The 133,199-nt window shown below is 28.4% G+C and overlaps 6 protein-coding genes across 6 annotated transcripts; 4 read left to right on the top strand and 2 right to left on the bottom strand.

Annotated features, from left to right (window-relative positions):
- Positions 1-16,361: 16,361 nt before the first annotated feature.
- Positions 16,362-34,482, top strand: LOC109608463 (receptor-type tyrosine-protein phosphatase kappa). The gene is made up of 33 exons (XM_020024902.2): positions 16,362-16,490; positions 16,554-16,712; positions 16,868-16,915; positions 17,147-17,405; positions 17,463-17,532; positions 19,441-19,488; positions 19,632-19,679; positions 20,008-20,055; positions 21,502-21,546; positions 21,902-21,949; positions 23,383-23,427; positions 24,266-24,306; positions 26,627-26,703; positions 26,773-26,815; positions 26,866-26,963; positions 27,084-27,131; positions 28,100-28,334; positions 28,434-28,506; positions 29,879-29,920; positions 30,532-30,588; positions 31,781-31,846; positions 31,910-31,947; positions 32,003-32,043; positions 32,112-32,243; positions 32,300-32,356; positions 32,405-32,527; positions 32,582-32,923; positions 32,978-33,179; positions 33,257-33,402; positions 33,776-33,907; positions 33,966-34,108; positions 34,160-34,295; positions 34,352-34,482. The coding sequence occupies exons 9-33, from the start codon at positions 21,509-21,511 to the stop codon at positions 34,400-34,402; spliced, it is 2,454 nt and encodes an 817-aa protein (XP_019880461.2). The 5' UTR covers positions 16,362-16,490; positions 16,554-16,712; positions 16,868-16,915; positions 17,147-17,405; positions 17,463-17,532; positions 19,441-19,488; positions 19,632-19,679; positions 20,008-20,055; positions 21,502-21,508; the 3' UTR covers positions 34,403-34,482.
- Positions 34,483-34,778: 296 nt separating this feature from the next.
- LOC109608515 (spatacsin) lies at positions 34,779-42,386 on the bottom strand. The gene is made up of 11 exons (XM_020024953.2): positions 42,357-42,386; positions 41,861-42,116; positions 41,606-41,800; positions 41,213-41,549; positions 39,336-41,158; positions 39,106-39,285; positions 36,785-37,931; positions 36,432-36,733; positions 35,996-36,372; positions 35,375-35,935; positions 34,779-35,299 (listed from the first exon to the last, which is right to left on the bottom strand). Exons 2-11 carry the CDS (start codon positions 41,888-41,890, stop codon positions 34,942-34,944), a joined length of 5,310 nt encoding a protein of 1,769 aa, XP_019880512.2. The 5' UTR covers positions 41,891-42,116; positions 42,357-42,386; the 3' UTR covers positions 34,779-34,941.
- A 97-nt stretch (positions 42,387-42,483) lies between these two features.
- On the top strand, positions 42,484-47,435 carry LOC109608516 (GTP-binding protein Rit1). The gene is made up of 5 exons (XM_020024954.2): positions 42,484-42,810; positions 43,033-43,089; positions 43,147-43,220; positions 43,750-43,941; positions 43,996-47,435. Exons 1-5 carry the CDS (start codon positions 42,621-42,623, stop codon positions 44,245-44,247), a joined length of 765 nt encoding a protein of 254 aa, XP_019880513.2. The 5' UTR covers positions 42,484-42,620; the 3' UTR covers positions 44,248-47,435.
- LOC109608464 (adenosine deaminase-like protein A) lies at positions 47,418-48,873 on the bottom strand. The gene is made up of 4 exons (XM_020024903.2): positions 48,778-48,873; positions 48,056-48,722; positions 47,677-47,777; positions 47,418-47,624 (listed from the first exon to the last, which is right to left on the bottom strand). The coding sequence occupies exons 1-4, from the start codon at positions 48,808-48,810 to the stop codon at positions 47,427-47,429; spliced, it is 999 nt and encodes a 332-aa protein (XP_019880462.1). The 5' UTR covers positions 48,811-48,873; the 3' UTR covers positions 47,418-47,426.
- Positions 48,874-49,999: 1,126 nt separating this feature from the next.
- On the top strand, positions 50,000-114,962 carry LOC109608466 (uncharacterized). The gene is made up of 14 exons (XM_049970489.1): positions 50,000-50,578; positions 104,696-104,828; positions 104,980-105,168; positions 105,220-105,273; positions 105,328-105,453; positions 108,489-108,632; positions 111,362-111,490; positions 111,544-111,643; positions 111,698-111,891; positions 111,952-112,200; positions 113,862-114,054; positions 114,105-114,366; positions 114,422-114,658; positions 114,710-114,962. Exons 1-14 carry the CDS (start codon positions 50,000-50,002, stop codon positions 114,857-114,859), a joined length of 2,739 nt encoding a protein of 912 aa, XP_049826446.1. The 3' UTR covers positions 114,860-114,962.
- Positions 114,963-117,434: 2,472 nt separating this feature from the next.
- Positions 117,435-127,607, top strand: LOC109608487 (uncharacterized). The gene is made up of 5 exons (XM_020024928.2): positions 117,435-117,608; positions 125,091-125,478; positions 125,538-125,744; positions 126,238-126,453; positions 127,339-127,607. Exons 2-5 carry the CDS (start codon positions 125,092-125,094, stop codon positions 127,489-127,491), a joined length of 963 nt encoding a protein of 320 aa, XP_019880487.2. The 5' UTR covers positions 117,435-117,608; position 125,091; the 3' UTR covers positions 127,492-127,607.
- The last annotated feature ends 5,592 nt before the right edge of the window (positions 127,608-133,199 follow it).

The raw sequence follows: 133,199 nt of genomic DNA, 5'->3' as shown, positions 1-133,199 counted from the left end.
TTTAAAAAATGCTAAATTTTAAATGTAATTAGCACATAAAAAATATTATTTTTGAGATTTTTCCATTAATCATAAAAAATATTAATATAACAAATTATACACTTCATATTTTTTTATATATCCGTCAAAATTAATATAAAATGTTATAATATGTGAAATATTTAACTTCATTATATTTTTTCACGTATCACTTTCCCCTCCTGTCACTTCACATGGCGGATTACAATTTTTTTTATTCTCCTTTATTATAAACTGGGTGAGAAATATGGGAACATAATTAATGATTAGGGAATAAAAAGTATTATTTTTGTTTTTTTTTTTTTCTCACCTATAATATAAAAAAGTTTACTAGTTATTATTTTTGGTTTTTTTTTTCACCTATAATATAAAAAAGTTGACTTCAAAGTTTGTTTATATTTTCATCAAAATGAATTTAAAGGTGCTAATATATATTTTTAAATTAAAAAAATATTAAATTATTCAGTTAAGTTAAAAAATACTAAAATTTGATATTTTACTAATTGTCGCCGATCTCGAACATTTTGTGTATATATGTTTCCAATATTCACTTCACTTTATTCACTTTATTGTTTTACAGTTCACTTTTTTTATATTTTTTTTTTATTATGATTTTTCTTCAACATTATAAATTAGATGGGCAACGAATTTAAATTTTGGGAGCATAATTAATTAGGAGAAAACATAAAAAATAAAACTTTTGAACTTTTCCTGTTTACGTTAAAAAAATATTACTACAACAAAGTAATTAACTTCATAGTTTTTCTATATTTGAATCAAAATGAATTTAAAATGTGGTATATTTTGCTAAGCGTTCAGATAACATTTTTAATACGACTTTTGTTCCCTATAATACATTAGGTGGGCAAGGTATTTAAATTATGGGACGATAATTATAATTAGAACATAAAAATAATATTTTTCACCTATTGTATAAAAAAAGTATTACCAAACAATTCACTTCCTCTTGTTTTTTTATATTTACATCAAAATGAATTTAAAGGTGTCCAGATATGTTTAGAAAATACTACATTTTAAATTTAATTCATGATGAGTAAACAAAAAATTATGATTTTGATATTTTTTCATTTATTATAAATATATTATTATATTAATACCAGAAAATAATTTACTTCATATTTTTTATATGTCCATCAAAATTAATTTAAAATAAGTAATATATGTAATATTTAAGTTTAAAAAATATTGATTTGAAAAAGTTTGATATTTTGCTAATCGTATATTGTTGATTTATGTTTCTAATATACTCACTTCACTTTATTCACTCTATTGTTTCACATTTCACTCCCCCCTCCCGTCACTTGATGGCGAATTACAACTTCTTCTATTAAGACTTTTGTTCTCTATTATAAATTAGGTGGGTAATGTATTTAGATTATGGGAACCTAACAATTAAGACAAAATAATATTTTTGAGTTTTTTTCACCTGTAATATAAAAAAAGTATTGTCAAACCAATTCACTTGTTCACAAATTCACACAGTCAAAATAAATTTAAAGGGGCCAAGATACATTAAAAAAATTCTAAATTTTAAATTTAGTTAATGATGAGCAAAAAAAAAATAATATTTTTGAGATTTTTCATAAAAAAATGTTAATACAACAAAATAATTCACTTCATATTTTTTTATATATCCAACAAAATTAAATTAAAATATTGTAATATATGTAATAATTAAGTTTAAAAAACTTCACTTTATTCTTTCTGTTGTTTCACATTTCACTTCACAAATTTTTTATTATAACTTCTGTTCTCTATTATAAATCTCCTGATACTTGAGCAGTATGTTTGTTCTTGATTATAAATTAGGTGGGCAACGTATTTAAATTTTGAAATCATAATTAATTATGAGCAAACATAAAAAATAATGAGCTTTACCCATCTATGATAAAAACTATTACTACGACAAACTATTTCACTTCATAGTCTTTTTCTACTTCCATCAAAATGATTTCAAAATGAGCTAATACATATTTTTATGTTAAAAAAGTTATTAAATGAGATTTGTATTAATCATCTCTGATAGCAGTTTCTAGTGCTCTATGTTTTACTTTATCCACTCTGTTGTTTCACATTTCACTCCCCCCTCCTAATACTTTATGACGTTTTATATATTTTTTATTACTATTGTTGTCTTTGAATATAAATTAGGTAGGCAAAGTATTTAAATTTTTAACATAATTTATGATGAGTACATAAAAAATTATTCTCATACAAACTATTACATTTCATAGCTTTGTTTATATTTCTATCTAAATGAATTTAGAATTTTATAATACATATGTTTGATTTATGTTGCTAATCCTCTATATTTCACTTTATTTACTCTATTGTTTCACAATTAAACCCCCCTCCACATGATGAATTATTATTATTATTTATTTTTATTGTCGAGTTTTTCCCATCCATAATAAAAAATATTACTATAACAAAATAATTTACTACAAAAGCATTTTTTATTTGCACCAAAATATATTTAAAAATTGCTAATACTTAATAATATTTAAGTTAAACAAATTCTAAGATTAAACATGGCCTTTTATTGAAAGTACTTAAATTTAATATAAATTCTGGAAATTACGAAATTGTTAAACACACATTTATATTAAACGTAAATACGATAAAATATAAAAATAAAAAAATCATATACATATGTATATATACTTATCTATTAAAAATTGTAAACAGATTTTATATTTATATATTTTAAAAATACAAAATATTTTATTGACAATTAAGTTATTTCATTTTAAGATTATAACAATTTAAATTTTTATGCATATCTTAATAAAATAAAAGATCTCTCGATTTTTGACACATTTTCTATTTTCTGACAATTATTTATAATTTAAAAGGCCTTCAAAACAAATAAACATCAACACCTTAATAAAGATTGTGGGAACTACAAAGTTGTTAAGTCGAATTTATTTTTATTGAAGGTTTATGCGATAAAAATAAAATATTAAACAAAAATATTTTATTGGCTATTGTTATTTCGCAGTATTCTTTTAATAACATTATTTACAAGAGAAATTAGTTTTGCGCATTAAACAAATATTTTTAGAGAAAACATTCTTTGCACTTTGTAAACATTCTGTGCACCATTTAATAATTGTTTTATTTTTATTAATAAATGCAACCGAAGATATTGTCATTATGTATTCAGTTTAATTGGAAATTTATATATAAATTTTTTTTGACATAATAATAACTAGTTGCAGCTAATAATTAGCCAACATATCACAGGTAAAAACAATCTGTATAAATAAGAAATTAAAACTTTCAAACATAATTTGTGTTTCACTTAAAAAATAACTATATTAATAATAATTTTATTTCTAGGATTACGAATATTCTATTTTTGTATAATAAAATACTTTTTTATTAAAACTTGGATAAAATATTTTGAACAATTTGTGGTAATTATTTCGTGTTGTTTTATTAATTTCATAAAAAGATAATTAAATCATTTTGGACCTTGACCAAATTTGCCTACGTATAAAAATATTGCGTTAGAAATATAAAAAATGAAAACAACAAAATTATTATCTTTAAGTATAGTATTTGTTATCTAAAATATTGAAATATATAAAAAATAGAAACAAATAATATAGATTAAAGAATGTAAACAGATATTTATGTGTTTCAAAAATCATATTTTATTGTAGTTATTTCATTTCATTTTATTATGTTAATAAAATTTCTTAGAGCAAAAACTCCAGTGTTTGTTTGTATTAATGAACGCTAGGTATATTCTTGATGACTGTTTAAATAAAAACCATTGAATTATAAGGAATCACAATATAATAAATAATACAAAAATAATCAACAAACTGTAATTATTGGCCTTAAAAAAATAATGCCTTGAAATTATTGTCATTATTTTTATGGTTTAAGTTTAATTTATAAATGGGAAATTTACTTCAGTAAAAAAATCGAATAAAATTTAAAACTATGTATGCATATACCACTTAAGGAATTACATTTTTTATAGTAACTTTAAATTGAGATTTTTTTATTATTTGTTTAATATTAAAATATTCTATAATTAACCAATTAATTATTTTAATTATTTTTAATGGCGTATTGGTTTTTCAATAATTTATCAATTCGATCTTAACCAATTTATTTTTGATATAATGTTTCACCAAAAGGAGAAAATGGTTATTATTTAAGAGTATATATCAAATAAAATATAAAAGCAATAAATTAGTGAAACTAATATACACTAGGTGTTTTATAATTTTAATTATGTTTTATTGACATTCTTTAATAAAAATAATGCTAATCAAGAAAAGATTTTAAAATTTTGGTTAAATTATTTAGGTGATAATAATGGGATTAATTTATGATAAATTATAAAATATTGTTACTTCATTTTATTTTATTTTAATATTTTAACAAGTATATATTATAACATAGAATTAATAATAATAATAATTAATTTATATATTAAATAAATGAATCTTTATTTATCTTTTATTCGTATGTGTCTTATAACTATTTCAACTAACGATAAAAAAATTATAACTTTTTTCATTAATAATTTGTATCTATATATTAAAAATATATATATATATATATATATATATATATATATATAATTTGTAATATAATCATTTCTGGAAAATAGCTTAAAATGAAAATAAAAATAATAAACTATACAATGTTTCTAAAATAAGTGGTTAAAATTTGGGACCAGCTAGAACACGTTCAATAATGAAGAAAATCTTAAAATACATAATTATGCAGGAGCGTAGATTCTGATTCTTTCTCTTTTTCTCACCTTCTATCTACGCCACTGAATACTTTTAAAAATTATTAAGCTTTTTATATATTTTGCACAAATTGGGAAGAAAAAAGATGTTATTGATTATAGGTTTAATGAATGAATTGAAGAAAATTAAAATATGCATTAAATATTTGAAATATTTCAAAAATGGCTCTATTAATCAAAATTAAACAAGGACACCTTTTTTTCTTTTAAATTGTGTAAATAATAAATAAAGATTAATAGTTTCAAAAAATATTCAGTGCTGTAGGAAATGTGGAGAAAAAACCAAATGATTGGACCAAAGATTATGGAAATATGAGAAGAAAAAAAAAAGCAATTTTTGAAATTTAAATTTAAAGAGCTGTATTTTATATACGAGGAAATTTGGAGAAAAAAAATATTTAGATTTTCATCATTATTGAACACGTTCTGCATGCAGAATTGCATTCAAATATTAGAAACAATATACAATATATTTATTTTTTATGCTAATTAAGTTGAACGAAAAAAATTACTTAAATAATTTTTTAATTAATTTAAACATTGACTACAAACCAATTTTGTCACTATATATATATACTGTATAAATTTGGGCCCTGAAATAACCTTAACAAATAAATTAAACAATTACATATTCTAAATGTAGTAACTCCACTCTTAACTACTCAGTAAAACACGTATTACACTCTACATAATATTTGAAATAGATTATGATGATTTAGGGTTTATTGATAGAAATGTTCAAATTCAAATAATATCGACACAATTATAAATATAAATTAAATAATTAACATCTAAAATTATCAACGATACTTAAATGTGGCTTATGACAGTCTACTTTTTACTAATTCAAACTAATCTCTGAACATTTGAACTAGTTGGAAACCACAAGCAAAAATAAACCAAATCACGGAAGTTTAATAATTTTAAACACATGAAAAGTTAAATAGTTTTTAAAAATATTCAGTAGACAATAGAGCGAAAAAAAAGAGGAAAACGCCCAAAGACTACGCTACTGTATAATTTTTGGAAAAAGTTTATTACATAGAATCGTAGGTATGTATTTTAGGATAAAACATATCAAATTTAAACACGATTGGTTAGGGAAAAAAAGCAGTTTTTAAAATTTAAATTTGAAATTTTTTTTAGAAGTAATGTTAGAAGCACCTTATATACAATACAATATTTAATTTTTTTATGCTAATTAAATTGATTAAATATCTTTTTAATTATTTAAACATACACTGAAAACTAATTTTGTTACTGTATAAAATTTCACTAATGTAAAATTATTATATTAATAAATATAAATTTAGGCTCTAAAATAACATGAACAAATAGGTTAAACAAGATGATGTTCGAAATGTAATTGCACTCTTAACTACCCAATAAAACACGTATTACACTCTACACAATATTTAAAATAAATTTTAATGATTTAAGGTTTATTGATAGAAATATTCAAATTCAAATAATTCTGACCCAATTACAAACACAAATTAAACAATTACATCTAAAATTATCAACGATACCAAAATGTAGTTTATGGCAGTTAAATGCTTTGGAAATCACAAGCAAAAATCAATCAACCTTGCACAATAATTTTAAACAAATTACTAAAAAAAATATCAACTAATATTTGTAACTTTTATCTATTTGTATTAGATATCACAAATGTAAATATAATTTCTGGGTGTGCACATAAAACAAACGCCAAAAAATTAATTTTTATTAATCCGATATTCCTGCACGGTTCTTGGCGAAACAAAGAAGCCCGATGCCGCAACCTAGCGAATGACCCGCACATCTGCACACACGAAGAGAAGTAATAAGAGTGGACAAACATAAACTAAAAAGAATTAAAGATAAATATCAATCAAGCTATAAGTGGTTAGATTGTGTGCATTAACCACATATCTCAGTAATTAACAGGTTGGTACGAACCTATTTATGGAGTCCACGTCCGGACTATAAATGCTGAGTCAATATTGGACTTGGCTTGAGAATATCTCGGAGAACTCAAATTATCAATATTAACTTTGTTTTACCCATCAGACATCCTTTTATTGTTAAATATCGTTCTTGTGTTTGTGGTTTCCATACTTGGGATATGCACTAAATCAATTTAGATACTTTAAAAAGTCCATATCTGTTTGAATCATTTCAGTTTGTGTGAATGCGATTCAATTATTTTGGTAATTGCTTCCCGTAAAAATTAATGTTTTAAACTAATCGAAACAGGCCGTTGTGTAATTTTTCTTCGATAGTGCGATCTAGCGGAACAGTCGACGCTTCAGAGATCTTGTGGTTATGGCCCACCATGTAGGTTATAATTAGTGATTAGTATGCACATTTTTAATCCGCTGCAATTGTGCTATTAGCACACGTATAAATTACAAAGGAGACTACCCTTCGGCTGGAAATAAAGTGGTGTATATCAAGAGCCATTAGCACCATCGTCTTCATCAATTAATCACGACGTTCTGACCGTGCACCGCCCATCTTATAAATGATGTGTAATTTAGAAGAGATTACATGCTTTATAAACTATATGTATTATTAAATCACTCACTAATCGTTTTTGCCGTGGCTTTACTTATCGAAATAAAAATGAATATTAATGCTTGACGGTACAACCCCTCGTACGGCCACAAGATTTTTACATAACCAAGGTTAATTAGTTTTCATAAAAACAACGCTCAATTGCGCATCGCAATTTTGTGACACCAATAATTTGAAGGGGGTGTACGACGGCCTGCTAGAAAAAAAAGGGCGGCGTTCAATCAATAACCAAATATTGTTTAACCACCCCAAAAGCAGACAGACGTCGATATGGTGTATCTCGTATGATTCCCGGTAATTACATTCTATGTAGGCAGCGGGAAGATTAATGATGTTATTCGAGACTGATATTAAGTGTTCTCTATCTCCATTGGTTCAATTTACACGTCTGTGAAAACTCGACTCATTGAGTGTATTGCCGAACGTTCAAGAAGAAGACAAAACAAGGGGTCAGATGCTGATTTCCAGCAGCTCGTAATCCGTCAGAGGCGTACAGAACTTTATTGGATAAAATTTATAAATTATTTTTTCTACTTCCATGTTCAAAAACACCATATATCGTGTATTTTTCGGGGGGTGCTTAGAGGCTTTTTAAATACACATTTGAGAGTCTTAATTAGGAGCATGACTCCACTCACGAACTGAAGTTAACAGTATGAATTTAATTTGCTTTTTAGACATGGCCTGAAGTTAGATTAACGTTAGTTGACAACTGAATAACAATAAAGTTTATCTACAATATCTTTGGTGTTCTTACTCATAGAAAAACTATAGACAGCAATTCCATTTGTTCTATTGATTTAATTAAACAATCGAGTCTAAAATGCCATTTATAAAACTTGTTAGACAATATATTATTTATTGTACGTATTTGTAAGGCACTAAATGAACCTTTCAATATACATTGAGAAGTTTAGGCTTTGAGAGTTTTAGTCAAGAGTTGAAGTCAGCAATATGAAGTTAATTTGCTTCTTAGTCACAAACTGAAGTTTAAGTAGTAGACAATTCAATAAAGTAAAGTTTACCTACAAAACACGTATTCTTACTCCCAAAAAAGTACACAAAGCAATTCGTTTTATAAACTTTTCTGTATACTTGTTTTAATTAAACACTCGTGTATAAAATCCCATTTATAAAATTTGTTTGACAACTTATTATTTTGTGCCTTGTCTTTATAAATAATTATTTACAGTTTATACTTGTGCGGCACTAAGTGCCCCTTTCATTATACATTGACAAGTTGATGATTTGAGTGTTTTAGTCACGAGTTGCAGTCAGCAATATGAAGTTAATTTGCTTCTTAGTCAGATTTAAGTTTATTTATTGGCAATTCAATAAAGGTAAAGTTTACTTACAATATATTTGGTATTCTTACTCCTACAAAAAATACAGAAAGCAATTCTATATTTTTAAACTTTTTTATATACTTTTTTTAATTGAACAATGGTCTAAAATACCATTTACAAAACTTGAGAGACAATATATTATTTTGTATTCCGTCTTTATAAATCATCATTTATTGTATGTTTTTAACGGTAGTAAGTGATCCTTTCAATATACGTTGAGTGTTTTAGTCACCACTGAAGTCAGCTGTGTGAAGTTATTTTGCTTGCACGGCCTGAAGTTAGATTTAAATTAATTGACAATTCAATTAAGGTAAAGTTGAATATTTTTAGTATTCTTACACCCAGAAAAAGTATAGAAAGTAATTTCTTTTATATAATTATCTATATACTTGTTTAATTAAACGCTCGTGTCTAAAATGCCATTTATAAAACTTGTTAGACAATATATTATTTTGTGCTTCGTCTTTATATGTTAGAACATTATTACATATTTGTGCTATATTCAATATACATTGAAAAGTTGAGGCTTTGACTATTTGAGTTACGAGTTGCAGTTCACTTGCTCCTTAATCATGGCCTGAAGTTAAATTTAAGTTAATTGACAATTCAATAAAGTTGAATATCTTTAGTATCCTTACGCCTATAAAAAGTACAGAAAGCAATTCGTTTTATAAACTTTTCTATATACTTGTTTTAATTAAACACTCGTGTCAAAAGTACCATGTTAGACAATATATTTTTTATAACTCTTATAAGGCATTAGATGATCCTTTCAATACAAATTTACGATTTGTGTCTTTAGGTGTTTTAATCACTTGCTGAAGTTAGTCGTATAATTCGTCAGTAGGCAATAGGAACTTAACTTGTTCTTTAGTCATAGCTAAAAATTATCATCAAATTAGATTATTTATGAGTTTGATTACTTTTCTTTGTTGTAGGAAAAGTATAGTAATGTTATTTGAACTTTCCTATACTCTTTTTAATTAAATGCTTTATAGTATTAGTTATAAAACTTGTTGGATAATTAATTCTAGAGTACCTTTTTAAAACATCATTTCATATATATTTCTTCGGCACTAAGTGGTTCTTTCAATGTATATTGAGAAATTGTAATGGCTTTAGTCACGGCTTGAAGTTAGCCTAGCTAAAATACTATTTATATCATTTGTTAGACAATATTTTATTTTCTACTCCTTTTTTATAAAACACCATTTATCGTATATGTTTCTGGGATATCTTTTAAATACTTTAGCGTTTCAGTTACATAAAGTTAGCAATACGATTCCTTAGTCAGTATAACCGGGTATTTTAGTCACAGATAGGACAGTTAACCTTCTACGTATCTAATATGTTTTAGACAGATTTCTAGATTTTCTAGACACTCATTTTAATTAATACTCGTATCTAAATTGCCGTTTATGTCACATAAAACCCAATTAATTGTATTTTGGAATTTTAACTTTTTGAAATACGTTGTAAACATACGTGATTTTGATTTATGTTATTTACAATTTGCAGACAGATAACAGTCCCTACATAATTTATTATTCCAATAAAAAATTGTATTGTTTTAAAACCAGACGGAATATTAAAATATTATTCACCGATTCATACATAATACAACATAAACAATGGAACAATTAAATAAAATGTATTGATAATTATTTGGTTACGCCACTGTATGGAAAACAGCAAGTATCTCTGTCGGAATCTGGAAACGGCATCCGGCTTGTTGGAGAAGAACAAAACGCTTGGAGGCGCCTCCTCTTCGTCCCGTTTTTGCATTCGGAATTCCGTAATTTGCGCGCGGTTTTCGGCTGATTGATAGTTTCGCTTGTCACCGCGGAAACGATATAGAGAAATTTCCATTAATTTCAGTCGGAAAGTTTGTTTTATATTAGTATTCGCTCTCCTCTTTACACGGGCATTCCGGATCGTGACGGATTGTTTCCATACCGTCCGTAACATCAATTATAAACGGGCGGTACCTCCCATTTAATTAAGCGCGCACTAAATGAAATATGCCCCGACGCTTGATCTGGTCGATTTCTTTTTCTAATATTGTTATGTATCAATCAAATGCTGCTCGAAAAGGGGGCGAATGCTTATTTATAACTGATTAATGATCCAATCTTTTTAAACGTATTCAAAAAAATTAAGTTAAAAATGTTATAATAATAATTACTTGTTTATTAAAATTCTTGATATCAATATACACTCACAAGAAAAGTCTAAGAATGTTAATAAATCTCGTAAAATTACTTTAAGTATTACGAATATTAGACACTTTTAACCTTCTGCAAGGTTATTATTTGAAATAGTTGTGTGTAAAAAGCAGTTTTAGATGAAGAACTGGAGAGATTACTAAAAGTAATCACAGGGCAAGATTAGAATGGTTTTCAAAACTGGGTTGAAAATAATTGGACGGCAGTTTTATTTACCGACGAATCCCAATTTAATTTTCATCCAAATTCTTGTCGAACAACAGTTCGGAGAGAATCTGGAATTGGCACGTTCAGGAAGTTTTTACACAGATGTGTCAACTTTGAAAGAAATTAATCAAACAATGGGACAACTTCAAAGTGGTTTAAGGTAAAATGAAATATATGAGATGTTTAGTGTTTTCCAAAATGTAGTTAGCGCATTGTAGAAGCGCTTTAGAAAAACTGGTAGTCCGACTGAACATCCCCACGATAAATTCACCTTGTCGTGGTCCTGGGGCACAGTACCGCTCCACAAGCCAGTGGTAGTGGGAAGCTAACGGATCTAACTGCAAGTCCAATCCACCCCCAGGAAGATCTCTTATCTTCCTCAGATTGTACTTGTTCTTACGAACTCAGTTGACAGGGGGCTGGCATCTTGTCAGTCTCATGTCTTCTGGTTCAGCATACCCCGTATATGCAAATATACGTTCTTTTCCCCCACGTATGATTTATCATACATGGAAAACACTATGGCCATGGTCTTCGGATTGGTGCCCGGAGAGTGGTTTTTAAACTTTCCCCTCTTTGTCCCCCAAACAAAAAAAAATCCGACTGAACATAATATTTGAGATAACTGCTCGAAAACAATCTTTACTTACAACACTTGAGTTGGTAAGGAGTTACAGCAAGCACATAATGTGGTAGGAATACTGTGAGAAACAGATTACATGAAGTCAATCTTCATTCTAGAAAACCTCTTCTAAAGGCGTTCGCGGGGCAAGATTGGAATGGTGTGAAGATTTTCAAAACTAGACAAAAGCTTTATTCACCGACGAATCCCTATTCAATTTTCATCCAGATTCTTGTCGAGCAAGAGTTTGGAGAGGATTTGGAAATTTCGAACGTCTTAGGAACGTTCAGGATGTTTTGACATAGAGGTGGCAACTTTGGAAGAAATTAATCAAGCAGTGGGACATCTTCAAGGTGGTTTAAGGTAAAATCAAATTTGTTGTTTTCTAAAATGTAGTTAGTCCATTGTTGAAAAACTTTGGAGAAGCTCGTAGTCCGACTGAAACGCATACAGCTCATGGACGCAATTCTGTATCGGTATTTGACATCACTGCTCTAAAACAATATTTACTTACAACACCTGAGTTGGTAAGTAGTTACAGCAAGCACATAATGTAGCTGTTAGTGGGAATACTGTGAAAAATAGATTATATGAAGTCAATCTACATTTTAGAAGACCTATAAAATACACACCTCTTACTAGAGGCTATCGCGGGCAAGATTAGAATAGTGTGAAGATTTTCAAAAGTAGGTGACTGTTTTATTTACCAACGAATCCCTATTTAATTTCCTTCCAGGTTCTTGTTGAACGAGACTTTGGAGCGTCTTAGGTACGTTCAGTAGATTTTTACATAGAGGTGGCAACTTTGAAAGAAATAAATCAAGCAGTGAGACACCTTCAAGGTGGTTTAAGGTAAAATGAAATATATGAGATTCTTGGTGTTTCCCAAAATGTAAGTATTCGATTGTAGAAACGCTTTAGAGAAACTGGTACTCTGACTGAACAGCATCCAGCTCGTGTACGCAATTCTGTACCGATTTTTGATATAACTGCATAAAAACAATATTTACTTACAGCACCTGAGTTGGTAACTGAGGTGGAGTAAGCGCATAATGTAGATATTAGTGTGAATATACAGATTACATAAGTCACTCTGCATTCTAGAAAACCAATAAAATACCCACCTCTAACTAGAGACAATCGTGGGGTAAGATTGGAACAGTGTTAATATTTTCAAAACTCATGAATCTCAATTTTGTTTTCATCATGATATTGACCACTTTATTTCGTCTGTGCCTTACAAATGTAGTAGTTACAAACAATTGTGGAGGATACTTCGTTAAAATTATTATTATTTTTTTAATTTTTATATGGGTTAAATAAATATAAGATATTAAATTTTGTAGTTTTCTTTGAGTCTTTAATGCGTCATGTGGTCTTGTGTTGTTAAGAAGTGGTCAATTTGTGATTAGGTTAAGATTTATAGTACTGTTCCTCCAGTTTACAAGCTTCACTCATTATCAGGGTAACGAGAATTGTCATCAATTGCGTATTTTTTAGTCATCACTTTATTTATGTATTATATGAAATTCATTCAAAAAATCTCTTTATAATGATAAAATCATTAGGGTTCAGAACAACCTTGACGTTGTTCATTTTCATTGCCACTTTTAAACTAAGCCGTTAAAACTAAAATCTAAAGGCATTGCGATTGGACTCACTATTTAATGCAAATTAGCACGAATTATAATGCTAATAATTTAATAATTTTTGGCGTCAATTACTTTTGCCAGTATTTAATTATTTATATATGACACGTCCTAAAACAATCTCAATAAGTAACAATAAGAAATATCATGATTTTTTGTAATATTGCGTATTTAAAAGGTTTAGTTTTGTGTCGCTCCAAAAATTTTATGGAAACTTCAAATATTTCATTATTTAGGTCGTTTTAAGAATGTTAGTCAGTTATATATTATACATCGACGGATCTTGGTGTGACATATAGGCAACTCTGTTAACAGATATTTTATCTCAAGTAAATTGTAATGGTAAAGAATAATATATATAAAATGGTATTAATAATTATCTTTTTTTTTCAATTTTTTATATTCGTACATTTTATTCCATATGTGTATATTTTTTCTAAAATATTGTTTTAAATATAACTTAGGGAACAGTTCCTTCTAGAAATATTATATTTACTATATCCATTTCAATTTTAACTAGTCTAAATATTTACCAAACTTTGCTTCTGTTTACTATTTTGCTGGTCAAATAATTTTATATGTTATGTTATTGTTAAAACGACGCTTATCGGAAAGATATTCAAGTCCTCCGATAATTATTATCTTCTTTTCTAAGATGGATTGATATTTTTGTGTTCTTTTGTGCAACTCAATGCGTCTATAAAAGCTGTTCGAAATTGTACTCACTGATTTGAATGCAAGCTTTAGCTCAATTTTAGCACACCATTCTTTTTAACCTTCTGTACAGAGCGTTTCGCAACTTACCCGACCAATTTTAACCACATTCTCACATTCTAGTACGAACCTTTACATGAAACGTGTAAAAATTTCACGTCGATCGGACCACAAACAGCAGAGTTATCGAGGTTAGAGTAAGGTCACTTTGTAATTTGTTTGAAAAATGGAGAAAAGTGAGTTTCGCGTGTTGATAAAACATTGTTTTTTAATGGGTAAAAACACCGTAGAAGCCCAGCAATGACTTGAAAAACATTACCCGGACTCCTCTCCATCCAAACCAACGATTTATCGATGGTATGCTGAGTTTAAACGTGGTCGTACGGACACAAACAATGGGGAACGTTCGGGTAGGCCATTGGAAGCCCTTACACCGGAAAATGTGAGTGAAATGTTACAAATCAAAATGAAAAATCGCAAAGTGAAGGTCCATGAGATTGCAGAAATGACACAGATATCTTCTGGAAGCGTATTTACATTCCTTCATGAAAAATTGAGCATGAAAAAGGTTTTTTCCAAGTGGGTCCCGCGATTGTTTTCAGTGGAACAAAACAGCAAGCCACAAGTCCATGAAGACAAAGGCAAAATTGAACGAGTTGGGCTTTGATTTGCATCCCCTCCCCCCGTATTCGCCAGATTTAGCCCCCAGCAGCTACTGGCTCTTTGCTGATTTCAAAAAAATGGTCCAGGGAAAAAAATTTGGCTCGAATGTGGAGGTCATTGCCGAAACTGAATCCTATTTTGAAGCATAGGATAAATCCTTTTATAAACTTGGTATAGAAACGTTGGAACGATTTTATCACTCTAAAAGGAGATTATATTGATGAATAAAAATGATTTTTGAAAAAATCTAGACGGTGATCTCGAGACTCCAAAGATTCTTGAGCCCTTAACAATAAATGAAACGTTTTATATAATTGTAATCGTCGATTCCTCTCAGAACTACTCTCATTCGACCTAGACATGGACATGCGTAATCTACAATTTGTAAGACGACTTTCCCTATCTTGTTCAGATTCATTTTCACGTCGCAATCTTTGGCTTTTGGCCTTTGTCATGCTTTTAGAGAGATTTGACTTTCTTTTAGACATAACAAAATATTAGAAAAAATCAACTATCTACGTTACTAAATAATAAATAAAATAACCTATAAATAATTGATCAATTTCAATGTAAATCTGAATATTGAACACAATTGTACTGTATTTATAATTATTTATAATTATTACTTAAAGGTAAAAAAGGAAAGCAGTAAAAATGTAACAAAATATTTTGAATTAAGATAAGATAAGATAAGAAGAACGGATCGGTGGAATTATAAAAGGTACCTATCAATCAAAACGGTGACGCTTGGTGAATGGAAGTTTTCCTTTACGAAGACTCCCTTCGCATACTTCGCTCCGCTCAGGAATTGTACTCGAACGGCTCGATTGAATCTTGCAATTTCGTCCGAGATCAACCGACCTAAATCCTATTGATTATGCATGGCATATGCTAAAATGGCGCTTTTATACCATCAGCTCCTCTCTAGACTCTTCCAAAGCTTCATACTATAATTTCGCCGACCTGGGTCCATATGCCTCAAGAAGAAATGAATAACTTCATAGTACATACCATTAATGTACACAATTAACAAAAAGTCAGTAAAATATCCCTAAATTTGAACATGAAAATACCAATTTATAAATATATAATTTTTAGTATGAGCACAAATTAAAAAATAAAAATTGCAACGAGTTTTTAAGTAAAATTAAATAGATTTCGAATTTTTCATCAAACAAATTGTTGGTATTTCACACCGCCATAGTTTTCTAAATGACTAAATCGATTTACAAAACTAATCTATAATTTATACCTTCATTCCCATACATTGTTTATAATAAATGGTTTAAAGTAGTTCTTTTTATATGGGTTTGTTTTTATCTATACTGTGACCTAGTACAATTCATGTAGGATGTCCGATATTGAATGTCTGTCTGTCCATGTATATTTAAGTTGTTAAAGGGTGCTTATTAGAAAAATATCCACCGACAATTTGACCTTGTTTTTCTGATTTTTTATAGTCTCTTGTATAAATAAGGAAAAGATAACGATAACAGTCATACATTTCATACAATAACAGAGTATGTACAACAGTCGGTTAGCATGTGTGTAAAAATTTTATTTTTGATAGTACTAATTTTAAGACAATTTGTTGTTGGAGAAGAAAATAAAACGTGTTTTAGTTCAGTAACACAAAATGGACAAATTATTACTGAAGTATTAAAAAATAACACTTGTTCTGAATTTCGAGTAAGATGAACTTATATACATTCATATAAATCAATATTATATATAATATATTATATATTTTAGACATTAAAAGATATAAAATGGCAACCACATAAATCGGGTAAGGATGGTGTTACAGGAAAAAATTGTGATGCAAGTTATAATCTAACTGAAAATACATTAACAATTATCGGATCAAAAGATACAAATGAAGCTTTTTCTGTTATTAGAGTTGATAGAAAAGTAAGTTTTACAAAATCTTATTCTTTATATTAATTACGAATTAATATACCATTTTTACATACATAAATATATATATGTCACTAAATTCGCTTGCTGTGCTATGCTTATTATCAATTTTTGAATAGGTATAAAGAAAACAAATATATTTTTTGTAGAGTAATTATCGTGTAAAATTGGGGGAGAACGAATGCAATTTTAATCGCGTAAGTATATTGAAAGTTTATAAATTGTAATAATAGTGATTAATGTGTATAGCCACATTAATCACTATAATATAATAATATATACAATCGAACTTCGATAACTTGAATTATGATTTAGCAGAAAAAAAACGAGTTACCCTGTACTGAACCAATTTGCTTCCAGATATCAAAAATTCGAGTTATTCGAAGATCGAATTATTGACGTTGACTATAAATATATATTTTTTTTAGACATTATTACCAAACATAAAAATAACAAATTATACATGTACTGAGAATGGCAATTTATTTAATTTTTCATATAATAATTGTATCTCATGTGATAACTCTGATCACTTGCCGAATATTATTATAAGTTATATAAACGGTACATCTGGAAAAGTAAAGTGTAATGGTACGACGACAGCAAGTTTATTGCATGTGAAACAGATTGTTTATCAAAATAATATTTGTGATAATGAAACATTGAATTTTACAAAAAAAATTACCAGTAATTATTTTTTAAATAAACTTCTTTCAAAATTATTATATTTGAAGTATGTTCCAGTTTCCTTTACAAATATATCTAAGGACGGACAAGGACACGTACAAGGATTTGAGTTAGTCAACAATTGTAGGTAAGCAAATTAATGTTATTTGTGTTTTATTAAATTAAGACTTAAGCACATGTAGATGCACAGGTACTAACACCGATAGAAACATCCTCTATTTTAAGAAAATAAAACAAAACATTATTTTTCAATACACATAACATATACATACAGTACGAAAAGAATTTCATCCACCTGAATCGTGAAAGAGACATCATGTACAATAGAGACAGTAAGTCTCTTACTATGGGACTTCTGCTGTCTCTGTCATGAATGATGTCTCACTCTAAATTCAGACGGGTTAAACGCTTTTTCTACTGTATAATGTATGTGTGGTTATAATAAAATAAAAAAAAACTCGTATCTTCTCATACGATTTTCAATTTATAATGAAATAGTTGATAAATAAAACTACATACAACTATATTCTTTAATATCGGCTGCAGTATTTCCAATTTGTCGATTGATTGTCTGTGGGATTAGTCACTGTTTGATGTCCACAGATATTTTTTGTTGGTTTTTTTTATGATGCATATAGAGTTTTTGGCTTCTATATTTTTTGTTAATACATATTAATAAAGAAAAAATTGATTTTCATTCTGCTTGTTTCAAGTACTTTAAAAGTAAGGAAGTAAGGAACCGTAGTATATATTGGAAATATTCAATCAACAATTAAAAATGTCTTTGATTTGATTTACCCCCTATGGTACTATTTGAAGTGTTAATTAAATTTATAAAAAATATGTGTAAACATTTAATAAAATTAAACAAATATGATATGTTGATGATATGAGTATTTGCAATAATTTATTTTAATATATGAATTTTAAAAAATTACAGTGATTTAATAACTTTAATAGAACATAATTCGTATAATATCAGTTTAATACTACCTAAAAATTAAAATCGGTTGGACAAATTTCCAAAAAAAAAAAAATATTTACTGTTTATTACTAAAAAAATTGACATGCCTACTAAAGTATCAAAAGACAAAGTATTAATTTCTATTTTACTTCTGAATTGGGTAATTATAGTAGTTATCGTTGGGTAACTTTTTACGACCTCATTGTATATTAAATTAGTATGTTATTTTACAATGATTAATTATGAAATCTTTTAGTTTTTTAGTTTTAACATATTCTAAATTATTAATTTTACTTTAATAAAATGTTCTTAATAAATAAAAGCAATGATTACTACCTTTACATTGTTATATATAAAATATTTTTAGTACTGCTACAACATAAATAATAATTAACCATGGTTTATTAAAACAAGTATTCTTATGTATATAGTATATATATATATATATATATAGTATATATATATATATATATATATATATATATATATATATATATATATATATATATATATAGAGTGATTTCAAATTGATTGATTGTCTTGGATTGTTGAAATTCTTATGTGTGGTAATACTTTACTAAATATGCTTTTAGAATTTTTTCAATTATATTTTCAAAGATAGCCGAAAAAATGTAAATTTCAACTATATTAGAAATTGACCAAATATTTTGTACATTTTTGTAAACTTTAAGAAAAAAGAATACAATATACTTTTTTAAATTATGCTCCAGAAGATTCTTGAACAATTTCAGATTTATCCGTTTATATTCATTTATTATCTTTTAGTTTTCATCATAGTTTGACGTTTTTATTTTATTTTTTGAGCACAAATCTTTTATTCATTTAATTTTGTTTTTGTAATATTAGTTTACAGCCACAATATGTAAAATTTCTGTTGCACATTTTAGGGTAATTTAGCTACTTATTTATTTTTCAAAATTATGATCGTACTTAAACTAACGTCTAGTGAGTGAAGTAAATAAAAGGTAGACTGATATTAGTTAATTATTTATAAATGTGAATTCCCACATTGACTGATCTTGCTTTTTTAATTAACGTATTATTTTTCAGTTGGAATGAGTCGTCAATATCAACTTCTTTATCTTCAACTAGCAAAATGTAAGTAAATAGTTTTTTTAATTATGCGGATAAATCGTCTCATTTTGGTCTTAGCAATATATGAGAATCTGTTGTATATATTCTAAATATAATATTTTTGATCTTGTTATTTTACTTTACTTAATTAACATATAATTTTTCAGCCTAACTATATCGTCAAAATCAACTACCCTATCCTCAACAAGTAAAATGTAAGTGAATAGTTTTCTAAATTACAGTTGTTTCATCTACGTAAACTTGTAATATATTAGAATGTATATATGTAAATATCGCACGGCTCAATAGAAAAATAATTTCATTTGACAATGTAATCATGCCAGATAAATCGTCTTATTTTGGTCTTAGTAATATATGAGATTCTGTTGTATATATTCTAATTATAATATTTTACAGTTGTAACTCTACTAGAAATTAACCAAACAATATGTACATTTTTGTTTATAAATGTGAATTTCTACGTATTCACACATTGAGTGATCTTGCTATTTTACTTTACTTGATTAACGTATCATTTTTCAGCCCAACTAAGTCGTCAAAATCAACAAACCCATCCTCAACTAGCAAAATGTAAGTAATATAGAACATAAATATTCTTGTAATATTTTACAAATCGCCATATGTTGACGTTGTTTTTTATTTTATTTTTTGTGATCATTTAATTTTGTTTTTGTAACACTAGGTTACAGCCACAATATATAAATTTTCTGTTACACATTTTTGGGATAATTTGGCTACCCTGAATACAAAAAAACGTAGTGATTTATTTTTTATTTTTCAAATTATAATCGTACTTAAATTAACGTCTAGAGTGTAGTAAATGAAAGGTAAATTATAACCGAGTTACAGATGATTTCCTTCTGCTACTATCAGTCAATTTTGTTTATAAATGTGAATTTCCACATATTCACATATTGATTAATCTTGCTGTTTTACTTTACTTAATTAACGTACCATTTTCCAGCCCAACTATGTCAACTATTCTATACTCAATTAGCAAAATATAAGTAAATAGTTTTCCAACTAACAGTATTTTCATCTACGTAAACTTGTAATATATTAGAATGTATATATGTTTTAATAGATTCTAAATTATTAATTTTACATCAATAAAGTAGTCTTATTAAATAAAAGTAATAAATACTACCATTACATTGTCATATATAAAAATATTTTTAGTATAACTACAATTTAATAATAATCAACCATGGTTTTTTGAAACAGTATTCTTGTTGAACATCACTTAATAGGCCTTTCAACATTTTTTTAATCTTTTTATTGTATAACTGAAAAAAATATAAATTTTTCTACGACTCATTTATATTTTTCAGTTGTAATGTATTTTTAACCAAATAAAATATAGATATTTGAATATATTAAAAAAAACATATACATTTTTTTAGTTTATGCTCCAGAAGATTCTTGAGTACTTTTTTCCAATCTTTTTCTGGATAACAGAAAATAATTTAAATTTTTCAACGACTCATTTATATTTTACAGTTGTAACTCTATTAGAAATTAACCAAATAATATGTAGATATTTGAATGTATAAAAAAAATTCAAATACATTTTTTTTTATTTAAGCTCCAGAAGATTCTTGAGTACTTCGAAAAAGAAAAAAAAAAACTAATTTGATTTTACAAATCGTCATAGGTTGACGTTGCTTTCTACTTTATTTTTTGTGATTAGTACAAATGTATTTTTCATTTAATTTTGTTTTTGTAAGACTAGTTTAGTCACAACATGTAAATTATCTAATATACATTTTAGAGTAATTTGGCTACCCTGAATAGAAAAAAATATACTAATTTATATTTAAGTTTTAAAATTATAACCGTACTTAAACCTACTTAACTAGAGTACATTAAATGAAAGGTAAGCTATAACCGATTTACAGATAATAAAAAATGATTTCCCTGATGCTGATATCATTCAATTTTGTTTATAAGTGTGAATTTCCACATATATGCATATTGTCTGATGCTAGCTTTTTTACTTTGCGGATCATTTTTCAGCCCAACTATGTCAACATCAACTACTCTGTCCTCAACTAGCAAAATGTAAGTAAATTAGAGGTTTCTCACCTACATAAACTTGTAACATATCAGAATGTATATATGTAAATATCGAAGCACGGCTTAATAGAAAAATAATTTCATTTGACAATCTTTGATGGCCGATAGCACCGTAACAGAGCACTTCTGTAAGCATGCCGGATAAATCGTCTCATTTTGGTCTTAGCAATATATGAGAATCTGTTGTATATATTCTAATTATAATATTTTACAGTTGTAACTCTACTAGAAATTAACCAAATAATATGTACATTTTTGTTTATAAATGTGAATTTCTACGTATTCACACATTGAGTGATCTTGCTATTTTACTTTACTTGATTAACGTATCATTTTTCAGCCCAACTAAGTCGTCAAAATCAACAAACCCATCCTCAACTAGCAAAATGTAAGTAATATAGAACATAAATATTCTTGTAATATTTTACAAATCGCCATATGTTGACGTTGTTTTTTATTTTATTTTTTGTGATCATTTAATTTTGTTTTTGTAACACTAGGTTACAGCCACAATATATAAATTTTCTGTTACACATTTTTGGGATAATTTGGCTACCCTGAATACAAAAAAACGTAGTGATTTATTTTTTATTTTTCAAATTATAATCGTACTTAAATTAACGTCTAGAGTGTAGTAAATGAAAGGTAAATTATAACCGAGTTACAGATGATTTCCTTCTGCTACTATCAGTCAATTTAGTTTATAAATGTGAATTTCCACATATTCGCATATTGATTAATCTTGCTGTTTTGCTTTACTTAATTAACGTACCATTTTCCAGCCCAACTATGTCAACTATTCTATCCTCAATTAGCAAAATATAAGTAAATAGTTTTCCAAATAACAGTATTTTCATCTACGTAAACTTGTAATATATTAGAATGTATATATGTTTTAATAGATTCTAAATTATTAATTTTACATCAATAAAGTATTCTTATTAAATAAAAGTAATAAATACTACCATTACATTGTCATATATAAAAATATTTTTAGTACAACTACAATTTAATAATAATTAACCATGGTTTTTTGAAACAGTATTCTTGTTGAACATTACTTAATAGGCCTTTCAACATTTTTTTAATCTTTTTATTGTATAACTGAAAAAAATATAAATTTTTCTACGACTCATTTATATTTTTCAGTTGTAATGTATTTTTAACCAAATAAAATATAGATATTTGAATATATTAAAAAAAACATATACATTTTTTTAGTTTATGCTCCAGAAGATTCTTGAGTACTTTTTTCCAATCTTTTTCTGGATAACAGAAAATAATTTAAATTTTTCAACGACTCATTTATATTTTACAGTTGTAACTCTATTAGAAATTAACCAAATAATATGTAGATATTTGAATGTATAAAAAAAATTCAAATACATTTTTTTTTATTTAAGCTCCAGAAGATTCTTGAGTACTTCGAAAAAGAAAAAAAAAAACTAATTTGATTTTACAAATCGTCATAGGTTGACGTTGCTTTCTACTTTATTTTTTGTGATTAGTACAAATGTATTTTTCATTTAATTTTGTTTTTGTAAGACTAGTTTAGTCACAACATGTAAATTATCTAATATACATTTTAGAGTAATTTGGCTACCCCGAATAGAAAAAAATATACTAATTTATATTTAAGTTTTAAAATTATAACCGTACTTAAACCTACTTAACTAGAGTACATTAAATGAAAGGTAAGCTATAACCGATTTACAGATAATAAAAAATGATTTCCCTGATGCTGATATCATTCAATTTTGTTTATAAATGTGAATTTCCACATATATGCACATATGTGTTACTTTGCGGATCATTTTTCAGCCCAACTATGTCATCATCAACTACTCGGTCCTCAATTAGCAAAATGTAAGTAAATTAGAGGTTTTTCACCTACATAAACTTGTAATATATAAGAATGTATATATGTAAATGTCGAAGCATGGCTTAATAGAAAAATAATTTCATTTGAAAATCTTCCTCAACAGAGGACTTATGTATGTAAAACTTTTCTTATAACTGTGTACTTGTACAGTATGAGTTCGTGTAAACGTAATAAAATGAAAAAAAACTCATTTGCCTTTATTGATTTTAATTTGTTTTCAATTTATAAAGAAATAGCTGATAAAAAAACTATTTAATTATTTTCTTTAATATCGACCGATTGATTGTGAGAACTTAGCAGTTGATATTCGCAGATATTTTTAACATTTTATTTCATGGTTTAGCTGAAGTAGTAAATTCATAATTTCTTCATGTATGTAAGCTTATAACATCGAATGATACTTTTGTAAGTATTCTGATTAAATCGTCTCATTTTGGTCTCTGGAACACATGGGAGTCTGTTGTACAAACTTTCGTAGTCCCTGTGTGTACGAGTACAGAGTGAGGTTATAAAATTAAAAAAAGTTATTCTCCTGTAACCAGAATGTATACATGTAAATATTAAAACACAGGTTTGTATTGATTCATATGTTTTTTATTGTTTTCAACCTATTACATTTAGAAAAGGAGATAAAAAGTAATTTCTAAGTTGTATGTATATGTGTCTTGATTAAAGTCCTGAATCTCGATTGTATCATCTGCTACGAATACTAGAATACTTCTACCTATAATGTTTTCGTAAATCAAATTTATTTATTATTTATTGAAAATATTGGACCAACGATCAAATTTCTTATTTTATTAATGTATATCTTTGTTACAGTAAGCCAAATTCATCAAATATTCAACCGGCAACGAACACAGGTAATACTAAAATAAATTATGTTATTCGACGTTTCGAACTCCCGATATTTCTAAACTGATTTAAAAATGAACAAATATAATTTAATGAATTTAAATAAGTATGTTTATACAGTGTGCCGCATTTGAAAGCCGAATATCCACATATAATTTATAATTTTTAATCCCTGCGGGATAATTTTTACGTATGATCATATATTCAATTATACTAATAATTTTTTTTACATCAGTGGATTAGGCACCCCTCGGAATGGGTATACACCAAATTTCATAGAATTATTCATATTCATAATTCTGTGGAAATATTAAAAATCTTATTCTTTTGATAATTTTTTTTAATTAAGTAGTCTATCGAGTAAGCTATTATATATAGCACAAATTATTTCATTTTTCAACAATATTGGAATATTATACTAAAAATATTATACTTATACTAATATTCGTAATAACTAAATTTTATTTGCTTTCACCAATCCACCATTCAATTCAACACATTTATTAATCTTTTTCTTAAGTTCGTGAGTATGTTTCTCAATTGTTGTGGAGTAATTTCCTCATATGATTCATTTATTCTTCTACTAACTTTGAAGATTTGAATATTACGAATACTAGTATAAGTATAGTATATTTATAATAGTATAGTACTCCAATATTGCTGAAAAATAAGATTAGTTGTTCTATTTTTGACAGTTTATTCTCTAGTCTACTTTATTAGAAAGATCAAACAAATGACTTAATTTTTCCACAGAATTATGAATATGCATAATTTTTTTATGAAATATGGTATATACCTATTTCAGGAAGTGTTTAATCCAGTGATATGGCTATAAAAATTTGCTAGTATAAATTCTTGCCTAAAAATTATTGGTTTTAGACAAAAAAACGTCACATTTACAAGTACATATTTAAATTTAAAAAAAAAAGTTTGTAAAAATCTAAAAAAAAATACAAATTTTATGATGGTGTCTCGCTATCAAAGGGGCCACACTGTAGATGCAACTTCTTACATCACCGTTATATTGTTTAATAATTTACGACTGACAACAAATTAATACATGAATGAAATGAATGTTCATTCATGTACATTACAAATTCATCAAATATTTTCATTCTCGTTTTTATTTTAGAGATATTCAGTACTTTGCGACTTTAACATCTGTAATTAAAATGTTAATATTTATGTTTATATATATAATTATATTTATAATTTAATCCAATTATTTTAATATTATTTATAATTTGAAAGGGAACTTATAGTATTGGATTAACACCAATATGTAGTTTATATTTACATTATTTTTTAAATATATATTTAAAAATAATTTCAAGTACTGAATAATATTAAAATAATTAAATTATAAATAAAATTTATAAATTATGTATGAACTGTAACTTCGACAGATCTGCAATTACACACTGGCTATATTCGCTGGCAGCGAGTGAGTGGGAGTGAAAGTGTTTAACTACGACAACAGTCAATAAATGTTTTCATATGTATTGTTGTAGCAGACTCGCATGGTTAATTTTTGATAAATAAAATTAATTCATATTATGTATTTTGAATCGGAGATTAATATATACAACTGTCTTATAGTTATAGTTACTGTTGTTTAATTCGTATAATAAGATCTACTTGTTGTCCTACTTCTAATATATTTATTCTAAAAGAAATTTTACTCAATTGTGATATAATGTGTTGGTAATTAAGAATTATATTGACATCATACGAAAGTATTACAATTTTTTACCATATCATATTCGTCATTAAAAGTTAAATTTATAATCTAACTAAAACAAGTAAATTAAAAAATTAGAGTATATTTCACAAAAGTCAAAAGTTCTAAGCAATAAATGTCTATTTTATCAAAATAAATTATATAATTATTATAGAAACAACAAAAATAAAAGAATAGACATTTAAACATTAAAATTTATCACAAAAATATAAAATACAAATGGTATTAAAGCAAAAAGGAAAGAGAGGAACAATGCACCGCAAGCGATTCTGACTGAATTCGATGTGTAACTGTAGATCTGTTGCTAACCGTAAGTATAATATAGTAAAATATTAACAAAATTGGTTAGAGTATTTCATAATGAAATATATACACTGAATTTTGCATCCTGAAATAGATATGTAATTTCTAAGGATTTTTAAATTCTGATCTAGATGTAGAACAATGAAAAAAGTAACACGATTCAATTATACACTTACTATATTGTACTTTAATAAGCACTAAATAAATGTGACGTGTTTATTAACAATGCTTACTTACGGTTTGCAACCGGTGGTTAATTACAGAAATATTACAATTTGTTTTAGAAGAAGGATTAATTTGTTTTAAAGGTAAAATTGGGCAAAATGTTAAAGAATTACAAATCGAGTGTCCTGAATTTAAAGTAAGTACTTTTAAATCTACATATGAAAATACATTAAGAAATCTCACAAAATCTTCTTATATATTTTAGCAATTAGAGAAAATAAATTGGAAACTCTCTGATTCAACTAAAGGTAAGTGTTTACGTGCCATATTTTTGTATTTAATATAATAATCATTTTAGGACTTGAGGCAAAGTATTGTGTAGATGAAAACATATTGAAAATTAAATATACAAAACAAACTACAGACAATTTTTCTGTTATTAGGACAAATAACAACGTAAGTTTTACTATTTTCTTATTCTTTGATGTAAACTAAAAAGTTGCACATCTAAGACAATATCTGTCATTTTAAACTTTATTGATTATGAATATAAAAAGGCATAAACATTTGTTGTAGAGTAATTATAAATTAAAAATTGGGCAACTATCAGTCAATTTTACCCGTGTAAGTATAATGTGGAGGTGAATGTGAATGAACTACTTTTCATATACAATGCGCGTCATTTGAAGTAGATAATTTGAATTATAAAAAAAAATCATTTAGACTGGAAATTAGTGAGCGATAAAATTCTTAATTCATTCCTAATCTTTCGAGTTTCGAGTGTAAACTTGTCTTTGAGAATTGTTCCATATGTGTTCAAATGGATTGCATCCCAGTAATAATTGTAGTAATGATTTTGCACTACCAAATTTATAAGTCTGGAAGTGATGGAGGCGTTGCTGTCGTCGGTTTAATATAAGCAAGTTCCCATCCGTGTCTCTAAAGAAATTCCACTCCACACTGTTACAGAACCACTTCCAAAAGTGTCCATATTCAAATATGTCTCATCCGAATGATGCTAGACTCATCTATAAACAAATATATGCGGGCAAACCTATGTTCCCATAGAGCTTCGAAAATGTCTTCTGGTTCTAACACCAACTTCATTCAACCTTATTCTGATGGTACACTTACATCGATTCCAGTGTCTGCACAAAGCCTAGATGTAGAGAATATGCCTTTTTGTCTACCAGAAATAATCAGAAAACTATCGTTGTCGTCCATCACCATGTTGTATATTGGTATTACTATTTTTCTGATAACTGTTCCTAGTACGATATGCACCTTGTGGGATGTAATATATATTTGGTTTAGTTGTTGACTGTTCTAAAACTCCATTTATAACTCTAAAATGTTCAGAACGTCTTATTTGAAGCATTTTATGAGGCTAAACAAACAAATAAATTAAGAATTAATCAAATAAAATATGTTCTAATCCATAAAATGCGTTTTTTGGAAATAAAATTCTGTTAGAAATGGAATGTATATTAAATATGATATATATATTATATATAAATTCAAATTAGCTACTTCAAAAGAGGTACATCAATTATTAAATTGAGTTATATGTAAATTCTTATATATTTTTTCAGACATTAATTCCCATTATAAAAATAATAAATTATGAAAAAATAAATGGAAAACTAAACTTTTCTTATAATAATTGTATAACGTTTAATGATACTCCGAATATTTTTATATCTTATAATCAGAAACCGAATGAAACTAAACCATGCGAAACTAAAGAAATAATCATGACCGACGTTAGAGAAATTGTATTTCAGAACACAATTTGTCCAGATCAAGATTGTTTAAAAACTAAAAAAAGTAAATATTCTTCACATCTTTTGTCTTTTTAAAAGCAAATATTATTAAATTTTATAATTTTGAATTTGATAATTGAATATTTAAACGGGTTTGTTTTAGTTACGTGCAAAAATAACCACTGCGATACGTCGCATGTTATGAATAATAATAATTTGTCAATCGATATCTCCAGGTAAGCAATAAATAATTATTTAATATATTTTGTACATTTATACGTCCAATATACGTTTTTTTATCAAATGTACACTTTAAATTAATTGTATTTTATAACATTCGGAGGTTAAATTAAAAAAATATACGTCTATGATACGTAAAATATATGAAAAAAAGGTGGTTTAACCGAATTTTGTACATTTTTGTTGTATTGAGTTATTTTTCAGTTGTAGAAGATAAGTTTGATTCTTCAAATTGTAGCTTGTTTAATTGATACGGAACCTGATCTGTTATAAACTCATGTTCAAAAGCAACAACTATTAAAAAAGTATAAAAAAAAATCGTGTTTTCATTGACTTTCTGTTATTTTATTCTGTATGGCCATTGAACCCCCCTTGAAATGGATAAACTTCTTGAACTCATAGGTGATTTCGTGGAACATCTCGTCTGGAACAGACGCGAACTCGACGATCATTGTTGAGTCTACTTTCATCTGTAAAAAGTACAGATTTTCATTATTTCGTCCAGTGAACATGACACCTTGCCCATTCCAATCGTTGTTGTATATGGTCGTGGGTCCAATGGAAACGTCGCGTTGGACTTCGCGAACGAAAACTTTCTTTTGCCAAGCGTTTCCGTACCCTAATTGGAGCGATACCAGCACCTGTAAATTTTCTAGCCGACCAGTCAGTTTCCAAGGAGGAAGTTGCTAATATCGGTTTTCATTTGCGATAGTTTTCCTTGATTTACATTTTCTTTCTGAAGTAGATCCAGTTTGATAAAATCGAGAACATAAGCGAGAGATAGAAGAGTTTTTTCTTTATTTTTCTGTGTTGAATTTCATAAAAATTAATAAAATAACCACTGACTATGTATACAATCCAGTATAATTAGTATGGATTCATTTTAATTCATAAAAGTTTAATCTCCCTAATTTTTGAACTCGAGTTTATCTCAATAATCATGTTAAAAGTTAAGTTTGATCCTTTTTGCAATTAACTTATGTCAATTTGTAAAACCCACAATTGCAGATGACTTAAAGGTGTTAGATAATATTTTTATTTCATATTATTAGTAAGTGTAACCCAAAATGTGATTTAATGTACGTTTTAGTTTAAGCTACAATACAAGTTTGTATATATTTAATACCACTTTACTGCTTCAAATCGGTCAGATAATAATCACTTTTTTTAAGTTTATAGATGGGTATTTTTTAAATGAATTTCGCTGAGATATAGACATATAAATTTAATTTAATTTTGATATTTATTAGAAAGTATAATTGTTAACACGTGTATTATCACGTCACTGCTTCAACTCACCAAAACTGATAATAACTATTCATTATTGACTTTTACATAAATTCCAAATTTTACTATATAATTTTTCAGGAAACCTGTACAAACCTCTAGGTCAATTGAGATAAAGACAACGTAAGTTATATTTTTGAGTATCTAATTGTTGTTTATGATCGTGTCAAAAATTATTCAATTGATGTTTTTTAAATGAACTTTACATAATATATACATACAACGTCAGAACTCTTGGACCCCCTCGTAAAATAGAAACAAAAACTAATATCAATATAAAGTTTTTATAGAAATGGGTGCATGCAAATTTTTTAGCATGAATTTATCTCAATAATCATGTTAAAAGTTAATCCTTTTTGTAATTAACTTGTATCCATTTGAAACACCTACAGTTGCAGATGACTTAAAGGTGTTAGATATTATTTTTATTTCAACCCAAAATTTAATTTAAAGTGCGTTTTAGTTTAAGCTGCAATACATGTAAGTTTGTATATATTTAATACCACTTTACTGCTTCAAATCGGTCAGATAAGTTTATATGGGTATTTTTAAATGAATTTCACTGAGATATAGAAATCGAAATTTAAAATCGACGTAATTTTGACATTTATTAGAACGTATAATTGTTAATACGTGTATTACTACGTCACTCCTTCATCTCCACCAAAACTGATAATAACTATTTGTTATTGACTTTATATATAAATTCCAAATTATACTATATAATTTTTCAGTAAGCCTGTACAAACCTCTAGATCAATCGAGGAAGAGACAACAGCATCAAGCAAAACGTAAGTCTTATATTTTTGAGTATGTAATTGTTGTTTATGACCGTGTCAAAATTATTCAGTTGATATTTTTGAAATGATATATATATATACATCAAAACTCTTGGATCCCCTCGTAATATGGAAACAAAAACAGTTTTTTGTCATCGTACAGAAATGTTCGACAATGTTTTCCTCTACTTTTAACACAGTATTGGTTACAATTTCTCAGACAGGTATAAATAGCGACTAAAATAATTTGTTTCTACATGTCGAAAAATGCCTAGGAAATTTCTGATTTTGATAGAGCAAGGATAATAGCCTTATATCAATAGGGCTGGTCAAATCACCACATTTCAACGATACGTGCCATACCTAGATCATTTGTGATCAGAATATTGGATGTCCAAGAGTATCAAATGCAAGGGAGAATCGTTACGTAACCATTTTAGTACGACGCAACCGTAACATTACTGTCCCAGCTGTAGAAACACAATTTACAAAAACCTATGGCAGTCTGATTTCTGCACCTACAATCAATAATGACTTGCTGATGTTAATTTAAAATCCAGACGACCATCAAGAACACCTAAATTGATTTTTACCGCAGTGGAGAAATGTCTTTTGGAGAGAATCACGACGTACCGCACAACTGGCTTTTCCCTGAGAAATAGTCCCAATGGGCCAATATTTAGCCAGAAAACATCAATAATTTAACTCTGCTTAAAGATAGAGGAAACATACGGAGTATTAGAGTATCTATGTTTCTTTAATTAGATTATTTTGCAAATTTACAAATTTCAATAAACTACTTTTTGGTAGTAGTTTCTTTCTTCCAAACCAAATAAATTGATATGCTAAAATCCTTTGTAATAAAGCAGCAAATTATGTACAATTAATTATAATATGTTATTCTCTTTTATTCCCAAAAATATTAAGGGGTCCAAGAGTTTTGACGGTGCGTGTGTAGATTTAGATTTAGAGAAGATTCAAAATTTTGGGAAATAATCGAAAGGCTTTAAAGAGAAAAATGTTTTCGATGTAACATTTAGATTAAATTTACATACAATTTAATACACCCAATTTTTAGTTTCTTTAACGTTTATAGTAACACAATTCTCCTAAAATTCATAGAAAGTTATTTACAATAAAATATTTGTTCTATTTTTTTGAATGTATAAACATAAAATACAAGATATAAAATTATTTATTTTAGAAATTGGATTATATACTTAACTGCAACAATTGTGTGCACGGTAGTTTTATTGGCAACCGTTGGATGGTAAGTTGAATGTACGAACAAGTTTAATATTCTGATTTTGGTTAATTTATCAATATGTTTTAGTTATTTAATTGTAAAAAGACGAAACCAACCTAAAATTGGTACGTATATTAATTAATTAGTGTCGACAAATGAATTAATTATGTTTATTTTCAGATTACTATTATAAGCAGTTAAAACCATTACCACCTATTAATGTAAGTAATATTCAATAAATACTTCAATCAATACCATTTATTTAATAAATCACATTTCATCATTATAGGAAGATCTGGTATGCTCCACGATCGATCGTAAAAATGGATCCATAAAATTGTCACAGGTGACGAAGTACTTAAAAGATTGCATAGATAAGGATGTTTTTTCAGTTAAAAGTCGTCTTTCTAAACAATTTGAAGTGAGTAAGTGTAGTAAGACTAAAAGATAAAAGTGTAACGACTATAATTTCTTCAGCAAGCTAAACAACTGTTACCAACAAATGCAGATAATTCAAGTTTAAACTATATAGATGTAAGTGACAACCATTTGGAAATTCTTTTGTTATTTTAGCTGTTTCAGGGATATAAAACACGAAACTCATTTGTAATATTACATTTGCCAACCGAAGAAACCATAGATAAATTCGAAGAAATTATACAATCCGAAAATGTATCCGTTGTAGTTACTATAATTAATAATAATGTAGCTTTACCCAAATATTTATTTATTGTTTTTATGCATTTTTAATATTTCTAGGAATCAGTGTACCATTTCTGGGAAAGTTTGTATGCGAATTTACCTAATTGCCTAGGAATCTCTGAGCAAGGGATGACTCTAAATGATACGACATTCAGACATATATTGTTTGTTTTCGACAATGTGTTCACCGCTGATTTTATTCCATTAGTAACCAAACTATTGACAATAAATTTAAAGACGAATAAAATCTTAATCAGTTCCACTGCTGAATCCAGCATTGCTTCTGCTTTGGTGCTAACTGATACAATTTTAAGAAAAGCCTCGGAGCAAGGTACTTTTGATTTTTACGATACCTTATGCAGTTATTATGAGAATGGCCAGAAAATTTTACAAAATTTGGTGAGTGAAACTATTAGTAGTTATTTAGAAAATTACATCTAATAAATATTTTAGTTTGAATACATTTTCGCCCACATCTTGGTGAATGACTGTTTGACTAGAGGAAACTTTATAATATACGAAAATTACGAAGCTAACATAAAGACAACACTAAGGAAAATGGGATTGACGTCTCTAATAGAGTTTACAGATCAAATACATCTATTTGATACAGTTGCTTTATCAATTAGCCAACATTGGTTTAAGAAAGAAAACAGTAATGTTTATTTACTTTCATTATTACATTTACCAATAAGCATGATACAAGATGCGGTTCTGATTCTTATTTTGTAGGCACTAAATTTATTAAATATTACAACAATATGCGGAAATTTAGCATTAAAAAGGTTCCTGCCGATATTGATTCAGAGAAATTTTGGATATTGCTTTATAAATCAACTAACTACTTGATTTGTCCAAATGAATTAGACGGCCGAGAGGTATATATAGGATGCAGACTTTAACTGGAATAAATTCGCTACTGTAAAGCTGAATAATTTTTCGAAAAACTTTTGATATTGTTTTAATATTTAACTATTTTTTTTTCAAACAATATGTGAAAAATAGTCCTTCAAACAACAAACAATTTTCATGAATTTTTTCTTGTTCCCTTTCCATTTAGGGATCATATGCCATTATTATTGCATTAAAAAAAGTTTGGCTGTTCCGCCCTTCTTAAACGGTTACATTCGTTTAAACGTTGATTGTCTCGGAAATTTTTCGAAAAATTATTCAGCTGTACCATATAAAACATAAATATTTAAATCACCAAGTTACATATACAGAGATAAGTTATACTGCATTGCATTTTAGACTTGTAAATTTTGGACAAGTATTCAAGCTCATGAACATATTTTTAAAGAAATAACTGTAACTGCTGAGTTCATCTCCGAAACAAATCAATTAAAAACAATAAACCTACACTTAAGGCAAACTGCCTTACAGGTAGATTGACATGTATCTTTTAAATATTTGATAATACTGTGTTATCTACCTTTAACAGGAAACAAAAGTCGTATCTGTCTTGTTGTTGAAAAATTGGAACCATACTTCCGAGCTGCCCAATGATAAGAATCTACTCGTTTCTGCATGGAAAGAAGTCATGACTAAAACTAAATTACAAGATAGAATTGTTGTCACATATTGGTAAGTGTCGATATTCATTTGATATAGTCGAACTAGGAAAAAAAATTTTAGTGGCAATCAAGGCTCGGCAGGACTATTTATAGCATCGTGTTTCATTTTGGATAAATTAAAAGTGGAACAAATAGTTGATGTACCTCTAGCAATTAGATCTTTGAGGTTGACACATCCGAATTTAATAAGAGGATGGGTAATGAATTTAATTTATGCTTCAAGTATTACTTATTACTTATATCTCTTTTTCAGTCTTCAATCGAATACTTATATGATATCGTCTGCCGTTATAATAATTTATAAAATGTTTCTTAAATCGTATAGTTTTTAACCTAAGAATTTAGATAATATATATATATATATATATATATATATATATATATATATATATATATATATATATATAATATATTAACAAAGTATGTAATGTATGCTTATAAAGAATATAATTTTGTTTTTGGAATTATTTTATTTATTTTTTAAAATTAACATTGGGCATCAAAATAATATAAAATCAAAATCTGGTTTCCCAATAAATTCTTATATATAAGCCAAAAATTAACATTATTTAGTTTAATTTACTAGAGAAATAATGAAATTTTAAAAAAATTATTTAGTAATTTGTAAACTGTATCATATTTTTCATGTGAGTATTTAAAATATTAAAAAAACTCATCTATTAACGTAGTAAAAATATATTTGTTTGAGAAATCACAGGTCAAATACAATAACATATAAATATAATATAACCAATATATTCAAGACTTATGTATATATTCGAGTCTTAACTACTATCAGTTTTAAAGAAAACAAGAATGTGGAATAAAATTAATATGGAATAATCAACTTTTATATCCTTTCTTCCACACTGTGTCTTTTAAATAAGCCAACTGCCCCTTCGACAATAAATCCTCGACTAAATCTGTAAATCCTAATTCACTAGCAATTCTATATTTAGTGTGCACAGAAGACAGTTTTTCCAAAATGTTTTTCATACAGATTAATTCCGCAGACTTGTTAATGTTAGCGCTCAAAAATTTCCTGGATATATCGTGTACCAATGTGTCACTTAAAGGTAAGTGGTTCATGAACTGGCATAAATAATTCATGTTCTGTTTGAGGATACATTGTTCGAACAACACAGACGACCAATCAGGCTGAAAGTTGTATGCCTGGATGAGAATGTAAGCTTGTTCGAAACTAAAACAAAAAATGTGGTATATAAAAGTAGTAATTACATAAAAGTTACAAGCCAGAAGTGTCAAATTGTCATACCTGAGATAATTGGTGATAAGTCCAGTGATCTGCAAACTAGTCACATTCAAGATACAATTAGCAGTTCCATTTGGTGGAAGTTTATTTAGTATTGAGACTTGAAGAGCTAATAATTCGACTTGATTAGCCGAACGCATGGCTTTAGCAAGCTTTTCGCCTTGCAGATGGAATTCGGTAGCATGAGTGTAATTTTCTATAGCTTTGTGCAGACATAATTTGGTACTCTCGCTGTTGGACAGTAAAACGAAAGGCTCGTTATCTGGATTAATTTTATTGTTTTGCATCTCCATTTTAGAAATTTCGATTAGATTTTTTATGACACTTTGAGCTTCCCTCTCCCAAAGTTGAGCAACTTCCGAGAATAAGGTGAAGTGAAGAGCAACTATTTTATATAATTCTCGATTATCTGGACAGTATTTCTTTAAGTATTCCAATAGGGCCACTTTTAAAGCGTTGTCATTGCGAGAACCTTTTCTTAGAAGGAATTCGAACTGGTCGTTCTCGCGCAATATCTGAAATACGTAACTCATCTCAGTGTAGCGAGCTACTCCGGTCAACAACCTACAAATGAAAAGTTTTACTTAATTTCTACAACTAAAGGTGTGTGTATACGCATATTACCTTACTATCAGTTTCCAACTACGTAACGTCAGCAAATTGGATATAACGCTCTGACACTTTTTGAGTATGATAGATATCCCTTCCATGTTGCAATCGGTTGTGAAGCAGTTATGGGCCAGTATCAACAACTCAATAACCAAAGCAAGCTCACTAATCTTGACTTTGGATTCTGAAGATGCAGTAATTTGTACTTTATGAACTGCACTAGCGTACGTATAGATTTTATAGCCTAATAGAGAGCAATTGTCCTGTAGCAGTTGCAGAACCAGGTGATAATTTTCGTTAACATTCAGGTCCCAAAGAGTGAAAATGTCAATATTGGATTTCACGTAGGCAGAAGCGGCTTGGACAATTTCCTCACAGATAAAATCGGAAATCTATATATCATATTGTTAATGTAAATTAATAGAACAACAATAAATGAACAATTATTTACCTCTTCCTTTGTCCACTTAAATACGGTGATGAAATCGTGTATGACTTCTAATTTATTCATACAGTCATCTTCTAATGCATCCTTCAACATCTTCATATAATCTGTATGCAGCACGAAAACCTGGTATGGAATTTCAATATTAACACTGATCCTATAAGACATGAATATTCGGTAAGCCATTTGAGAGCCGTAAGTCAATTTTTCGGTTAAAGAATGTAACATCGCCAAGGTGTCTTGTAAAGGAGCATCAACACCATCCGATCCTTGGATAAAAGAAGACGCCGTCGCAGGAGAATGAGATGCTAAAATAAAATATTTCATTCCTTGTTTTTGTGCTAGACAACGTGTATTACCAGAGCTGACATTAGAAATCCTGGAAGACAAGTAAGTTCTTCTGTAGCTGAGTTTGCGAAAGTTTCCCCCCTTTGCCAGCAACAATCTTTGTTGGGTGTTCAACTGAAATGGCAACAATATACCTTCCGCTAAGGAAAAGCACAATTTCAGTATTTCCATATCTGCATTTTTACATCCGAACATGCGTTCCAATTTTAAAGCCAGCCAAAAGTTGCCTCTGTTCAATGACTCTATCAACATCTTACATAAATAATTATTATTATCTTTGGTTAGTGTTTCTTTACAGGGTACAATGTTCTCTAATTTATCTAGCATGTCTTTGTATAATAAGTGATGTGTTACCACATTAAAGTCCTCGTATGATTTATTCTTCTCTTCCAAATGCATAAAAGCTAACCACATATCCATTTCTATGTTATACTGACAAGACAGATCAAATTTCAAAGCCCACTGGAAGGCATACTTTAGCAGGTGATACTTCTCCAAGTTATTATGGATTGTTTTCAAACAGTCTAAGTAGAAATCTATCACACAATCAGCCGTTACACTGTGTTCCGCCAAAGATGTGTTACAAACTTCCCAAAACTGGGTGTCATTGGAGTCTCTGTTTTTGTATTTGTATTGCCATTCTTTGATTAATATTATATCTACCGGTAGTCCTTCTATGTAAGCAACTTTTACTGCGATTTCGAATTGATTCAAATCGAGTAGTTTGTTGATACAGTCCACAACAGCTTTGCGACTTTCAGCAACGTGTAACATGAGGCTGACATCAAACTTAACGTTACAATTGGATTTGCTCACCAGATACAAAATTTCATAGAGATTTTCTATGTTGGGAAAATCTATAGTGAAATATTTGCTGATCTTTAAATCGCACAACAGTTTCAGTATGGAGATCTCCTCGTTCAAGGACTTGCAGTTGTACTGCAACATGGCGCACAACAAATGTAAAGCGGTTGTTTCTAGCCAAGTTTTGTTTTTTAAATAAGTTAATTCGTGGTCGGTGTCCGTTAGTACGCTGTTCCTACGTGACTTGTTCAAAGCATCGGAGAACGAAGCCAGTTTTGTATCCAGCAAGTAAATGTCGCTGTTAAGGTTAATACATAGATTGAGGAACTCCAAGAATGGCCTCAATGGACAATCCTAGGAAAATAAAAATATTGCAGATTAAACTTTCAGTCTCAAGCTCGTGACACGTGCAGTAAATTCAACCTACATCACTATATGAATAATATTTAAAGGTAAAAGACTTTTAAATAACATAGGAAAACTTTTGAACCTAAGAAGACAGGCGTCTCAAATTCGCTACCTGTTTTTCTCTCAGGTTATACCAATGAAATTTCTGATTAAGCTCCCAATATGTATTTTATGCGACATTTGATAACGATAATTTCATCAAATGCTTCTAAGTTACAAAAGGACCAGCATAGGCACCACTTAAAAACATCCACTATAAAATAAAAACTACACACTATTATTTGTAGATCAAGTGAAGAATAACCATAATATGGATGTTCAAATGTCTAATGTTCTAATTATGGGCAATAAGAGAAGCTGTAGCAATATTGACCGAAATAGAGAAAAATTTAAAAGGATGGTTCATTTGGACCAGCAATATTATTTAAATATTTGCAGCTCTACATGGTCAACAAAGTAAATTTATTTTATTTTTTATATATTCCGTATTTGTAGACAACATTGCCAGACTTCACCATGCAAGAAATTCCGTGTTGTAAAATCAAGGCATTACTTAAATGCAGTGGCCCTCGCCTTTATTAGATTCCAATCCAATTGGATACGTATGGGACAACTCTCAAAGACAAGACATTCAAAATTATCAGCTTCAAAATTTAGGGGAGCTTACTTAGAAAAAAATGGCGAGCTATGAATCAAGAATTTATTCGTTCACAAATTTGGAGTAAGTCAAGGAGGGAGGGAGCTGTTTATAGAGCGAACCGTATTGATTGGAAAAATATAACTGTTAATATTCTGTTTTTTTTTTAATTAATTTTTCCATGAATTTTGTGAGACCAATAATAAAGTTTAACAGTTCTGTTTTTGATGCAATTTTTTTTAGTTTATACAAGATGTTACATTATTTATTAAAGTTTATTTTGATAATACATTTGTTGCAATATTATACCACTAGTATTCTGATTTTTTAAACCATTCAACTTATCCATTTTAAAAGACGCACAATGTATGAGATAAAATATTCAGTTTCTTGTAATAGTAGACTAAAATTACACTCAAGAATTGTTTACATATTTTAACTATTGAAAGCTAATCTGTTACAACAAAGGGAAAATATACTCACAGGAATGAATATTTCGAAGCTCTGTAATAATGTTTTCGGGTACTGTCTCATCATAGCGCCATGTAACAGGGTGGTAACTGACTTTGAACAAAGAGCTACCGTTTCATAGTTAGTAAAGGTCTGGCACATTTCCGTAGAAACCGCCAACCAAGTGAGCCAATTGGTTATGACCGAGTCCGGCTAAAAAAACAAACCTTAAACAAAATAACCACTTTTTATAATCAACCTACCTCGTAGCTTGTCGCCAATACAGCTAAAAGTGGATACCTGTACAACTGACATGCCTGCAATAATGCTCTGGGTGGATCAGTACTGTTATGACACCTGATTAATGTTTGCAACAACGTGGCCTTCGTATTCATTATATCAATCTCCAACAATTCGGAGCCGGTGGAACTGTCAGCGCTCCCGAAACTGGATTGTGAGGTAATACTGGAATACATACCATCCACACTGTCCACGGTTTTTTTCAGACCAATGCGGGAGAAAAACGACTTTCTCGAGTCGCGTTCCTTCATCAGGACGTCGTGATCATCGATTTGGATGTCGTGACTAACGCTATGAATTATATGCTCCAGAAGGTTGGGACTTTTTAGTGACTGCAACGTCGATTTAATCTGTTCTGTTGGGTAGTTCTTCAATTGGGCGAAGATTAGAAAGGGCAACCACATGTTGTAAGAGGCACAATTTTTTAAAAACTGTTCGGGCAACTTGATATTATGAATGGAGCAAAACTGGCATACGATTTCGTATTTTTGCATGGCATCTACCAGAACATCCTCGTTGCTCAAATCTTTGAAATTGATGCTGCCCACAACGACACTTTCAAGTTTATGGAGAACTTTGTGAGGATCCTCATTGACTTTCAAGAATAAATCAATAATGTAATCCGTATCGCAGCTTGAAGACAATATGTTGGCCGCTTGTATTGTTACTCTGAGGAAAGTGGAGTCAACATCAATCATTTCCATAAAGGAGATGCAACTAGCCGTTATTTCAACATCGGAAAAGTTCTTGATAGCTAGCTTTGTAGCTTTTGTCACTATTAACTGCTTATCCTCAGTTGCACCAACCAAAGTGGCTGCCAAGCTAGGCCTACATTGTTTTAAATAAAATAAATAATTGACTTGTTTTGAATAGCCATATTTTTGTACTATTTCAGCATCATTAAAATTTGGAAGTGGTATGTTTCTGTATCTAAATGCATATAATTCTTTTATATCCACTTGTAAATTATTTTCCAAGAGTTTATAATAGGTAAGTGTATTCATAGGTTTTACAGACTTTTTGTTTATAATTTTTTGAAATAATTGTAAAGAATAAAGATTTTTTTCCAATGCAGGATATAATTCAATATCATTAATCTTAAGAGATTTTGTGTCAATAACATCTTGAAATTGAATGTCATTGGTAAATATAATTAAAGCTAAGAGTACATCATAATTATCAGTCATGAATTGAACTATATTGTCAGATAAGAAATCTGACACTCTCAAAATATTACTACTTAATAAGTCTTCCCTGAAATTTTCTTGAACTAAATTCTGAAACTGATTAATTAATTTTAAATGAGCTGAATTTGTCAATTCCATAACAGCTGTTATATCAAATGGCTTCAGGCATGTACTTAAACAATTATAAAATTTATTGTCCATACAATAATTATGCAGCAGACTTAAAAAAGAATTAACATTGATATTTGATGTGTTTTTTGAGAAAATATCATACATTTTCCAAATATTATCACAAGCACTTAATCTCACTAAAATATTTTGAAAGTTATTAAAATCTGCACTGCAGAAAATTCCAAATTTACTAAATTCATTTAAAATAATTTCATTGGTTGTTGGAGAACATATTTTATCACTTAACAAGTTTAACATATCACTTGAAATAGGAAATTTGAATATTTGTAGTAAATTATCAGATATATAATGATCTTTTTTGGTGTTAAAATTAATATTTATCCAAGCTTTTAATAATTTTGTATCATTATAAATAATTAATTGTCTCCATAAACTTTCGGCCGTTAAAAAAGGCAGCAATTTAAGATCTAAAATTTACGTGATAAGAGATAAGTTATTAAAATATTTATTTTGTCACTTACCATGTGTACGAATAAATAATTTAGCTGCTATTTCATGTTTACAATTATCATCTCTGTTATCTAAATATTTTAAACTGGTGTCCTCTAATTTGTATTTTGAAATAAGAATGTTGTTCTTCAAAATCAACTCCAATAGATGCCAAAGGGATGAATTTTTATCAGACAGCTTCTCATTTTTTTCCAAGTGTTGTCCAATGTAATCTCTTAGTTCCTTATTACTAGTTGAGTAAAATATTTTTTCCAATTCAGCTTCAGGATTGAGTCCAATGTTTTTTAAAATATGTGAAGCTCTGAAAATTTGTTTACGAGACAACAATTCATCTACCCAGATCAACACCTAAAAAACACTCATTTTAATAAACTGTTACACTAATTCACAAAAATAACACATACTTCTTTTTCAAACCACTCTTTAGCCCCATTTGGTGTCGTTTTTCTTCTCAGTGTTAAAAATATAGCCACCAAGTCCAAATGCAATCCTTTGGCAGCTGCTTCCCTTGCCACTTCTCTGTCGCCCTTCAAGCTCCATCCTACCCATACGGCGACGTTTTCCTTACTCAAATGCGGAGGAGGTACCGGTCTAAAAAACTTTAAAAAAAAGTTCATTGTACATAACACAACACAAAGGTTTTAAAAACTGATTAATACCTCGTTTAATTTTTCTTTATTCGTTCCCATTGTGCTGAGTACGGAGTGTGTTGTACATTGTGGGAGTCAGGAACTTAATGAATCATTTCTGTTTATTTGTTGAACTTATCATCTGTACTTTTACTTGATAACATCACATGGTTTGTTTTGGTATTTTGACACAATTGTCAATCCATTATTTATATCATAAGCGGTGTTGCCTAAGCGGACACGACCACCCGATTGTAATTTTGAATTAAATCAATGCTGATGCTTACTTAAATAAATAACAGCTGAATTACACATACATTGATATTCTTAGTTGTAAAAACTTAAGATATAATATATTGACGGGTAATTTTTTACATAATTATGTTACTGTGGTAGTTTTCCTGAAATTTATAATACATTTGGCAATGTCCAAAATAGAAAACTGTAATAATTGGAATCATGAAACTGTGTTTAAAACTAATAGAGGTCTAGAAATTACTATTATTAGATAATTTCATGAACTTACCCATCGTTGGATGTATAAAATTTAATAAAGTATTTAAATACGTTTGATATAGCGAAGTATTAACTTATGGATTTATAAATATTTATAGATGTCGCTGCTGTCGAAGTGTCGAAATGTCATTTGTGCAATGGTCCAGTGAAAAGTCCCAGGAGTGGCGAAGACAAATATCAATATTTGTCTTATAAAAACTAAAAACAACCACAAAACTTTAACGTAGACCTTTAATTAGAATTATTTAAAATTAGTTTAAAGCACATATTTAGAATGGCAGGGGAGGCAAGCCATAAGAAAAAGGGAAAACTGTCCAGACAGGAGAGTAGTAGATCTGCAAAAGATTCGGAAATTGATATAGATAGACCGATTGCTGGTGCCAGCAGCAATCAGGACAAGACTAGAAGTGGCGTGAGAGTGTATAAGATTGTGGTACTTGGCGACGGCGGTGTCGGAAAGTCAGGTGAGACCAATGTAATCATCTGTGAAATATTTAATGGGATTGTCCTCTAGTATCATCAATGAAATCACCACCATTTCGCCAAGTTATACATAATTCGCTTGCACATTCTTTATGATCAGTTAAAATTTTAATTGTATAATGTACCATAACAAAATATCAACCCCAAGGCCAATGTATCATTCAATTTGTGTGATATTCCATTTGTGTTTTTGTATATTTTAGCTGTGACTCTGCAATTTGTCAGTCATAGTTTCATGGATTATCATGACCCAACAATTGGTGAGTTAATTGTTTCAGACTAACAGTGCATAGGGCTTGAACTGGATTGTTTTTCAGAGGATTCATACCAGCGACAAGCTGTAATTGATGGAGAACCTGCTCTGTTGGATATATTAGACACAGCTGGCCAGGTAAATAACACACAAATAAGAAAATTATAGTGTTCTTTTTACATAAAATATACATTCAGGATTTTGTAATTTATATTAAACACTTAAGTGAGATGCAGTGCACACATATAATCATGATTTATATAATATTGCATTCACCTTTACAATTTTTGAATTAATTTTTTTTATTGTCACTTTTAGAACTGCAATAGCACATCATATGTAAGAATTTTTAAATTTATTTACACTATATGAATTAAATATTAAAATATTTTTGTTTTGTTTGTCTTTAAAACAAAATTTTTATGTTAACATTAATATTATTAATTTTGTCAAAAGGTTTGAATTTATTTAAAATCATTTTTATTGATTGTGTTTTGATTCTTAAGCTTAAGTAAATATTATTCATTTTTAATTTATATTTTGGCTTTGTATTTACTAAGCTATATTATTTAATATATTTATATAGTCACATTACTTTAATTATATACTCATTTCATCTATTGTGGACAACATTTAGTTCAATGCTCAAGCATTAATTTATTTCCAGGTGGAATTTACCGCGATGAGGGATCAATATATGCGATGTGGTGAAGGTTTTCTGATCTGTTACAGTGTGACAGACAGACACAGTTTCCAAGAAGCTCTAGAGTACAGGAAATTGATCCAGAAGGTCCGCGCCTCCGAGGACACTCCCCTGGTTTTGGTTGGAAACAAATTTGATCTCCAAATGCAACGCAAAGTAAATATTTTATTAAAATCATCGTGAATATCGATTTGATAAACGCCATTTTAGGTAACGACTGAAGAAGGCAAATCTCTAGCACGTCAATTTGGCTGTCCGTTCTACGAAACCTCAGCGGCTCTCCGTACCTACGTGGATGACGCCTTCCACACGTTGGTGCGCGAGATCCGCACCAAAGAACGGGAGAAACTGGGCTTGCAGGGCACCGATCGGAAGCCGCACCGGCACAGTAAATGGTGGCGGCTCCGCAGCATCTTCGCTTTGGTGTTCAAGAGGAAGAGGCACGCGAACTTCAACTCGTAGGAGTGGGATCTGGGCGAAGGAAACGAGTTCGCCTCTTAGGTTTGGGATAGGGCGGGGGACTTTGGGTTTCGGACGGGTAAACGGTGTTTTTGGGGTCGGAATATTGGACAAATTAGCGGTTTCGTCGAAAGTCCCCCGGTGTATTCGTTTATTTTTGTATTTTCTTATACGAGTCGTATTTTTCACTTATAATTTCATATAAGACCACAATAGTATTGAATAACAGATTTACTTAATAGTTTTGATCATTGTACGGTTTGAGAACTCGCAATCAAATACGTAAACGTTTGACTGGACTAACAATCCCCATTAGGAAACGACAATTACAGAGTAAAAACCTCGTACTGCATCTAAACTTTTTAGTGAATTGTGACATTTTAGTAATTTAGGAGCCACATTCCTATAGTACTGCCAATTTTTATTCAGATGCATTTTTTACAATTTTAAGTACAATTTAATGGCTAACAATGAGTTTGGTTACATTAAGCGTTTAACCCAGATGCGTAATGTACTCAAATGAAGTGTGCTTTGTGTAATATTCGGTGTAACGCTAGACATCGGGCAGAAAATATATTTTAATTTTATAGAGTACCTATAATCGTGTAAATCCGTCTCAGTTTTACATTTGATATTACACAATTTTTTTAACAATCATTAATGATATAAGTACCATAGTCTTTCGCAATGAATTTAAAACTGTGTAAATAATTTTAATGATTATGTCTGAATGAGAGTGTGTGTGTGAGTTGTTGCATTTATAAATTAATTATATGAGCGATTTTATGTACAGTTTTCTTGTTGATGTTTTTTATATTTTATTTTATGTTTTGCTGTCCTGTATGAGGCTTTATAAAAGACCGTATTGTATTTTTGCTTTAATATCGTACCTGTGAGATTAAGGAAGGAACGTTAAGAAACTGCGATTGGTTTCTGACTTGTTGCAATACACAATTCACAACAGCCGAATTTAATACGCACAATTCAAAATATCCCGTAAAGTCTAGTTATTTTAATATATTATATACAACATTTATTTATATAAAGGTGAAGTACAAAACAAAAATGAAACGGAAAAAACCGTTCCGCAATCGTTGAATTAAAATAATTGGACTTTCCTTCATCATACCTAAAACATTTATTCACATCACTGTTTAATTTCGAATTTGCATCCGAAGCGCATTTTTCCCGCAACGAATATAAACGATAAATATTAAACGAAACTACAAAAAAATCAAATCAAATTATCTTCCTAGTCAGATTTGTTTCGTTTCTTGCTGTAATACAAATATATTTTTTTTACAAATTATTCTCCCAGTGTTTTTGGTGATGAGTCCAAATAACTAGTCGGTTAATGTATATGTATATATGTTTATAATAAATATACATAGCAATAATCAGAAGTATATTTATTGTATGGGTGTGAATGTGTCTCAAAAAGATACAAAAACAATTAAAAATAAATAAGCTTTAAAAAGGTTGTAAAACAACATTTTGATTTGCTGTTAACCGTTTAAATATATGCTTGTTTGTCGTGCAACAAATTGCCATTAAAAATAGTTTATTCAAGAAAGTATATTTAAACGTAAACTTTAAACATCCAGTTAAAATCAGTGTGAGTGTTTGATGTTTCCGACAAAATGGTAAATGTGCAAGAGTCTATGTTTAGTCAGAAAATTAGAGCTTAACATGTATTGTGCATTGATACAATCCTCCAGAAAAATCAAATAACACTTCCTTGACTTACCCAAAATATGTGTTAAACATGTGGGCAATTCAAGGAAGATCAAGCAATACAATCAGTAGTTCGTAGTATTACCATAAACAGATTAAATATGCATTTAATAACGTCATGGAGTATGAATTCTTAAAGAACAACATGTACGTCAGGTAATACTCCCGTACTAAAATAAATACATCACCAACGTTTCACATTACGTATTGTTACATGTTGTTTTTAAGTTAAATATACTCTACTTTGAGTTTTGGAGACAAATTACTAGTTTTAAAATAAATTACACAAAATATCTAAATATTTTTTGAAAATTGACAATATTGCCAATGTTACGTGAATAATCTTTTGTGATAACATTACTAAAAAAACAAACTAAATTCACATTGTATTGTAAATATTATATAAATCATGTGCATTTAAGGATTGCAAAAATGTGTGTAATGGAATAAGAATGTTTTCTTCCGTTGTAGCACTGTTGTAGATATTTCTATGTCAACTAACTCATGGCAGCTGGACTGGAAAAAAACTAAATAATACAGATGCTTTGTTCACGAAATGCAATTTGATTTTATAATACAAAGAAAAATTTACTGTGAGCTTATACTGCTGTTTTGTGGACTAGAGCATTGATATACGGTATATGCAGAAAAAATGGTGGCAAAAAGAATTTATTGCAAGCTTTAAGACAACATTGTTTATTATAAATATTATTTGGGAGGTAGAGTTCTTTAGGCCGCCAGTAATATTAATTTATATTAATTTTATTCTCAATCTTCCAATAACGAAATTACGACTGTGGAACTTATTTAATATTTCCTGTTATATAAAACAATCGAAAATCTGGAAGATTATAATAATTAATTTGTTAGGTAGTTAATTTGTTAACGGAATCTCCAGTAAACATTTTTGTGCCATTGGTGGTTATTTTTCCTATATATATTTTGTGTGAACACAGGACTTTGAAAGTGCTACTAATTTGAGTGGAGTCAGGTCACGTTAAATAGTTGTAATTAATGTTTTAAGATTTCATCACAAGTGTGATGTGTGTAAAATGTGACTTTTAATTACATTAATTATTAAATTATATTAAATGCGAGTTACGTGTATCTAAATAAATATATTTATTTTTGTATTGAGACCACCACTATATGTAGTCGCACGTTTTGTGCAACCTGTGTTTAAATAGCAGAAGACTGTAAGGTTATTTTTTTACACTCAACTGTGCATTACACCCTGTATAATGATATATTCATGCTAGTCCCGAGAAAATATGTTTACATGAAATACAACAAAGACTGAGTATTTATAGATAGCAAACATCATATATTCTTTCCATTAAACAAGCTCCACGGTCTATTAACGTTTTAATATTTAATTATTAATTAAACTTGTATTATAATAGTATTATTTATTAATTTTTATATTATACATTACAAAAATAAATATTTTAAAACCACTTTGAATTTTCACTTTTCCATTTCGTCAGTTTTTCCTTTAATTTAATTTTTTCGTCGTTGTTACAAAATATATAGTCTATAGTGTTATAAGATATGGTCCATAAATCCATAGGATTTAGTTTAAATGTATTTCCCAATATGAAATATTCTTTAGAGGCGCTGGTGGAAAACACACCTTTGTCGTCGGTCTAAAATGTGCATATTTAATGTACATAAAATAACATAAAATATTAGACTTACACATACGCAGAAAGGAAAACCGTTTTCCAGCCATTCCCGGATGTGATGTTGTTCATAACTTTTCGATGTCTCACATATTACGTTTGAAGTTAAACAACATTCTAAAATAAAGCAAAATTTAGTTTATATTTAAAAAAATAATGTGATAATAAATTACTCTGGAATTGAGAGACGCAGTCTAACACAGAGATTAATTAAAATGACATATTTAGGAAGTTAAAACTTTTATGACTTTTAAAAGGTAATAACTGTTACACCCTAGTATATTATTTAATTCTCAGAAATCCTCCTTAATGCCCGTAATAAATTTATAAATTGAGCAACATCAAATTTTGATTTAATCATATGACGCATAAAAGAAAAATTTTGAAGAATTTACCCAAAGGTATTTTCATTTCTTTGTATAACATCCAATTGGCCTCATTCCCGTTATACTGCGGATGTATACAAGTCCCATGGCCAATTCTGTCTGGCTTAAATTTGAGTATTTCACACACCTCCTCATCATTTTTTACCTCTGCGCAGTGCAAGGCTAGCTGCAGACCAGCTTTGGTAGCTCTAATAAACAACTCTTTATCAAATTCACCAACCACAGGGTCTCCACTTAGATCTACGCCTTTAATAATGTCAGGATACTTTTGCTTCATTTGTATTATTAAATCTAGAGCTTCATTTGATGTTTTTTGATCATGTCTTCTATCAATGGACAGAATTAATTTGACCAGTATGTCATTGGTGTTTGATTTAATGGCACTTACTACAGTTTCAATGTATTCTTGTTTACTCATCTCAGTCTCTTGTCTTGGTGTAGTTCTTATTTCTAAATAAACAACATTATCTTGATAAAATTCTTCTATGACACTGCATGTGGCAAGATAAATCGCCTCTTTCGTTTTGGTTACATTATGAGCTAATTTAAATACTTCAAAACAAACTTTTAAATTCCTGCCTTGTTCGTTTGAATATTTTGATATAGAGTCATAATGACAACCTAAATCTTTTAGTGTTTTTTCTGAGAGAGATCCATTTAAATGAGCATGTAGTTCCTAAAATATTAAAAAATCATATGTCGTTTCTTTTAGTAAACTTTTAGAAGCTCACAATTTTAGGTAAATCTTTACAAAACTCCTCCATTGTAATTATTAATGCTCAGAGTTATTAACTGTTTAGTTGTAAAAATGTTTTATTAACTTTTTATTACAACATAACCTTGTAACGTATAGCTGTAAGTTGTATTCGTGTTTGCATACCATTAGTTATAAACTTACAATTACACTATCACCGCATAAAGAAAACTCAAAGGGATTCATAGTCATGTTACTAAAACACTCATTGTGTTGTCTAAAATTAATAATATAATACCTCCTTTAATGTAAACTTAATGCTACATACTTAAAATTTTTAATGTAGATGATTTTTTTGAATTAATCTTAATTTGAAATTAAACTGATAAGTTTGATAAAATTGTAATAATAATCGAAAGTTAAAAAAAGAAGCTATAATGTATTGTAAAATTAAATGAAAAGTATTATAAATCTTCTATAGTACTATATTAGTGCAATTTTTATTAATAATTATGAGAAAATGAACATAGAGAAAATCGTAGAAAACATTATATTTTTCTATTGTTCCTAATATACTTCATGATTTATAAATTTCTCATAACAGTACTTATTTTTCCATTGACTTGTATTTAATAAAATGCATTTGTCTTGAGGAAATCCTAAAAAGGAAGTCACTGCAAATTTTGAATTAAGACATGAATGCGAAGATAGGAATTCTTCATTCTCTTAAGTAGCAAATTTCCATTAATAATTCTATTTTTCTTCTACATAAGCCAGTTGTGTGAAATCTGCTTTTACTTTATTCAGTGATGAGATTGTACTTTTTTCATTAAGAAGAATTTCCCATTTCATATATTAATTACATAAATTGTAAAGAAAAGATTATTTTTACGATAAAATAAATAGATGTCGGTCAATGTCAATTTTACCAAAATTATTTTGGTTTTAATTTCCTGGATGGAAATAAAGTCAACAAAGCAGAAAGCAATTGTTGATGTAAGTAACATAAGACTAAGAAAATGTCTATGTTTTTAATGCTTAGTTTCTTCATTACAACAATTCAAATTAAAATCCCCAGTCTGCAAAATCTAAACTTTGTTAATGGGAAATTTCTGAAAGCCAAGTTATCCAATCGTACTTCATTAGGCTCACAATCTTGACTCGGCAATGTCCCCCTTTAGTCCATAACTTAATCGAATGTAAATAAGTCAGTTGATAACGATTACGTTAAACAAAACAATGTTTGCGCCTCTCGGAAGATGATAGCGCGTGTTACGCCGACCGAAATACATTCAGTCACTCAGTCTGTTGCCGACCGTCGATTCGAGAACTTTGCGCCACTCTCCGACAACTTCACAACTTCCACACGGATAGCGCAATGTGAATGCGGAGTTATGTCTGCCACCGAAGTTAAAAAGTGCGATAGTTCGGACGCTAAGAAGTTCCAGGGCAACAATTTGAATCCCAGTTATACCGTTCGCGTTGTTTGTTGTGTCTTCTTCATTTTCCTGACTGAGATTTGCCTTTCGCACTACGTGTACCGGCTTATAAATTCGGAGATTCGCAGTGAGTTTGTATCGAAGAGCGACTTCCGGCAATTTTTTATCAACGAGTTACGCAGCGCCGGAGGTAGAGATGAAATTTTGAGAGTTTTGGAGGAGTTCAAGTTTGGCGAAAGGAAGAACAACACGAGGGAGAAGAGAAACGCCAACAAGCATGGCACAAATTACTTACCGATGGCACCTAAGGATATCATCGAGATCGTGGGCAATGACGATGAGAAAACGTCCACAACTGGACAGGATGGTATTTGGTTGACGAGCACCAGTAAAATTGCGGTAAGTGGCAAAGAGGCAAAACTGGAAGTTACAGATTCTCTTCAGAATTTTCAGTTTTCTGGACTGTTTACTTTTGAATAAGTCTATAAGTAAATAAGATTTAGTCCTGAATGACCTAATGATAAAAGAATAAGTTTAAACTGATTAACAATAAATTTGTATAAGAAATATTTTAAATAATAATAAGATTGTTTTTAAATGACACCGAAAAATGTTTTTTAGTGTTTAAAAAAAGGATTTTTATAAAGTTCATTAACATTTACGTAGCGCCTAATAAAATTTAAGTGATTTTTATATTTTTCTTACACACCATTAGTTTTGGTCGTGCAATGGCGTAAATTGTGGTCCTTCAATTAACGTCCCAAACGTTAGGTCTGATTGTTCTGCGTGATATTTTTATATTATTAATTCGTTTCCATTTATTTCTCAATATCTAATGCAGTGGATTTTATTTCGACTGTCGTATTATAATCGCATCAATTCTTATCGAAAAATTTTAGATTGTCTACCTAAAGTATGTAATTGCATCGTGCATCATTTTTATTCAGCACCGAAGGAAGGTAATATTTCACGTTTTCTGCAGAACAATGCTTTTCATATTTATAAATGTTTTGTAGATTTTGACGAATCAAAATAATTAATAATCAGTCAGGTATTATTTCTGTGCCTCTATGATTTTTAATAAATCGCTGGTTAGAATGAACTTATTGAAAATTTTTTTTCAATTAATGAAAAAAGAAGTATATAAAAATATTTTAATATTTATTTCTTATACTTCTGCTTTTTATAATTAGGGGTAAATATGTACCGTGTTCTTTCTTTGGCCAACTTTGGAGATAAAATTCAGTTATTTTAAGAATAGAGTAAATCTTACTCTCTTTTGTGCTTTCTATACAGAGGAGTCAAATAATTTTTCGAAAATTTCCTGAGACTCATGAACGTTTGGATGTATTTACTAACATGTTTCAAGTAATTCGCATGTAGCCCTGCAAGGAGTGCCTAAAAAATTCTGAACATTTTTTGTTAAATGTAACAATATATGTGACCCCTCATTGGAGAGTTGACTGAAACACTGATCCATCCAGAGTACTGATAACATTTAATATTTTTCAAAAGGTTGAGAGTTGAATAACGATCAAATATAATTGTTAAGATTAATTACTAATATGCTGTATTTAGAGAAACAAACTTATTAAAAATGTGTTACTTCATAAAAAATAAAATATTGATGCTGTGTGGATAGGGTGCGAACCCAATGCGAGATTTTTCTGAGAAATACATCACCATTAACAAAAGACATCATTAACAAAATAGAGGTCCAATCTCGTGAACTCGCACGTGATCATGATTTTAATTATAAGACAGTTTTAAAAATACTTAAACATGAGAAATATGTAAGCTAGGCTGGTATAATACAAAATAGACTTGTATGATCATTTTTCTTTGATGACAAACTTATTGGAGCAAGATACTTTCGTCTTGTCCAAGATGAACTTGCCAATTCTAATATTCTCACATCCTTTGAACCTCGTAATTTGATCGACAAGGAGTTATGGCTTCAACATGATGGAATCTCGACACTCTACGCTGTTTTTGTCCACCAATGTCTGGATAGAATTCTCCTGATCTTATACTGCTGGAAACGTCTCAAAAGTAAGGTATTCAAAAACCAAATAACATTGATGAAGTAAAGAAAATTATAAGACCTGAGATCAGGACAGTAAAATCGGAAATGTTATGTTAGGACAAAACCTATCACAAATTAAAATGTTGTCAATAAGTAAATGTTCCAGATTTTGAACAATTGTTATAATAAAAAGTTATTAAATCGTGGTAATTACGTTTTAATATTATTCAACCCTCAACAAGGTGATCAGCAAGATAGAAAGACCTGTCAACTTTCCAATGAAGGGTCCAAGGTCATATTGTTATATTTAAAAAAAAAAGTTTCGAAAGTTCCCTTCTTGAAGTGGTATATTACTTGTTTATTGTCAATAAAAGATGGGAAAATACATTCAATCGACGATAGAGAACTTATTTCAATTGGATTCTTTTTAATAACATTTAGTTAGTGTTAATGATAAATGCATAGGTAAAAATCTACAAATCCAATTAATAGAATGAAGAATTTCTGCACATTTGAAGATTATTAGTTACTTTGATTTATTATAATGTTTTTATGCCAACAAAATGATTAATTTATCAGTTTATAAGTCATATTAGATTTGAGAAATGTTACATATCATTAAAATTAATTAGGTAGTTTTTAACATGTTAAATATTTTAGCTATAACTCTTTGATTTAATGTGAACTATTAAAATAATATTAATTTATTATTATTGTTTTATATAATATTATAAAAATTACTATATTTTTATTCTATATATTACATATTTATTTGTTTTTTCAAGTATAAAAAACATGAAATATAAACATAAATATAGCAACTTTAATTTTGAAAAGGATTTTCAATAATTATATCTGTGTTATTTAATTTAACATTAACAGTTTATATAATAGCATTTTTGTTTTATAAGTGAATATAAATATCTATTACTTTAAATTTGTAAAAGTTTTATGTCGAATTTTCTATTGGGTTGATGTCTGGAGATTGAGATGGGCAAGACGAAACATCGATAACGAATTTTAACCAATCCGTCACAATTTTGGATTTGTGTTCGGGATCGTTTTTATTTTGAAAAACATTTTTAAGAACATCATATCTTCAATATTTTTACTAACTATTTTTAACAGAAAGTTCCTCCAGATTAGCTATAATTTCAGTATTTTGAAGCCACAAAACTTTTCTTACCTATCACTTGGCTCGTTTCTCCAAATATTTTAATAATAGGAGAAACAATTGACTTATTTTATTTAGGCATAAGCTCTTAGCCATTTCTTCTTATTTCTCTCGGTAACGCTAAATTATAATTTTTCTTACCACTGGTAAACAATCAACAATGACTGACTGTAAAGTAACAAGTATTTTGCTCACTGAAAAATAAAGAAGTACTCATCTTTTTAAATAATATAATTAGATGACCAGATATATAGTAGTCACAACATTAATAAAATAAAATAATATTTTTATTCATTTATATTTTTAATAATTTTATTATATTATTATTACATATTATATTTATAAGTTGTTATAATTATGTCCACTGTTCATAGTAAATCATCTAATATATTTTCATTAAAATAATATAGCATTGTAATGTTTATAACCAGTTTGCGGTTTTTTCTATATATTTTATTTACATTTATATTTAAGTTATAGAATTTTTAATAAGTAATTGTGGGTTTATATTAGAATATTCAAGTATTCCAGATTCATATTCAGGTTATAGCTCTGTTTAATTAATATTAAATTGTTAATTTGATTTTTATTTTAGAAGATTAAAGTTTTCTACTTTGAAAATTAAAATATTTTTAGTTTATAACTTTTGATCAATTCCAATATTTTTATTTTAACAACAGTAAAAATAATTTATATTTTTATAAATATTATTAATTAATATGAAAATAGAACGAACAACTTCGTGTTGTGCAAGTATTTATTATCGACTAAAATTACATAACATACTCCGATATTCTATATTCTTTAGTTACGATTCCAATAAGCTACACTGGTACAGATGGTGCAGGTTTGCCAGCAAATACGAAAATATCGAAATATCTAATAAAATTATATATATAGCGGACATGCTAAATGCAGTATTGGCATGATAAATATTATGATATATGAAATTTAAATTTAGAAGAAAGTAAGGAGCAATATACCGCTTAAATAATGCAAGTAAAGAAGCTCACCTCATCTATATAAATGGCAAGTAAGTAAAATAAGTTCAAAGCTACGGGCCGGGTATTTTGTTAATAAATCAATTTTTAAATATTATCCAGTCGTATGGACCGCGTAAGTGGATATTGTAGAACCTGTTTGTGCTATTCCATCCTCACACAATCGAACGAATTTCATAAACGCATTTTTGTCAAAACGGTCCGTCGGGACGCTGCATCTGACGTGATTTACACGGTCGACAAAAGGCAACTCAGTCCAGTAACAAAGTGAACTTAATGGAATCACATTGGCAAACACTTGATGTAATACTCGAGAGTATCGTGATAGTTGCCATCTGCAAACGGTTATGTGAACTCTCGGCTTCGGATCTCGATACCTCTGCCGCTCATCAATTCGTGGTGAATTTAGTTTGTGCACGTCGCGACCAGAAACTATTATATTAGACCTTCATATTAACCGAAATAAAACGATACGTCAATCGGTTACGTACAGTGCGCTTCTGGGCAAACTGATATGCATAATTAAATTTATCAATTCGTTCGCGTATTTAGTAAATACTAGAATATTTGAGAAAACGTTGTTTATTTGAAATTCGATTCTTTACGCTCCACTCCACGGAGTTGAGGTGAAGGTATTTAGTTACTGTAAGTAAAGTGATTCCTTCCCGGTTTCCTGATATGTTTACATTTTCAGGCATAATTAAAGTCTTAAGTTTTCTTGTGAGGGAGTTCAACCTTCTGGCTGTTTTGCCACGGCTGTTCAATAAGCAGTTTTTGAACGCGATGATGGAGTTTTAAAGCTTCATTTAAAATAAACCGGAGGAGATTTACATTTTAAATGTATGTTTCAAAACATAATATAATGGTTTGTATCCTGACTCTGCGATTCTAGCAGAAGCCGGTTATAAAATAATTCGCAACAATTCACTATTGCATCGCTGCACATGAAAAGTTAAATTTGTTTAGCATTGTTTCACTATCAATTTGTCTCCAAAGTTTTCCATTTCGCGTGTACAAACCGGTAAATAATTGTATTACCGCCGAAGACCTTTAATGCTTTTCGACGTGTTCCGGCGAATGCTTTTAGAGAAACGCGATAGGATTACAACACATAATTAGCCCGGTCTCATATTTCTCGGGTCTGCTCCACGCTTTATCCGAATGACCCCAAACTGAGACAGGGGAGAGACGGATATTCGCCACGTCAATTTCTAATTGGAGCGATGAAAGCTCTCGGTTTGGAGATAGTTCGCCTGCCCGATATTATAATTATGCGGCTGGTTCGTTGACGGATACTTTGGAGAGCCCAGACGTGCTCTGATAAATTGGGTTGCCCGGTGAATGCGTTGATTTATGTATCTGGCAATATCATTCGTTTTGCTGCGTTTTGTACCGTTTTGTTTGTCAACTTGTATTAAATAAGTTGATGAATTATTCGCGGATGTGGCTTGTTTCAGTTCAACGTTTTTTTGATACAAAAAAAATATATATATATTGCCAGGGTGTCTAAAAATATAAATAATTATTATAATCCCTTAAGTATGAATACATCATGATCATACCAACATTACAAATGGAAGTTTATAGAATAATTTAAATTTATTTAAGGTTTTTATTATAACACATTTCAAAAATGCCTCAAAAATTAATTTTTAAATAGTTTTCCAATTTTCTCCATTATTAATTAATTATAAATTACTAACATGATAATAAAAATAAAATTAAGTTCAAGAATTAAAAATACATTAATTATAAATATCTAGCGAATATAAGTATACTTAGATGTTGAAAATATAGACAAAAACATTTTATTTTTTAAATATTTATGCAAAAATGCATGTGTAAAATGTAAAATAAAAAAATTGATAATAAAAGATATACTTACTAATAAAAAGTGGTTTTAATTATGATACATGTAAAATATAGAATTAAAAAAAGAACTAGTAATTATAAAAAAATTCAAGGTGAACAATTTTCAAAAAAACATACTTAAAACTGAAAACTCAAATCTACTGAGTAAATATACTTTTAAAATGTTTTTTTGTTAATTAAAAAAATATTGACAAAAATTAAAATAAAAATAAAGATGGAAAGTAAAAACACTGTTAATAATAATTCTTTGGTATATTCCTTTTAAAATGTATACCTTAATTAATCAATTAAGGTAATTCCGTTTATTTAGTTATATGTATATAGAAACTGAAAAAAAAAACAAATTTTGAATAATGAAGTACTATATTTAACAATAAAAATTAGCTTTAGTTATTACATAAAAATGTTAAATAGAAAGGAATAAGTAAATTTAAAAAAATATATATAATGTAAATATATAATTAATGTCCAACGATTTCAAAAATACAAAAACGTTGCAATATATTTAAAATTTTTAAAATAAAAATTAAAATAAATTGGTAATAAAAATATATTTAACAAAAAAATTAGTTTTAATTATGCTATAATATAAAGTTTTTAAAAATAAAATAAAAGAAGAGTAATTATGAGTATCTTCTCTTTCAAAATTGTTAATAAAAGATTTAAAGTAAACAATTCTCAAAAAATCAGTCCATATCCAAACATATTTAAAACTAAAAACTCAAAATTAGGGAGTAAAAATATAAGTATATAAAAACCTGTTTAGTGGCAAAAAGTAATAACACTTTTAATAATACTTTTATAAAATTATGCTAAAATGTATGCATAAAATGAATATTAAATAAGATCATTCTGTTTGTCTACTATATATCTATATAATCATACTGAATTAAATATATTTAACAAAATATAAGTATATTTAACAAAAAATATTGGTTTTTATTGAAACAAATCTTAGCGAAACAAAGTATTTATATTAAACGACTACAAGAATATATTTTTTATAAAATATACGTTTAAAATAAAAATTAAAAAAAATAAGAATTATATATACAGGGTAACCAGAAATGTATAAGGGTGGTCTGAAAAGTTTCCGACCTCAACGGATTCCTGGCGGCATTCGTCAATAAAAACTAGTGAACGTAGTTGTGCATCTTTTTACAGTTACTCACCAAAATTTAGGCCAATTTGGCCGCGCAGATTTTAGTTGATAGGCGTTTGCAACACAAAAACAGATAAAAATTGTTTGGATTACAATAATCGAAAATATTAAGAAGTAAACACTGCATAAAAAAGTTGTAGAGTAAGGTTTGTTACAAACTTTAACATTTTTTATCTCATTTTCTGTTGGACTTATTTAGAAGTTCATATTGGATTAAAAAAATTCGGATATATTATGAAACATTCTGTATAGTAAAAATTAGAATTTTTAAAAATAAAAAGAATAATAATAATTATTAAGTTTAAAATTAAAATAAAGGAGAGTAAAACACATTTACATTACAGATTTCTAAGCAAGATTAGAAATAGTCGCGGATTCTTTTTTAAATTATTATCATTTAGTATACAATGATAATTAAATACTTGACCACAGACATTCGATTTAGTTCATACAATGCGATTCATACTTAGTATCGATACTAACTATTGATCTCCGTGGTTCAACGAGTTTGCGAAGATCATTTACTTGAATAGTTTTTCGTAAGGTTGGCAAAATTTTTGGGTATACTAAGAGCCAGAAATTATACGGAGCTAAACCTAGTAAATGGGCAGGATGTTGTTATAATTGGTGCTTTACTTCAGCGCTTTTTGAGCTATGTAAGGAATTGTTATGATGGCAAATATTTTTTTATGAGTCCAATTATTCCAAAAATAATCAACCCTTTCACTTGGATCATTTTCAAAGCTTCCATGATCACTTAAACAAATCAGCCCAGTCACAAACCATTGTATTTGAACGAACAGATTCTCCTACCACATTGACTAGTGCGATATGAATTTCATATCCCTTTTATTAAAAAAATAAATTAATCACTGCATGATGTTCAATTTGGTCCATTGTGGAAAATTTCACTTCTGTGTAAAGTTAAGTACTACGACTAAGAAATTTTTTGAACAACCTTGTATAAAAACTCTGTCCAGTTAATATAAAAGGGTGCATAAAAATTTATCATCTCCCATTAATCCGTGCATAAAGAGAGTAATATAATTATAAAGAACACCAGTTGAAAAAAAAAAAAAAAAAAAATGCGAAAATAATTAAAGAACTGTATGATGTTTTAGCGTTAAAAAGACATTAAAATAATTAAAACCCGTGTACTCTGGCCCCATCTTCCAACTGTTCCGGACGCTAAGATATATCGTCTTTTAAACCTGTGCACAGCCCGTGTTCCACATACCGTCCGTTCTCGGTCTGTATAGTTTTATTGCTGCGGTTTTAGAATCCGGCAAAGCTTTGTTCATTAGCCAGCGCCCAAGTAAAATTGATCTCGATTACCGCGAGTGTGTCTTTTTGCTCAGCCGTATAACGGTTATTGCGTCGCCGATCGAATAACCAATCGCTGGTTATTAATATTAGATTACGTTAATGTCTTTCTAATGTCGATTTGGTTAATGCAGTGCTTGAATAAATAGAGCAGATGCAAAGCACGTGTTGCAATTTCCTTTATGAGACACTGCAATGATTCACTAATAGTAACACTGAGCATACGGCGTAACATACTCCATTACATTTAACATACATTTAACGCTGAAATTTTTATCTAAACTCGTAACTAGACACCGGATTATGGGTTATTACATATGTGCATTTGCATTTGCATATTTTGCCCAATTTCTCTGGTTATTGCATGTTTGGGTTAAAATTTAGGATCCGTATTTTCGCTATATTGGGCCGAGTCGTGGTTTTCTCAAATTACTTTTATACCTAGTAAACACTATATTAAAATGGCTTTAAAAAAGGCGTCGAGATTCTAATTTTGCAAAACATTTTCCCCATTTTTTGAATTATAGAAGCACATTTAGATTCTGTACTTAAAAAAGACATCTTGTTATTAGTTTTTATATAATTTTTTTGCTTTGAATCAGTAGTTAAGGGTTTTCTGTATAATTTAAAATGACTATTTAATCAATATATAACTCATAAGTATTTTATTGAATAAAAAAGAGTTTAAATTCGGAAAAATAGAGACATTTTTTAATTAAATTAGATTTTGGTGAATATCTTGTTGTGACATCTGAGATTTCTCAAAACCATAAAAATGTTGAAATTAATTAAAATATCGTTTGTTCAATCTTTCGAGTGAAATTCTGTTGGAAGTTTTATGACGTGCATAGTTTTTTTTATTCATTATCTTTCCATTAAATTATTCTGTATAACACGTGGGTTGAAAAGTTACCACCTTGACCACCAAAATACGCTGCAATCGAGAAAAAGATTATGACGCCTTATAGCCCATTCATATTTAGACCGACATGTCAAATTTCAGGGCGACACAGCCCTTAGATTTGTTTTGACAGCTGATTTGCGGTTACGTATTTGGCATCATGATATTCGTTCTCACATAAAACATTAGTTTTTGAGACGTAAAACGGCGAAGGAAACAAAAAAAAAGTTGTATAAATATTATGGGGCTAATGCTCCTTCAGATAACACCGTGAAATATTGGTTTCGATACCCTCCAATGGGATTGCCATGGCATACTCTTCGTGGACTACCTCGAAAAAGGAAAGACCATCAACTGCGAGTATTACTGTGAATTATTGGAGCGATTGAAGTCCGAAATCGATGCGAAACGGCCTCATATGAAACGAAAAAAAAATTGTTTTTGCAAAACAATGCGCCGGCACACAAGAACATCGATTTAAAGCTCCAATTGCTTCCCCATCCACCTTATTCGTCAGATTTAGCTCCATCGGACTATTATCTCTTCCCAAACCTCAAAAGATGGCTATCAATAAAAAATTCAGTTCGCGGAGGAATATTTTGCACACCTCACGGAAAATTAATTTTCGGACAGGAGTCAAAAAGTTGAAAAATCGCTGGAATAAGTGTATCGATCTGAAAGGACGCCCTCGAAGGCAACAATATTGAATAATAAAATCAAATTCTATCAAGAAAAAAAAAGATTTTTTCTATGTTAGCCTACGAACTTTTCTGTCCAATTGTTATATCTTCTGTTTAATAATTGTATTCATAATTGTATATAAATAATAATTTGTGCACTAGAAAATAATTGTTATTGAATTGGCTTTGAAATCAAAATTATCTTTCTAATTACCATTATTTGTAACTATACAATTTATATTTTAATTAAGGACAAATAACCGTGTATGCTTGACTAAAGGATATAATAATATAAAACATATTTCAAGATGTTTTTGACAATTCCATTTAAAAACAACGATTTTCAACGATAATGCATTTTCCACAGAATTCATTTCTGTAAATATGGAAACCCCGGGCTTATTTTGATATAAATTGTTCCCATTCTGTGATGAAATATAGCATCTATTTTTAAATGTATGTTTTATATGTTCATTATCGATGGTATATTACATGATAACATCATATTTTATCCGTCCATCAAAGAAAAATTAAATTGTTTTGTTGTGCCCGTTCATCGTGTATCTTGTGTGGTGAAATTTATGAAGGCAGAACTTTGTACGATTTATTAATTGTTAGCAATATTTACTCAAGTAAAAGGTTAAAAGTAGCGGATTTTTAACACAAATGTAATGTACTAATATAAAGTTTGCTTCTCCATCCACTAAATCATTAACGTAATGGGTTGTTGTGTTTACACATTTTAATTTTCAGAATAATTGCAACAGAATCGTAATTGTGTTTTCCAACCGCATTCGCCATCATTTTAAATACGAAACTCTCACTCTCGGAGTGGTCTCCATCATGAATACGATAATTTAATTATAATCAACAATTGTTTCGAACGTTCCACAAGCAAATTAATACAATGAGATAAACATTAGGTTCTTGGAACTGAGGAAAAAATGCACCTCCCCTTTCAGAATTAAATCATTAATTTCATAACAAATTAAACGATCAGTTGCCACAAAATCATTCGACTTCAGCACTAACTGCATCTTCTTCAAATGTATTGAATATGGCAGGCTGATTGTCTTGTTTTAAGCTCTCTTTTGGACTTTAGAAATTTATACAAATAATATCTTGTGGATACACCTTTTTTTTAATTCAAAAAAATGTTTTAAGTACAATGTGAGAAAGCACAGTCGGAAAGAGCATAAAAATATTTTAAATATTTTATACAAAAATGTTAAAAAGTTATTATTCACAAATAAACTTGTTACATGTAAACGAGATGCCATAATGGACATGACATGATCTTGAAACAATTTAGGAAAAGGAACTTGCGAATACCTGAAAAACATCTGAGTAAGAAATTCCCCTTTTACATATGAGCGAAATTTGTTTGAGCTGTTGACCCAAACGGAACATTAATCAAAGCGGATTTGGTATTTCTTTTTTCTTGGACGCGTGATGGAATGAGTTTATCCGTAAAATGAATGAATCTATTAAATTGTTTTATGAACCTGAAAAAATGGTGTTGTGTGTAATGTGAAACATTTAATTTGGCCGGGCGGCCAGGTAGAAATTTTAATTACGTGCAATAAATAATAAAATAAGTGCAGAACTCGCGTTTTCAAAATGGTCTTGAATAAATAAATCACGACTGAAAGTTTTCGCTTTTCCCAATCGTTAATTATAAATTTGTGAGGTTCATTAACTTCCATAAATGTTTGAGATGTAACTTAACATTAAGCGGGTTAAGAGTTACGAGAGATAAACTTTAACTTTTTAATGTTTTTTTTTTCTTTTTAAATTTGTAAACAGTTGGAAGATTATACTTTGGGAAGTAGGAGGAATTTAATAGTTGTTTTTATTCATAAATAAAAAATTAAATAATTTCAAAGTAAGAAAGAAGTTCTTAAGTATTAATGATATTATTAAAATAAAGAATTTAAGAATTTCAAAAAAGTTCCATTATATTTGAATTAACACGTTGTATAGAATTTATACACTATGTCGCAAAATTATTGCTTATTTACTAGTTTGAATATCTTTTTTTAACATAAAATTTTTAAACGGCTTTTATATTAGCTTTGATGCCAAAGGGTCATCCTAAAATTTTCGCCAAAATATTTGTTTTCGTCCGTTAAACAGAAAAAAACTAAATATTGACATTTCGTGTAATTATAAATAATGGTTTTTGCACTTGTAACAGTAATATTAACGATTATTCTTTAAAATCTTTAAAACGAACAACAGACTAAATAATAGCAACATTTCAAAAGAAAATTGTGTAGTAGACGTTGTTCTTTACGAATAAATAATAAGACAAAGTCAAATCAACTAAATGTGTCACAATAAGTGATTTCAAAAGTGATTAAACTATTTTACGAAACGAGAACCAACGAAAGATGTTGACAACGCCGAAAAGGAATAAGTTTACCACAATAAGACCGATATTAAGAATCTAGGCCCTTAGACAAAAGTTTATAACTGGTACTTTATTGCAGCAACAGTTTTCAATGACTCATAGTGTAAGACTAAACTAGGATACTATAAGGAGAAGTCTAAAGGAAGGAGTATAACCCCGTACTGCTGTATGCATACATGACAATGCTTGACAAAGTAAATATTTCACTAATATATTGGCCAGCTAGATGTTCGAACTTAAATTCGATTGAATATCTATGGGGCCATATGGGAAGATAAATAATAGCAACCACCACCAAACACACTAACTAAAGGAAAATATCACAGAAATTTGGGAGACTATTGATCAGGATGTTATAAAAACATTAATTTTAAGTATGATGCGACGTTGTCAAAAGGTCATTAATGCATGTGATGGGAATGCTCCATATTAATGTAAATAAACTTAACTTGAAAAATGTTATTTTATTTAATTGTTTCTCTAATAATATTGTATTTTTTTTCTTATTCAATAAATATTCATAGATTTTCCTTAAAACTGTATCCTTAATTTATTAAAAATATATTTAATTTTTAAGAGTATTCCATAATTTTACGGCGAATCTTTTTTAGCATTAAGAAAATGACAAAAAATAATTAGGCCATTTTCTTTAAAAAATATGTTCTCCATTGAGTTTAGTCTCGTCAAAATGAATACATATAAAATTTCATATACAAATATTGCATATTTTCATTATTTTATAAACAACTTGATCTGATTAACTATAATAAAATGTGAAAAATTTTTGAAAATATATGAAAATTAATATTTCATAATGACTGAACGTATTAATTTTACAATTAGTTTAATATTTGTTAATATAATTTAAATATTAATATGAACAAATTAAAAGAGGCATAATTAAATTGAATTGTTAACTAATTTTACTTTTTGGATTACTTATTCACAAGTAATAAATTTAATAATAATAATTAACTTAAAAAAACTATCGTATAAAATGTGAAAAATGTGTGAAAATCAATATATTAATTCTGAATTACATATTAGTTTTATAATCACTTTAGCAACTTATTAAAATATAGTAAAAATATGAGCTATACTATTTAAATTGCATGTTAGTATGTACCTATATTGTTTATTGTTTTTTTCAGCTTATCGTGATTTTTATGCAATCAATATAAGCCTATTCTTTAAAAAAAAATGAAATTGACAAAATTATGGCAATGGTTTTTCAAAATAATTCATAATCTTGTTGGTACTAGCAATTGTTACTATTTGATATTCTAAAAATTTTTTTTATATTTTGTTCCATGGTTTTTTTGACCAGAAAAATGTTTAAAAAATGTGGCTTAAGTAAATAATCTGGTCAACTAAAATATAGAAGAAAATGTGTGAATTATCTGAAAGTATATAAAAATTAATATATTAATTCTGGGTTTAAAACTGATTATAATCAGCTAATACTTGTTAAAGTAAGTTAAATATTAATTTTAATATATTAAAAGTTGTGTCACTGCTGACACTAGGTATTATATTAATTACTCTTATTTGATTTGATTTTGACATTTTGGTTAATGGCCTTGATCAACAATTTACACAACGACTTAAATAAATAATCTGGTGTGATCAACAAAACGATGGAAGATAATGGAAAAATGTTTGAAAATATTTGCAAATAATATATTAATTCTGGCTTTACAATTAGTTTAATACTACTTTAACAAAAGTTAAATATTGATATTATCTTAATCTTAACCCTTAAAAATTCTGTAAATTTTCTGGTTCCACGTTTAAATAGTACACACAGAGAACATTATATAATTAACCAAATCCATCAGCAATCTTGGACTTTACACCCCCTTTAACAGGTTGTTGTCAACCGGTAATTGGAATAATCATAGGGATTATAATTGATACATATTGTATTAGTACGTGTTACATGAGTTATGATGTGTGCTCTATGAATTAATATGTGTGTTATATGGAATATCTTGTAGCTTTGATGTAATTCCGCTATATGATTTAATTTATTGTGATAATAAATAGTATAATAATATTAATAATAATAATAATAATAATAATAATCATTATTATTAATAATATTATTATTATATTCTATTGTTACCTTACTAATTTATAAAAATGAATAAATCAATATCTTGTTTAAATTGCAAGTTATTATAATTTATAATAATCAATTATATAATAAAGATAATTATAAATATAATAATAATAATAAATTTTATTTATGTCCAATAGAATTAACTTTAAATAGATACAACAAATACTACATCAGAGAAAACGAGTTAAAGAAGTTGGAGCATCGCTGGGTCAAGTGTATCGAACTAAAGGGAGACTATATTGAAAAATAAATCGCCACTTTTCCAAAATTTTTTCTTTTCTTTTGTAGGTTAAGTACTATCGGACCATTCTTGTATGTCTTGGTATGGTGAGAGAAACGCTGCTTCTTGAATTAAGTCTTGCCACGCTAAATCCAATGTTGGCTAGTATATAAGAACAATCAATTTTGCCATGTAATATATTGGCGCACATTTTTTCACTTCTTACTAGCAGTGAGTCCATCGATCTTGTAGCAATAGAATGTGATCGGTGTTATGAGCAGGGTATACACTGTTCTTATGAAAGCTCAAGTACTTATGGTATCGTCGTTGAATAGATTCCAGGCTAATTTGATGGCAAGTGTAAATGGGATTTTAGACAATATTGCAATACTCCAATTTGCTTCGTACTTGTGCAGAAAATAGAGTCTGTAATAATACAATTTGAGAATTTAGTGATTTGTAGTTTCGTAAGACAAATTCCAAGATCTTGGAAGCTGAAGTAGAAACTTCCATTATTTCCGACACAAAAGATAATTCGTTGTCAAATAAAACGCATCCACTTATGTTGTACGAAAATTTGACTGGCAATTTACGTTTGGTGTAACTTACAATAAAGCATTTCTTTACATTTAGCTGGAGGTTATTACTCTGACACCATGTCATCACAGTGTCAGTATCACTATGTAGAGTAAGAGATTGTATAATACTGTCGACTTAACATAAAAACAAACTCACAAAAACAAGTCATTGATGAATAAATGGAATAATAAAGATCCTAAGTTAGACCCCTGTGGTAACAAGTTCTATTTTGCACATAATTCTCAATTAAATTAATAAGACTATCACTAAGACCAAAAGTATCAAGTATAGCATGATCAATGGTATCGAATGCACGTGAAATGTCTGTATAAATGGCGTCCATCTGACTTTTACTCTCTATTGATGAACTTATATCTTGAGTCATATATATCAAATTAGTGGTAGTGGATCTGCCTAACATAAAACCGTGCTGATTAGGAAATTTTATAACGCCTTGATAAATGACAGAATACAACACCTGCTCAAATATTTTAGAGAAATTACTTAATACAGAGATAGGTCTGTAATTATTAAAATTAGACTTATTACCTTTTTTGAATATTAGGGTAATTTTGGCTGTTTTCCATACAGATTTTCAAAAATGTAAATTTGCAATCCTTGATCAAAAATGCTGATAATTTGTCGACACTATATAGTATGTTAGAATCATTCACTTCATTAAGCTGAATACATTGATGATTAGAAAACGCAAATTTAGCGTGACGATCAGACAAGGCAATAAATACCCTACCAAATTTATGAGCAAATTGATCCACAATATCTTGATATAACTGGAGGTATTAATTAGTAATGCCTTCTTTTTGGTGAACGAAATTCCAGAAAGATAATAATTTTTCAATATTATACATATAGGTTTTATAAGATTTGTGATTATATTTGTAAACATAGGTCAATATCTATCACAGAACAGAAAAGAAAATTTTTATCATTTTAATTGTAATACAGAAATTTGCACTTATTAAATATATATATATATATATATATATATATATATATATATATATATATATTAAAACATTGATTTTACTAATATGCATTCCTCATTGTGCCTCATAAAATATCGAATTGTATATCGACGAAATCACGTATGATGCAATCTAGTTCGCTAAGTTTACATAAATAAAACCTAATACCCCGCCATTCAATTCCAGACTCCATAAATCTGTTTTAAGTGCAGATCTATATATCCTGATGATAATAAATGCTCCTCGATTAGGCCACATGCAACGCTCCATGTGGCTTTTTCACTCGATATTCCGATGACTCTCCGATTTTTCCCATCGCAAATTTTCATTTCATATGTAAATGCGGTGTAAATTTCATTCGTCGATTTTTTTCATCAACAAATACGGGCACTCCAATTATTGATTGATATTTTTTAATTTTAAAATATACGCATATTTTAATTGGCTTGTTTATTTTTCGTGCGACGGGCACTGAGCTCGTAAAAAATTTTGTTATTTAAAAATAATTAAAATTTCGCCACCAGGTCCCTTAAATTAAAAAATAAAAGTAAAACAACGTGACTATTTATAATTATAATATGACAAAAACAGTTATGAATTAAGTTGTATCGTATTTTTTTCTATGTACCATCCAAAATTCTGAGTAAATTCCGCATTTATTAAGGCACAGGAATTCTTGGCGTTTAACGATTCTCATTAGTCTTACGGGTTTAAGCCGAGACGTCGATCCCCTAACCGAACATTGATTGCCATGCATTTGTCTCCAGAACGTTTGCTTCCACTTTGCGCGTTCACAATTTACAAAGTCGTTCCTCTATCGCCGTTGATGTGGAAAGGGTCTCATCGCATTCACCAAATGGTTAACACAAATAAACAAACCCGTTTCGGAAGGCGAATGCAATTATTTCAACCCGATTAATTAGAATAGATCGGGCTTTTGCAAATTGACGGTGGCTTTTTAGTTAATTGGTCGAAATTCAGTCAATCGTGTTAAGTGAAGGATTGACAAACATTGTCGATTTGATGTTGGCGGACGACATGGTTTTAATGATATTGTTTTGGCCGGGTGTCATCTTTGAATTTTGATTCTCACTACGTTTTAACTCATTAACTCCCGAACACGGCCAGAGAGAAAGGTGAAAGTTCAAAGATGATGGTAGTCCGGAATATTCACAATCATCTTTCGTTTCCGTAATTTGTCTTTGAATTAGAGGGTGTTTCTTAAATGGTAGTAAACATTCGCAAAGTGACGTAGCTCGTAATAATTTAAACCAAAGAGATTGCAGTAGTATATCAAAATAGGGGGAGAAGATATTGATATTTTAAACATTTTTTTATATAAATGCTCGTCCTACACGTTAGTTCTTTTATAGAATGGTGGTCAAAAGTATAATATGTAAATAATTTTAAGAAATTATTAAATTCTTTTTATAGATCTGGGTTTATGGAATACTTTTTAAGTTCACAAGAAATGAATGAAAAGATGGGAAAAAAAAAATATTTATCAGAAGACTGATCGATTCGTATATTTTTAGTGATTAATTTTTATAAAGATCAATTGAATTAACGCCGGATTTGGCAAAATTTAACAATTAACCGGGGTACTCTTTCAAAGCTTTTGAGCAAATGTCGCATGCAGGGTAAACGCATCAACTAATATCATCATCATCATTCAGGCATGTGGAATTTGGTACTGTTAAGTGATGAAATCAAGCGTAAGGCCAGTTGGAATGAGACACGATTTTAAGTACCAAATACCAATAGTTAGACAATATTGTGGAAACATTATGATTTGGGGATGTTTTCGGCTTACAGTACTGGTCCTATTGTACGAATTAAAGTCAGAATGGATCATTATATATAAAAATATCTTGGCAAGTCATTAACTACCCTTTAAGAAAAATTATTTGTCTGCAGTTTTGAAATTTGCACAAGATAACGAAAACATACATCCAGGCTTATAAAAAATGATTTTTGGATCAAATGGTGAATGTTCTTACGTAAACCCAATTGAACATCTATAGCAACATCTGAAATTAAAAATTCGTCAAAAATCATCACTAAAAGAGCATTTGTGACAAGTTGTATACGAAGAATGGGTAAATATTCCTGTGGAAGTGTGTCGTAATATTTATTAGACAAAGTGATTATACTAACAAATACTAATAAAAATATGGTATATAAAAATATATATGGCAGATCCATTACGACCACAGAAGAATGTATTATAATTTATATTTTCTCTACGTTAGTGGAGAACTTAGTAGGAACTTAGTGAAAATAAAAATTTAAAATGATAATCCAAATAAATATCAAAGTAGTTCAAAACAGTATCATGGACAAACATATTCTGTTTCCATAATTTGTCTGTGAATTACAGTATGTTTCTTATATGGGACCTAGTTAATCTTCCCAAATGGATGTAGCCCGTAATAATTTGATCCAAAAAGATTCAACTAATACATCAAAATAAGGGTAATATGTAATTTTTTATGTAAATCCTTGTTTTGCACGTTTTTATATTGTAGGTTTCATTTGTAGGAAATTATTGGTTACAGGAATTACACTTTTCTACGAGTTTTATGACCAACTTTACTTGTTCTTCATGTATACAAAATTATTAAATAGGTATAAATAATAATAATATTAATGAAAGTAGTCCATGTAAAAACGGAAAATATATTTTAAACTTCTAAGTAAACCTTTGGGAGCCTGATGCCAATAACTCAATCACTTTCCTTTCGAATTTAAGATGCATTTAAGGTACTTGATTATTTAATTTCAATAGACAATATTTTTACTTTATGTCTTAAAATAAAGTGATAATAATGTGTGAAATACTGAAAAAGATTCTATAACTTACTATTTAAAGAACTAGTTTTCTTTGCTCTATACTTGAATATCAATACAGGTAGTTATTCTATTAAATTGAACTTGAAAATTCTATTCTGTATTTTGTAATTTAATACTCTTGTATAATATAAATTAAAAATATAAATATTACTAAAACATTTTTATTTTATATGTACAAAGTCTGCAGAGCAGTATTATCTTTTAATATTAAAGATAAGGTTACCTAATGTAAATCTAATTTAAAATGTACCACTCATAGACCACATTCCTTTATTTGTACCGCTTCCAAACCTTTTTGACACCTCAACCACTCATTGTAATTAGAAAACACTCCATTCCCTCCTAAGTGCATTGAAAGCCGTCTGTGCAATAGAAAATGCAGAACAGTTTCATGGTTCAGTCCCTCTCTCTCTTATTCCACAAACATAACTCGCTGCCTCAAAACTTTATGCATGCTGTGTTTACATGGTTATTCGGGATGTGCTTAAGTTTATGAAGAATCCGACGTTCCGGCATTTTATATTTCCGCCTTTGGTAAATTGTAATATCCGGTCCCGGCGATTTGCGGGTGGATGTTTTAATACCGACGAAAAAATCGGGTACGCTTCGGAATCCTTTTTGTGCGTTGCGGCCTCTTACATTATACATTAGGCCCGGGAGGTATAAAGATAAAAGGTGTACATATCAAAATTTCAGGACGATACAAACGAACACTGATATTATTGTTTTGCGGGTGATTTTGCGCAGCGAACACGAAGGGCTGCTGAGAAAGAGGAAAATAAGCGAATTATTAACCGCTAGGTTAGTTCTTTAAATAAGTTCTAGTTTAATTAAGCGACTGGTGCATTTTTAATTTTTTAATCTGACTGTTTGTGAATATTCATTTATATCTGTGGCAATTTTTGCAGACTTGTATTTATTAAGTATATATTTAAACTCGTCGTTTCTGATCTGGGTTTCCGAATGTTGTATGAAAAAAGTCTAATATTTTTAATTTTTTAATTTGATTTATGAAAATTTAATTTGTTTATGAAAATTTGTTTATATATGTTGCAGTTTTTGCAGATTTGTACTAATTAAGTATATATTTAAACTCTGATATATTTTTGCCAAATAGGACATTTAAAGCACACATGATTAGAATGCGCCAAAAAATATTTATAAACAAGGAAAATTCAGTAAGAAATTAAACTCGATTTGCCAAATTATATTGAAACTGTTAAAAAAAAGTGTCAAAAGTGTATATTTACTATTCGCATGACAAAAAGAATGGCAATCAGACGAAAAATGAGAGAATACATATTTTACCTTGAATATACACTATCGCTCATATGTAGAGCAACAAAAAACACGATCATTTATTAAATGAAAGATTCATTTAATTTAAATTAAATTTATAATCATACCTCTCTTTATATACAGATATCTTTATTTATATAGTTTTTATATACACGAGTTTAATGTGGAACATGTCTAAATTAGTTAAAGAATGGTTCGATTCTCAAGGAGAGTCTTGGCTACCACAAAACTCAGACCTTAATCCAATTGAAAATCTTTGGGATGAAATTTATCAGGAAATTCATGCAAATATACTGCCAAACTCTACGAAAAAGTTTCAAGTGTTAATATTAAATTAAGTAACACAGATTGAATTAATAAAAATCCTATTAAAATTAAAGTTGCCATATTTATGTCTAGCTCAATTCAGAAAAGTATATGTAAAATTTTATAGAAAAAGAATATAGTAGTTTTTATAATACTGTTTAAAAATAATAAATTAATATTATTTTAACAGATCATATTATGGCTAAAATATTTATGGCGATAATAATGATCACCATTGTATAAAACGTGTTGTGTGTAACAATAATAAAGTTACTAAACAGGTAAAAATTATAAAGAAGATACTATTATAAATATGTTGTATTTGTTTCCCTAATTATGATCAGTACTGTATATAAAGTATAAAATTTAATTTTCAGTAGAAATATTAAATAGATGTTCTAGGTAGAAGAATTTGAAAAAAAAAAAATAATAATAAAAGCAATTCATTCACATCATTTAATTAAAAAAATCAAAAATATATAAAATAACAACAAATAACTGCAAAAGAATTTAAATAATACTTAAACTGATTATATAAAATTTTATATTATGATATAATATAATTTTTTTAGAGCTTCACTTTCTGAACAAACAGTGTAATACCGTGGAATACAAGCCAAGTAAGTCTCCACTTTATCAACAAGTTTATTGAGATAATATAAAAGACATAAAATATTTATTGCAAACCGTAAACCACCATCAACATTTTGTAATTTACTAGACTCTGAAGATGGAAGACCACAAAATAATCATAAAAGCACATCCATTTTACGCTCTAGCCACGACATAACTTTAAAACTGGAATTAATCTCCGTTTTTACTAGACCAGTTCTTTTACGTACAGTAATACATAGGTACTTGACGTAGAACAGGAACAATAATAACCTATATTTATGTGTGCCCCCCAAAAAAAAGTACATAAACCTTTGGTTATAAGAACGCAATGTAATTTCGTGTGGCGAAACAGAGGCGTCGGCGGTCGCATAAATTGCTGGCAAACACTCCGGGTCCGACAAAAGATTGTGTTTTATTGCGGTGCAACTTCATATACGCAGATGAAAACGTAGATTAAACAATGCAAAGTTACGAAACGATTTATCTCCATCGCGCAGCTCCAAATAAAAAATGCTTAAAAAGTTTGCTCTTGGTTAGTGCGACAAAAAACAAAAAAAAAGTGGCCGACGTACCGGTGATGCATGCACGGTTTGTGTTGATGCCGACGCTTTGTGTTTCGAAAAAATCTCAATAATTAGCGGCCGGGCATTGCGGAATGATATGAAATATTAAATTCGGAGGGGAAGTTATTTTCCGCACGTCTGCTGAAGCGGCACGTTTACTTTAAAAAGGATCATATTATTTGGGTAAACTTGCAAATGTAGTGGAACGCAAATAATAGTCAACTAAAATATGATTTTTCGCACATGGTTTTTTATTATTTCGACCAAATGTTAACATATATAAATGCAAAAATTTACATTTAAGAACAATTGTAAATAAGTTCAAACATATACATGAACAAATAAAATAAGATAGTGAGTAGTGATCATTATTACAGCAGTTTTTTAAAATGTTAAATATTTTAGCAATAATTCGTTTATTTATTGTAATCTATTAAAATAGTATTAATTTATTATTGTTTATTTATTTTATAAAAACTACTCCATTCTGTTTGATTTACATTAATTTTATAATTACTAAGTGTCTTAACATTTCGCACCTCCTTTTATGTACGTTTTTATTTATATAGTTTTTATATAACTTTTTATTTCAGGGTAGAGCAATCAATTTTTTAATTTATTTCTGTCCCACAATATTCCTTAAAACTAAGAATTCCTAGGAGTGTCTATTTATCGATACAAATTAAACAACAAATTGTAGAAATTTTAACAGAAGGAATACACTGGAAGCAGTTTCCAAAAGTAGTAGAAAACGCAAGTCTAACAGAGCCGTAAACAGGAAAATAAAAATGCTTGCGTTCGTAGCTCTTTTATCAACACATTCCACATAAATCAAGAAATAAACGTTAGTGTGTCGGTGACTATCATAAAACGAAGACTAAAAGAAGTTGGTAGAAAATCAGCAACGAAGCCCTTCATTTCTGCAAAAAATAGAGAAGCTAGATTACTTTTTACAAGAGAACGTGTAAACTGGACAGATGGGAAATACAAAACAATTTTATTTTCCTATGAAAGTTTGTTCCAATTATTCAAATCTGATGGCATGCCATGGGTGAGAAGACCGGTGTAATCCCAAGTACACTAGACCGCACACTACTGTGAAGCATGATGGAGGAGGCGTTATGCTTTAGAGATGTTTCTCTGAGTTTGGCATGGGCCTGCTCGTTTAGATCGACAGGATAATGCGTCGTTTCGTTTATCGTGATATTCTGGAAAATCATATACTTCTATTGGGAGAAGATAACATAAGTTTAAGGTGGATCTTCCGCCAGGATAACGATCCGAAACACACGTCTAAGTTAGTTAATGAATGGTTCGCTTCTCAAGGAGTATGTATTATGTCTTGGCCAGCACAAAGACCAGACCTCAATCCAATTGAAAACCTTTGGGATAAAATTGATAGGAAAATTCATTCAAAAAGAGTGTCAAATTTGAATTAACTCTAAAATCAGTGGAAAGAAATATCAAACAATTATATTGAAGAGCTACCGAAAATAACGAAAAAAGGGTGTTTAGAAACGATAACAAATAATAGACATGCTAGTAAATACCAAATAAAGGAAGACTAAGTGTACCTAAGGTTGTTTTATTTTTTAAGTTTCTATAATTTTGACCCTTGATTTTTTTTTTAAAATATTAATAAATACCCTGAAATACCTGAACTCACTAATATATTATTATATTGCCGTATTGTTGTAATCAAACATACTACATATTTATGGATATTTACATATGAGCGATAGTGTATATATTTTTCTGAATTGAGCTGAATATAAATATAGTAACATTAATTTTTAATGATTAAATCTGTGTTATTTAATTTAACATTAACACAGCATAATAATCCTTTTGTTCAATAATTTTAGGCCATCTCCGTGGCATAGACTTAACCATATTCCTTTAAGCATCTTGAATTGCCATGATGAGATCATTAATAAATTAGTAAAATGTCTGAAAATTAATGCAGGACAATACATCGATACTTTGGAATCTTTCAATGAATCAGCAATAAATTTAGATTTGTTTTTGGGTTCGTTTTCACGGTGAAACACATTTATTAAGAGGATAATTTCTTTAATATATGGAAGCAAATTGTTGTTTAATATATCCTTGTACATAAATCAGTCTAAGGGGGTATTCTCAGTATAGCTGAACCGCCGCCATATTTCACTGTAGGTATAATTTTTTGTGTAGTTTTGTCCTAGTAGGATTTTCACATGTTTAGTAGAAACCAGGGTTTTTCTTTAGGTCTGCGGTCAAACCAACCCCCTCATTTTATCATAGTCCTTAAACCAATTTCAGCAAGTCCCATTACCTCCAGATTGGTTTTAATTTCACTTAAGAATCAGAATGAAACAGAATCAAACTGTGTTTTGACATTTAAATTATATAGTTTTTTTACCAAATTTACCAATACCATATGACTAGTTTCTTGAAATTTGTTATGTTTTTTTTTTTGTTTCACTCGGTCTTGGGGACACTGAATTTTAATAAGAATTTTTTGTTTTAAACATCATGTTTTAAAAAACATTTTACTACTATAAAATTTTATTAATATTGGCCCTAACAAATTGAAAAAGAAGGATAAAAATGAAAATCATACGTAAATCTTACGAAGTATTTTCATTTAAATTATAGACATTTTGTCAATATATATTTCTGGATCGGCTTCAATACAGTTTTAAATGATCCAATAAATTTCTCAATTTCAATGCTTGTTGTTTAACGATTTAACGATATTTTAGTTTGTGGCGCTTTATTTTGAAATATTCCCCTTTTAATCCCAGGTATGTTGTAATATAAATTGCTATTATGTGCAGTTTTATTTCCTCTAAAACTGTCCCAAGTACACTGGTTATAAATTAAATAAAAAAAAATACGCGGAGGTATAACCGATAAAACTGTCTAAATAACAAATTTATTAGATTGTTTTCAAATTATTCTTCGTAAATTTTGTGAATTGTTATTAAAATGGTGAATGCGCCGTAATTATTTTTGATGTACTGCAGTGCAACAGATATTACTACTATTACACAGCAGTAAATTTAAATACTTAATACTTTCTTCTTTCTTTCTGCGGTGCCTTCAAACAATTGTAATCGTTTATAATAAAATTGTTCCACTACGTCAACTTTTTGTATCCGATTGAAAGTATCATTATACGCGTAACTCAATTACTTTTATAACGAAATATAATTTATTTTGACTGGACTCATTGGGAATGTTGGTTTAAGTAAAATTACGAAAAACACAAATACAACGTATATCTAGATGAATGTCACAAGTGAGTTTAGTCCAATTAGTTTTAAAATAAGACAATTTTTTCTATACTTTTATAAAAAATTATAAATCAGCCTAATTAAAGAATTATTAAGTTATTTAAGAATATTGGTTAAATAGATATTTGATTTTTATTTTTGCTGTGAAAATCAATAAAATTATGAAATGTTTAATTTAAGATTTTCTGTTATTGTTTGTAAATTTTGTTAAGTAAACAAACGCTCTCTGGGATCACATTTCCAAAATAACTAGTAACAACTAATTATAGGAAATCATAAACATAATAAGTATAATATTATAATACCATAATAAGTTTTTTTTAATTTAAAATTGCTGTTGGGGAATAGTTAGGCCATATTAATGTAACTTTGTTATTGTGCTGTTGAAAATTTACTGAACGTGATTTGTTGTGTTTTCAATGAGCTGGTTATCTATTTGTTAAATCAGACTTTATATAGATAATCAACTTCGTCCGTTACGATGGGGAAACTGAAAATGTGTCAAATATTTTCATAACTTTTATCTGGTTTATTCTAAAAACTGCTGCTAAAGTTTGTACGTGAAATTTAATGGCAAAAATAAGATCTCTGTCGTATGTAAAAAGATTTTATACATTTCGTTTACACTTGTTTGCACTTCCTTGCTGACAAAAATTCTTTTTATTCATACTCGGATAGGATACAATGAAGATTGTTTTTCTGTCTGAAAGAATAAATCAGAAAAATTTACAATCATATTAAAAGCTTGGAGCTTTTTACAAATTTTGATTAGTTATAGGGTTTAGCATATTTATTAGATAATAAGTTAAAGTTTTATTTTACTCATACGTTTTTAGTAAATAAACTAGGTAAATAATTAGAAAACAATTTCTAAAAAAAGGTATATAAATAATATTTAAAGAAAATCATCTCTGAAGTACAAAGAAAAATTCAGTAAAATTTGATTAGTTTCTTCAAAAGTTTTGGTAGTGCTTAGTTCTTAACTCCGAACTTAAAATATAATTGTTTTATGATAACCATAAAGTTATAAATAGATTTTAACAATTAATTGTTTTTATTTTATTATTAATTGATCCATTGATTTTAAAAATTTAATTTAAAGTAAATATAATATAAATTAAATATTGACATAAATTAAATGTTTAGTAAGGATAACTAGAATAAGAATTCACTAAAAGTGTTCGTCAGGCAAACGTACAAAATGTAGACTTTTATGTAACACAACCAATCAACAGTACCAAACTTCTGATGAAACTAATTAAAATTTTTATAAAGCTCGAAGCTTTTAATAACATTGTAAATTTTACTGAATTATTCTTTCTACTAAAAATAATCTTCATTGTGTTGAATTCAATCATGAATAAAAACAATGTCCTTGAATTCCAGAAATTGTTTTTTAATTGCTTACCTTATTTAATAAAAATGTATGAATAATTTTTTTTAATAAATATTCTAAATCTTATCTCTCCGGATTTATATCATTATCTGGTGATATCCGGGTGTTTAATATGATTGACGAAATAGGCCGAACCCTGCCTAATAGCTCTAGTTTTTAGTTCTTTAAGGTCAATTTAAAGAAGCCTAAGAGACATATTTTAATGTAGAATTTAAAAATAAAATTGTTTTTAGTTTCGTTGAAAAAATTTGAAAAATTATAGTTATGAAATATCCGATTATCCGGTTTAAAAAGGGTACCTGATACCCGTCATCCAGTACTTCATCAAAACGTAACAGGAGTGAACCAATACACATAATATTAAAAAAACCACCTAACAAACTTTATATTGGTTTCAAATTGAAACGCCACATTTATACGAACTTAATATTCAGAGTTGTTATTTCGCAGCAGGCCAATTATGGATTGAGGCGACCGTGTCCTGCAAAGTTTTCTGCGTCGCGCCGTCGAAAATCTATGTGCGGACTTTGCAGGCGTTTTAAATTCAAGCCCGATAATCTGGGGGATATGGCGCGTCCCAACAACGCTAATCAATTCTGATTTTCAAATTATGTACCGCAAACCTCGCATGTGTGCATGTGTGTGTGGCGCCGTTGTGTATTTATCATTGTTTAACCCGTTTTAATTGGATTCCGGCATAATTCCATTGTGCGGGTGTGTGTTTGTGTGAAACGCTTGTTTCCGATAAAACAATTTCGAAAAGTTCAGCGTCGGTAGTTGCGCTGCGTCACGGCGAGTTTCCCCGGCTAACTGGCGGGCGCAAACTTCGTAAATCTTGTTAGGCGATTTTTCGGCAGGAGATTTTCCGCAGGAAGGACGCCCGCGAACTTTTTAATGCAATAATTTTATGATGCGGAACGTCGTGCAACCGGAATTTGAACCTATTGTATTTTGCGAGGCTTATTACTTGACAGGTTATGCTGAATGTATTAAATTACGCGACATTTTGTGGCTGCATTGGATTATGTAAAAGTTACATGATAAATTCGGGTAACTTGTTTTATAAATTAATAAATTGTTGGATTCATCACGTTAATATTAAATTTCCAAGTTTGCACTGTTTCGCTGTTAATAACATGAATGATAAAACATGCCCAGAGCATTTGTAAATATCCATAATAACTAATACATTGTTCGCTAATAATAGAATTAATAAATAAATATTTATGATAAACGAGCTAATTATTACTAATTATTTGTAGAGTTTCGGGAATCAAATTTAACCAATTAAAAAAATAATAATAATAATAAACTTACGTTTATTATTATTATTTTTTTGTATTGTGTACATGGGAAGAACTAATTGTGTCTTGTGGTGTATTCAGTGTACTTAGAGAAACATCCTCAAATAGCAAAGTAGTTGCACTAATATCATTGCTTTGAAGAGTAGCATTTCAAACCTTGGGTGTATTTTGCACTAAAGTCAAAGATATATGTTCGGAAATTACAGGAATTACGGACATTTATCAGATGGAACGGGCAATTCATTTGCGAGTGCAAGTTAAGCCTTATTCTTCGGTATTTATACTGATATTTGATCATCAATTTTATTTGCAGAAAGGAATATTTTGCAACGTAATACTTTTATATTATTTAAACAAATTTTATTTGAAGTATTAAAAACATATGTAAATAATATATTTGAAAATGTTTGTTGTTTTTTTTATTCTACAGATGAATTGAAATATTTAGTTTAATTTAATTTTTTCATATATAAATGAATATTTGAGCTATACATGATGTAATTCATTTATGATTTAATTTAATGTATGAATTCAGAAGTAGGTTATAAAACGCCTTCAGATAGATGTTTACTATCACATATTAAAAATTAAATAGAGTATTGTTCATGAAAACTAAGAACACAGAACGCAGAATTTAACGTTGTGCAAAATAGATATATATTAAACTTTCCAAAAGAATATTGCTTGTTAATAAGTCTTTGACGAAATTAAAAATCGCTGTTTGCTCTTTTTATTCCTCCTGATATAATACTAATTTAAAGTTCTACAAATTGAAGATAATTAAAATATTGTATATTATTTTTTAAAATCTTTTGTCTATTTACAGTGTAATCCATTTAAAATGAAAACACCAGCGTAACTTTTTTATTGCTCAGACAGACGTAACTTATTTGTACTCAGAAATTATACGGTATTGTATATGCAAGAATTAGAATATAGTTAAATTTCATATTCATCAAAATGGGGTAAGTGTCACGAAAGATATTGCATATTAACACACTATAGGCGGGTCGGGTAAAAATACCCGTCTCGAGAACTGTTGATTGTTAGCTGATCGGGTAATTTTTACCTTTTTGAATGTACTTACTTTAAAAGCGGGGTGAGATAATTTTACTCTATTGGTTTACATACGGAACTGAAAGAATGTCTCTTATTTTTTGTTATAATTCAACAACTTAGTTTGGATCATTTTGCTACCCGCCTATAGTGTGTTAATAAGTCTATGGCAGAATTAAAAATCAAATTTTTCTTTTATTTATTCTTTCTGATTTAATGTTCTACAGATAATTGCAAATATATAAAATATTTTTTTTATATATAATGTCAAATATTTGATCTATAGTATATTACATATTACAGTGTTATATTTAAGATCGAAACCTTAACATAACTTTTTTATTTATGATTCAATTTTAAAGAAGGAAGTCAAAAAAGAAACTTTAAAACCCAATGTGCAGACTATTACAACTTTTTTTACTTAGAATTTATAAAAACTGATTAGAGTATTGTTTCTGAAAAAATGAAAATATAGTTGAATTTCATATTCTTCAAAAAGGGTTTTTATTAAATGTGACAAAAGATATGTATGCATTATATTAATAAGTCTATATCAAAATTATAAATTAAATTTTTCTCTTTTTTCTTTGACACAATACTAATTTAAGGTTCTATAGAAAAATTGAAATTTTGCTGTCATAATAATTATTCTACATATAAATCGAAATATTTAGATTAATTTTATTTTTTAGCAAAATCTTAAATTTTTACTCTACATATACAGTATACTACAATTAAGATAGAAATGCCAGAGTATAATTAAAAATTACATTTTAAATTATTTTCGTAGTTACTCAAATTAAATGAAAAAATATCGAGTATGTGTATTTATAAACTAATCATTTTAATAAATATCATGAGAAAACATGACATTAATAAAAGGCTTAAATTATGAAACTTTTTTATTTGTGAGATTAAATTCAGCATTGTTTCATATATAAAAGAGATCCTATTTTCTACTTGATTTTTATGCATTATAAATTCATAAAAAACTGTATTATGTATGCATTATAATTACTTACAACGTTACATTAAACTTATTAATAGCGTTATACAGCGTTAAAACAATCAGTTATTTAATGAACGTTACTAAACAGAGAGTAATATAACATTATATAAAAATATTAATTGTTTTTAAAAGGTTTTGATTTACTTTTAAATATTTTATATTTATTTTGACGGTATTTTTTCAATAAAAGATATTTTATTGATATTTTGTTTTTATTTGTGTACCTAAATAATATTACAATACTAGCAGGGTGGAATAAATTAGTTATTTTAATTACTGAGCGTATTGGTAAAAATCCCAAAATACATCGATTTTAGATTAACAAATAACATCCAACAAAGAAAATCCCTATATTAAACACCCTTCGAATAATAAATTATTCTTATAATAGTTCATCAATTTATTTACCTAAAAATAATATTTTTATTATTTACTATTTACTATAAATCTAAAATAAATTCAAATATCTACGATATAGGTTAATATATTTAAATTTTATATATTGACAGAGTTAAATCCTTTTTGACTAGAGAAAAACACGGAAAACCAAGCAACAACTTCGACAGATTACAGATTCAAAAGTCAAATTGGTGTTCTAATATTGGTGGATGCGCAGGTTCTACACATCCTCTTGTAATTGAAGTCGGCGGTAAGAATTCTTCCATCACATCCATTTTCTTTGATTTCCGCAAGCGGCCATCCCCTGACATGGAACACACTTAATTTTTTTTTCATTTAAATTCTGATGGTACATTAATACTAGACGCAATTTTGTAAAAATAATAACCAATTTACAAAAGCCCTTTGTATTCGGCACCCTATTTATTTTAAATTTCAAAAGGTTAATTTAAAATAAATAGGGGTATAGAAGATTCAAATAACTTGATTATGTGATTATATTTTAATTTTTTTGCTTATAAATGGAAGTATTTGAATGCCATTAAAATAAACTCATGATAAAAAGTTAGAGACATTAAACTAAAATAGAATTAAAATTGTACTGTAATTTAATTGTACGTAATTGCATATATAGGCATATTATTTTATTAATTTTTATAAAATTCGACACAAAAAGATAATGAAAAAATATGGTTTTAAAAATCTTAATACAAAGTGCATTTAGTTTTCGAACGGATATTTGTCTAAATTTGTTTGGATAACTATGTTTGATCTTAAATTAACTCCAGATGAGAGAGGTAGACCAATTGGAATGTTGAAATTTAGGGTCAATCAATTCGAAATCGCAGGTAAACTCAATATTGTTGTAGTATTGCTGTGTACTCGATTTTATCAAACTGGCTCTAATTCAGACCAAGGAGTGATAGACCAAGGAAAACTACCACAAATGAAAACCGAAAATGTTCGTCCTCATCGCTCAAGAATTGTACTGGAACGACTTGAAATGCGAGTGAGACCTCACAACATCCGCTCTAATAATCTTTCAGAGTATGGATAAATTTGGTTTGAAAAATAAATATTGTTGATTTAAGATATATTTAGTAACTCGTGTAAATTTGCATTAAATAAATTTTATTATATTTTATTTTTATTTATTTTTTTTCACGAAAACTTTACTTTTAATTATTGATTCAAAATTCCTAACTTTTTAACAGAAGCTTATAATCTGTATTTTAAAATAATTAGTAATTTTAGAGATTTTGTGTTTTATGTATACTCAAAAATCACACAGTATTATCTCCTATAAACAATGATTTAATGATCATTCAATGGTAATAAAAGTTCATTAATTACAGGAATAAACCCCAGAAAACTAGAAAATGTTTTAAAATTCGACGTCCATTGTATTTATGTGTAACAATATTTCAAAACTAAAATTTGTTAATCTGAATCTCAATAAAAAAATGACCATTCCAAATGGTTTGGAATTTGTTTCAGAATTATTAACGAGATTGAATATTTCAAATTAAATTGTAGATTTTGAGCAATTTAGTTTATTGATAAACCGTATGTAAATATATTTTACTTAATTCTGCAATTAAATTAATTTTACATATTCAGTAATTTTGTATTTGCTCAAATTAGTGGAAACTGCATAATAAACTTTATTATTTCAAATAACAAACTATATTGTAAAGTAAACAGTAGTTAAATGAGGTGTTATTTTAATTTTAGAAATATAAAATATTTGACTTGTTTTTGTTTCAAATTGAACAATAGAGAAAATAACTAGAAGCAATTTCATATAAATATGAAAATCAAAATATTATGGACACGTTTTGTGATTTTCAATTGAAAAATCCAATTGTTCAGTGTTTTCGACAATAATATTTTTTACAACAAACCTCTGCGTAGGAAACCGAGAAAATTTATAGGTTTAATGTTACAAAAATATTTATATATATATATATATATATATATATATATATATATATATATATATATCAATTCAATCTATTGTTTTGTTCTAAATTAAAAACGCCAACTTCCATCAAAACTATGCAATTCAAAAAATATATTTTTTGTATTTATTCATTACAGCATAATAATTGACGACACATTTGTGTTATACGTGTGTGTGAAAAACGAACCTTAATTATTTCCATGTGCATTTTAGTTCCGCAATTAACTTAATTTAAATAGGAAATAATGGCCCGAGTAAAACATTAGTCTTAATTAAAGAGTTTAACCAGATTAAAAAAAAATGTTTCATTAACGAAGTCGCTGAATAAATACCAAAGTCTAACTAACCGTACATCGTTTTCTCTTTTGTACCCGTTTTATTGTATGTCCGTAATTGATAAAAAAACTACTAAACTTGAAACTGGTGGGGTTAGATTGAAAAAAATGAGAATATTAGTCAGGGTGTTTCGAACTGCTTGACTGTCACTATAACGAGTATTTCCAGATCACGTACAGTATTCAGACCTCTTTTTTTAAATAGAACTGACGGTTCGTAGCTTTCGAAAAACTGTAATAATTTTCTACTTCTTATTATATTTTTATAAAGGGGTAGAACTTTATAGAATTAATATGAGGTAATTTTTTGTTTTAAATAGATAATTGAATTTGAATGATTTAAAATTTCATAAAATAAAATTATGTGACATATTACCATATGACGATATTTTATATTGACTCCTATTTTATTTATTGTGATTTTTAAAACTAAATTTTATAACATATTATTTAATTATCAAACAAATGGTTAATTTAAGTTAATATTACTTACTATACAATATTAAATATGTTTCATATACGACAATTTTAAATGTCTCAAAATTATTAAACCTTACCTAAAGAAAATTTAATTGACTTTTCAGTTACACGTTTAGTTACAATTTAATGCAAAACAATTATGAAAGTTCATATTAGTGTAGATATATTGAACAGTATGGCATCGAATATGCATATTTGTTAATTGAATTCAATTTATTTACTATCTATATTTCATAAACAAATTGTTCACATTGAAGAATCTAATAAAAAAAATTTCAAACAAATTCCATAAAGGCAAAAGCATATTTCAGCACCAATAATGCAATTTAACATTTATTTGATATAAAAGTGCAGAGCACATTCCTATTATTAGGTATTATAACAAAAATGTTTTAGTTTAAACGCAATTTTAATTTATTTTGTATGTACTCTTAAAAGCAAAAAATATGTTTTGAACAATAGGGTTGTGTGAGAATTTTATCAAAAATAGTAATTGTGATTTAAAAATGGTAGTTTTAGTTTTGATAATATAATATAATATAATACATCTATATTTAGACCTGTAGTTGAATATTGGTTTGTTCTACACTTGGTACTCGTGGAGTTTCATTGTACAATATATAATGTTACAGAACTTTGCAATTGTTAATTAAGTGCCAATTTAATGCAAATATATTAAGTTTTAATGTGTTAATTTAATATAAATTGGTTCGTACTAGTGTGGATATATTAAACTGTATTAACATTTATTTGTCTAGAACATGAAAGTGCACACAAATGTATGTATATTTAAAAATACATATATAGGGTTTGCACAGTAGGGTTCTATCAGAACATTAATTATCTAAATTTGAAAATTCTTTTGACAACTAAAATTAGTTCTGATATAAGAATTTTGCTAACTATTACTTTTTTATTAAGAACTAATGAACAAATACTTATTATTTTTAACAGTTATTAAAATGTAAAGTGCAAAAAATTAAAAATTACACTATTTATAACATTATATTCGTCCATATATAGACATGTAGATTTTCAGTTGAGTATTGGTTTGTATTGGATTTAATATTCATCGAGTTTCTAAAATTACAGTGTTACCAAACTTTGCACTTGTAAATTTAATGGCAATTTGATGTAAAAATTATTATGAAAATTTGTAAATTTATGATAAACTAAACAAGATTCATACTAGTGTAGATATATTGAACAGTATGGCATCGGATATGCATATTTTTTTAATTTACTTTTTTGACAATTTATTTACTTCAATTACTTTAATTCAACAAAAATATTTTAAAACAAATTCCACAAAAGTAAAAGTTTATTCCAGATTTCCTTTTATTAAGTATTATAAAACTGTTTTACTTTATTATTCGAAATATATTATGAACAATATTAATTCATTTTTAAAGGCAAATATATATATATATATATATATATATATATATATATATATATATATATATATATATATATATATATATATATATATATTTAAAATATATATATATTTAAAAAAATTATCAAAAATAGTCGACAAGATTTGAAAATTTAAAACAAACTGCAATTCGTCTAACAATTGAAATTAATTTTCCTAAATATTTGCTGTTTAATTAAAAACTTAAAAAATGAAAACAAAATGATATTTTTTCAAGAATTGTAAAAGTAATTAATGAAAATAAAACCTAAAAATTACATATGGCAATTTTAGTTCTGATAATATTATATTTCATCCATATTTAGAACTGTAGTTGAGGTGTTAAGTTGAGTTTATACTAGACTTGGTGTACACGGTTTTTCTAAAATTGTTATGTTTGCAATTTTAAATTAAACGAAGTTCGTACTAGTGCCATCGAATACATGCATATTTTTTAATTGAATTCAATTTATATATTGTCTCTTTCATAAACAAATTGAGCACATTGACTAATCCGATACAACAATTTTAAAACAAATTTAACAAAAGAAACAGTTTATTCCAGCAGGAATATTGCAATTTAATAATTTTTTGATTAGAACATAAAAGTGGACAGTAACATAAAAACTATCTGTTATTAAATAAGTACTTTTTTACTTTATTATTCGAAATATACTAACTGTTAAAAACACACAACACCCAGAACGTATTAATATATTTTTATAAAATTTGGTATAGGAGTAGGTACCTAAAATAAGAAATTATTAAAAATTTGAAGTCAATGGGAAAACGTATTATCGGATTTTTGTTTTTTTTTTTTTCATCATTTCATTAAGGTACATATTGCAAACAAGCGTGTACTGTCACAATTTGTTTTATTCAGTAATTTATACCGACGTTGCACATGCACACATGTGTGGAGTACGAAGAAGAAATAATTTTAATCAATTAACAGAGTTTGATATAACTAGAATACTGGGCCTGCATGAAGCAGGTGTGAGTATTGTGATGCGATGTTGGCAGTCATGGAATGAAGAGGGCAGAAGAGATAGAGCAAAAGGTTTCGGAAGACCCAGAGCTATCACAGAGCCACAAGACCGTCGACTTAGATTATTGGCCGTAAGGGACAGGATGAGTTCAATGCGATTGCTGATGAATTTTTAACCGATGAAGATAGGCCAATTCGTATTCGATTTGTTTACCTCCACATAAGGTCTTGCGGTCAACGGAGTTATCACCCTTTTTCGGTCTAACAGCAAACCAACCCGCCAATGTCGTGACTGGTGTATGGAACATCAACAATGACACGAGGAATGGAATCACACTGAGTTTAGTGATGAATCACGTTTTTGCTTAGACATGCACGATGATCATGCGTTAGTAAGACGGCGAAGTGGAGAAAAACATGATCCTCGTTTGGAGTGGCATGTTCACAACATTGTGGGTTTAACGGTATGGGGTGCTATTGCTTATGGTAGCAGGTCACCTTTAGTTTTCATTAGAGGCAAAATTACGTCCCAGTGCTATGCGGATGACGTTTTGTAGCCTTATCTTCTTTCCTACGTAAGAAGAGATCTGTGACTAATTTTTCAGCAAGATAATGCTCGTTCACATATTGCCAGGAATACATTAAACTTCCTAGAAGCTTCCCATGTGCCACCCAGATCTCCAAACCTTTTCCTAGTCGACTGACTGAATTTAATCAGTAATAATTAATAAATGAATACATATTTTTAACAATGATAAAAAACAGTATGGTAATTTTAATTTTAATTGTACTAATAGTTGCATATATTATATTATATTATGGAATTTTAAAGAGATATTTTTTCACGTACGTATCTTATATTATATAAAAGTGTGTGTAAATAAAAATAAATAAATAAATAAAAATGAAGTTCTTGTAGTATTCTATGGAAGTTGTCAACATTAAAAAGAAAAACGTAAGATGACAAAATATCACTGCATTTGAACTCAAAGAATACATAAAATTAATGTATTTAAATTTAAAGTGAAGGAACTGAAGAGGATCATCATATACATTTGTAGGAATGCAGGTACTTTGTCCGTGAAAATTTTATGAGACCCGACAGCTCGGCGTTCTGCCTAGTTTATGCTTGCACTAAAATGTGTTTAAAATCCATATTTCTCTGACCAAACAGAATAATAAATCGGGAAAACGACTGCGTTTAAAAATATCGCTTTGCTGCAAAAGTCCAAAGTGTGTTTAAGTACGGCGGAGCCTCGGGTTACGGCATGTTAAACAGCATTTAAATTTTAATGACAGCCAGACCTACTCGTAAAAGCATTGCCTTCAAATTCGGGCACGTTGCGACTAAATCGTCCGACTTTTGATTGTTTCGTGAAATTATTTTCGGCACGTGTTCACATTATTTTTAAAAAGTCAATCACCGAAGTCAGACAACCGGGACGTGGTGGTGGCTGGTGGCGGTGCGGTTTGTTTACGTTACATCCGGCATCATCTGGCAACGGAAACAATTATGATATCGTAAATAAAGTTCGCACCAAGCGGGAAGTTTCGCTTTGAGATTGCCAAATAAACCCCGAGGTTCGCAACATTAATTATTTGAGTCGAGAACTTGATAAAATATTGCTTTAATCAGCGGTGCATTAACTGAAATGGCACTAATTTCATTTGTGATTTTTATTTACGGGTCTTCTTCGGTTTCAATACGTTTTCACACAATCCGCCAGGTGATTTCTGATTTAGCGAAAATACACTCTGATTAATTAATTATTAGATATCAACATTCTGTGTTGGCCATTAATAAATTAACGGAAAGTTTAATAAAATTAATCAACCCCTCAATGTTTTGACTGGCATGTAAAGTTCCGAAGCGAATATATTATTAACATCTCATTAATTCAATCCCGACTTATTCAATATGCTCCGTTAAAAAAGAGGTTTTTCAAAAGTTTGCTGTCGATGGTTTTCATTAATTTTTCGTGTCTTTTATTAAAGTTCAAAAATAATCCATCATTTCATTAGCATTCCTTGTTTTTGAATTATTGCCCACTCAGATTAATTAATCAAAAGCCTTTGAATTTTTTATATTAAAACTTTAACGCTGCCAATTCAGGTTTACCAGTGAAATTTGTCTATTTAAAAATTGGTTTAATTGTACGACATTCAAATTAGTTTTTTATTACTGGTGCACAGTAATTGAGGGAATTTTCATGCTTACGTATAAGAGAAAAGTTTTAATTGAACTGATTTTTTTTATTATATAATAATTATAACACATAAACCTTTGTTTGGAGAGAATACATTGCATTTCATTTAATTAATTTAACGTGTTATTAACATTTATATTTATAAACAATATACTATCCTAAATTTCCATTTGTATAATATATTAATGTGGTATATGGAAGTTCATTAAATTAAACTTAAACGATTTAATTATATTGTGCTTATTATAGAAATTTTTAAATGGAACAAACTTTTATTAAAACGTGCTATTATAATAAAAACACTACATGTCAAGATGGAAGTAATTTTTTATTTATGATTCGATTTTAATGAATGATTTCTCATAATATAGAGAATGTAGAACATATCATAAATATTTATCTTACATCGTGTGTCCCACAAACAATTGTTAGTGGTCTAAATCTCTAATTACTTAAAAATATGTAAGAGAAAATTTCTGTATTCCAAAAATTGGTATTTATAAACGTTTGCTATAAAAATATGATTTTTTATAACGCCTCTGACTATTAATATTCAATTTCTCTCATTTTTTAAGATCCTCCTCGAGGGAGGAAAATTATATTCAATTTTTTTTTCATTTAGGCCATTAATCTGCCAGCCCAATAGGGATAAAGGTCATTAAATTTTACCTTATTCAATAGTATGGATCGAAAAAAATATATCTGAGTTACATTTGTAGAAATTTCAAGGAATGTTTGTCAATTTTTGGCCACCATTTGAGTAATTTTTTTCTATAATAAATAATTTCAATATCTCAAGTTTTACATTTTTAATAAATAACTTATTTTGTTTAAATAAAATTTATTAATTAAATTTATAATAATATTTCTACATATAATAAACATTTCTACAGGACTGTTAAGTATCTATTGTATCAAAATTGTTGTGTTTTACGAACGGAATTTAGTGTCATTTAACTTTAGAAGAAATAAATCTAGTAGTGGGACAGCTTTAAGGTGGGTTAAGACAAATTAAGATAAGATTCAGGATCGATGTTTTTTGACATTAACTCTCGAAGACAACCCTTTCGTACATCATTTGAGTTGATAACGGAGTTACAGCATTCAAGATACTCTAAGAAACAGATTATTTGAAGCCAATTTACATTCGAAAAGGCTAATAAGATGTCCACATCTTACGAAAGGCAATCGCAGTGAAAAATTGGATTAAATTTTCAAAAATGACAATAAATGCAAAATCCCGAATTGGTTTTCAACCATATTCTCGACAAACGATTGAAGGAGATCTGGAATTTTGGAACGTCTTAGACCCGTTCAGGAAGGTGGTACAACGGATGACCAACGAATTAAGGTTTTACTATGGCCTATATAATCGCCACGTTTACATACGGTAGAACATATGAAGGTGATGCTTCAAATAAAAGTTTCTCCACAAATGAGCAAAATTCACTTAATGATATTGACCATCTCATTTTGTTTATGCATGACATGTAGATCAGTTAAAAACAGTGGTGGATATCATACTCTATATTAAAATTGTTGGTTAATTTTATATTACATTTCATATAAACACATATACCATATGTGAATTAATTTTTTTATGTTTATATTTTAAATTTAACAAATGCTTTTTACTTTAATTTGGTTAAGATGAACAAATGTATAATATTAAATTTCGTATTTTATTTACATACGGGTATAAAAGGTTTACAAGAATATCATAGATATTTCATATATGTGTATACGAATAAAAACCAATGAAAAATGGATAATTTAAATTTCCCGTAATTTCAATTGTATGGGGAGTACATTGAAACTATATTTGATTCCTGGAAACCAAATTTCCGATGTTAGTTCAATTGAAGTGAGCTTGCCATTTATTTCGGACAGGATTGCTTAGGTGAATAGCTCAAAAAAATGAGTATGATTTTTTTTTGTTCGGCGCTTTTGAATTACCCTAAAAATATATAAGAAATGTCTTCATATTTTTGGTTTAAACTGGTGTAATGACTTTGTTCCCTCTGGTCACCTAAACCACGGAATCAAATGTTAAAAATAAATGTAAATATTCGATAGTGACTTAATTCTTAGGTCAGCCAAAGACATAAGTTTAATTTTGTCTTTACTTCATCATTTATTTATTTCATAATTTAGTTCGTTTAAATGGTCAGGCAAATTTATTAATTCACTATTAAATAAATTTTGTCGCAGACTTATTTATATGAAATATTTTTTTAATGAAATTTTCTACGTGTACATTTTGAAGGATGGATAATTCAATGCGGAATTTATTTTTCATAAAAAAATCAATTTTTCTTAAATATTAATGGTTAAAAATGATAAAAATACAATTTCTATACATTATTAGTAAAAAAGTTACAGGGGTGTTTCAATCTTAATTATCTTTTTAATCAATCACTCGATAATTGTGTCCATCATTCTGTAAATAAAACTTAATTTTATATAGTTGCATTAAGTTTTTTTTTTTTAAATAAGTACTAAAACTAAACGCGGAAGGCCTTATATTTAATTAAGGGAACGTATAAACTTTAGTTTAAGTGTATTATCTAATTTATAGCCGAAACTTGTCTCTGAAACTGACACGAACTTGTATAAAACAAAATAAAAATGTTTTTCTGTTTATTCGCCGTTCTAAAATTTAAATTTTCTACTTATCTTATAAATTCAGTTCAGTCGCATTGTCTGAAATTTGCACATCGTGATGCTGCACCGGAAGAAGAATTCAAGCCGAACAAGTAATTACACTGCGAAATGGCAAATCAGTGTCTCAAAGGAATTTAATGGGGATAAAGCAATTATTATTAGACTTGCATCGGCTGATACATTACGAAACGTACCGAAATTATGTTTCCAATTATTATCAGGAATATGCGAATGTTATCAGTGGTTTATTGTCGCAATAACACCTGGAACTTTGTGGCGAAATGTCCCAATGCGGACCAATAATTGCACAATACGTACGAGTACGGAATACGTGCTTGTTTCCACTTCGATTTCGGCGTATAAATTTTAGGTAATTGTAAAAACTTAAATTGGATCGGTTCTGGTCAGCGCAGAAATTAATTTCAATGGTAACGTTCTTCCAGTGACATGAAAACTAATTTGACTTTGTTTCGGCCGTCGTGCAACAGTCGAGAGTTGTGGATTAGAATGAGAGAAATTAAATGGGATTATTTACATAGCAAAATGTTAGCTTCAAACCCATAACGATAAGTTTCTGGTTTTTCTCCGAAATAATGGGATTCCATCTGCTGCAGTAAAAGAACGGTCTGTTAAGGAATAAACCGGCCGATCTCAATTACTTTGTGGAATGGTAGTAATAAAAACACGACAAAGTTATAACAGTTACTGCACTGTCAGGATTTTTATGAAATTGAACATCTTAATTACGTGTAAGTATTATATACTTGGTTATTTTTATTAGTCTTGCTGCGAAATTTGGCGAATGCGTCAAATAAATTAATGTGTTAAACATTTTAAAATAGTGAAAAAAAGTTACGTGTTTTTAAATAAATCAATACAATGTGCCTTTAATCTATAATTGATTACTGTAGTGTTTGTACGGGTATTTGATCGGATAATTACTCTCTGGGATCGCTTTTGTACCCGGCTTTATCAAACTGGTTTTCCATCAGAATGTCCTGGAAGTGGTAGACCAAGGAAAAATACCGCAATTGAAGACCGATTTTTACAATTGAGAATCACTAGGAACCCTACATTGTGTTCTTCGCAACTGGGTGATCAGCTAGAAAGCACTACAGGAGTTCGCATCGCTCCAATTACGCTTCCACGAAGACCATTGTGACCCTTCCATTTGATCCACTACCATAAACAACAGCGATAGGGAAGGTCCTGTGTTCACTGGACGAAAGAATGGAAATCTACTTTTCAGATGAGATGTTTTATGAAATCGTCGAGAAGTTCAAGAATTTTACCTATTTTAAGAAGGTTTCACTATGGTGTTGGGAAAATTCATTATACTGGCCGCTCAGAATTGTATATATGTCGAGACATGATGTCCAGTCCGATACTTCGTTTTTCGTGATGACAATGCTCATCCGTATCGTTCAGGAATTGTGCTCGAATGACCAACCCTATACTAATACTCTTCATAATACATAAATATAGTTTCGAGTTTCTCTACCACATCGGCTAATACACCTCAAGAAGAATTAAATAGAAGGAATGCCGAGAGGTGTCAAATATTGATGCCCATGTATATACATGTTATATTTATTAAGATTTAATTTATTTTTTTTTATTTTTTCACGAAAAATTACCTTTAATTAAAAAATTCTAGAAAACAAAACAAATTAATGAAATATACATACTTTTTTCCCAACATGAGTCTATATAGTACTTTTCTGGGTTTCGGCTTTTTACCAGAATTACCAGTTTCAACCCAATGTTTACACCGAAGAAATATTATTATTAATAGAAATAATTCTATTAATAATAGTGATTTACGTTGCGTGCATGAAGATAATTGGTAGTTGTCAAATACATAATGACTGGCCTATTTCCAAATATACTACTGAATCTGCTCAGGCTATTGCTTAATTTATTAGTTGGTACATATTTCAGGACGAATTTAACGTTGTACATCTTCAATCTATTCGTTACCACTCTTATACTGATGAAACTAAACTTGTACGACTTTATCATCTACAGCATCTGTTCCAGAGGCATTGTGGGAGCATTTTTTTGCTTCTAAAGCTTTAATCTGACTTTTTTATCACAAAAATTGCTTTGATTATAATATTGGAAAAAAATAAAAAACGTATATCAAACAATATATGGTTTTAAATGTTAAAATCTATTTAAATAAATTATGATACAAAAAACGTAAATGTTTGGTATATTATAATTTAATAATTATATAGTCTGCTACAATAAAATTATAATAAACCTCATATATTTTCATTACCTTAACAAAGTTTTGACATGAGATCTAACTGAACAATTGTTGGTAACTCGATAGTTATTATGAGATGATGTTGATTTAAAACTAGGCTTCGTATTCCTGAAGTTGTTGAATTATAATATTACAAACCTCGAACTTTATCTGCACTTGTAAAATTGAAAATTAAACGACTTCTATACCAATATTGAAAAATATGCCTCCGAATATTAATATTATATATAAAAATATAAAATTTTAAAATAAATTTCACAAATGTAAAAGTTACTTCAACAGGAATAATTAAATTCAACATTTACTTAACTAAAAAATTGCTCAGCGAATGCTGCTAAATTTTAATAAGTTATTCGTATAATAAGGATTTTGTAAACATGAAACATTTGATTTTTCAACATTTACGAAGCTAATGATAACAACCAACATAATTTTAGTTTCAGTAATTGGTTTACATTTAACTCTGTGGTTGAGGTCTTGACTTAAATGTTGGTTTATAAAACTCTGCATATTTCATTCCAGCATTCCTTGATGTTTGTTTGAAGTGGTAAATTTAACAAAATAGTATGGAAAAATTAAATGAGTGTCATACCAGTGTAGAAATATTAAATACCGAACAAACGATGCGATATTATTTAAATTTAATTTATTTAGTCTATTTGTATCATAAATAACTTATTCACAATGGTAAATTCAATAAAAAAATTAAAATTCATTTTACGAGCGTAATTTCAGGATGAATAATGCAATTTAATATTTGTATTTAACTATAATATAAAAGTGAACAGCAAGTTCCCATTATTAAGTTTTACTTTCATATTTGTAATATTGTATGAGGAATTTTAATTAATTTTCTGTGTATTTTTAAATATAAAAAATATCTAATATTTGAATAATTAGGTCCCAGTCAAATTCCAAATTAGTGGTCACATTTTGAACTTTTAAATTTAATTAAAATTAGTTTAACAACTGAACAGAATTTTTTATTAACCACTACGTTAACTCTAAAAATAACTGTAATAATTGTGATAATACTTCGTCCATAATTAGACATGTAATTGCAGTTGTGGTTACATCTATCATGCTAGATTTCGAATTCCTGGAGCTTTTGAAATTACAATATTGACAATACAATGTAGAAATATTTTGAAAATTTAAATGTGGTTCACACTGGTGTAGAAAAATTGAAGTGTATGGCATCGAACGTGCATATTTGTTATTTGAATTCAATTTGTTTACTAAATATATTTCATAAACAAATTTTTCACAATGCTTTACGAATTTCATTTTCACCAATCCAATAAAAATATTTTAAAACAAATTCCACAAAGGCAAAAGTTTATTTCAGCACGAATCATGCAATTTAATATTTATTTGACTAGGACATAAAAGTGCTCAACAAATTCCTATGATTAATAAACATGTTTTAATTTCATATTCGGATATTATAAACAATTTTAATTCATTTTGTGCCATTTTTATAAAAGGAATATTTGTATGTTTTCTACAATTATGCTTCTGTCAGAACAAAACGACAAAATTTAAAAATTTAAATCTCATTAGGCTTTGCCTGACAACTGAAATTAATTATAATAAAAAATTGTCCTAAGCATTGGCTGTATTATTAAGAATTAATAAATAAGGACAAAAACATTTATTTTTTCAAGCCCCGTAAAGGTTATGAATTTAGACTTGTAGTTGAGATTTTAACTTGAATATTGGTTTGTACTAGTTTGGATATTCGTGGTGTTTCTGAAATTACAATGTTACAAAACTTTGCAGTTGTAAATTTAGTTGCAGATTGATGTAAAAATATTATGGAAGTTTGTACATTAAAAAAAATTAAACGATCTGCTGTAGAAATATTGAAGAGTTTGACACCAGACATGAACATTTATTATTTAAATTTATTTTATTTACTATATCCATTTCATAAACAAATTGTTCACATGAGCGAATCCAATAAAAATAGTTTAAAACAAATTCCACAAAGGCAAAAGTTTATTCCAGCACGAATAATGCAATTTAACATTTATTTGACTAGAATATAAAAGTGCACAGCAAATTCCTATTATTAAATAAGCAATTTGATAAAAGTATTTCACTTTCATATTCGTAATAATATAATAATATAATAGCAATTTTAATTGATGATGTGAATATTTAAATAAATATATCTAGGACTCGTATAATTGACGGTGTGTCAGAATAATAAATAGTCGATGGAATGGAATGGAATTTAATCAAATTCAATTTAATAATAATTCTATTTACTGTGTACAATTGTTCCAGCTAGTTGCTAGAATAAATTACTTTTATTAATATTTTTTTTTTTAATATTAGTTGAAAATAATTGAGACAAAATTTTTGGTTTTATCAATAAGATCTAATAAGTCGCCAGTTGCTCCCAAGTATAGTTTAAATTTTGGTTATTTGTTTCATTATTTGTTTTATTTCAACTGCAACGTGAGTTGCCATGGCTAACGCAGAATGCAAAACCACTTCATTTTATTTAATAAGCATTAAAACGGAATTAAGATTAACTGAATCATAATTTTAGTCCATAATAAGATCTACTCTTTGAGAAAAATATCGCAATCTTCAAAAGTAATATTTCGTAAGGATTATCGTATATAAATAAAAAAATACCCTTTTATACCTATAAAATTCAAAAACCTTATAAACTATTTTAATTATATGCGTTTCGAAAGTGTAGCGTAATGTTAACTCAAAAAGTCAAAAATATATTTAATGAATATTATGTGCATATTTAATATCGGCGCGTATACAATATAATTTATTATTTAATTGGGCAATATAAAACAAAATAGTGGAGAAAATATTTTTATTACATTAAAAAGGTATTTATAAAATAATTAACATTAACCTAGGTACCTAATAAATATAAGCTGTTTCAAATCATTTCCTCCTTTCAATAAACGACTTTAGATAAATAATGTCAGTACCTACATATGCATTAATTTACAATGATCTGAAATTATCATTTGACTGTGAAACGTAAAATATAAACAATTTTTTTATTTATAATAAGGAACAATCGTTAATGTATAATAGATTTTGATGTTTATGAGGTCAGATATTAGAAAATTAACTTTCTGAAATATCTGATTGTTTATTTTTGATAAATACTTTCTATAGGTAATTTTATATGAAAATATATTTAACACTTTATTACATATAACGATAAATTTATGACGTAATTAGTAATTTTGATATAAATTATCACTGAGAAGTTTTTTAATAATTTTTATGCCAAATATCATATTTGGTAGCTTTTAGTAGTAGACGACAACAATAAATATCTCTTTTAGAATGCTCATCTATGAAAAATATTATTTTCTATTTCATACACGACAATAATAAATATCTTAAAAATTGGAGTTTGAATATATCATTATATCTTAGTTAGATACACATTTATAAGATATTTTAATTCACACTATCATTGATTATAAGATATAATGATAAATTTATAAGATAATTATTAATTTTGATACAAAATATCATTGGGTAAAATAATTTTATAATATTTCATCAAATATCATATTTAGTAGCTTTTAAACCTATAAAAAATATTATTTTCCATGTGTTTCGAAATAACAATAATTTCGAAATTTAGAGTTTAGAAATATTGTTATATGTATATTGAAATTTTTTAACCAGATACACACTTCTAAACAATAAGTCGATTTCTTAAAAAAGTTTAAAAAAAGTCCAATAGAAAACGAGATAAAAAATGTTAACGTCTGTAACAAACCTTATTCTACAAAAGCTGTGCAAAGTTTCCTCCATTGACCTACAAGCAAACTTGGGCCCGTCTTATCCAATTTCGTCACATTAGATCCAACGTTCCTTCTTGTTGTTGTTCTTGGAGACGCAGATTATAGGCAGCTGTTATTATCCCTACAATCTTGGAGATTTAGGTCTGGTAGCTTTTAGAATGATCATCTATAAAAAATATTATTTTCCATAGGATTTGTACACCACAATAATAAATATTTCGAAATTTGGAGTTCAAATATGTCTCTTAGCCAGAGATAAATTTATGATATAATCACTAATTTTGATACAAATTATTACTGGATAAAATACTTTAATAAATTAAGAATAGTCGAGTTAAGAATAGTCACTTAGAAAAAATATTATTTTACATATGTTTCGAAGACGATAATAATAGCTAGAGTTAAGGTTTTACCATTTGCCAAATAAATAAAAAGTTATTATACATTTAAAAATTCGCAGATATTTCACAATCTATTATAACTATCAAAATGTGATTTGCTGCAATCAACGTTTAAAAATATATGAGTTCTGGACGCTTAAGTAATTTTTTCTCTATCTTGTGTGAAAATTCTAGTAACAGACCATTTATGTCACTCGGTAAGTTATCTACCTAAACTCCAGTAGGAAAAGTAATTTAATTTTTTATTGTATAAAAGAGGATCATCCATACAAATGCGAATAATATCAAATGGTCCCCTCAGAAACAAGAAACAAAAACCATTTTCAATAAATACTAGATACTTAAAATGTCTGTCAAGTTATCGTCTTGAATTCATAATTGAAATCGAATTTCCAATAAGAAAGGTTCTCCTGTTCCACACAATAAGGCTTTTTAAGTCAAACTTTTTTCCAAAGAGTTTCCCAGGTAAAACGAACGTAATTATAGTATTTGATTGTATCCGTCTTAGGTCTGGTCTCCAATTTATAAAACACACAAAATTGAATAAAAAGTTTATCGGGTTTTCGCGATATTCATCCCCCGAGCTGTTTCTGGCATTTGCAAAGCTACCGGAACAATAAGAGACGCTACATAATGTAATTAGACGAACGGAACTAATTTCTTAAAAGATTTTAGATTTCCCGTTAAGATAGGACAATGCGTAAAGAAACAACAACGGTTCAAAGACAGAAAAGAGTGAGAGAGAGGGAAAAAAACGAGATAATCCCCGTTCATTCGTCGTTCGCAATTTTTAGTTAATGTAAAACACTCGAAGGAATTAAATGGATTTCCGTAGGTTCGCTAATCCTTGTAATCCTGGTGTTTTGTCTTGCTGCTAATTCCCGAATAAAAATGTATTCGCCCCTTAATGCCGAGTCCATTAAAAATCGGATTAGATTTAATTCGTAAACTTTCACATTCCGCCATCTGTTCCGACGCTGCGAAATAATTAATTTTTAGTGCGACCGACGTTCGGAAATCAATTCGGCATAATTGCGGGAGCGGGTCGGATTTCCGCAACCCATTCACATAAACCGCACCGATAAGAATTGATGCGTGTGATTTTCTTACCGCCACGACATATTTTCTCTGTAGCTGGAAAATTTTTCTATCCACCGAAAAAACGAGCAATAGGTACGGTCTGTCCGTTCCTGATAGTGCAAATCCTCTAAATGGGACCGTTTCCAGGCACTCGTCCCCATGTTTCGCCCCCTCGATCTTTACGAGTACGGTCAATTTGAAACACTGAGATCGAATCATGAAACAAAAAGGGAAAACCTTTTCATGGTTTATTGTCGGAATGGGTGGCGGGGTTGATTCAAATGTTATTCTTTCGCAGAATCGAGAATGTCACGTGCAGATTCATATTATCAGCCGAGGGATGTGTGACCTAATGGTAAATTTACCGTTAAGTTTATCGTACTTTATTGTTTTTGTTGATTGAAATTTTACGTATTCGAAACTGAAATAGTAAAATGAATATTGAATATATTGTGTTGGGATTAGGTTAAGCTTAACAATATAAATGTACCATTCGATTTACATTATACGTCACTGTTTAATTTAATTCGATTACAACGTGCCATTCGTTATTCACATCATTTCGACTGTTCCTCCATCCGATCAAATTAATATTTAATAATTACCAAATTAAAATGGAAATCACTACTATTATTATATAATTCCAACTGTTACGATTTTTTATATACATATATTATTGACGACTCCACAATGATTATTAATAATTGATATTTGCAAATAACATGCATTTGTTATATTATAATTCCAGTTTTACTTGTGTATAAACTGAAACATTGATGATTATTTGACGTAAATTGACGGTTCACAAATTGTAAAAATAATTATCACAGTAACATTGGTATTATTAGATTTAACCCATTTACAAAAAAAATTGTATATTTTATTCTGTGTAAATTTTATAGTCATTTGCTTCAGAATTTAAAACAGATTTTTTAATTAAAATTTAATTGACTGTAAATATGCATTGTGCAATTTTTAAACTTAATTCCTTTAAATGTATATTTTATTTTTTTAAATTTATTCGAAATTTTTTTATTTTGAGGTAGCAATAAAAATTAAGAGACTCACAAAATAATAAATAATTTATGTTATTTTAAAAAAGATTTTATAAAAGTTGCAGAACAAAAAGTATCCGATAAATTAATCCGATCAGTTTTATTAATTATTTTCCTCTTCTAATCCTAATGATTAATAGGAAGAGCAGACAACAGTGAGGAGTTGAAATGTATATTATATAGTGTTTCATAAAGTGTTAGAAATGTTATTTGGAGTCGGGTTTAGGAGAGTGTCAGTACGGACACGGCAAAGGGTTATAACCAGGGACAGAACTGATTTATCACAACTTTAAGAAGAAATTGGATTTTTTTTACTTTCAGGCTTCTAGCACAGGCTGATGTCCATTTAGCCTTTTTACAATCAGGAGCAACGTATTGCCTGTAAGAAAAGGGCAAATTTTGTGATCCTGGACTTCCATATCGTGGATAACTCCAATAGTTGTTCATGGAAGTGGTTACGTTAGTAACTGGGGTGGCATCACTTTAACGTTGCATATAGAGTTAATCATTCTAATTAACAAAACTCTGAATACCCAAAGATATCATGGATTTATTCATTTTATTATTGTTCCATTTGCTTAAGGGTTTGACCCAGAATCTGTTCTTATGGACGACAATGCTAAATTTATGCTTTTTCGGGCTGTAATCGGGTATTTGCAAAAGCAATTTTGTAGGAATTTACAGGAATAATTAACTTCTCACCTTTGAAGAGCCAATGGAAGCAGTGAGTGAAGTATGTGAAGCAATATAAGACCTATAAAGTTCCAAATTTGGACTAAAATATTAAAGTATGTAAAGATGACAAATATTTCTTAGATGGGGTGACCTCGAAAAATAAATCCTAATGTTGATAAAAGTATCTGACGGATATTGGTGAGTAATCCAACAAAATCTTCAGGGCAAATTAACCAGAAAATATCCTAAGATCACAGTGTAGTACCAAAAATCAACAGTTAGACATGGTGGTGAAAATACTATAGTAGAGAATATACTGGTCCCATAATACGAATTGAAGACAAATGTATCGTATTTCCTGTGGAATTGTGTCGCAATCTTGTCAACTCGTTTAACAGGTATTGTTGAGAAGTTATAGTTATGCCACCAAATATTAAATAAATAAACTGTTTTTATTTCACTTTCAAAATGTCACCAGAGAAGATTTTTATCATAGTATTTTTAATATAAATTGCGTTGCAAAATTATGGAATATTTAGTAAAGTTTGTCAAAATATTGACTACTTTTTAAAATCTTTAAAATAAGCAACAGACCAAATAATAGCAAAAAGAAAATTGTGCAGTGACCATTGCTCTTTACAAATCGCTTAATGAATTAGTTTCTAATTTCTTTGAATGAGGAAAATATTAACTAATCCTAAATCACCAATACTGTCAAAAAATTCAGTCTCAGAATCAGATTTGTAGAGTTCGTACATATCTCTCTAATAACTTCCGAAGGAGCAATCAGTACTGTAATCCAGTATCTTCTAGCCAAGTTTCTAAACTTAATTAAAACTCTATTTGAAAATAAATGACTTCACAAACGGGATGCTACTTTTTTGTTTTCTTCAGTTATTTTCGCCATTCAAAATTTTAAAGCAGAAATATCATTCCACTTTTTTATACATATTGATCAAAGGATTGCAACTTTTATGTCATATTTGTAAGAAAAAAAGTACGATAGATAAATTTTAATTTAGAGATTATCTTGAAGACACGACATATTGAAGGTGTTGCCAAAATACGTTGTATGACAAAATCAAAATAAGTTATCAGATCAAAATTACACGTAATCCTCGCTCATGGCGCTATCGACAGCATATATTTTCATTCGAGTTGTTAAAAACTTGAATAGTTCAACTCTATATTTAATTTTATTATCCGTTTTTAAAAAATCTATTGCACTTTTTTTAGCTCCACTAACATTTTTTATTACTGGCAACATAAAATTTGTAACGAAATTTGTATACCATAATCAATAGACCAAATTACATTTTTCACCAAAACTGATATAAACCGTTTTTTCCATTTAACTAATAATGCTTTGTTGCATTCGATAAAAAATAAATATATTTACAATTGTATTGTTATTTTTTTGTATGTATATTTAATATAATACTGTATATTGTCCCACTTTGCATTTTGTAATTAATATCTTTTTTATATTAGTTATGTCTTAATTATTTGTAAATATCAATTCATCAAAATGAAATAAACCACATGGAATATTTTTAGAAAATTGTGAATAAACAGACTTAATATATTTCAGTTACCTCTTACCATTTCCTTCTTGTTTGGTAAAACTAAAACAGTTACAATAGAAAATTCTTGTGAATTTCTTCATTTTTGTTATATTTGTACGTATCTATATGTCTCATGAATTTAATTAATTAACTCCAAACCATTTTGTGCATATTACATACTAATTAGTAGTAATTAATAGTCGAATATTACAATATAATAATTATATTATAATACCATATGCAAATATAATATCGTCAATAGTAATTTAAGACGCATTATTATTCAAGACAGTTAATTAGAAACCATTGTTTTCGACATATTACCCCATAAATCCTAATAATCAGATCAAAATAATCAAGAACGACACATATACGGATCATAATTAAAAAAAAAAAAAAATAAACCGTATTTATTTGGCACAGATATGCGTGGTTACAGTTGGAAGGGATTCTTTGTATTAAAGACTTTGTTTCGCCTCAAACACAAAAAGCTCGCCAGTTTTAAAGTTCTACATCCGTTTAAATAAAATGAATGATGGTTCAAAGAAGTATTCGCTATTACTTCTTACGAAAAGAAAATCTTTTGTGCAATTTCACTGAGTAATGAGACATTTCCTTTTTATATATATTTTTTTCAGCATCGTTTTCTTCTAATATTCCATAAAGAATTTATAATATAATTGTTATAAAACACACAAAGAATTACTGTAACAAGCTCAATGTCAAGAATATTAAAGTAACAGACGTAAAATTGTATCAGAATCACGAAAGGAGGTGAGAAATAAAATTTAACAGACTAAACCCTTGCATTATTGAGACCCGTGCACGCTTTCCCGTCGTATTTCTATTTAGATTCATAACTGTGATATGCAAATTTGCACGTGATGCTGTAAGGACCCTCTAAAACGAGCACAATAGGGAAGAATTCTTAAAAATTTCATACAGAACGCGCATGAAACTTCCGAAGCTCTGTTTACATAACAATCGCCGTTAGTTAAGTCATATTTTGCAATTTTTCTTATAAAATAAAAGTGAAGTGCGATCGTGGCTAATAATTGCAAGAGAAATTTTTAAGTGTGGCAGTAAAAAATGTATAATTTTATCAGTTTTTTCTTCGTCACGTATGCATGGTTATTTAATTTTCGCACTTGAAAATACCATGCGGTTTCGCTTCAAAAAACAGGAGAAAAATTATATTTCGTTTAGCGAAATCCGACAAACTGAGTTATTGATCGTACGTGACAAATTAACTTCATCAATACTTATTATGTTTACAACAAACACATCTGCATCACTCCATTTACAATTTATAGTCAATTCGTTAGGTAAAAAAATATATAGATATATATATTTCTATTGAAAGTATTTGATACCCATTTTTCATTTTCATTTATTCATTTTTGTGGCTCAATAAAAGCTATTTTTTGTGGTTGCATGTACTAAAAATGTGTTATTGATGTGAAAAAATTTATGTGCTTCATAAAATATAGACACGTTTCTTAGCGTTGGAGAATCTGATATACTAAAAATTTATTTATACATTTTATTTATAAAGTATATAAAATAAAAAGAAGAAATTGAATGTTCTGAAATTTAAACTTACGACTCACCAATTTAGTAGTAATATTGTTTATTTTCAAATATTTTCAGAAACTGATAAAAATTTAACATATTATATTATATATACAGTGGTGGCCATTACTATTTATGGCTAATTAAATGCAATCAAATTATATATATATATATATATATATATATATATATATATATATATATATATATATTTTATTTTATTTAAAATAATTACGCTATATTCTTTTTACAGTTATTCATTTTATCACTAAATAAATGAATTTCTACTTCAATCAACAAAATAAATTATGTAGTTATTTATAATTAACTCTTTGCATAATATCCTATTTGTTTTATAATTTTGGCTCATCTCTCTTCTTGAATTGCTGTATAGAGTTCATTTAAATTTGGAAAATTTGTATGTAGAATTTGATTATGTAAGATTATATTTTTTCAAAGGTTGAAGTCTCATGACTGGGACGGGCAACACAAAACACCAATGCTTTAATATTTTAACCAATCCGTCACAATTTTGGGATCGTTTTCATGTTGAAACACATTTACTAATATAATAGTTTCATTTCTTCACTGTATGGCTGCAAATTGTTGTTTAACATAACAGAAGAATTAAAGAAAGCATCTTGTAGCCACACAACCACCATGTTTCACTTTTTGTTTGGTTTTGTTCTTGTAGGATGTATTTTATGAATCAAAGTTAAAGTAATCATTAAAAATGACTCGTCCCTGTTCTGTAGTCCAGTTAAAAAGCAAGTCAAAAATGTATTCTTACATTTTTAGTAGAAAAAAGGTTTTTCTTGTAGAACTGGGGTCGAACGATCTCTCATCCACTAACCATCTTCTAATATTCCTTAAACTTACTCAACTTTTTTGAACTCAGCCAAAATTTTTCGTGGCTCCCATTTGCACGATTTCTCTAAATTTTTTAATAATGCGGAAAACGATTGACTTATTTATCTATAAACTTTTAGCCATCTCTTTTTGTTTCTCTGTGTCTTGATACTGATGAATTATAATTTTTCTTACAATTTTACTTCGACCAATGATTACATAATTATAAAAGGACTGCCAGTAAATAATCGATTTAAATTCACAGAGGTCAATGAAAGACTTTAAAGTAGAAAGTTGTCATTTGTCCACTAAAAAATAAAAAAGTACGCAATTTTTTAAAGAATAAACTTAGATTAACTACACACAATAACAGAAAAGACAACATTATAAACATTATAGGTACTGGCATCCAATTCAAGTAGTACAACTCATACTTTTAATATATTTTAATAAGTTGCCATAATTTTGGCCACTACTGTATATAGCATATATTTTTCGGTAAACTAGGTAATGATATATTATTTATTATTAACATTAAAATATTAAAAAATCCAAGATGTAAAGCAAGTTATTAAAATTACTTAAATGTACGTTTCATTCAGCTTATACAATAAACAGTTAATTTCATAAATTACATTTATAATTTGTTTCAGGCATCAACGTTGGAAGTTTATTGCAAAAAATTAGAAGCTTATTGTCCCCTGCCTGAACAGGGAAAGCCAGGTCTTCCCGGCGTGAAAGGCGATAGAGGTCTCCCGGGCATTCCTGGACCCATGGGAGGACGAGGTAAGCTTTCCAATATGATTTATGCACTGCAACAAGTAGTTACGTAAATAAAACAGTTAATATTTTCAAATGCCAACTAACTGAAATGTTTACATTGAATTGTGACTAAAATTAAATGTACACATCTATACTTATAATAAATTTGACGAAGGCTTGTCCGGTCATCCCGGATTGCCGGGCGAGAAGGGTCAGAAGGGTGAGATAGGTCGTGACGGATTGGACGGCAGAGATGGTATTCCGGGCGAACCGGGACTGGACGGTTTGCCCGGAAGGAACGGACACGATGGGATACCCGGAAATGACGGGCTGCCTGGAATGAACGGAAAGCACGGAATCGATGGTAAGTGCTAATAAAATTGGGCGTTCGTGCTATTTCAAAATAATATTTAAGGACAAAAGGGAGAACAAGGCCCGCCAGGACCCCAAGGACCACCTGGATCTAAAGGTAAATCTATGGTGTGGGAAATATGTTTGGTATTGTGTTTTTAAAATTGTATAGGTATGACTGGGCCAAGGGGAAGACCTGGGAGACCTGGAAATCATGGAACGCCTGGAATTCCCGGAATAACCGCATACACAACACGGGATAACGCTACGAAACTACTTATACCGCCCTCCATTGCAGGTAAATTTATTTAATAATATGAAAAGTTTTTTTTTCTTATTTTATTATTTACTCTAATATAATTTTAGTAATGTTCTAATATTTTAAAAAAGCCTTAAATTGCCATAGAATATAGATTTATACTAATGAATGAAGGATTAGTCTTTTTTAACTTGTTTTCATGAAGCAAATTGTGTGGGAGTTTTAAGTTATACAATTTTTGTACAAGATATAAATTCAAATAAACAAATTAACTTAATCTAAAACGACTAGTAAAAAAATAAGAAAATTTTATTTTATTTTCATCACTTCAATTTTTTTGTTAACTCTTAAACCAATAATAATGTCCATGTTTCAAACTGAGTTAAAAATTTACTAATCCTGTGTTAAAAAATTTGAAAAAAGTGTTTTCGTTGCAAAAAATGTTTCGTATTTTTTATATACAGTACCAGTCATAAGTAAAGCAACAAATTTATTTTTAAGAAAAAAAATCTAAATACATTTATACAAAATTTATACATTTATACTTAAATTAGTACATGAAATTAAAAACAATATTTATACTAACCTTCTTTTGCGTATAAAGAGAATTCGAAATAATATTAATAGATTCAAACAATTCATTTGAGTTTTGAGCCTCAATGGGTAAAGCCTGAGCGGGCTTTACCCATTTTAAGATTTATCATAACCCATAGATTTTCTATAGGGTTTAAATCGGGAGTTTGGGATGGCCAATTAGTAAGATTTACATTATTGGAAGCAAAAAAGTCTGTTACAACTTTGGCTCTTTACTTCGAATCCTTATCGTGCTGGAAAATCGGCACCATACAATTGGTAAAGGTGTGTAAATATTGAAACCTATCGATTATTATATTTATTTTTACTAATAGTCTAAAACCAGAAAATGTGCCCCACACTAGATCAAATATTTTCTTGACTGGACGTCTAATCTATCGAATTCCTTTTGATGAAAATAAATTAAAATTACTTTTATCGGAAACAATATGGTTTTACATTTTTTTTTTCAGACCAGTTTAAGTGTTCCCGTACAAACTGGCGAGTTTAGCAGCTCTATTTTTTCTTGTAATGAAGGAGTTTTTGGCGGGCCTTCTTTCATGGACTGTATTTTGCCTTAGCCTACGTCTTATGGTACTGACAGACACCTCAAATGTGAATATTTAGTTTTAGGATCTTCGGCAGTTTTATTCGGGCCACTTGGATGCTCTTAGAACCCTATTGTTGGTTTTTCTTGCACGTCCAGGTTTAGGAAGTGTTGGTGTTAGAGACTCGAATTGTTCTTGATACAATAATTCGATTTAAATTTAATTTCGACTCTTTGATGTGTACTTGGGTATATAGTTTTTAAGATCATTCGTCAAATCTTGACTTGCAAGCATTTTTATCTAACTTAGTATTAACTAACTACTGTATGCATAAACTACTAAAGACAAATTAAAATGAAATCATTTATAACTGGGCTGCTTTACTGTTCAGTAAATAAAAAATGATAAAAACGGATTATATTTATATTCAAGTGTGTTATCAATCAAGTTATGACAAAAATATGATTCTTTGATAACATTCTATTTGCATATGTTTTTATTAAAAATGTGGTGTACTTTTGAGTGGTACTGTATATATTATTTTTTGTCTATTTTTTTATTTATCCACGAAAGCAGATAATTGATTCGTAATGCAATGAAATTTATTTTCCGAATGAGTAAGTGGTGCTAAAGATCTAAAAGTTTACTTTATACATCTTACATTTAAATAAATTTCTTCTTATAATAATAAAATATCGATGATTCTAGAAAATTTATTTTATATGGATATATATATATCAGACAGTAAGTAAGTGGTTAATACAAATGTGGGTTCTAATTGGCAATAAGCTTATTATACATGGCTGTTTATTCATTTTTATTTAAAGACTAAAAATATAATTATTTAATTATTTGTTGTTATGTATTGTTTATAATACATACATTTAATGATTAAATCTAATTCTAAAAAATAAATGTTCTGATGAAAATTTCTCTCCTACATTAATTCAAAAACATCATTTGTGGTTATCTTTTGTTCGTTTTGTTTTCGTTTCGTACATTTAAAATTCAATGGTGTTCATTTGACGTCTAAAATGTATTCGAATGTAATACCAAGAAAAATGTTCATTTTTCGTGTTCTCAAATAGAAATTTGATCAATATCCACCTTGCATAGAGACGTCACTGCCAGGTTTTGATATTTCCAATGCATAGTTATGTTTGGAGATATGAAAATTTATGTGAGCATCGATAATGGCCCCTATTCACGCAAGAAAATCTTTATGGTCACATTGATTACATTTATTGAGTTTTTGCAATCATAAATTTAATTATCCAAAGGATTGTTAACTCAAAATTGTTTATTATGCAAAAACAGAACTTTGTTAACTGAATTACGAAATCTCATACATCATCTTCGCTTTATAAAGTCTCGTATGAAGTTTTGTTGAGTGTATTTCAAGTTTTAATTAATAGTAGTAATAAGCAACTTTCAGAGCCATGTTCTTTGATTATTAAATAACTGTATTAAACTAATTTAACGATTAACAAGTTTGAAATTCATTATAACGTCTTATTGTACATAAACTCATTAGTGAGGGTCCTTACAAAGAGGAAAGAAACTGGAAACGGTACACTAACCCAATTTACTTTAGAACCATTTTCAGATTTTACAAAATTTATTAAAACTCCGTCCCTGGAACTTTAATAAAGATTGCAATCCGTGTATATCCCTTTATCAATGCCCACACATATTCACGTGAATGTGTTTGTTAAAGCTAAACCTGTTTTCGTCCATACTTATTAGGCTTTATGTCGGCTTTAGTAATTTGTGACTAATTGGCAAATAGCCTCTTCCTTAAACACTGTATAATGTTACAATTCAAATTAATTTTATAGATCCTATTCTTGTTTATGCCCCGTTGCACACATTTACTCAAATTCTCTATCGATTTTTACTTTACATAACGCCCTAACGTGTCGCGTAATGTAAATAACATTAAAATTGTTTTAGGGGTGCATTTAGGTCCCGTGGGTCCAATTATTGTCCAAGAGGGCGAAAATTTGCGTCTGCATTGTTCTGCCACCGGCACGCCAACCCCCAGGATTACGTGGCAACGTATTGATAACAAACCCATTAATCGAGGAGCATGGCAAGGTAAATATTCAAGATTATTAGCATTTCTGTCGGGATTAAGGTCGAGAGCTAAAGAGGTATTAATTAAATTATGAAATTGTAGCAACAAAGCTGCATTATAAACAGGGATTAAACAAATTTGGAAAGTGGTGTTTATTAATTATATTACGCACAGAATCTGTGATAAATTTTACTTATTTACTATGGGCAATTACTAAAATAAATTGTAATTTATAATATCTGGTGGAAAGAATGAATATTTAAAGAGTTTGACTGTAATAATTCGGTATTATAAAGAAAATTATTCTTTTAAATTATGACGATTTAATCTAATTTTTTAAATTAATTAAAATTAATTATTAAAAAAATTTAACAATTTAATCAATTTTTACATGTTCCTGAATAGAATGGAAAACAAGTTATCAAGTTTATTGTTTAGGTGAAAGTCTGCAGTAAAATTCATGTAAGATATTTGTAATTGACAATGAATAATAATTTAATTTTTTTCTACTATAAAATAGTGTCTAAAGATAAAGTCTATAATAGTCTTTAAAGATAAAGAACATAGCAATATTAAATAAACTTTATGAATGAAAGCCTGCTTTCATATACTAAATCAACAAAGCTGCATTTTAAACAGGGGTTGTACAAATTTCAAAAGTGGAATTTGTTTATTATATTACCCACAGAATCGTTTAGTAATTTACTTATTTAAAAGAGAAACATATGTTACATCATATGAGAATAGGTAAAAATTACTTTTATTCATTCGTAGGAAGAAAAATAATACTTTTTAAACTTACAAAGAACACACACACAATGAAATAGTTTAAGTGTAATAATTTGAGATTATAAACGTAAAATTGGTTTTCTTTCAATGGATGAAATTAAATCTAATTTTTCAAGAGACTATGCCTTTTTAAATTAAATAAAAAATTTCTATTTTAGTAATTATTTAATGACATTTTTCGGAATTAATCAATTTTAAAATATAATTTAATAAAATATATTTTTAAATCTCTATGAAATAAATGAAAAGAAAATGTGAATCAAAATATAAATAATGACGTTACAGTTAAGATCAAAAAATATGGAAATTCTATTTATTCTGTTGAAAAAAAATTAACTGATAAAAATCTATTTTCACACGTTTTGAATTATAAATTATAAGTTAAATAACTTATATATATATAGTAGTTGCTTCCGGAATTATTAAAATAAAATTGTTTTTCTTTTAAATGATGTTTATTTAATCTAATCTTTCAAGATATTTTTTTTTAAATTAAATAAAATGTTTTCTTGATAGTGGTTATTTATTTTTTTTTAATCAATAAATTTTAAAATATAATTTGACTCATATTTTTTCCATTTTCATAAATAATTGTTTGTTTATCGTTTAATTAATTAATTATAAAATTTGGAAATTATATTTGCCCCATTAAAGAAAATTTATGTGGTTTTAATTTTTTTTATATAAATATTTATGTATGATAAAATATATAAATAAAAATTTGATTATTGTGAATGAGATTATTTCATTCATACTCAACGACATATTGTTCCAAGATAATAAAAACAGTAATATTAAATAAATTTTATGAATGAAAGCTGGCTTTCACATTTTAAAATTTGAATAAAATTTTGAAATTATGTAAAAATTATTCACAAAATAGGTGTTTGTCATAATAGCTGCATAATTTCTAATTTTTTATGATTTTATTTATATTTTAATACAAACTTATATAACATTATTTTTCTTTAATTACTGCATGTAATAAAATTTACAAAATAATTTAATTTATTAACAAATATATGACTTTATTTTTTTATTAATTTATTTAAAAAAATTGACACTTCGTCCATCATTTTTCATTTATTAACTTAACAGGACAAAACCTGAAATATTATATAATAATAAAATTATATTTAATATAATATTAAAACAAATAATAATAATATTAAAATAAACATTTCGAATATTTTAATTTTTACAATTATGTAAAATTTGATATTTTTAATATCTTCCGGAATAATATTAAACATTAAAAATGAACAATGGAAATATTATATTTTATATTAAATATTTTTAATTTTTAGATATTATATAGGAGGTAATTATATTTTTCGTTACTATAATAATTCGAAAAACGAATCGAGTGTTTAAATAGCATATTTATATATTATATAAAATATATAATATAAAAATAAAATGAAATGGAATTAAATTGTCAAAATATTTTATTAATGACAATTTTATTGAAATTATCCAATTTCCACTATTGTTTTATTATATTTTTTTAATAAGTAAAATACTAAAATATCAAATATTTAATATTCAGTTAATATAATTTATGATATAAATTCGCAGAGCATTAATTCATTAATAATGTTATGCATTAAAATTAATTAAATACGTATATAAATACAAATTATAACAATACAATGAAATTTATGAAATATTATCATATGTATAGGACAGTTCTGTTAAGAATAAATGTATAAATTCCACGTATTTAAGTTATTATTTTAATTTTTGTCTGTTTCTTATTTCATTTTATATGGACCATTTACTAAACACAATTAGTGTTGAACAGTAATGAAACCATAAATTTTTAATGGGATTAATTGCACAAAAGATGAATAAAACCATCAAGAATTGTCACATTTAACTGTAAATTTCACAATAATTAATCACTAAATGATCAAAAACACCAAACATGAAAAGTGGGTTAAAATATATTTTATTAAAGACATCAACATCGCCGGTCCGACTCTCAATTTGACGAGAGTTAACCGCGACCACATCGGCACATATTTGTGTATTGCTGACAATGGAGTGCCACCGCAAGCCAACCAAACCTACGCTTTAGAAGTCCACTGTAAGTCAAATTTTATCTATGTAATCACCATTTAACCAACGTTTTCACTACAGTCCCGCCTTTGATCAGAATACGACATCAAATGGTGGAAGTCGTAAACGGATCCACGGCCGTTTTAGAATGTGAAACCGAAGGATTTCCTGAGCCGGTTAAGTGAGTTATCGATTTGCATGCTTTCCACGTAATGATATGGTGTAATTGTTTTAGATTTTGGGAGAGGTCAGATGGAATGCTCCTGGAGCATGGTGGTAAATACCGGATCGATAATTCCGAAACTGTGGGCTACAAATCAAAGATGCAATTGAATATTACACGGGTCAATGCCAATGATTTCCTATATCTGTACGCTTGTGTTAGCAAGAACTTACTACAGAGGACCAGAGGGGAAATCACCATTTACGGTAATCCATACGCGACTTTTTCAGTTTACGATTTAATCTTTTCCCGGTTTCCGTTTGCAGAGGTCGATTCGTACAAGAAGTCGAGGTCTCAGATGGGTTCAGATTTTGGGAAAGATCCGACGGTGTACGGGGTCTTACCGCCCGACCGAAAATCTCTGGAGGATCTCTGTGGTCCTCCAGTTCTGTGTCCCGAGTGTGAGAACAAGTGCAGCCCCGGCGGAGTGTCACTAATAGATCTGATCAGTCATTGGGAAGTCAGACAGTTGGACATCAACATGACGTTAATCGGACTTGGTAAAAGAACAACCGGTAAGTTGCATTGATTTGGAGGAAATTTACATTACTATACGCTTCCTGATTTAATTAATTAAACGGGACAAAACTGAATTCGAATAATGGCACGTTAATCCAAGTATAGATAACCATTCTCTCTGAGGATAATTAATTTCCCAATTAACTTTATATCAATTAATTAAAGTGCATTGAATTTCCCATTTAGTCAGAATCCGCCAATCGGAAAGAATGTAAATGGAAGTTCTAAGATGCGCCGGAAAATAATGAATGAGTTGCTAAATCGCCTGCGGATTTACTTTAGCGGATCGCATAGAAAACCAATTGAATTAAGAGCTACACGAACAAACATTTCAAACTTTAAGTGGTAATTAACTTTCGTAAGTTTATAGATATTTAAAATTATCTGGCTTAGTCTCTCTTTAACTGTTTTTTACAATTCAATTAATTCATAAAGGCAACTGGGAACAAGTTCATATACGAAATTTCTCATTAATTGTCACGCTTAGTTTGGCGTTGTTTTCAGGCCAACCGCAGCACTTTTATAAATTTCAGTTTTGCTTAACGAAACGTTCTTGAGTGAAACTAGACATTTAAGAAGACGAATTGTAAAAAATTTCAAATTGCTACCTTCTCTCTTGAAAAGTGAACTCTCTTAAAGTGAATATTTTTACATTTAATATAATAATACTGTAAATATAAAAAACATTTTTCTACATATGTTTGGGACATGATAAAGGTATTTTTTATATTTCATATTCTAATACTATAATTTTTAAAAATAAACTATGAAATTAGTCAACTGTTAAAAATTAAAAATTGAACATTATTTACGTATTTATTTTTATTGCGTAAAAATGTACACGACTTAAAGGTAAATCAATAATTAATTATTTTTCATCAAATTTATATATATACATAAGATTTAATACAATATATGTCCTCCATTGTTATCGTAAAGAACTTCCACCTCCAGTGGATGTCTTCTAAGAAGTTATTCAATTCTTCTTGGGATATATTAGCCAAATTATAGGTTGAAACTCTGGAAGAGTGTTAGGGTGAGGTTGATGGTTCAAAATCAGCTCTATTAGCATATCCTATTCTCAGGGTTCGAAAGACTCAATTCTCAACGTTTCGAGTTATTTTCGATAGCTGTTTGAAAATTTGATAGTCTGTATTCATTTGCGGTAGTTTTTCCCTTGGTCTATCACTTCTTTGTCTCTTCGAAATAGAGTCAGGTTGATAAAAATCGAGAATTATCACTTTGTGTAACATTAAGACAATTTCGATCTTACTGACACCAGATTCCAAGATTCGAATTGCTCTACTCTTTTCATTTGTAGTTAATTTACTACTGGGCATAATTGTCCGAACAAATTTTGACAATAATCACTTCTACTATTAATAATTAATACAATTAATTTTAAAGTAGCCCCATTTTAATTCATAAAAATTTAACGTCTATAACTTTTGGACACGGGTTTACTTGCATCTCTAAATCATTAATTTTAATATATTTTGTACCATTTGGCATTTTTTAAATTAGGCATCAATCGGTAATTAAGCGTAAAGAAAATAAGATAATTGAAACATTCTTTACGATTTCTCACTTTCTTCTTAAAGTTAACATGATTATAAATAAGCATATTTAAGTAACAAATGTTAAAAATCTGTTGCAGATTGTGTTTTATATGCCGTTGGCAAACCTGTATACAATAGTTTCACTGAGCACAATTACGGGTGTTGGATGCGTGAAACAATTTCTTCCAACGAAAAGAACTATGAGAAGTTCTGGGCCACTTACGAGGACTACCCACACAAATTATACGAGTTCGACAACAAAACGGTGTATAAAAACAATAAGCCATCAAAGTAAGTTCTGTTTCAAGAAAACCGGACAATTTTTCATCGAACATTTTTAGGGAGTACATGATTCCCAGTAAGTTTGAGGGCAGTACCCAAGTTATATACAACGGTTGCTTTTATTATAATGAACACGGAAAAAATAAAATTGTTAAATACAATTTGAGCTCAGAATCTAGCTCGTTTTTGGATATACCCTTCGATAACGTGCAGGACAAACTTTATTCTGGTCAATACAGCCACATGGACTTCAGTGTTGACGATAATGGTCTCTGGGTAATCTTTCCCATCCCCAACAGCAACAACACCGCCGTCATGAAGGTAAACGTTTATAATTTTTATTAAACATCCTCTCTCATCGCTGGCTCTCTTTCAGCTGGATGTTGATAAGATGATGCCTCAGAAGATTTGGAACGTCAGCATAGACCACCATAAGGTCGGCGAAATGTTCATAGTTTGTGGCGTTCTCTATGCTGTCGACAGTGTTTCTATTACCAACACCAAGATTAGATTTGCCCTGGATTTGTACAAGGATATTTTGCTCGATGTGAACCTTTCATTCTCAAACCCCTTCAGGAAGACCACCATGATTGGCTACAATCACAGGAATAAGGTAAAAAATATGAACGAGCAAATTATGAGATAAAATGATTATTGATTTCAGGAGCTGTACACTTGGGACAAGGGCAATCAACTGACGTACCCAGTGAGGTACCACGAAATCGGTTACAATTTGACTGGAAGGGAGGACAAAATGGAGAATATGGACAATCCGTCGCCTCAGATGCAAACTAGCTTTGAATTATATGTTTAATCTTATAAAATGTAACATCGGAATTAAAACTATTCTGTAAATATTTTGTGTGTGTAATATCCAATAACTAGGTTTGTAATTTCGAAATAAAATTACGTTTCTATATTTTGTTTGATTACCGAATTCGATGAATTTTGTTGTATGCCGTACCAGTTTATTTACTACCATTTACATACCATATGTTTGTAGACATGAAAAATGCCTGTTTTCACCTGCAGTTATTTAATTGCAAAGAAAATTGACGAATTATATAATTACTCCGTTAATTTCTAGTATCGTTGACCATATTAGGTGAAAGTTATTGTTTTATTAGAACATATGCCGTAAACTGGTGAATATATTTTGTGATTTCTATCTGCAGGTATTTCACGTAGGAACGGCTTCAGAATATGGATAAGATTGCCTGTTTTGTAAATAATTTATATTGAACAATGTTTCCAGTCGTTTATAAAATTGGAAATCTTGTAATTAATGACGATTACAACAAGATTGCAGAATCTTTTGAATATACGTAGTCCATCATAAGTTGGTCGATGTTATGTATGCACGTTTTATTGTTTGATTGTCTATTTAGAAATTTATAAATAATTAAATCAATTTTGCACTGTTTAATTTTTCAAGTCGCTTAATTAACCATTTCAAATTGGGTTGATTATATAATTTGTATCCTTACAATTCTGTTCTAGTTGCCATAATTTGTAATAAGTTTATGGTTAGCAGTTTCTTTTCATGCATAAAATAATTAAATAAAACCTGCTTAATGAAGTATAATGGATAGAAGTATCGCATAATGTTATCCGGATGGTTTTATTAAAATTTTTGAAAATAAATATTATGAACATTTGATGCAAGCTGTGAAAGTTGCACAACAAAAGATCGAAATGTGAACGTGGTTTTTAAATAAAAGTGTTCGAATGTCGACGCCACATTTATTTTAATTAGTCCATTAATTCGTGAGTTTCACAAATATAAACAATATTTTGAAGTTATTTTAAAATGATCATCACATATACGAATAAAAAATACTTCATAAAATGTGAGCACGTGTAAACATGAACTTTGTTATTTTAAATTAATGCCAAGTTCAAAGTATGATTTATTTATAAATTAATATTACTTCATTTTCGTGTTATTTCTAAAATACATATTTTTAAATATGTTAAATATAATTTTAATAAATTGAGTATTATATTTTATAAATGTTAATTAGAATGTGAGTAATGCGAAAATTTATGTACATTATTAAAGATGTGACCTTAGGAAATTTTATTAGGATTTCCTACTAGACAATAATTTGTGATCCGTAACCGTAAATTTCCAATATTGGGCATATTTAAAGAAATACATCAACAGCAATTTAATAATTAATATGAATTAAAATAGGTTAAAAACAATTAAAATTTTACAAATAAAACACATATTTGTTTAGTAAAAGTAGAATTAAGGTTATTTTATGGTATAAAAAGTTTTTCAATATTTATAATACCTCTTTTTCTTAAAGCATTTTTTAGGCAATTCAAACTTTTTAATTGAACTTTGAAACTTTATAATGATGTACCAATTTTCTTGTTCTAATGAGTTTAACAAATAGCCATTAATGGTTATTCTGTCATAAATACATAAGTTTACACATTTCAGTATCGTTATAAAATACGGGACGATTTTGCTCGTAGGACGGTTTGTCAAGATTATTGTTAAGTTACGGTTAAACTTATGATATAACATCGTTTTTATATTAAAATATTTGACATTTTACACATACTTTGGTATATTATACAATTTTACTTAAAAATTCACATAAATTTTAACAAAAAACTATGTAAATTTAAAAGATTACTTAGTTCATGAACTTTGTTACTTTCAGTTAACGCCAGTTCAGGTCATTAAAATGCGATTTCTCTAAAGCAGTTCAGGATACTAAGTCAGACTTGAATAAAAGAATTAGCATATTTAATATGAGAACCAATTCTAAAATATCCCAACAAAACAAACAATTAAACAATTTTTTTTGTGAAATTTTTGAGAGTAAAATTCACTTTCTGTATGTGTATAATTAACATTATAATGGGAACAAATTTAATTTTGATTAGCAGGTGTATTTTTCTTTTCAAAATCACTTTTAATGATAAACCAGAATTAGTTATGAAATTAGCATACTTTCAATTTGTATGTCTGAAAATTACAGTCTAAGTTTAAAAATTTATGGTATAGTAAGAGAGATATAACAAAATTCGGCACATTACTGAAACACTTGAACAAACAATTGAAAAACGGATTGTTGATCGTGCCGTTTTATTAATTGAAATATAGTTCATTCACATCGATTTGCATCACCCCATTTACCACTTGACCATGTGCAGTCCCATTAATCAGATCCGGTCCACACCCAAAAAAGTCGCATTCCTCACATCATGTAACTGCAAGAACCGGGGGGCCGAAAATACGAACCCTCTCAACGAAACGTAACGCCGTCTGCCCCCACCCGGTACCGAAAAAAAAGAGAACCACGCCAAAAGCGAAACTGATATATAGTCGAGATATCGATACAGTTGCTGGACACACAGAATACGAAAGTAAGAGTAAATACATATAAAGTCGACTTGGCGCGAAAGTCGAGACCCCCGAGAGACTATCTTGCTCGGTACTTTTGATATTCACTTTCACGAAGAAATTCGGCGCTAATCAGTCGACGACGCAGTTCAGTGAAGAAGTGTGCTTGTGCTTTGTAAACGATAGGAACGTCTATCATGTAAGTATCCATTTTATTTGTTTTATTATTATTATTATTTCATTACCTACACAAATCAGTGGTTATGAGTGAATTATAGTAAATTTATTATTTATCAATAAGGCGATATAATGGATATATATTAAAATTTATATTATGTATATAAATACTAATGGTAAATTTAATTTAATTGCCCGCAAATGTCAACATTTGATGTGTTAGTAATTTTATATTTTCAGTGTATTTATTTTACGACATTTGTGGAAATTTGCACAATGAAATAAGTACTTAAAATTATTCATTATAATAATAATAACGTACGTAATTGACATGAAAATTATCAATTTATCGAATATTAAAAATTTATTAGTACAATAATTTTGGTGAAAATGCTTCAATAAAATTAAAATTTTCCAAAAAATATTTATTAGTGAAAATAAAATTCTTTACTTGACGGTTTAATATTATTAAAATTAAATATAAATATTCCTAAATGGTACAAAACATTATTTAATAATAAAGTAATATATAACAACATTTACAATTGATAAAATTTTATACAAAATTATATAAAATATGTATGAATGTCATAAATTATGTTGTTATATTTGGTATTAAATTAAAACCAGTGTAAAATACAACATATATTTATATTGTTGAAAAAAAATATACGTTTACAATTTCTCCACTATTTGTCAGTTAATCAAAAGTAAAATTTTCACTGGCAATGAGATAATAATATAATAAATAAAATAAAAAGCAATATAATAAATATAATTTTTAATTAAATATAATATTCAACAACATATTAAGTTTCTTAAAAAATATCTAAAAACTAAAATATTGAATAAATATTAAAAATGTATTACAACAATTTTGTTGAAATACCATATTTCAATAAAAAATTCAAAGAAAGATAAATAAAAAATAATCTTCAAAATATTATTATTAGCATTAATATTAAATTTAACGATTTAACGTTATTAAAATTAAAAATAAATATTTATAAATGTCTAAAAACCAGTTTAGAACAAAGTAATTTTAGTAATATTTAATATAATTGTTTGTTATGTATTATGAAATTAAAATTGTTGTAAAATACAACATAAACTTACATTCTTTTGAAAAAATGTATTTACAATTTCCCTATTATTTAAAAATTAAATAAAAAATACCAACATATAAAATAAAATACTATAATAAATATAACTTTAAAATAAGTATAAATTAAAAGATTAAAAAAGTATCTAAAAATATTCGTCAATTTTGTTTGATTTTTAATATTTATTTTATTAATGTTTTATCTATATTACATAAAATAACAAAAATTTATATAATACTCAGAAAAAATACAATTTTTAAATGTATTTTAACAATGTAACCTACATTTTAACATTTTCTACTAAAGAAAACTACTAAAATTGTTATATCAAGGATTCATTCAATTAAATTTAAAATATATAATAATCATTTACTTAAAAATATATTTACATTTTATTCCTTACTAATTGATATCTATTATTAAAAAATAAAATATAGGCCACTGAGGTATTAACCAAAATATAGAATGCAATATTTAATTTTAAAAAAATTCATTATTCGCAATAAATTGATTCTCATCAAATATTTTAAAATTATTGAATAAAAAAATGTCTAAAAACTAAGCATTTATCTAATTTACACAGCTTAAAAGTATTTTAATACATTAGTTTTTAATTTAGTTATTTTATTTTCGACAATTTCCATGTGGAAAAATTAAATAGGATATCGTAAATTGAATAGGTGTAATACATAAAACTCAATATAATTTCTTTTGAATATATTTTAGCAATATAAATTATATATTATATAAAAATACGTTAAAGCAACTTAAGGCAGTTATAATACTGTTGCGAAAATTAAAATTGTAAAATTACACAGAAGTGCAAACACAATTTTGTCGTAATAAATTTACCCAAAAATTAAAAATTTCGTTAAAGTATTAATCAATCTTGCAACTGGTTGCATCCCAACACAATAGTAATTCCAACCGTTTCGCAACAAATTTCAAAATCCAATTCCCATGTTAATGCATGTTATTAGTTACATGAACTGTCAAATCCAACACAATGCAACAATTATTTCCAAATATCGTCGATAGTTTTAAACCATCTTCTCACGTCGATTTGTTTTCACTTTTTCGGCTAATTAATTCGGCTGCAATAAAAAAAAAAAATAATAATGTGCACAGTTCGTCGATTTTGTAGTTTAACCAACATTTAATTGATGTTTAATTTAAACTGTCTGTTCAGGTCATTAATTTACTTTCTTCCTTTGTAACGCATTCGAGAGCCGTTTAACCGTTTATTTATTATAACGTGTCAGCTGTAATTAAATGTAAGTAATTGTGTTTCCATGCAAAATATTTCAGCGGCACGAACTCAATTATCCAATAAATACAACTGGTCAAATTCCCACATGGTTTATTGTTAATCATAGTTTTTAGGCTAAATGGCAAACGTAAAATTACACATTGTTCAACTTATGAATCATAAAGTTTGAACGAGTTATCTTTCAAGGCTTCAAAATCATACAATTTGTTAGGCGAACTTTCTAAAGTGATACATATAAATTTACCGATCACTAATCAATTTAATTGCTAGGCCTGCTCTCGATTATTTAGAAATGCAACTGCGAATCGAAGGTTCGCTAAACAATAGAGGTCCGGGACGGAGTTGATGAAACTGCTCGTATCACTCTCATAAACAAGATGACATCACTGATTGATATTCAGGAATTTTCGTATTTTATGCCGTTTGCGAATGTAAATCTCGACATTATTATAATACCACGGCGCCATGTCTTTTTATAAACTTTGCAGGGTCAAAATCACAATAAATTCGGCATTTCCATGATGATGAATGAACGCGTACTTCGCAGCCGTGCGATTTCTATCGCACAAATGCATAACGGGCGTCCGTACAATTTCTCCAAAGAAAGTAATGGTCCTAAAAATATTCCGTTTGTGTAGGAGTGCATAAAATTTGAAAACAATCTCTTTCACACACAATGATTCATCCATTGTTCGTCTATTTATCTTATATCATCAATTATATACACTTTCAAAATAATCGAAAAAAAATTCACATCGATTATGCGATTGCCTGAATAAATTACATTATTATTAGACAATGCAGTTTTTTTTCATGCAATAGCATTTGAAAACGAGCAATTTCGTTTGACTGGATCGTTGATTGGCTTTTTCTCGTTTTCTATCAATATTTATCCAGATGGGTATCAGCGATGGTTATCGAATGGAAATTGTCAACGAAATTTACGCGTGCTTTCTAGATGCAGATTTTATTTATCAATATAACTGCAAGTGCGGCGATGGACCCGAATTGTGAATCGGTTCAGCGAAAGTAATTTCTAACTGGACGGATCGTCTGTTAAATAATTTATAGCCGTGAAAGTGTTAAGATCAAGTTCATTTCGGGGAATTTCATTGACACTGGTTCATGATACGTGCTCATGTTTGTGTCGAAACGAATTAATTTGGTGCATGTGTCGAATTGTTTTTGTAAAGTTGCAGGATTTTGCTGGTGACCTTTTGGTCACTCTCATAAATATTAAAAGAAAAAACCGCTTGGTGAATCACAGTCAACTTTTTACTATCATCTGACATTTCACGGATTAGATAAATATTTTTATAATCGAATTCTTTTGAATTGTTAATGTTTTTGTGTTACATAATGGTTTTTAAGTGGATGCATTTCGTTGGGACAGATGTTTTACAACAATTTAGCAAGTGTATGTGATAATTATGGTCATTAGATAATATTTGTTACAAAAAAAATAATCGTTTTGGGGACAATTTCAAAAGCTTAAGCTAACAGTAATAAAATATGACTAATTCACGTCCTTCAGCAAATACTCTCTTGTAATAGTTCACGATCGTAAACCGCATTTAAACTTGACATTTCAATTTTTTGTAACAGATCATATGAATATGATTTTCCGCAAATAAAAAAAGTACATTCTGATAGATTATGGTTCATGGCACGTAACTTACGTCATATGTCAAATGAATTTGATAAAAATTCAAGGATGATCTTAAATAATTGAATTCTATAAAATTAACCTTGTCGGAGTTACATCCTCTTTATTGTATAAATGGCAGTAAACAAATTATGTTAAAGTCGAACACCAGTCACCATTCCATGTTTTCAAAATCTTCATACATCATTTTGTCTATTCTACCTGTTACTTCATACAATTAGAGCAAATCTTTGCTTCCAAGTTATATATTCTATAATCAATTAAGTTTATTACCTACTTCTAGTTTACTTCACATGTCACATTGACCAATTCCTTTCCAATTTGTAATTCTCTTCTCCTAGTGCTTACTTCTTATTATCTGACCGATTTTTGTGCTTTAAATTTAAGTGGGTATTGCGAATCTGGTTCGATCAAGAATTAGAAGGGCAATATTGGTGTCGCAACGCCAAAGACAATTAAACCGTACCAGATCGTCGTGCAAATCGCCACGCGTTTTTTACGACCCAATTATTTCCAGTGCCAAGCAACAGGCATTTAGAAATGCAATCGACAATCACAACGAAAAATTCGAATCGCACAAGAAACTGCAACGTAGTCATCTTGGTTATGCTGGATTGGAAAATGACCCATATTCCAGTAAAAGAAAGTGTGTGTATATGTGATTAGTTAAAAAATTGAACATTTTGCCAGTTGAAAGTCTCACCGATTGAAGCAACAAATTTAAATAATGCCTTAATGCGTTGCTTGTTCATAAGCGTTTCACGTTCAAGATGGTTGAAAATAACTAAAAGCGAAATTATCAACAAATTTATCGAATACCCAATTATAATAACATTCGAACAATGCACATTTACGAACATAAAATCAGATTGAAAGAGAGGGCAACTGCTCTAGACCGAATCCAACGTTTCAGGTGCATAAATCGTTATACTTTCACTGCAATTTTAATGAATACCTAAAAACATGATCAATAATGCATTTGGCGCAATTGTATAAGAACCTTGTCCTAAAGAGGTCGTTTGTGCGTATTTCCTTGCCACTGACATAACTAAAGGTTCGGTGAAAGTTTCGCCTGCGAATGTTCCACGTGAACATATGAAACAAACAGAAAAAATCCTTTAAAATGTTCAGCTGCGACCAGTATTGTGCAATGGATGCAAGTACGAGCATCCTTTCGTCTTGCTCTCAATCTAATTGTCTCGTTGTTAATAATAATTCAGAGATACGGTGAAAGTACGGCGTGTAACCTGTAAGATATTACAAAAAATGTGGCGATTTATTAATCTTGCACAAGTGAGAGACATTACGTGCCGAACAAGATGTAAAAACGTCAATTTTCTTGTACCACTTCATGAAACCATTAAATAACTTCTGGGCTGCAATTATCAAATGATGTAAGTGTTAAAAGATTAAAATATAATATAATATAAATTGTAATGACACATTTAAAAAAATTCTGAAGTCAGTTTCATATTTGATTGTGAAATGGATGATGCATACATATAACATGTGAATAATTATGCAAGATTATGAAGAACACACATTAAATATGCAAAATTAATAGTGATTTTTAAATGTTAATTTTTAAATACAAAGTGACTCTTTTTGTTTATGCGATTAGCGACTAGTTTGTACAATGTGTGAATTACGTAAATACTTACTCAATGGTTTATTAAAATATATTTAATAATGTCAGAGGTTAATTCATTTCGGTACAGTTTCCTTTGTTGTTTGAATGAAATTATGCACTTTTGATATATTTTAGATTATATTATCCAATAACTTTAATAAAGTTGCAATTTCGTTATGTAAGTTTATTTACAGAGAAAATGAAGGAAGTGGTAAATATTCATAATCACATTAGAAGAATTTCCATTAAGTAGAAATTTTGTTTTCTCTTTTAAGTAATCATAATCAGGTTAATGCTATATTTATATATTGTTATTGATTTTATAAACTATAATTGGTACTGCGCTGGGATAATATTAAGATGATTGATCATTTACATTTCTCTATTGGAATCTTTAGTGAATGTTTCATAAGTAAAATTATTCACTTTGTATTAGATGACAATATGCATTACTTAAAAGTATCAATTGTATATAGAAAATAACAGAGATAATCATATTTGCAACAATTTTCCAACAACTAATAGTCAAATTATGGGATAAATTATGTAAAATAAAATTTGGTACAAATTATTATTAGTAATATATTTTATAATAAAGTTTATTTGTAAAATTATATATAGAATAAAATATAAAATATTAAAATTAACATTTAGACTATGGATATTTAATAAAATTAAAATAAATTTTAATAAGTATAAAAATTCTTGAAATTACATATTTTAAAAATAATAAAACAATAAGTATAAAAATATACAATACAAAATAATACAATAGTTATTTAATTACAGTAAAATCTTATGCAATGTGAATTTATATAATAAAACTATTAAAATATATTAGAAATAATGATTCATAAATTTTAATAATAATATAAAATATATTTCTTTACAAATTTATTAAAATCTAAAATCTAATATCTAAAATATTTTTAAGTTACGTAAAAAATAATTAATGTCGTTGGATCTTTATAACGCAAAAAATATTTTTTTAGTTTTATTAATTAAGATTTAATTAATAATGATAAACTAATTTAAATAAATACATATTTATATTTATATACAGAATATTATATAATAAAATTCACCAGTTGAGAGAAAAATTAATACTTTTCTTATTTAAAACTACTATTTATTCAAATTTCAAAATATATATTGTGTCTTTAAAATTTTAATTCAAATTATATAGAAAATATTAATGTATTTCTCATTTAATATATGTTAAAACTAAAATTATGCACTAACCTAAATTAATTCGTCCAAATTGTTAATTAAAAAATAATATACAGTAATGTCACAAATTTAAGCAAAAGATATGACAAACATGTTGAATTGAACGGTAGAACGGTGAAAACAATTAAAATTTGAGCATTAGGAGTTTTACTATAAATATAGTATTATTAGTATATTATTCCAAAACAAGATAATTTTTGACAGTTATTCATAAGAAGAATATGAATTTTAAGTTTTCCATAGAATTATGAACATTATGCATATTTTTTATGAAATTTGGTATATACCCATTTAAGAGGTATTTAATACAGTGGTGTGGTTATATTTGCTATAAAAAATTGCTAGTGTGATTCCTTCAATTTTCATATCTCAAATTATTCAGTATGTTTTGGTTTTTGACCAAAAAATTTGACATTTTCCCCATAAATACATATTTTCATGCTCTACTTATGTTGTAAAATCTAATTAGATTTCTTTTAATTAACTTATTGCATAAGTCTTGAATCGTATAAGTAGGAATAATTATTTGCTATCAAATAATGAAAATTAATTTCACAAATATTTGAGGTAGTCAATCAAAATAAACTATATTTTAATCTTTTCAGAATGAGAATCATTTTGCTCTCCTTTTGCGTGCTCATCGCGGTTGTCCACATTTCTCCAGCCCCCCAAGTAACAGACCTGCCCAATTACACTAAACTGACGGCCGAAGAGTTGCGTTCCCTCCAAAACCGCGGCTTCGGTCCCACCGTTCCGTCGTTCCGACCCACCGTGGCTTACGAGGAAGCCGAAGAGGAATACGAGGACAGTGAGCCGGAATCTAGTCAGGATAGGCATCAGGCTTACCCCAATGCGAACGTCAACTACCAACCACAAACCTACCAAGTACCATTGAGAGTGGCCCATCCCAAGGTCCAGCCCACTCCCAAGCCCGAAAGGAAGATTGCCATTCAACAGACCCAGTACAGAAGGGGAGAAGCTGTAGTATCAGATGTATGTTGAATTTGTTTTTACTAAATAATAACAGTGTACTTAATGTTTTGATGTGACAGCATCCTGGTAACAAGTTGGAGGAAGAAGAGGAAGAAAAAGAAGAACCAGACAGACTCAGCATTCTTTTGCCTCAATCCAGGTTCAATTGTAATGGCAAAAATACCGGTTATTATGCTGACGAAGATTTAGGCTGTGAAGTTTTCCATTATTGTCAGGACAACGCCAAACACTCCTGGATTTGCCCAGAAGGCTTCACTTTCCACCAGGTAATTAAATATTATAATTTAAATATTTTATAATAGTCCATATAATTTCCTGTGACATTATGTCACCACACCGGACATTTAATGTAAATTTTCTTGTGGCATTACCATAAATATAATCTCATATTACCTGATAAAATAATGGAAAGGCTGGGCACATAATTTAATAAGGGTCACGTTACATAAAACAATTTCTCTCAACATTCTTAGACACGTTATGTAAACATTTATAATTTAGCACATGCGTGAAAAGCGAGGTGACGAAGTCATCAAAATGTCTGAGGGAAAGTCTCGATTGGATTCTGCAACGACGAAAGAGGTTTCCGAAACTGATTGTGGTCCGAACAGGTGCGAGCCACACCCAGGCGAATAATTCGAACTCATCAACATTTAATTATGTTCGTTGACTGAACAAATATAAAAAACCGGCGCATTCACCAAAATTGCAATTGTCAATGTGTACAACAACCAGTAATAAATTGTTAACTTTTAACAGGTGCATCTCATTTGCATGCCTCCAGGAGGTGATAACATTTGTGAGAAATCATCTAGTTATCACTTTGTGAACGATTTCTTGTACAAGCCAATCAACTTGGAAGAGTTTCAATCGAAACCCAATGTTTCTTTGAGATATTCAGACAGATATTTCCCAGACTCTTACCGTCAAACATACGATGACGAAGAGGAACAGCCAAGTCATCATCAACATTCTGTAAGTATAAAAGGAGGAATTTGACTTAATTAAAATATGTTAAAGAAGTTTTGATAAATAAAAACTTAAAATGTAAATACGTAAAAATAAATAAACTTAGGTCAAATCTAAAGGCATTTATCAAAATCGACGCTTTTCCTTTTATTTTATTATGAAATAACATTAAAGCAATAAATATCTTTTTATAAGTATATATGTCGTTAATATTTAATCTTTGCCATTAATTTCTACAAAAGAAAATAAACCAAAACTAAATAAGAAAATATTCCAATATTTATGAATTATATTAATTTCTACTATAAATAAAAATAACATCAATTTTAAAATGTTACTATAATAATAAATGTCATTTCTTCTTGTTAATAGCTTTTCATGTGCTTTTTTGCATCTTTTACACTAATTTTAAAGACCGACAATTAATATGCTGTTTATAATTTACTGATGTTGTTATTCATTTACAATCCGTGATAAATTTTTAACTTGTCACAACATGACACTTAACTTATATGTTATTCGATAAATTTAAAAAATAAACTGTAATGAATATGCAAATTTTTACTTCTTTTTAAAAAAAGGCTTATAACCTATATAATCATATTATTTAATGACCGGTAGTTTTGAAAGTGAGAGTGTTTATTTTTATTATTTAATATTGGTTTTGGTTAGACAAGTTTTATTTTATGATAATATTAATTGCTAATAACAAGGAATTATGTTCTATGTAATGTAATTAATAGTTTTTTGGAATGTTCTTATATTTAGTCAAAGCAATTAATTAATATACAACATTCTATCATTATAAAATTAATGAGGGACCTTCTCGGAATTGTCATTTAAACATTTTATAAAAAAGGAATTACTTGTAAATGTTCAATAATTTTTTAGGTTCGTGTGACGGTCCAACCACGTCAGCAACCCTCGTCAACCTTTAGGCCACAGACTTCCGTCGGACAAGTGTTCAGATCTCCTGAAGAAATCAACATTTCCTTGCAGCAAAGAAGACCACAATATACAACGTCAAAATATGAGGATTACTAAAAATACATCGTCCTATGTTATTTATCAAAATTCTGTAAATATTTATTATCCATATTATTAATGTACTTTAATTGTAATTATAGTATTTAGGCTAAATAAACCAATTAATCTTTTAATATGGGGCTGTGTTTATTTTATTATTTGTTGAAAGGTAGAAAGTAAGTAGGTGTGTTTTAATCCTACAGTTAAATAAAACTTTAATATTCAAAGGATAATAAGAAAATGACACGAGTTTACGTATTAATTTACTCAAATAATAAAAAGAGTAAATTGTAAACTACAAATTTTAGACTTGAGAGTAGTTTAAATTTATAATAAGGAAGTATGATTTTCTTATTCTTCCAATTTTAATAATCATATAAAATATTACAAATTGATTTATAAATTGAATGTTGAATACTAAATATCAAGAAATAGATTATAATTTATTATTTTTAATAAAAAAAACTTTTTTATCTTTTACATTTATACATACTTACTATAAATTATCGTGTTATGATAAATAAAAAAAATGAAATAATTAAGGAAATATTTGCTACTGGTCATTTTATGTTGCAATATCTGATTAAAATTGAAAAAGTTTGTAAATTATAATATTGATCACGGTAATGAGTATGCTTGTTTTAACATTTAAATATCATGGAATTGCAAATTGTAATATATTTTTATATAATGTCTTTTAAGGGGGGTATTAATTTCAAGTGAATATAAGCTTAATTGTAGAGTCGAAATAAGTTGGTTTACAAAAAAAGTAATAAAGTTTTTTAACTAACTAATTTGGTTTGATTTTGGATAATCAATGTTTATGTCCGTTCTGAATTCAGCATAAGCAAATATTATAAAAATGTGTTGTGTTATCTTGTTTTCCCAGACTCTGTATCATGGTTAAGAGTTGAGGTTTGTGTTAACACGATGTTTATTTGATTTGTTGATTTATCCTAAACTTTCTTTCAATATATCTTCTTTCATGATAACTGACTTACCTTTTTCTCATTTTAGTTCTAATCCTAGTTTAGTTAATCCGGAACGATTGTGATTTTTCTATCAAACTTGCCATCAAATATTATGAGGGGGGGGCCATTGCTTCAGTTCACACAGACTGTCCGTTTCTTTTGAATTTTTCTATCTAGTAAACACGCTTTGTGTGCCATTCTTAAAAATTATGATAAAGAAAACACACGCTACTGAATTAGACATTTTTATTGTAGCCTAAATACTCTTTTTGACTGAAACTTCTGATCACCAGTTTAGTTTTATAACTACTAAAATCTACATGATTTCGGAATCTTATACCTCCACTTATTAACTATTTATAATGTTCTGCTACTGTCAGTAGTTCTCAAATTTTATTCTTGATAAGAGACTTCTGAATGGATAATTTCCAATTTGTCTAGTCTGAACCAATTTTTCTTTTCTACGAAATTGGTTCTTCAATTTTATCAACATTTATTCCTTAAGGTTTCTTGTTTTCGTAAAGTTATCCTGTTATACAAAATACGTCGTTCTGTTATCCGTACAACATATTTCTCTCCAAACCCGACTGATACCTTAACAAATCTTGATATTCCTTATGCTTCAACCATCGCCGGTTGTCCTCCATTTCACCAGATGCTGAATTATTACACTATTGTGTTAGCTTGTTTAGTTTTATTTTTGTTACGCATTCATTTTTCTGAGAAAACCACATATCCTGATTATCTAAATGCTATACTCTATAATCTTCGCTTCCTACTCATAACCTTCAAAATTCCCTTTTCTAGTTTTGATATCATATTGTTTCGGTTATTGACGAACACTTCTTCACCAAATGTATGAAGGTTGTCAATAGTTGGGTTTTGTTCAAACCATGTTACAAACGGTGTCATTCTCCTTGTCAAGGACTTCTTAGTCTTTACATAAAAGTTGAATACTGTTTTTCTAGAAAAAAAAAAAAATACAACAAATACAGGAAATGACGGAATCATACGTTTTAAAAAACTTCATTAATTTTTTATATTATTTTTTAGTAAAGCTACCAATAAAATAAATATTTTCATTAAAAATAGTTTTTTACGTATGCGTTGATGTCCACAGTACGAACAAAATTATAAACTAGTACAAATGGTACCTTATGGTATTCAGAATAAAAAATCAAATATTTCGGTTATTAAAAAAAACTTTATAAAAATGATAAATGAAAATATATCCTAAAATGTTTTCAATATAACTAAATTTTGTTTTAAAATATGCATCGCCCAATTGTCCAGGACATCATCTAACTATACTCCATTCAAACTAGATACAGAGCAACTTAAACAAATTTAGTTGCGTGATAAACACTGATGGATAACATCTTTCTTATTGGTCAGTTCGAAAGGATTGGCTCATGTTAATATCTACTTACTTAAATTTTGCCAGGGTAGCAATCAGAATTAAAAAGTTAAAAATGCTATTACTGTTATTTACTTCATTCCGTACCTTATATGGACATAATATATATAATGGATAAGATGATCGTGTAATTCATTTGAAAGGTAATTTATTTTCAATATTGCTTTGTACTATTCTTATAAGATTAAAACAAACTTACTATTTATTACTTGCTCAAAATGTTTTCCTTACTCTTAATGACAATAAATTAGTCTGTCCCGAATAGCTCTCACTATTTTTAACATGCTTGATGTGAAAAGTTAAAATTATTGATAAAATTGTAATAATTTTATATCTATCATATACTTAAAATAAAAAATTAAAATTTCCAAAAAAAAAAAAACGTATTATATCTGGTATATATAGCAGATAACCTTATTATTGACAGTTATCAAAATCCACGTTTAATTTATTGTCCATTTAGCGAGGCACCAAGGTTAATCCTCTTCGAAGTCTTCCCCGACGTTAATCACGACTTTTATATTAAACATTCTATAATTAACAGTAAACAATAATAACTTCGAGGGGGGCAACCTATAAATACTAATTAATAACGGATATTAGCTAACTAACTTACATAATTAATATAATATACACGCGATCCATGTTTTATGTTAATTTTTACAATTTTACTTGTTTACCGGTCGAACAAAAATCGTAAATTTGAAAGGCAGTTTTATTCCAGACGTTATCAAGCTTTTTAATTTAGCCGACCAATATAAATTAAGTGACGTGGGAATTCTTTATGACAATTGATAAGCATTTAGTAAATAAAAATAATAAACTAAAGCGCAATTCGATTAACATTCGCCTAGGTCTAGTGACTTATGCAACATATTGAACGAAACCAGATTCCATAATTAATATTTATGTATTAGTGATTTTGTCCCGTCGATAGAAAGGAAAAAACAAACCTATTAGAGTAAATTATTCTTTCAAGAACATCCACTATTGACCCATTTTATAAAGTCCACTAATGAAATTAATCACACATTATTTAAAAAAAAATCCTTTAGTAATGAACCATAGACTTTTCACCTTTTCAATTACTGTATAAAGTGCAACTAATCAATGCTGAGGTAGCAATTAGGCAATGAAAAATGGAATATATAAACATTTCAAGACACCTTGAGTGTGTCGATAAATCAACGGGTCATCGATGTGAACAATAGCTTAATTTTAAGTGTTCAATGCCTGACGTCCCTGATCCGGTATCCCAGTCTAAATAAAGAGATTCATTAACCCAACACATAATACATACTTCACTTTTCCAAAGGTTGTGGGGTTTTACTTTCCGTTCGAAAGTACGCTCTTTTTTGTCATTTTCTTGTCCGCATCTTAATTAAGTAAACATTCTATAATGAAGGAAATAATAAATCGATGCCTACTAATTTCGTGCAGAGTTTTTATGGTAATGCGCATATTAAAATGCCTGCTATATTCATAAAAAAGTAATACTATTGATAATGGCCCAGGTGTTTTATGTAACCGTGTATTTTAAAAAAGTATTTTCACACGATTTTACATTAATCATAAAGCCATTCGTCGGATTTTATTGTCCCCAACACGCGGCGGAATGGACGATTTTTATGACACCGCTGACATTTATAATTAATAATACCGAAATTAATTTGATTATACATATTATACAGGACAACGTCGTAAAGTCAGTAAGATTTGTAAAAAGAATCCGATTTAATACAGATAACATCAAGTTTTTTAGAGCGTGTTGGACATATGAAAATTAATTGGGGAAACACCATCGGCATTTTCGTTTACTACATTATTCACGTTTTGTTATAAAAACATGCAAATTATTTTCATGAATTAAGAATACAAAAAAGTGACATTTAAAAATTGTTTAATTATCACTCTTTAATTAATTATATAATATGTGCATAATTTAATTAATTATATGTATTTGGATGTACGTACAATAATTTTTGAAAGTATAATATGAAATATAATTTGTTATAAATTTATATTCTACAAATTATATTTTAATATAATAAAAATATGTAGATGTTGACATGAAGTTCATATGTTCCAAATTGCCCAGTACCATATAGGCATTATTAACTATTTTTTTAAATAGAGGTGTTTCCAAGATACGTCATTTGAAAGGTATTTTTATTTTCTATTCAATGCTATTTTGGTGACTAAAGTCGCGTGAGTCGTTCCAGAGTTATGAGCGATTCATTTAATGAGTTTGAACTTTATAACTTTTATAAATCGAGGGTAAATTTGTAAATAAATAATTTTTAATATATTTACAATTTTACCTACATTTAGTGAGTTAGTTTTCAAAAATAGTTTTTTTTTTTAAATAAGCACCATTTGCAGGACTAAATGAAAACTACTGGACCAAGTGGGTGAGAGAATACTGGATAGTGGAACAGTTTTAGATGGAATTCATTTAGGCCTGAATTATCTTTTGAAAGATATAATACAGATGTCGAAAATGGTATCAAATAAGCATAGCACTTTTATTTGTACTTACTTTTTTTGGGAAACAGCTAAGTTTAAAAATTTTAAAACTAGATAAAGAAAGAAAAGAAAAATTTTAAATATTATTATATCTACTAATATAAGTAAACATACAAAATACTAGTAATCGTAATTTATTTTATTTAAATTGTGATGCATGAATAAAAGCACTTTTGTATTTTCTGATCTTAACCTACATCTATTGTTCACAACCAATATTTATGAATAGGCTTTCTGAACAAATATTAGTTCCTGAACTAAATCTAGGAAATGTGCCATGGTGACTCTTCCACTATTCAATTGAGTATGTATACAAAATATCTGCTAATCGTAATTGATTTGATTTAAATAATGGTGAATAAATCATAGGTTATCCGCATTTTCAGAATATAACCTATTCTATTATTTCCAATTTCTAAAAACAGTCTATGAATAAACATTAAAAAAGAAAGCAAGGCAAATTAAAGAAAATTTTTATAAGCCCAGACACATATACAAAATATTTAATAACCATAATTAATTTTATTTAAATTATGGTGGATAAATAAAAGGTTTTCTGTATATTCAGAACGTAACCCACATCTATTGTCAAACTAATTTCTAAAAATTATTATATGTCCTTACCTTTTGGATAGTACTTAATGATCGTTCATCCTCATCCACGCCAACAACACTGCAATCTCCACAATTTTGTCGTATTTTAGACTTTTTGGTGTTAACTTTATTAATTTCTATGATTTTGCTAATGAATTTGTTTATCATCTCTTGAACCATATCACTGTTTGATAAGAGATACTTCTATAATTTAGTCC

This window comes from Aethina tumida, chromosome 1 (genome assembly GCF_024364675.1).
Source record: "Aethina tumida isolate Nest 87 chromosome 1, icAetTumi1.1, whole genome shotgun sequence".
In the NCBI taxonomy this organism is placed as follows: Eukaryota; Metazoa; Arthropoda; class Insecta; order Coleoptera; family Nitidulidae; genus Aethina; species Aethina tumida.
Note: the sequence above shows the minus strand (reverse complement) of the source record. Positions and strands in the feature narration are given on the sequence as shown.

Excerpts from the sequence above, each read along its gene's own strand:
- LOC109608487 (XM_020024928.2), top strand. The coding sequence starts at position 125,092 with ATGAGAATCATTTTGCTCTCCTTTTGCGTGCTCATCGCGGTTGTCCAC. Across the intron at positions 125,745-126,237 it reads AAGGCTTCACTTTCCACCAG|GTGCATCTCATTTGCATGCC; the intron begins GTAATTAAATAT and ends AACTTTTAACAG. Across the intron at positions 126,454-127,338 it reads CAAGTCATCATCAACATTCT|GTTCGTGTGACGGTCCAACC; the intron begins GTAAGTATAAAA and ends ATAATTTTTTAG.
- LOC109608464 (XM_020024903.2), bottom strand. The coding sequence starts at position 48,810 with ATGGAGGAGTTTTGTAAAGATTTACCTAAAATT. Across the intron at positions 48,723-48,777 it reads GTAAAGATTTACCTAAAATT|GAACTACATGCTCATTTAAA; the intron begins GTGAGCTTCTAA and ends TTAATATTTTAG. Across the intron at positions 47,625-47,676 it reads GTTTTCCTTTCTGCGTATGT|ACCGACGACAAAGGTGTGTT; the intron begins GTAAGTCTAATA and ends TGCACATTTTAG.
- LOC109608466 (XM_049970489.1), top strand. The coding sequence starts at position 50,000 with ATGATAGCGCGTGTTACGCCGACCGAAATACATTCAGTCACTCAGTCT. Across the intron at positions 108,633-111,361 it reads TAATCGAGGAGCATGGCAAG|ACATCAACATCGCCGGTCCG; the intron begins GTAAATATTCAA and ends ATTTTATTAAAG. Across the intron at positions 114,055-114,104 it reads AAAAACAATAAGCCATCAAA|GGAGTACATGATTCCCAGTA; the intron begins GTAAGTTCTGTT and ends GAACATTTTTAG.
- LOC109608463 (XM_020024902.2), top strand. The coding sequence starts at position 21,509 with ATGTCAACATCAACTACTCTGTCCTCAACTAGCAAAAT. Across the intron at positions 23,428-24,265 it reads CGGTCCTCAATTAGCAAAAT|TAAGCCAAATTCATCAAATA; the intron begins GTAAGTAAATTA and ends TCTTTGTTACAG. Across the intron at positions 33,403-33,775 it reads ATGAATTAGACGGCCGAGAG|ACTTGTAAATTTTGGACAAG; the intron begins GTATATATAGGA and ends ATTGCATTTTAG.
- LOC109608515 (XM_020024953.2), bottom strand. The coding sequence starts at position 41,890 with ATGGGAACGAATAAAGAAAAATTAAACGAG. Across the intron at positions 39,286-39,335 it reads TATTGGCGACAAGCTACGAG|CCGGACTCGGTCATAACCAA; the intron begins GTAGGTTGATTA and ends TTGTTTTTTTAG. Across the intron at positions 36,734-36,784 it reads GATTTCTAATGTCAGCTCTG|CATCTCATTCTCCTGCGACG; the intron begins GTAATACACGTT and ends ATTTTATTTTAG.
- LOC109608516 (XM_020024954.2), top strand. The coding sequence starts at position 42,621 with ATGGCAGGGGAGGCAAGCCATAAGAAAAAGGGAAAACTGTCCAGACAG. Across the intron at positions 42,811-43,032 it reads CGGCGGTGTCGGAAAGTCAG|CTGTGACTCTGCAATTTGTC; the intron begins GTGAGACCAATG and ends TGTATATTTTAG. Across the intron at positions 43,221-43,749 it reads TATTAGACACAGCTGGCCAG|GTGGAATTTACCGCGATGAG; the intron begins GTAAATAACACA and ends ATTTATTTCCAG.